Below are 144,179 nucleotides of genomic sequence, written 5' to 3'. Positions count from 1 at the left end.
TCTCATGCAGGACAGGCGGGACATTAAGCCACCCTCAGGGACTGAGAGCTACTGCACAGACAGAAGTGGAGTAGACATCTCAGCTCGCCCCACAGGTGGGACACTGGTGCTTCTGGTAGGCAGCCAGGCAGCTGCTGGGACTGCCTGCAACCTCTGCCCGGTGAGGTTCACCAAACCATCTGGTGAGATACTGTCTGGATTGTAGGGACATCCTTTTGCAACTCACAAGCCAAGGAAGCTGTCCTGCGGATCCCATGTTTGGGTGATTACTTCTGTGTCTTTCTATCTGCTTTGTCTGAGGAGCAGGACAAAGATCCCTCAGTGGACTGTGGCTTAGCTGCAAAATATTTTAAATGCTGGGCAAAGTGCCATGTGTTTGTAATCAGTATTGAACAATCACCAGGAAAACATATCATGAATTATCACTCACAGCTTTCCTCAGTGTGGGAGCTAAACGGCACAGGGGGAGGTTGGCAAGCAATTGAACATGTAAGCAAAGCTGGTAATTCATCATGCTATGTCAAGAGTCAAACACAGGCTAGAACCAATGGTCAAAAGACAAATTCCTACAACCACAGAGCTATGTTGTCCAGGTAAACTGTACTGGACACTGTACTGAATAATCTGGGCTAGTGTGGAGGAGGGAGAAAAACTAAAGGGAACAGTTGTTGTCCCTGTGCAACTGAGAAGATTTCTAAATTACTGCAATGAGGATAACCCAAATGGCAGTGTAAACTTCACCCTGATGTCAAGGTGGTGAAAGAAAACAGAAATTATGGAATTGTGAAAGGCTGAGACTGTGGAAAGCGAAGTGATTTCTTAATTAAAATGTCCCTATGTTATTATTACCATGGTATTAAAATCAGTAGGAGGTTTATTTGTCAGACTTGTTATTAGAGAAGCTGAGCAGCTCACAAACCAGTCTGACACTGTCAGCTCTGCACAGGGCCCGACCCAAATTGCTGGTACTGCTGAAGGTAAAGTTTCATTTCTTTTCCTCCAGATGAATAGTCGAACCCCAGTTCAATCAACTACAAACAGCTGCTAGATAGTGGTTACTGCTTGTTTTTCCTTTGAATTATTGGAATCTGACAGTTTAATGCATCCACCAGCTCATCAATTCTTCCCTGTTCTTGCCTGAGTCACACCCTGTGCATCCTCTTTTACCCTTCAGAAACCTAATGGCTTTAGACAACTTCTATATGGTCTGTTTATCCAAATCTGTTTTGGTGCCTTTTGCTGTTATAAGAAGACTCTGGTTCTGCTTTAGCTGAACTGCTTGGCTGGGGTACATTCCACTCTCAAAATACCATGCTGTGGATGTATGCAGGTATGTGGCTACAGATGAATTAGGCGGCTAAGCTCCCCTAAAAGGTGGAGATAGAGTCAAACACTCAGTGTAACTTAGATGTAAATCAGTTTACCAAAAACTTACCCATTGGGTGTTCCTACAGTAGACACACCATGGCTGTGCAGATAACCTGTTCTCTCAGGAGTAAAGATGAGCAGGAAGTTAATCCATTAGCTAGATGCTACCCCTAGGTTATGCTGAGTCTGAATAGGATCATGACAGGGTCATAACATTTCCTGTAGAGGGCATTTTTTTTCAATTAGGTTTATGTCAAACACGTAATCACCCTGAGGGGTTTCTGTCAGGCTCATTTTGGACAGTGGATTCAGTCACAGCAGCATCCCCAGCTCCTGCTGGTGTCACATTGCTTCTCAGATCTTCAGTGTTTGCTACATAATGTGCTATTTCTGCCAGATGGGCTCAACAGATTCAATACTTAAATGATTCTGGACAAGGATTTTTTTCTTATGTTAATACAAAACTCTACAAGTGAAATGTTTCAATGCTTTTTTCAGCCAAAAACAAATGCTTTGCCTGTTTTAAAAGTAAGTGCTTTAAACAAATCTCATCCTTTAGAATAACAAAGGATTTAAAAAACTTTCTCATCTGCCCTATTATTTCTAGTTCATTCCTTTACACATTATAAAATATTTGAGGGGAGAGCAAGGACTCTTAACTGATGATTGGACAGAATAGCATAGTTGTTTGGAGAAATAATAAAGTGTTAGGAGTAGATGATGCCTAAACATGCTTTGCTAGAGCTAGGGCACAACAACAAATACTGTACTTTGAGGATAAGAAGTGATCATTGATTATTTATATTATTTATATATATATATATAAATATATTTATTTCAAGATGCATCTGGTGTATGAGAATTGCTGGTTTCATAAATCTTCCCATTCTTTTTCAAGGCAGCTCATTCAATGAAAACAGCAACATGTGATGGGGTCAGTACACACTCATTTATTTTTCTATTTTCTCTTAATGTACATCAAATTAAAAAAATGTTTCTTCTGGCTTTCATTAACTACAAATGTCATGCTGCCCCTTAAAAATTTGCCGTAAGCCATTTCTTAGCCTTTTTACTCAAATCCGCATGCTACTTGTTCAGGACAACACACAGAGATGTTTCACTACACACAGTTTGCATCCATGGGGGAGTACTGCCTCTTCTACTCTGACCTGTACCATTGCAGTTCATTATGTTTTGTACAAATATTCTTTTGCAAAGGCTTCCACAGGGTAAAACTGCAGTCACTAGGATGAAGAACTCTGTGCTACTGGCTGACAAGGCAAATGCATAGGGTGTTACTGATGTGGGGACACCAGATAAACTCTGCCTTGCTCATGACAGATGAAGAACAGAGGAAAACTAAAGTACCTCGATATCCCAGGTCTGAGGAAGGAATTTTCCCAACTCCCAAACCTAAGGGCTAATTTAAGTGTCATATTGATGACCAAATATTAAGAACATGTTTTTAACAGAGTTTGAAAAGCATCATTAAACCTCAGGTAGCCTGCGCACACACTTGTGTGGATACATACTAGATACAGAATTTCCTCCAGAAGAGTCTTCCAGGAAAATCTAATCATAGTTGAAAGGTTAAGGGGTGGTTAATTCATCAGCCTGGGCTTATTTTGTGTACCAAGTCTTAATTTTCTATATTTGAGATGTAAAACTGGCATTTCATTATGTTCTGCTTATTATGTTGAAAAATCCTACATAACCTATGGGAAAATACTAATAGACTAGATATAATCCAAACCATTTCTCAACTTTCTTTTCAAGAAATCAGATAGTATTACACTCTTCAGTCCTTGCCCTGGTTTCATGGCCCTACTCTGAAGTCCCTGAAGCATATGGGCATTGTTTTAATGATCTTCCTCAGTTTGAAAAGCTTTCCTATGCCTGCTTGACAGTAAAAAAGAGGAAAAAAATTATTTTCAAACCTAACTTACTGAAAACAAATAATGGGTTACAGATAATATATACATCTTATCTGTACAACTAGAGAATGGATTTTCTACACGTCCTCAGTTTGGTCTGACATATGAAGGGGTATTTTCAAACATACTCCTGTTACCATTTGTGCCATTTATTTCTTGCATTCCGCAGTAAAGCAATACTGAAAAAGTAATTTGAGTTTCTTAAGTAATTAGCTGTAAATAGCTTTCCTTTTTTTTTTCTCTAATGTGAATGTATTACTTTGACTGGGGAGATAGAACAAGGTAGCTTATCTCATTTCTCTTGCTAATTCAACAAGTTTAAAAAATAAAAAGTGTGCTTTAGAAACCTTCCTCCTCTTGCTGACTACTGACTGAATTAGAAAACTATAGCAAGACATACATAAATTACATTATGTGTGGCAGCTATCAGCTGTGTGTTTTGAGAAAAGTCAGACTTCAGCATGAAGCCCTGCTGTGTGACCTTCTAGCCTGACTGAAATATCATCTAGTGACGGTTCCACTAACACTACATACAGCTTCCCCCAAATTTCTGCCTTCCAAAACCAATTATTTTAAAGCTTGGAGATATAACATGTGTGAGTATTTTGGCAGACATTTTATCTGACCTCTCACACTGAAATGCAATTTCTTTGCATTGTGACTGTTTAGACAGTGGCATAATAGTGTTATCTGCTCTCTTGTCTAGTCAGTCCCAGGCTATCAACCATTCTGACAGCTACTGATCAGACATCTAGTACAATAATATGATTATCTTTTTCCTGTGTGGTTTCTCCTATCAACTTTTAGATGTATCAACATGTGTTGCTATTGCTGTGTATGACTTGGTACATATATACAAAGAATTTTTGGGGGTGTAAATCTTATCCTTTCTCATATAAAGGACTCCTTCCTGAATCTCTAAAGCAGATCTATCTGGGGATGTGCCCTGAGTCCTGGATTCTGATGAGTTTGGAAGCCAGCAAGTGCTAAGGGATGAACATGTGGAAAGAGAAAAGCCCAAGTGGTTATAAAACACAAAAACCTGGATGTTGAGCATGGTGGAAGTGAAGAAAAAAGTTCATTCACTTCTCAGGTACAACACTCTACAAATGTAAATTACATCAAAGCAGTCTCACCTTAAATTAAGTGTAGCTGTGATACCACTCCTTAATTTCCCAATTTTTGCAGTCAGAAATAAGACACCCATATTGTCTCATGTACATGAAGTTGCTTTATTTGTGGAGAAGTGACTCACTGATTTTCCAATTGCTGAAACATCAAAATAAATACATGCAGCAACCAAGGACAAAGTGATTTTGAAGAGCTTCACTGTGTAGGATGTTTGTGTTTAAACTCAGTGGTGAGTGATCTCAAAGATTTTTCAAGTGTTGACAAGGGACAATGAAAAGTAACAAAAAGATAAATGATGAATGAATATTTTTTCCTTTGTTGGAGGTTGGTTTTTTTTTAATAAAAATGAAATTATGGTATTTATTTATTCTGAAACTAATCTAGAAATAGAAAAAATATAAAGAATCAGAAAACCAAGTTTCTCCTTCCAAATCTTTATAATTTTTTTCCATTTTAAAAAAAGTTTTAAAATGCTCAAAAGCTTTAAAAACTTAACATAAAATCAGAAGATAGGTATTCCTCCCAGAACTGAATTCTCCATGAATCCTGTCTTGCTGATACACTTAACTACCTGTGCAGTAGCATTTAATGAGAAGTCATTTAGAAATTAGATTTAGATCCCCTAAAGGTTATTAGCCTAGAAAGTCTGATAGCTACATGAAAGATAGTGAAAAGACACAAATACGTGTCAGTAGCCAGGAGCTGATGAGTCAAGGCTGACACTGAGGTTTTACTGGGAAAAAAAAAGCTGTAATAGCAGTATGTAAGTAATATCCATTTGAAGTATATCAACACTCAGATGAAAAGATAGTTTTCAAAATGGTGTGCTTTTCATAGATTATGTGGTTGGAAAGTCAATAGCAAAGGAGATCAGGAATTGGTCTTAACTCTCTGCAAACAGACAGACTTGTGTCAAAATGCAGGCATTGCACTCTGCTTGTACTTGACTACTTGTGTGCCTCGACTTTGCATTTACAACCAACTTTCCTTTCATAGTATAAGTGGTTATAGCTGTATAATTAAAAATAACACATTAAACCAATGAATTACTGTGGCAGCTCTGTTTTCAGAGACCATATAAATTAATCACTTTCTCATCCTTCTCTGACCTTGCTTGAGTAAGTAGGTAAGATAAATTCATTTGACATTTGCTCTTTGCCAGCTTTACTTCCTGAACATCCTCTGCAAAGCAGGAGATTAATCCTTCAGGGTTAAAGCATGGTGTACACAACACTGCTGTACTGGACACCAAGAGGACGAGAAACCCTCTCACCACATGCTCTACCATCTACCAAAAAATTAGTGACTATATCCAGATAAGTGACTGTATTCCTCCTGCCAGACTTGATCACATGGGAAAGGGGGTGGCAGCTGATTTCCATTCAGTCCCTGAAGTACCCTGGCTTAGCCAGTGGGTACATTGAACTGCACATTGCTACTTTCCTCTCCAGGGCAGGCTTGGGGGTGACAATGGAGTGGTAAGGAAGGGCAGTGCCCTTGAAGGATTGCACAGTTAGGCACAGGCAGTTGCGCAGTGCTTGCCCCAACCCCAGGACAAACACATACATGTGACTTGAACACAACTTCTAACAAGAAAAAAAATGAAAAAGAGGATTAATAAAAACTGTTGTAACAGAAGGAGCAATTGGGTGCCACTTCAAAATTTCTGAGACTCATCATTTTTTGTCTTTCTGTTATTGCTTGGGAAAGGAACTGCAAGAGGTAATAAAATACTGTCAATACAGAGAAAAAAAACAACACCCACTCTCTCTGATGTTTTGACATGAGGATCTACTGGCTACTAACACAAAGCTTTACAGGTCACTGTGTTCCATATTTTCCTTGTGAAATGTACTGCACTTAAGTCAGTTGGGATTATGGCAAGTTACCTGGATGTGCAATTTAAAACTTCAAATAGATCATTGGCTTTAAGGTATAGCCACAGCATGTGCCAGAAAATATACATGAACAAACGGCAAGTTTCAAGGCTTATTCAGTTGAAGGGGTTACATTTTTGCAGGGTCCCTCACATTTGACTCTCCATATTGATGTCCCATGGCTCACTAGGCAGAGACAATAATGAAGTCTTTCTGGCAAATCAGTCATGTAAGCAACACTGGATTTTTTTTTTTCTGAGCACAAGTCATTTTACAGCACCTGGACACAACATCTTGCTCCGCTTGATTCCTTGAACAGGAATTCTTAAGGCCTTTTCCATTTCATGTTCACCATTTCAAGTTTTCTGGGTTAGAAGAATGATTTTGTAGGTTGACTCTAAACCCTAATGATGTCAGGCTGAACAACTTGAGTCTTTTTAAAGTGATAAGCCCCAGGAGATGCTGGAGTTGACATTTTTTGTGTGAGACTGAGGAAACTTGTTTTGCATAGACTCCTATGGAGATGAAGCATAGTGCAGGTGAGTGAGAAGGCACAGGTGAATCCAGCACTGGTGACATCTTGCCTTAAATGTGTGAGAGTCGTGCTATTCTTCTGGTTCTCCAAAAAAGGCATTTATCAAAACCCAGTGTGAGGTTGTGGGTCTCACCTATGTCATACATGAAGTCCCTAATTAAGTTTGGTCTTTGCATGTTAAGTGCCTTAATTAGTTAATTTTGAATTAAACAGTTCTTTAGATTAAATGATAAAGTTAACCCATCAGCCCAGGTACAAAAATCAAGCTTTATTAGTAGTGTTTTTACTTGTTCAAAGCAGTTTGTCTGTACCAGTCCCAGTTAAAATTCCCAGTTAAAAGTTTACTAGTTAAAAATCCCTTTTTCAAACTCCAAACTACTTGTACACAGTAAGAGTTGTTTTTCCTATGTTCATTGTTTATTTTTATAAGTGTTTTAAGAAGTATTGAATGTATTTTAATGGTTTTTTTAAAGTTTTGCTTTGCACTTTAGTCTTGGGACTAACTCCAAAACCCCAGTTCCTAACAGCCAATTGCTATTTTTAGCCCCATAGCCTTTATTCTGCAAGTAAGCTCCATAGCAACCTGAATCTTAATGAGGGCATGTTACCACCCTTACTTCAACTGCTGCTACCCCCCTAACGACGACAAGCCATTGGTAGACAGAGATGATCTGTCAAAAGGAAAGCACCAATCACTTGAGACCAAAGGGGTGTGCTATGGGCGGGCTGTGGGCGGGCTGTGGGCGGATCGGGGCGGAGCAAAGGCACTATAAAACAACAAGGCAGCCATCAGAGCAGTGCAGATCACTGCAGATCAGCTGTGGTGAGTGCTAGTGCTGGGTACTTAAGCCTGACTCCTATCTAGGAGCCTTTAATAATTTTTCCTTTTGACTTTTAGACTAGCTAAAAGTCAGCCCAGCACTGCAAGTTTTCTTTCCACTAGAGGTTCAGTGCTGTTAAAGCCTGAAGATCTCTTAATCCCTGCGCTCCTGGGGCATACCTCCTGAGCCACTAGGATCCCAAATTTTTATATTTTTCTAATTTCTGTAATTTTTCAATTTTTCTATTTTTAATAAATTATTTTAATTTTTACTAAGAGTTGTCTCATTCCTCACACCTATGCACCATATTTGGGGCCAAAACTGTTTTTGTAGCTTGGGTTGCTCTCATTTGAAGGGAGGAAGGTGGACAGATTGTTCTAAATGGCAAAAAATAAAAGCAGGGACCTTCTAAATACCGTTAGAGCCTTTGGGAGATGGGCAGGTGGGACAAACAGCCAACTGTTTTAGCCAGTGATAATTTAAGTACGAATTCTTGTCCAGTTTTTTTGCATAGTCACACAAAAATGCATTTCTGCTCCCTTTAGCTGCTTTCTCATTCCTAAGGCTCCCATAGACAGTTTTAAGAAAGACCAGACTTGTAGAGAGAGGTAATACTTATACCTAAGCAATTCTCACAGCCAGTAAATACAGACAGTCACCCAAAGGCTCCATCCGGCCTGAAACAGAAGGGGTGACTTTGACACCAGCACCTTTTGGAAAAAGTTATTCCGACTTGAGATGAGCTATGGTAATTTCCTGAGTGCCCAGGCAGGCATCATGATTTGCTGTGAAGTGGAAGGCAAAGGAAAGACAATTTGTTGTCTTTATTTATCTTCATGGCTCAGAAAGAGAGAAAAATCATGGGGAAAGCAACCAATACTCACAAATAATTTTACAACATGCCACATGCAAAGTGATGTTAATAACAGGAGCTTGAGTCTCTGGATGCTTGTTCCTCCTCCTGACTCCACTTTTACAGTTTTGCTGGTCTATTTTAGTAGGAAGTAAACTGATTCACCAAAACATGTTTGGGGATCCTTCTTTCAGTCAAATGCAAAGGAAAAGGAGAACCCAGTCCATAAAATATAATAACACAATAAAAATGTCATGATTGTTCTCAACTAGAAATTATGAAGGGCAACAAGACATTAGGTAGAAAAATGTGCTGGCAGGGCTGAGTGCAGCTTAAGACCATTTTTCAAATATGTCAGGCACAGAAGAAATGATAAACCTAAAGTTTGCCAGAAAAAGGCAGTAATGAATACTGCCAAAAACTAAGAGGAAACACTCAGTAATTAATTGTGCCATGGTCCTGGGAAGAAGCAGATGTATGCCATTCTAGATGAAAAGGCACTTTCACTTAGTGAAGGTGATAGCAGACAATATCTATTAAAATAGCATTCAAATGACTAGGTGTGTATATCTTGTCTCCACTACTCCAAATGGCAGGTCATTCCAGCTTCCCACTGGTTTTATGATTGGAAACCTTCTTTTAATTTGAAACTCCCTTTTTTTTTTTTGGTGAATTAATTGACACAAGAACCCATTGCGTTCTTGTGTCAATATTGTCTTTTAGCTTTGCTTGTTTCCAAACTATATTTGTAAAACACAATAATGTGTTCCCTCAGTCCTTATACAATTGTATTAATAAATTAATCCCTTCTAGTTCCTGATCTGTGAAAGACTTTCTATTGTCTTCTATTGTCTAAATCAGCTTCATGTTTCTTTCCAGTCAATAAAGATTCAATTTTCCTCAGCTATGACTTTTAGACTGGCACACAAATTTCAACAGATACTGAAAATTTCAATTTTTCATATGTTCTAGAGTACCCTTTGATTTCTATGTCATCAAAGCACACAAATGATTCAGTAAAATGAATCCATGTAATATTTTAAAGTCCCTTCTATTCTACTCAAAATACTCCCAATTTTCAGCAAATTTTTCTGTGCTTGACCTTTTCATGCCCAAGTCTGTATTTTTCTTCCAGTAAATTTTCTTCCTCTTCTCAGAGTATTTCTTCCTGTCCTTCACATATTTATCTTCCTGTATATTGAAAAATCATTCAGGCTATTGATAAAAAAGATCCTAAAACAGCTCCTTCAAGGATTTTACCTTTAGCCCCTCCTAATCTTGCAACCAAACTGTGTGATGCCCAGTCCACAATGTCTCCACTCCAGTTAGTTCTTGGTCATTTTCTAACCACTGATCTGATCTATATATTTTCCAGAATAGAGGCTTTGTGGCACTATATCATCTTGATTTTACATAACATCACCAGGCTAGCAGATTTTGATGAAGAGGAGATTGCAACATTCTTCTCCCTTCCAATATTTCCTTCTAACTATTGACAGAAATAATAAAAAACTCCAAGTGAGATCTAGTTTCAAATTTATTGTAATTAAGTCACTGTGAAACACTACCTTGTGATCTTTTAGCCCATGAGGGTAAATCAGTCAGGATTCCTCCAGAACAGAACTGGATCGGGAAATTTTGGAGAAATACAAACTAACAAAACATGATTTGATAAGAAATGTATTGCATATGCATGATCATGGGCATAAATCTACCCTCTCCCTGATGCTCATGTATCCATATTTGTTTAATTAAACACAGGATGGCACAGTGTGATGTTATCTTTAAAAAATTTATAAATGAAACCATTTTTTGGGAAGGAAACAACATTAACCTCCTTAGTGTAGTCACAGATTTGCAGTATACTTTAATTATATATTCAGTGACAGAAGTTTACTTGAGGAATACTTTATCAATTGACTAAGCTTCGTAGACAACCAGCCTCAACTGGCTTGCAGAACTTTTAAATGTGAAAGCTTACAAGAGAACCAGGATAGGGTGACTTTGATGCATTTTTAAAAATAATATATCACATGAACTCTGCAGTCCCCATATTTTCAGCACATGATAAAATACATCCTTTTTAAGCATTTGTCTTGGGTGGGCCAAGGTCAGAACAAAGCCCCTCCCTGGCAGCAGGATGTGTGGGGGAATTCCACCCTTCTCTCTCCACTGGAGAACAGGGAGTGAAGGTGCATTTGTGAAGGGTGGGAAAGGGCCCAGCTTTAATCTGCTGCTCAGCTCAGTTTGCCAGAGCTGAGGCTGAAAAGAGCCATTTGGGGCCGTTGTTGTCTGTGAGGTGCCTGTGCTGCCCCAACAGAGCTGAGTTCAGGCTGAGGAGAGGGGTTAGTGAGTCAGGGTGACCCTGATGACTAAGGGCTGGAGGGAAGCTGGCCTCACACAGAGCAAAACCTACAAAAGGCTCCCTTCATGTGCTTTAGTTCCTACTTCTTCAGCACTGATCCAGGGCTAGCTGGGGTCTGTCTCCAGCCATTTCTTTGTATCAGTTTGTTCCACATCTGCTGTGCAGAAATTATGATGTGGCTAGGCTCTGCTCTCATAACAAACACCATGTCCCTTGTGCTCCTATAAAATTGTTCTCTCTTTAAGCCTAGAATCTTCAATTACAGATCCACATGGTCTTTAAAGTCTCTTTTATTAGGCAATAAAATAAAAAATTTATTAGGATTACGCCACTGAGGAAAGATTCCCAGAAGATATGTTGTGAGAAGCAGTTAACAACCAAAGCAATTCCAGCAGTTTTTGCAGAGCAGCAGGCTATACTTTATCAAGTATTGCTCAGACTTGAACTGGCCTGCACACACTTGCAGCTGTGTTCACCAGGGTGGCTCTTGCAATTTCAGCAGGTAAGGACATGGCCAGCTGCACATAGGGACAAAGCCAGGATGCTGTGATAACAAACTTTCCAGTGAATTCCAGGTTGTCAGAGACATTCTCCTTTTTCCCCTCCAGAGGAAGCATTATTTGAAGGTTAAGAAAAATGCTTGAAATCTTTATGAGACTTAAGAAGGAGAATGTGCAAATCAAACTAGAGTTGTGGCTCATTAAATGCCACTGACTTTAAAATGCACATTCCTCTTATTCTGAATTTTCTGCCTGACTTTTCCTCTGCGCATCACTGTCAGCCAGAGGATGAGCTTTCTGAAGTATCCACAGAGCACTATCTTTGATCACTTGGCAATAAATTCAGAGATTATTGCCCAAAAATAATTTATATTATTAAAATGATATAAGCTAAGAAGCAGTGAATGACTTTCTTATAAGCTATTTTTTCATTTTCCCTTTGTTTTCTGTGGTCAGTTATGCAATTGGACAGCAAATATTTACCCTTAAAAATGTTTTTCTTGAGCCACAGTGGGTTTATGAACTCCTAAAAATACTGCAATGAAAGCTGTGAGGTACCTAAATTATCCTTATTTACACCCAACTTCATCCTTCTGCAGTGATGGAGACAGATATTGTTCAATGAAAGCCAACAAGATGTGGTTTATCACAGTTTATCACATTGAGGTAAATTATTTACTCATCTGTGCTTTCTTTTCCTTTTTCCTGGTTGTTTTCTGCATGAAAATGATAAAACTACTTAAGCTTTTTCACATTCCTAAATTTGATTGTTTCATAAGACTCTAGATCTTTAAGTACTTTAGTAATTAGGTTTAACTTCAGGTTTAGATGAAATTCTGTCTTAGGTGAATAAACACATATTTTGTTGTTTGTCTGCTCAGTGACCAAGACACTGACCCACGAGTCCCAACTGTTTTGTGTGGTCTTCCTTGATAGTGGGAATTAAATAAAAAATTCTCAGGTTGAAGAAGGGCTGAGTTAACTTGCTGGAGTCTGAGTTCCCACTGTAGACTTGCAACTTACAATTTGGACCCTTCACCTCCATGCATGGAGATGTGAAAACAGAAGACATCTTTTCTAGTAGGCAAGTTTCCTGATCACACTTGTCTGGGAGGAAATATTTGTGGTTGGGAGAGATAATAGTGTCCTGCCTGGGCCCAAACCAGTCAGTCCATGGAGCAGATTACTTTTCTGCAGTTCATCAAGACCCTGTAAAGACATGAGGAATGAAAACAGAGCCACTCTAATTTCCAGGGATTTTTTTAGAATATTTTCAATCTCAACCACTGATATCAAAACAAGTAATATATGGTTGGTTAATTGTTTTTGTTTGGCTGTCTATTACTCTAATGTCAAGAATGAAGTCACTCTCTTGGATCATTGTTTTGTAGATTCAGCTCTGGAAGGCACAAGTTATGTCACATTTACCTTTATCTAAAGATATTCATAGCCTGCAGCTTAAATTTTTGAATCCTGTAACTCTATTCAGAGACTAAGAAAGAGTTATATTTTTTCTGAGGCTGCTCCGTGCCAAAAGTCTGCTTTTGACACTTTTGTATTAATTAAAATCAGAAAAAGCTCCAATTTTTTTTCTTAGCATTATTTCAAGCATTGAAAATTCCTGACTGAAGTTTGCAGTCATGACAGGTGTAATGCCTCACAGTCCACTTCTGAGATTTCAAGCACCCTGCTGCTCTTTTTGTGAGTCTAACTTTCCTCTAAGAGCTTCTTAAGTAACTTTTATTGTAGCTGATCTGTATATATTTTTCTCTGGTTTCCAGAAAGCATGTCAAGCTAACCTAATCAGACATGAAACTGGATGCCTTGGAATAGCTTTCTGTGTTAGGGAGGTGTGCTAGAATTTTCAATAGGTATGGTTTCAGCCTCTCTTGCCCTTGGATAAACGAAGTGCTTTTTAACATGTGTGCAGTGCCCTGTGCCATTGGGGCAAGTGGTTACACAATATCTGCTGGTGTGTGTGCTTTTATCTCTGTTATTACAGTTACTGAGCTCTTCACAAGCAGAGAAGAATCCACTGTTCCTCAGAACACCCTGGGGCTTTGAAGTATGAACGTCATCATATCTGTAGAGAATGAATGGAGAGGACAAATTAAGGGCTAAACCTTAGAGGTCCTTTAGGCTTGCAACACTGAGATGAACAACATTTAGGGGAAGACCGAGCCTGGGGTATTCTCATCTCCCGGTCAGTCAGCCCTGAGGAGAGTTAGACACTTGTGCAACTGGTGTTTCACCTGGATGAAGATAACTAATGAAACAGCATGAATCTACCACAGAACATCTGTGCAACCAGGTAAGGGAAACTGTGAGCTGTGAAACTGTTTTTGCTTCTTTTTTTTCCCCACAGAACATGAGGGAATATGAGAAAAACACTTCCTCAAATCCTCAGAAAGATTATAAAAAATTCACCAAGGTATCAGTGCATGATGCTCAGAGAAAGACAAAAAGACAATAGACCACAGACTGCTGCCAAATTAAGAATCCTCAGTGCTGGGTTGTAGGGGGAAAAAACCACCAAATTTGCTGCAAAGATTTTTTTTCTCAACAGATACAAGACTGTACTATATTTAGCTCTTCTTGCGTGACCTCATGCCTTAAATCACAGGTTATTTTCTGTGGCCATATTTCTATAGTCTGTTCTGCCAGGAAATTATCTAGGTTTGTAAAAAGCTAACCAGGATAGAGATATAATAACTTAATGGGGCTACTGGCCTCAATTCAGCTTGGACAGAAGGGCAAAGCTATTGAGAAGTACTGGTAGAGGCAAGTGTCTTATGCTGGTTCCCTTCAAGTCAAGTGGAATGGAGGGCACAGAGGAAAAGTGTAGAACACAATAGAATAATGACTCTAAATATAGCTTCAAGGAGAGGCCAGGCCATACTGTAGGAGATTACAAAATGTATTTGAAGGAAATCATCTGTACCAGTACCTGCAGGAATATCGAGAAAGACAACAAATGAAGTTAACTGGTGACATCAGTGCTAGGGAAGTCTCCAACAGTCCTTCTCATGGTCACCAAGAGTGCCTGGAGGGAGGCTCTGTGGCAGCTGGTTTGGCTCCCACACTGTTTCTGCATCCTCACCTTCCTTATCATCCAAAGCAGAAGGAAAACACAGAAGATTGTCTGCACTACACCACTAAATTTGTGAAGACACTCTTTCTTCTCTTTATCCGGGCAGAAAATAATATAAACAGGAAACTGCATTGGAAACTCCATGAAATTCTTCCTTGCTGTTACTGTCAAGCATGAATTTCACAGGTATGCTCAGCTGCTGACGGAAGAGCAAATAGTCAGTCTGGTGATTTTAGGCACCAGGAGATCTCAGGCATTAGCCAAACTAAGGTTTATGATAAAAGTTTGAGTTGTCTAAGAAAGAGACTTGTAGATCAGCAAATTCTTTCAGGAAGGTGGATGGAGCTAGAACAGTTTTAGAAATGAGGAAAGATAATTTGGAGAGTTTTTGTAATACAGTATTGTATGGACTTTTTTATTTACATACAAAAAATTGTACATAATCATAAATATTGTAAGTTTACCCCTACATTTCTACTGTGCTGCTGGAAACATGAACTCAAGCTACTTTTTAAAGAGAAGCCTTGAAAGATTTCAAAATTGATGATGCATTCCTGCTACAATGCATCTAAAAAAACTCCACTTTGATTTTAGTGAAGTTACTCTGTGTGTAAATAACTACACCTCAGTGAGATAAGAGGTTCACAACCCTGCCCAAGGCTTCCCTTGGTTCCCCAGGAACTATTGTGCATTTCAACACAGAAAGAAAGCAGGAGTACATTCTCTTTAAAGCCAGAAGTTGTGAGAACCTCAAGCAGCAGGTACCTGTGCTCAACACCATTCAAAACCACTGTGTAAATGTGTTCAAGCAGCTGCTGTCCCTTTAACTTTGCACAAAACTTTGCACATCTCAGATGCTGCAATAGGAGCATGGTCATCAGCAGACCCTTCTTCAGGCAGCCAGAGCAGTGTTAGCTCACTCCAGCCTTGTAAGGGAATAGAGGAGTTCCTTGGGCGAGCTGGACAGCAGTGTCACCAGACCTCTCACGAAACTTGATTTATGTGCTGCAAGTTCTGAGCTTGACAACGTGAAGAAGAGCAGGCCCCAGCTGAAGTTAATGGTGTTAAATCAGGGAATAGCTTTCCCTGGATTCAAGAAGGTCCTCAGGCATCAATTCTGAAAAAGAGCAGAGTATTCATTTCAGGATGGTTGTTTCCCAGAGTTGGCAGGGATTGCAGAGCTGCTGGAAGGCAGGCTAAATACAGAATCGTATGTACAAATTAGAGGAATGGTCTGGGGAAAACTCCAAAGAGTATATAATTCAATTACAGTGTGAGCAGAAATATACATTTGTTTGCAGAATCCTTTTGGAAGCAACTGAAGAGATAGGAATTCTGCCAAAAAATCCATATCCAAGGGTTGTGGTAGATCAGGAATTAAATGAATGTCACCTGTGACATGCTCACAAGAAAAACACCAGCGTAATCTGAAGGTGAGCTTGTAAGACAAAATCATATTACAGCTCTGTTTTGTGTTGGCAGGGCCTCAGCTGGACAGCCACTACTATGGGGCATAAAAAAATTCAGAAGAAATTATCTTAAAGGAGAGGTGTCTAAGAAGCATGTCTTTTGAGGAAAAGAATTGCTGTTTAGCTTGAAAGAATCGACTGAAATGACAGTTTTCCTCAAACGCATAGGAGACTGTGGCAAAGAGGAAGAGAACAATCTGCTCTGACTCAGTGCTGGGACAGTATGGCCTGACAATGAAGCAAGAAAATTTCAGATAGCTTTACAGACAGCTGAGCCTGTGGATGGGTTATGGTTGCCGTGGAGTCACCAGCAGCTGAGGTTTTAAAAGCAGACTGAGACAAGATATTTCCAAAACTCATCCCATGCCAGGATGAGGGGTGGACTTCCAGTCTATGGGTTTTTAAAGATGAGGCTGAGCCCTGGATGCTTTTGTTGACCCATAAATGCAGACAATATTTTAAAGTACTTGTAAGCCTTTTTCTTTTGTATTACACTGTTTTAAGGCTAAGCTGATGAGCAGCACAGCACATAACAAATGTATGGGAGCCTGATCCCACTGGAGCAGAATTTAGTAGATATTAAAGATTTTTACCAGTCGTATTCCCACTGAACTCCTCAGAAAATTGTGGGTGTCCTTATATATCACACAGGAAAAGATAATGCCTATATTAACCCAGAGAGAAGCAAGAACTGATAAGGATTCTGGAGGAGACCTGGAAATTGGAAATCAACATTTTACTCTAAATTCTTGCATTCACATCTCTGCCTGTAAAGCCCAAAGGAAACATATGAACAGAAAACAAATTACAGACAGAGAAAATAACTCTCCCTCCTTCTGGCTTATGACTTCTCTGACCAGGTCTTGAGAGGGATTGCTGGTGCAGCTCCCAGTGATTCCCTCATCCTAGCCCCAGCAAATAGCTTGGAGCATCAAAACAACAGGAACAGAAAAAGCATTGAAGAGTCTTTTTGGTTAACTTTTAACAGTGTTTCACTTCATTATGGATTAATTCCTGTTTCATGGTTGCTTCTTGTGGTATTTTCCTATCCCTTTAAACTTCCACTTGTGAGAGACATAAGAAAGCATGAAATAAAACCGTCACTAGATATTTTATAGGAGACAAGATGGGAAAACAAGGTTTTTTTCTGTCTCATACCAACAAGAAACTGGCACAGAAACATTAGGTCTCTGCAATTTTCTATGTGAAACCCTGATAGTGATTTCCAGCAAGACAACAAACTCCTGTGCACACAGGGGGCAGGCCCACAGTGGCAACTTCATGTTGAGCCGATCATGGCATCAAAGTATTTTTAGCTGGTGTGAGATACATCAGTACTGACACCTGCAGGGGCATGAGCAATAGTTTTCCCCCTCTCTTTTGGGGGTGTTGGTCAATGTGACCTATCAGTGTGTGCTTGCACCCCATAAAGCCAACCACATCCTGGGCTGCATCAAAAGAAGCATGGCCAGCAGGGCAAGGGAGAAGATTCTGCCACTTTGCTCTGGTGACATCTCACCTGCAGTGCTGCATCCAGCTCTGGAGTCCTGAACATGAGAAAGACATGGACCTGTTGGAGTAAGTCCAAAGGAAGACCATGAAGATGACCAGAGAGCTGGAGCACCTCTCCAATGAAGCCAGGCTGAGAGAGTTGGGGTTGCTCAACCTGGAAAGAAAAGGCTCCACTGAGGCCTTACAGAACTTTCCAGTACTTAAAGGGGGCTACAAGACCTTTACTGTGATGGTGATGAGAAACTGGAGCAGGTTGCCCAGAGGAATTGTGGATGCCCCATCCCTGGAAACGTTCTTGGCCAGATTGGATGGAGCTTTAAGCAGCCTGGTCTAGTGGAGGAAGCTCCTGATCATGGCCCATAGCATGGGGGGGAATTTGAAAACAAAGTTTTGAAACCATTTCCATAAAAGCCATCACAGGTAGTTTAATTTATAAATACAGCTTTTACTGTGTGCTGGGAAAGTTAACTCCCTGCATATTTATTCCCTAAATATATTTGATAACTTTGAGGGTCACTTACAGAATTTCTTTGAGCATGGCAAAGTGATGCTATGGATGACAATGGGGAAAACTTTTAAAAGACATTTTAAGAAATTATAGGATTTGAGCTCCAGACAAGAAGAAAGATGTTCCCAATTGAATTTTCAGTTGCAATATATCTAGTGGTTCTTTTAGAGTGAGCTCAAAGTGTAACCTATTCAGTACCCAAAATATAGACTCTGTGTCTGTTTTTGAAGAGTTAATGACATTTTTTCTGAAAACATCAATCATTTTATATCCTGTGGGTCTCAGTCAGTTTTAATAATATCTCCAACCACAAAAAAAGCCAAAAAGAAACAAAAAAACACAAAAACCCCACAACAAAAATACAAACAAACAAAAAAACTCAAAAGAGGATTTATTTTAACTGTAGATTTATTTTGCTCCTGGAATCTGGCCCTTAATTTCTGATTTATGGTGATGGATTGGAAGAAAAAAAAAGCTAGCATTCTGTTTGGGAGATTTAACCTATATTAAAAGCATATCACCATTTCAGGTCTAGAAGATAGATATATTTTCCCAAAACTTTTCCTCACAGAAGACTGAATTCATAGTTCATTTAGTTCACACTATGAAGAGCAAATGCCTAATTTTCCTGGTCTGGATTAACTACAAAGTCAAAATTCTGCTATTTTGGCATTGACAACCATTGAGGTAAGTCCAGTGATTTTTAATCAGAGTATAATGCCCTAGTATTCTGAGAGCAGTAGATATTTGATTACAGTCAAAGGGTGTATTTCCACATGCATGTGTGCAAGTATGTATATTTATATACAATTGAATGTAAAATTGTCCTTATACAAATATAGATGCCGATACACTTAAACAAATGACATTATATAGATACATGCATAGAGAGAATGTATAAGATATGCTACATATTTACAATATATTGTATATTTATTGCAAGTTCAAATTCCTAAATATACAAACAATGTTAAAAGAGGAGGAGGTTAAAAAGGAGGTTTGTAAAAAAGTAAACTTTTCACAACAAGGAATTTGATCTAATATTAAGTTTCTGACCCCTTCTATACAGAAGCAATAGGAAATAATGCTAGTCAAGAGGAGAAAAAAGAAGTTTTCTATTGATACAAAGAGAGATAAAAAACCTTCACTCTCCCATTTCTGCCTATACTATCCATTTTCAGGGAAAAACATGCTCAATGCTTCTAGAGCTTTGGCAGGTTGTCACTCCAGACCATCCTTTGCAATTTTGGTGCTTTCTGAGGTGAAACTCTAGGAACTTTATGTAAAAGTGCAGTAAGTAATAACATGAATGATAGTAGCACTACTTTTTTCATGAAAATATGCTTTTTTTTTTTGGTCTTCACATCCAGGAAATAGATCCAGAGCATGGAAGTTTGGTGTAGCCATTTAGACAGCTTGGGAGCAGCCCATGGAGGGGCAATGGCGGCTTTGGGGTGGAAAGTCCTGTGTGGACTCCCACAGGTATAGACTGCTCTGCTGGTGGTCCTGTTGGGCAGTAAGGACACACATATCCCTTCCCAACGCACTCCTAATCCCATATGCCCCCTTTAATGACAGAAATCTGACAGCCATGAAAGCTGTAATGACAGCAGAAGTGGGTGGCAGCCCCATACCTTGGGCTACTCCAAGTAGATAGAGCTTACTGTTTCCTTTAAAAGTAAAAAGATACCTTGTCTTCCCCAGTAATGAAAGCCCTCTAATGCCCTTTATTTTGCTCATCACAAAACATTAGCACCAGACACACACAAGTCAGGTCTATCTCTTGGAGAAGAGTCTTGCTGTTTATAGCTGTGGAGAGTGATTTAGTGTTTCCTTACTGAGCACTGGTGTCAAGAAGAAAATACAGCAATGAGACATTCATGCCTTGATTTCCCTGAAAGGAATTTTTTTTCCAAAATTCCATCAGGCAAAATGATTTGGACACTGTTTTCCAGTGGGAGGACATGTCCAAATCATATACTTGTTCCATACAACTTCCATCACTCAGGACTTGGAAAGCAGCTGTGCAGACCTTATTGTCTATGTGTCCTCCCCAAAAACCTATTAAAAACAAGAACATTTCCCAGCCATAAATAGTGAAATGCATTTACTCTGTTCTTCTGAGTCCTCCTTATATCCCATATAATTTCACAAACCTTCTTATCTGCAGTTAGGTACAAAACTCCTGGGGAAAGATAAGTCACAAAGTTTGCTCAAAGGTCACCTGCCTGCTTGTTGCTTTCTGAGCCACAGCATGCAGATTGCAGCACTGGCTTTAGTAAAAATTACTAATAAAAACAAAAGTGTTAAAACACTATACAGCAATAAATGGTTGTTTTTTTTTCCAGGTAACAGCAAAATCTGTTACCTGGAAAAAAATCTGCTTATCTTCCAGCAGGCATAGAAAACCTACGGTCAATTTACTCACATCACTCCTCTGCCTGCCAAGGCTTAAGAGCAAGGGAAGAAAATGAATAGACACAAGGCCATCTCACGTAATCATCACTTTTCTGAAGAACAAAATCCAGTCACTGAAGTAATTCAACCCTCATGACCTTGCCAGGACTGGAGGTGTGCCAGCTCCAAAAGAAGAAACTAGATATAAGACAAATAAACATAAGCCACAAGGACAGTGACCATTAAAATGAGATTTCATATGTATAAATGAGGCAACAGCCAGTCAATTAGCAGGTGTAGGATGGTGAGGATGAGAAATACGAAAACACAGCCTGACAGAACTGCAGTTTTCAGTGTCCACTCTTGCAGCAAGATCCCAGGAAATACATGCAGTCCAAAACCATGCAACACGTTCAAGTTATGCCACCGCTGCAGATTTCTGTGATGACTCGAGATAGTGGGATGGGTGGCTGAAATGTTTTATTTCCTATAAGTAAAATGAAGACAGCCTCTAGGCTATTCTGAAATAAAAGGTATCTGTGAGCCAGTAAACAAGTCTAGCATGGGAGAGCCAAAACCACAGATCTGAGGATTATATTCTCGATAAATATTCTCTGTAAAGCCAGAGCAGATGAGAACTGGGGTGAGGAGCACGAGCCAGGGGCATGTGCAGAGCTGGAAGGTACACTGGTCCTGGTCCTCATGCCTTCTCCCACTGGACCAGCACAGATTTACAGCCTGCAGGGGTAAGAGGCCATGGCCCTGTCTGGTCCCTGAGCTGTGTTTGAACTCCAGGGCTGCTGGGTCAAATTCCCTGTTCTATTTTCAAATATTACACATGCCCAAAGAGGCCATTTACTCAGAGGCTTCTCTCAGAAACTTCTGGCTCCATCCTGTGTGAGTGAGGAAAGTACAGCACAAGCCCTGTAAAAAGCTACACCACTGGCTGGCTGTTGGATTTGGGAAATGTTTTCGTTAATGAAGAAATAATTAATTAAAACAGGCAATATAGTAAAGCATCTTCTTTTTTAAAAAAAAAAATAAATCTAATACAACTTCAGGAACAAAAAAAAGAAGGAATCAAAATATATTTCATATTTACCTACAACCTAATAAAGTTGATCCATGACATTTAAGATAAAAAACATCCAACTCATTTGACCTTCTTCTGTAAATCCAGAGCAGGATCTCTGCTTCTCTCTCTCAGCTCTCCAGTGCCAAACAAGTTCTGTCAAACTCTCATCTCACAGCTGTTCCAAAATTAACATCAAGCATCAATGACCAAGGGTTTAATGGGAAAAAATGGTGCAAGGTAGGAAGCAAGAGAAAATAATTTGGAGTTGTTTTTCTAGAAAGAGGATAATGTGAAAGTAGGTGAAGTAGTTTTCATGCTTGAAATCTTATCCTGAGAAGTGACAGCAGATTTATTTTAAGACTTTAAAGCTCCCATCCTCAGGGATTTAAAACATTCATATTAAGTATAGCTGAGGTGTGACTTCTTTCAGAGCTTCATTTTGATGATATAATATCTTTCTAAAGAATTGTTAAGGCAATTTTCAAGGCAGCTTTCTAACTTTCCTGATCAGATTAGAATAGTAATGTTTTTCTGCTACATATAAGTGTTATATTCTGCAAGTCTCTAGACTTCCTAAATAGGGATAGGCCCTGTTTGTTTGCCTATACTGGTTTGTCTTTTTGGGGCTTTTCCTTGGCTGATTGTTACTTGGTTGTTTTCCCTGGGTGGGAAAACAAAATAAACAAATACTGTAAGTCTGCTGTGTTTAGATGAGAGAGAAGTGATTAATCATAGAAATAGAAGACATGCGTAAAAATTAATAAATTTCACAAATTCACCAAGGGAAAAGTGAAATGGTGAAATCTTAGAAGATTTCTTTCATCCATTCTGGAACACAAACCGGAGGCTTTGCAAACATGATCAGCCCAGGATCCCAAATAGTTTCTTTGATTAAATGTAGGTAACACTTTCAATTATGGAGGCTTGTAAATGCATTTAAAGTTATCCACAATAATCAAAGAATTATGGAATTACAGTTTTGAAGGAAGCAGTAGATCACCTGGACCAGCCTCCTGGTCAAAGTAGATCTGAACCCTTTTAAGGTAGCTCAAAACATTGTCCACTCAGTTTTTTAAAATCTGGAAAGATCAAGACTACATAGTGTCTGTGAGCAGCCTGTGTTTGAACATATCCAGTAGCAAAATACTTTTCCTAGTATCTGACCCAACTTTACTGTCTTGCACCTTGTGTCAATGGCCCCTTATTCTCGTTGTGTGGTTGAGATGTGTAACTGTAAATCTGAAATGATTTCCACAGCCTTGGAGTGGTTTTGCTGCCCTCATAGTTTCATTTGACCATCTGTTTTACAGGAAAGATTGTACAGGAATGCCCAATGCACTGTAAAAATCAGATAAATCTGGTGTCTGCATGTCTTATAATGCTATACACATATAATATGTGTGTATGTATTGTACAAACAGATGTGTAGTACATACAAGCATACACATGCATGTAATGTGTGTACATTTATATGTACACATCTTTAAGTATAGAACAAAGCCTGTGTTTCTGTGCCACTGTGAGCCTTTTGCCAGCACTGCTCAGCGAGATGAGAGGGAAGGTTGGGCAGGACTGTGCACAGCCAGTCCAGCGCCTGCTTTTTAAGCAAACCCAGGGCATTACTGCCCCAGCGTGGTTGATCACGCTCTTGCAAGTGCCTTGAAAATTGCAGGTGTAGAATTCAGTGAATTTTTTCTCACTTTGGTCCTTGAAGCCTAATCTCATCAATACAAATTCACAGAGTTTTCATTTAATTTTCACTTCAGTTTGCCTGAACCTCAAATTATAGGTGTGCTTTTAGACTAGGCAGCTCTGAAAGAGACATGCTGTGCTCTTTGTTTAAGGAACCATACACGAAAAAATATACTGCAAATTAATATAATCACTTCAACACAGATTGTTTAGAACATTTGTTGGAAGTGGTGCCTGTCCTTATGATTTTCTGTGGTTTGGTCAACCAGCCTTCTCATGCCTGGACAGACCTCATGGAGGCATTAGCTCCAGTCACACTGCATTTTCCCACAGGCCCATATAACCCAAAGCATGTGCACTGAGAGGCTCTGGGCATCATTGCTGCCCTTAGATGGCTGCAATTCTCTCACCTGTATAGCAGATAAGGCCTTACTGTATCTGATTTATAGGCTTTCAGACCACTCTATTTATCGTGAGTGAGCCATATGAAGTCAAATGACAGTAATGTGGCCATTACCACAGTGATCTCAGGCCAGGGGAACATCACATTCCTGTGTCAGGTCCATACACACTTTATCTAGGAATAATCTTGAATCTGCCTTGAAGGTGTATGTGGGCTCAGTCTCCATGCCCGGATTTTTCTTAATATCTTCACCCAAACTATCTCAATGCGAGGCAGGTTTCAGCTGGCATTAAGGGATGGTTCATGCTTGCCAGGCAGGTTACAGGCACAATGCCAGGAAAACGAGCTCATGACTGCAGTGGTAGAGAGAGCCACCAGACCATCAGGGGCTCATGGGTTTTATTTACAGTGATGCCCAGCCAGGACATCCATTGAATTCACCTGCTACTACAGCCTGAGGGTGCGGGTAAAATATGAACAGGCATACAGGGCTTGAATTCCATAGGGCCGCAACCCGCTGAAAGAGATTTAGATATATTGCAGTTGCTTACAGCCATTCGTAGTGCTAAAGAAAACTTCTCCCAGCAGAAACTGGGCTTTTAAGGTCCTGTTTGTAATACTCAAATCCTTTTATAATGTAAACAAGAAATAAGAATGAGGACAGGGGCTCTGACTTCCAGAATTTGGTTTGCTCAGACAGGTTCATTTTTTTTGTGTTTCCTCCTGGTTTTGTAGAAAGATTTCTGAAAACCTGATGCAGTACATTCAATAAGTAATACTTTGATAAACGTGCTGCACAAAAATAGGTAGTTTATATCATAATCATTACTGAATCAATTAATCTATTTCCTAACTATTAATTCAAATGTCTGGCCGCAGTATAGAGTTTATGTTGGCGAAGGCACTGCTGTGGGATAGTATTGTTTTCAAGCTCACTTGGAAGAGTTATTAAGAAAAAGGGTAGAAGGAATGTCGAAATACAATTGGAAAATAAAATGTTGTTAAAATATTTGCTTTATTGGAAAGAGGGTGATACTTCTTGCATTTACATACTCAGTGAAGACATTTACAGGGATGGACTTAGCAGAAGGCAGAGTTTAATGGGACTACTGCAGACAGTGAGTGTGCAGCAAGAGAGAATGTAATTCTCATAAACTGAAGAAAATGTGATTGAAATACTTCTGGACTACAGCAAATCTTCTCATTGATCCAGACAGCAGTTGTATTTATTTTGTATAGGACTAAAAACCCTAAATGTTGTTGCAACTTAGCTAAGTTGATGATGAGTTGCCAAAGTTTTCCTGTTGTTCACAGAGAGACACTGCCAACCACACATTTTTGTCAAAGGAGGAATTATGTGTTTAACTCTCCTGAGATGTCTGGTGGACCATAAACCTCAGAAGTTGCTAGAAGCTGTCTTTCAGACAGTCATTACTACTTCAGTTATTACTGGAACTATTTTTCGGTTCTGTTTTACAATTTTTGGGACTAGAAACTTACAACAGTCACTGAACTTTGCCATTAGAGATTCAGCTGGTTCTTGCTGGGCTCAGGGAGCCTACCCACAGTCCTGCAGGGACTTCACTGTAACTCAACCCCCATTGTAACAGTTCACTCTGGTTCCCCCTTACCTATCAGGTCACCTAACTAAGAAACACTTCAGCTTTCATTTGAAGACTAACTTCTCCAGGGTGTTTTCACATTTGCTATTAGAGAGAATTTACTTTAGACAAAGAGCTACAGGTCTGTACCACACAGGATGGCGTACATACAGGTATTTTTCAGTCCCATTATAAAGTTAATTAAAATTGTCTAGGTGTACAGGAAGGAAAATTCACCCTAAGTCACTGGAATGGATTAATGTGACAGTCTGCAAAGTCTAGGGTAACAGCTCTTCTAAAATGTATTCTGTGAATCGAAACACAATTTACCTGCCAGAAATTCCAGGCTCTCTTTGCTACAGTCTATTAAAAAAGACGGATATCTAACAGCATCTGTAATCATCTGACCTACATCCTATGGTCTGCAGGTACACAGAGAGCTTTACCTATTGCTGCATCAACTGATGGTATTCATCATGCATGGAAGAATCCCAGGATGACAAACTCTTGGCTACGAGCTTTTGGCTATGCTAGAGCACCACCATAAAATTTATACACATTGGAAATGATGATTTGAAATAAATTTATTTTAGTTGGATTCCTGCCTAAACCAAGTATGTAAACCAATATACCTAAAAATAAATGGGTAACCTTAATAATTTACTTTTCAAAAGAAGTGTTAGATGAAAGGAAGGGATAAGTAAACAGAAACAGTTTACTGGAAGGCATGTATATGTCAACTTTGCAGTGCCTAAGACCGCTTCCAAATTTTTCAAGTTTTTTTTCCAGAAGAACTGGAATTATTTGCACCAGAGCTACTGCAGTACACTGGCTGCAGTTCTGCAGCATAGGGACTCCTCTCTGTATAAAATCAACCAAAAGAAACACATGCATTTGAAGTAATTTCAAGCAAGCCTGACAAGAGGAGCATCTGTTAAAAAGCGTTCTCATTCTTTTCAATTATGTGTAACTTTATTGTCTTATCAAGCTCCTAAGATAACCCATAAGGACCATGGCATTCCACTACCCTGGGAGATGACACTGGAGCAGGGAAATGAGGATACCTCACTGGAATCATCAACACACGTCCTGTCCTCAACACAATCTCCTTCATATTAAATTTTGGCTGGTGATTAGAAAATTCATCTGCATGAAATATAAATATCTTGGTGTTTTCCTAATGTAACAATTGAAGTTTAGTGAATAATAATTCTGTTAAGCTGTTAAATCTACTGGAACTGCTGGATTTTATAGTCTAAAGACAAGCGTTGTGGGGATTAATTTGTAATATTCACAAATTAGTTAAAATCTGAGTCTTAAAAAAGTACTCCATTTGAAGCTGTGAAAACATCTGCAGAGAAGAGCACTTGGCATATTTTTATGTGCAACTGCCAGCAATTCTTGTTAGCTCAATACTTCATGCAGACCTCATTGCTGACCCAGTGAGGGATTCACACATTCTCAAGATCTTGAACAACAATAGCTTGGGCCAAGGTTGTGCCTCCACTCAAAGCAAATACATACCTCCAAAACAACATTCAGAGTTTCCAGAGAGTAGAGTGGGAGCCTAGGTGGCTTACTGCAGTGTGTGCTGTGGGTATTTAATCAGAAGGGACATTCATGAGTGAATACAGGCTAACTTGCAAAATTAGAAGAACCACAGGTGCTTTGGGAATGATTTTGTCTTTATTTCTTTCCAGTCTGATACTGAGAAATATTTCTTGGTACAGCCAGGGCTTGTTTTGAACACTCTTGATGGTCAGTGGCCTTCTGTAGGGTCAAAGAGGAGCCTCTGCCAGAGGGCTGCAGCCACTGATACTGCTCTATCACGCAGTTTCATTTCCTCAAATAAAGTGTGATGTCCACTTCACAGGGAAGAAACTCACAGAATTCTTAAATGATGCTGACAGATTCAAGCACAAAGCCATTTCTAGAAGAAACATTTTCTTTTGAGAAACAGAATCACCAGAAACAGTCAGGAGAGATCGTATGTGCTCTAGCACAGCCACACAAAGCAGTCTTGAATCTTCTACTACCAACATGACTTGATAGAAACCTGATATTGTACCTTATCTCACCAGAAAAACTTGCTCATGTTGTATGTTTTTTGAAAAAAAATTACTGTGTCAGTGATATTTCTCCATTCAAAATCAGGATGTTGTGATCCAGCTGCAGAGCCTCAGTTTACCATTAGGAGATAGGGGGACTGAATAAATTGGGCTGAAGACAGGACAGACTCAGTGTTTCATTTGGAACTTTTAGAACTGCAGTTTTAAAAGAACAAACCCATAGTAGGTCCTTTTGCTGCCAAGACATTTACTCATGAAATCCCATGGGTTTTCCCTATTGAAGTTGATTACACTACTGGAGTTCGGGTAAAGTTACACAAAATCTCCTGTGGAAACAAGAAAATATTCCCTTTAAGAAAGAACTGAAGTTTTCATAAATTCCTCAAAGTACTTATTTAAGCATGCTGACATTGATTAGTATAATTTTCTCCTGCCATAAATGAAGAAGCTGAAGAACAGAGACTTGAACTAGCTTCACAAGGGTCATAGGAAAGTAGATTTATTTGTATTCAAGAATGAGTAGGCTTTGCATACAAACAAAAAGTTTTTGGACTGGTTGTCAGTTTATTTATGCCCTTTGCCCTGTGCAAACCTACTAGAATATACTTGCTCTTTATAAAGCACAGTTAAGTATTAAAATGGTATAAAAGTGTTCATATATAAAAGGGCATAAAAATATTGCTATTAACATTGATAATGATTTTTCTGCTGCATTTCACTTGGCACACAATATGAACTGAATTTCTTCAATTACTTTGATCAGAAGTCCATTGAATAAAGGAGCAAAGCGTAAATGTCAAGGAGCTGAATCACAGAATATTCAAAAGCTTAAAACCAAATGCTACTAAAATACAGCTTCTTGTACAGAGAAAGCACTGTCCTTTTTGATCCCCACTGCACTGTCATATTAAGGATGGTGGCAAGAACAGAAAGAGGAACAGGAGACTTGGCTTTTTGCAACAACGAAAACAAGAGAACAAATGAAACATTTTGAGGTACTCATGGTAATATACACCAGGGAAGAACAGTCTATGGGATTCCCTGGACTTGTAAGAGCATGGAGTTGAAGGTACACACCTCAGCCTTGATTAACTTCTCTTTTGATATGAGCTTCTGAAGCACAAGTAGTTTTCCAAGCATAAACTTTGTGAATTCTATTTTCCACAAGCCAAATTAAAATTTAAGCAGGAACATAAGTGCTTAGAAAGATTATTCACACCAGGCAGTTTCTAACAAATTCTAAAAAGCATTAAATATTTACGTGACAAATTAGCAATTTACACTATAAGGACAATTTCTTCTGTTTTGCAAATGAGTATAGTTTCAGATTACGTGGTTTGTAATGTATTAATTATAATGTTCAGATACAAATTTCAAGCCTGAGGGAAATCTCTATGAAGAAAATGCAAGATTTTTTTGTACTAAACTGCATTTTGGGACACAGCAGTCATAAGAACATGTTCTTAGTAAATTACATGATACAGCTGCTATAGCTGAAGTACTGCCAAGATCAAGCTGTATATTTTAAGCTTTGAAGACACATTATTGAAAATATACGCTCACTCCAATGTACTAAAACATGGGATATAAACTTTTCTTTATCAAAAAGGTCCTGGTTTGTCAAGAATTTAGTTGCCTTGTGCCCAGTAACAAAGTTTTTCTCACGTTTGTGATAGATTTGGTTAATGGGAGGTTTTGTTTATGCCTACCCACAGTAACACTAATGAAGAAGGAAAAAAAGAAATATTGGTGCAGAGTAAAGAAGAACCCTAATCATCAATCATCCCTGGGGGTGGGCTGGATTCATCTGAAGGCAAGTTAGATCCTGCCCCTTGCAGTGACTGTCCTCATCAGTTCAAGCACTTCCAAAGAGATGATCACTGGTGATGGTTCGTGGCCCTGCAGTGTTCATGAGCTGCAGTGCTCACTTCTGTCAAGCTGGGACTTCTCACACTTCAATAAAAATGTTGCTAACAGCTACAGTGGCTTCTTCAGAGTAACAGGAGAAAAATGGTCACTTCTACTATATAAGACATCTGGGATACTTGTCTACCTTAAGATGACACAAAATCATGCCTTTGACCATTTCTATCCACTAAATACAAAGAAAGACTAGACAAGCTCAGTTGCATAAGTCTTCATGGGCTGTCATCTAAAATCAGATGAATCTGGAGATCCCACTTCTAAACCCACTAGCATTCATTGGCTTGGCCTGTCCGTGCTCTAAATTATGGTGTGATGCAGCAGATTTTTACCTGGAATGTCAGAATTTTCACTTGAAACCCTGTAGCTCTTGACTCAAGATCTGTCCCTGTAAATCTTGAGTACCTTAAGCTTGTATTGCACAATCGGCCTCTAATAAAATTTGTATTCCTCCATGATGTATAAAGCTTTCCCCAATACTTAGACATAATTCTGCTTAATCCAGAACAGTGTGAGAAAACTTTGGACAAACTATCGATATGGGGATTTTCTTACTTAATTTTCTTCTCTTCATAAGCCCTTCTATATCTCTTTGTGAAATACTTTTGGGTGAACAGAAAGGAGATTCTCTAAGGGATGATAAAATCTACTCACCGTATTTCATACTTCAAGTTTAAGAAATACTCAGGGGAAAAATAATATATGGAGGCAATGCTTCATAGTAGGTCTGGTTTAGATGTGGAAGCTGCTGATACAGACACTGTGAATTGCTGAGCTCAAGTAATTAACAAGATTTAAAGAAACAATTAAGTAGGTAGCAAGACTATCTTGTTATCCTAATAAAGAACAAAAACATCTGGAAATACTTCCTCATCACATTATGTTATTGTTTTATTAGAAACCAAAAGCAGAACTATGTAAGATGAAAATTATCTGTTACTTCCTGCAGATGTTCTGAAATATCTAGCATCAAACAGTCACAGGAGACAAAATACTTGGCCTTGAGTCCAGTTAAGTATGAAAGGACCCTTGTTTCCTCTTTGAAATGTTTTTTTGTATTAGTGTTAGCAAATGAAAATTTTTTACCATATCAGTCTTCCAAGCAAGAGCAGCCGAATGTTCGCAGTGAAATACCAAAATGTTCATACAAAGGATCACAAAGGCATTTTTAGTCTGGTACATTTAATTTTTTTAAATCAGAATAATATATTTGGTATTGTGCTCATTTTAAATACTACATTGCTTGTCACACTACATTTGGCAATAGACCCTCTTCAAATATATTTAACAAATTGTTCCATGAGTAATAACTACATATAAAATATCTTCAATGGTTAAAAAATCCATATGTATTTTCTTCATGAAATACAATATATACATTACGATCTTATAGTTTTAAGGTACATCAAATTTTGGGCTTAAACAAATTCACAGTGTACATTTTACCTCTGTAATAAAAATCTTCCCTTTAAAAGTGCCTGGATCTCAAACTGTGTATATGTATTTCCTTTCACTGGGTTTATGGAGAGTGAAGGTTTACCATCAATGAGCACTACAGCAGATCCACACTGTGTATCACAATGACTAAAAATTAAGACTTCTGATTACTGAAAGTGAACATTGACTGTCCCTGTTACCTCAGATTCTGACCAACAGATTTTCTGAAGAGCTTCTCACAGATGGAAGATGTGCTTCATGCAGCATGGTCTCTAACACAGACATTCAGTGGAGCTGAACTAACTGCCCACTGTTTCAGAAAACCAAAATTCTCAGGTGGAACTCCAATTCAGAGGCCAGTCCTGGCCAAGGGAGATGGCCAGGAACTATCCAGGAGCCAAAAGGCAGTGAAGTTACTGTCACACTGCCTTCCAGCCTGAGGTCACACCAGTTGCCTGTGCTCTACCACCTTTGAATCCTCACATTCCTTCTTCTCCCTCAGAGGGAGAAGCCTTAAAAGTTTCTAAACCCTGAGTTCATTACACCTGAGGCCCACAGGACACACATTGTCCCCCACACTCTATTTGTTGCTGCACTTCCGTGCCAAGAACTTCCCCCACAGCATGACAAACACTCATGGGGCAGGCTGACCTCAGTCCCTCACCTCCACCTGTCTCAAAGTGATTTCAAAACCCATTCTAATATATGGGTTTTTTTCCCTGAAAATACACAGTGATTCCACCAACAATTTTTTAAAAAGAACTACCAATAAATCCAGCTGGAAACTAATCTAAACCCATTAAAAATAATCTCCAGCCTAAAAAGGAGAGGCAAAAACATTCTAATACATTCCACAGTAAATAAGTTTCACAAAGCTAATTTAAAGCAGTTACTGACAAGCCTTTTTTAAGTCTTAATACAATTCTTTTACAGGTGTGTTCTACACCTTGATACCATGTTATCATTTTTCACAGCCCTTTCACTAATCTCAAAAAAAGCTTAAAGAGGACATGGGATGCAAGATGAGATTTCATGATTTTTTGGAACAAGATGCTTTTGTTTGCTACCAATAGGTCTGAAGAAAATTTAATTATTTAAACAGGTTTAACTGTTTAAATGGGAAACATGGTCCTCCATGCATGACATTCCCAGAATTCTAGAAGAGGTTTGCAACTAACATTTTAGTATCTTGCACCTCAAATAAAAATGTTACATTCAAACCCCTATACCCTGCAGTTTGGGAGGTTCAGTTCAAGCTGAACGTAAAAGCTGGAGAACTTGGGAATTCTGAAACAGATTGGAACATCAATGGTTAACTATTTTGGATTAAAGAAGGTTTTCTTCCAGCCTCAGCAATAGCTTTTTGATGAACTTGGTGAAAAGTATTTATTTCTTAATGCATAAACTCCCATTGGAACCTAGGTATCTCTCAGGATAGTCCAGTGGTGACAGGGATCAGTAGGGAAAAGTACAACACAGTGCTCTGAGTGTCCTGATATCTACCTCTACGTGGAAATGTTCATAAATTATTTTAATATCTTAGACATTTTTAAGAAAGGCAGTTAGCTTTTTTGGGTTTTTTTGCTAGTTGAGGATGCTTGAAAAATTAAATAGCTTTTGAGATATATATATATAAGCCTGGAATTTTTCTCTTTTGCTTCAATAAAATATATGTAAAAATGCTTAAAAAACAAAATTTGCAAAAAATAAACAGTTAACATAGGAAAAGTTTAGATCTATGCTTTTAATCTTTAATGACTGGGCTTATCAAGATTCCACTGGAGTTCTAAAAGGGTAAACTGAATATTTAAATTATCTCAGATCAACTATTCTTCAGCAGGTAAAGAATAAATATTTTTACTGAAGTGGTATCTCCTCCCTGCTGTAGACCTAGAGGATTTGCCACTGTGTTTTTTTCTATAAAGAATTGGAATGATTTAATTTCTGAATCTTTTGTAGAAATGTGAGCTAGACTTGAAAACAGAAATATGGCTTTAAGTGAATTTTTAACATTCTGTTGCATCTCTTAAACATTTTGGTTATCTCTTGCTTTCTTCTTCCTTAGAGTCAATTGACAGTTTTTCCCCAAGTTTCCTTATAAGTTCTGCCAGATCTTCAGAATTCTGAGATTTTTCCTCAAGGAGTTCATACCGGAGACTCGAGATGTCCTGTTTAATTTCCTTCAGTTCACCTGCAACAGATTTTAAAAGATCACAATATTAAGAAACAAAAGAAAAAAACACCATATCCAAATATCTTACAATTATCATGGTTTTTTTCTGTATTTCTTTGTTGAAAAGTAAATATTCTGCTGCCTGTTGGTGAATCATAGGGTGAATCTGTGTTGGAAGGGACCCACAATGATCACCGAGTCCAACTCTTAAGTGAATGGCCCACACAGGGGTTAAATCCACAATCTTGATGTTATTTGCACCATGCTCTGACCAGCTGAGCTAACCTCCATGGAATGGTGTCTTGGGGATAGGAATATGAAGATGCAGTTCATGAAAAATCAAACAAATCCGAAGACAAAAGTGTGAGAGACCACATGAATTCACAAAACTCACATGATCTATTTAATGGAAGCTGCTGTTCTGCTGCAAGAGAGATCACAGAATCATAGAGTCCCAGAATCATTTAGGATGGAAAAGACCTCTAAGATCCCTGAATCCAATAATCAATCCAGCACTGCTCAGGCCACCAGATCCTTAAGGAACTAGGTGATCTTTAAGGGCCCTTCCAAAGCAAACTATCCTGTGATTCTATTATTACTAGATGTAGCAGCACATTTTAAAGCTTGTCAGATCAGTGATAGTAGGGACAGAAGAGACAGAAATCCCATTCCCTCTTCAATCTCATGTTAATTTTACATCTTACACTTGTAAACACGTCAAGGGGATTAAGTATTTTGCAAACATTTTTTTCAAGTGGCATAGGTAACCACTTTAGTTTGTTTTGATTCTGTGATGAAATTCATCAACATACTCACCTTCATTGACTTCATCACTTTCCTTATCTATCTGAGCTTTCAACACGTATCTTTTAATAAGACGCTTCATTATTTTCTGCAGAGAAGAAAGAAAGAAAGTTTTCTTAGTTGGAGTAGTATTGTTATGGTATTTCAAAGTAAGAGCTCTTGTCCTGGTTTCAGCTGGGACAGAGTTCATTTTCCTCTTAGTAGCTGGTACATTGTGAGTTTTGTGTTTTGTATGAGAATAGTGTTGATAACACACTGGTGTTTTAATTGTTGCCATGCAGCGATTACGCAAAGTCAAGGACTTTTCAGTACCTCATGCTCTGCCACTGAGCAGGTGCACAGGAATCTGGGCTAGAGGAATATTTCATACCATAGACCATCCTGTTCAAGATTCAAACTGGGGGAGGCTTGGCCTTGAAGGCTGATCACTGCTCCTCTATCTCTCCTTTTCATTACTACTACTACTACTACTACTACTACTACTACTACTACTACTACTGCTACTACTACTACTATTATTATAATTATTATTACTGTTATTATTGTATTTTGCTTTATTTAAATTAGTGAAGTATTCTTAGCTCACAAGTTTTACCTTTTATGATTCTCCTCCTCATCCCATACAGCTGGAAGGGGCAGTGTGGGGAGAGTGAGTAAGCAAATGTGTGGTACTTAGTTGACAGCTGGGATTAAATTATGACACCTCTGTTACGTTCTGTTGCATTCACATATTTCAGTGTAGGACTTGACAGGAATAGACAGGTTCAAGTAATTGAATATATAAACCTCTGCTTTCATTTAGCGTAGGTATTTAACCTTCATGATTCTTCACACACACACACACACACAAACACACACATATATACATGAAAGTTACAAAATTAAAGACAATCTTATGAATGTTCTAATTAACAAGGCTTAACCTACTACTGGAGTATGCAAGAATGCTTAATACAGTTGCAGCTTTGATCTCCAAGAAGATGAAGCCATCTGGCCTCTATTACGACCTGAAGATGATAATGACTCTGCTGATTGCTAAACCCTTTTGTTGCCATTTTATTTGAACCTATTTTGAAATATTGGCTAAGTTACGTTTTCCCAGCATTGGGCTTAGAGAAAACAGGACCCAAAATTCTAAGTCATTTAAGTATCTCAGCTGGGATTCATCTAACCAAAGACAGATACTTTTTAATGTAAATATACATATCTGTCACGTTTACTTCATTCTGTGGATAAAAAGAGCAAACCTGAGAGCACAGTTCATCTGAAACAACTAAAATTGATCAAATAGATCATACCATTAGAATGACCAACCTCTTTGCTAATAATAAGGGGAACCTATGCCAGCAAATTTATTGTATATTTTACTTTTCCAGGAAAAAATAAATTCTGCCCCTGATTCTTCCATTAGTTCAAACTACTTCAAAAAGAACAAGGTACCCAAGTACATTTTAGGATGCGTATTTCTGCCTTTGGGTTTAATGTCTTCATAGGATGTAGTTCATGACAACATGATACTTTTTTTTTTCCATTTTAAGATATAAAACATACATAGATTTATGTGCCTGCTTTGTCTCCACAATAATAGATCTGACCAGAGCTAGCTGTGAGGTGAGTCATCCCAGATTAGTGGTCCCAGGCCATCACTACAGTCACGCATGCAAGGTCAGCAGCTGTACTGTTTATTATACTAATTCAAAAATGTTTCAAATACAAAGTCACACATGTTTGTGGGGTAGATTTTTAATGCTAATATCTATCCCTGCATCATAATGAAAGTGGTTGTGAAAAAGTCACGGAATTTTTGGAACTGACTTGTGTAGACACTGCATAACTTAAGAAAGGAGCAAAGCTAGCCTGATCAAGGGAAAATCTTTTTTCTGTCTTGTGGTCAATAAAGTACACTTGTTTTCTCTACCCTTTTTCATTCAGATTGTCTTTTTATATTGTCCAGACAGCTCTTGCTTCTTCCTTTCCACCTACTCTGTAATATTACAAGAAGGAAAGCAGCAGTCTCTGGACCAGAATAACTGAGATTTATGTGGACTGTGCTGGGTCTCTCTGTACTTAACTGCACAAAGGCTCATTGCAGTTGTTTAGGAGGCAAAGGAAAAAGAGACTGCATTGATAGGATAAAGGCTGACAGATACTTGCAGCGCTTGAGGCATTTGTATCTAGAGGTGTGCCACAATAAGCTGATCTGCTTCAGCAGATGGAATGGGAAGATTTGGGGTTTATTTTTGGTTTTCTCAATTCACATTGTGCAGTTGAAGACTCAGCCTGTCTCTAAAATTAAAAACACTTTTCTAAAGCACATTAAAATATTGCACTATAAAGGTACCATTTAAGAAACTAAGAGGAGAGAAAAACATCCTCAGATTGTACTGCAAATACCCAAACCACTTCATTTATTTCTGATATATACAAGGTCTGTGGATTTATTCTTGACTCGTGTTGTTCAGTATCAGTTCAAAACTGTCCTCATGCCATCGGTCTGCTGATTCAAATGCTTCTTGATTTTATTTAAAAATACACTGGTTTTTACCTGGTATTGTCTTGGAGGATTGTTTAAACTGTTTAAGTGGATTTCATCTGAGCTTCTTATACTTGACTGCTTCCTTTGACCAAGCTGAAATGGAAAAAATATTTATAGTACAAAATAAATAAAAGATCAATAAGTATATCTCATGTATCTGTCCTATGACAGAACATTAACTGTTAAGAGAATTTTGGGAAATGTTAAATTATTGTGGTAAAGTCCTCATACCTCTACATAATTTCATCATATGAGTTGAAAAAACCATTTCAGACTGTGATGCCAGAAGGTGAGAACTAGGAGGGTTCCTCCCTTTACTCTGCCTCTCACCAGCTCCTAACATTCCCAAGGGACCAGAGCAGAACAGCCACATCCCAGTGGGCTCCTCTGGTGCACAGGAGGGGGAATCCATGTCAGGAGAAATGCAGCAGTAGTGCAGCTTTGTAGGAAAGTCAGGGCAGGGTGTGAGAGAAGCCAGTGAAAGAAGGGTGGTAGCATTATCCCTTTCTTTCCTTTCATGGCACTTGCCTGTAACTAATGTGACCTCTACTACCACAAAATACACAAGAAGTTTGCTTCTCCCCTCACTTGCACTAAGAGTTGAATGCAATAAGTTAAGCAGCTTGTTCCAGGGACCACGAGATTATGAGGTGCCATTTCTGCTTTGCATCTTCTTCACTACACATGCTGAAAGGACATCCCTGATGAAACATCGAGGATGCAATTTGCAGGCTTCATTACTGATTTACATCTTTGAGAAAACCTAAGCCATCACAAAATGGTGAACTGGGACTCAAGTTGAATGACTGGCCTGCAATAAGAGTGAACAGCAACTGTAAAAACAAATAGTATTACTTCAGATACAGAGCGGGGCCAGTTTAACTAGCAGTGCAAGAAATATAAATCATGATGGATCTGGATGAGGAATAAGTGGGACTGCCACTAAAAAGCTCCCTGAAATTATACATGGTCTAACAAAATTTTTACATTTTCAAAGGATGGGACTATCAGTGCAGTGTCTCAAATCCTGTGGGATCGTGTTGTACTTCCAGTGAACTTCTCTATGTTGTGTCCTAATATATCAAGCATCTACTGATAAGAAGACTGGGGCCCTTTGAAGCCTGTTAAGTACTCTGTGGGATATGCTGGGATATAATTTGTTGGGGATGCAAATAGGCAGATGCTTATATTCGATGCTTATGCACCTGTACACTGGGAATAATTTAAATACTTTTAGATTTTGTTTAGCATTCCATAGAATCACAGAATGATTTGTGTTGGAAGGGACATTTAAAAACATGCATTCCAATGCCTCTGCCATTGGCAGGGACACCTTCTATTAGATCAGGCTTGTATTTTGATACAAAAATTGATTACATCTATTGGTAAAATATATTCACTAGCAATTAATATAAAGTGTTCACTGAATTTGGGAATTTTTTTAGTTCTTTAGAAAGATTCAAAAATCTATTTGCACATACTTTAAAAAAGCCTTATCTATTCTGACTATGTTTACTTGACTAAGCAAAATAGTGATAAAAGATAAATAGCGTATAAATATAAAATAATTAATATTTCTGTCTTACATATTAATCTACACACGGATGGAAATTAACGATGTATCAAAAGGGCAAATTCCTATTTTTTCGTGCTTGAATAAAGCAACTTTAAATATTCTGAATATATATTAGAAAACAATCTTATCAAAATGTTTTAATTTAAACTAGGTATCTGATTTATAATAAAAAATAATGGCTAGCAAATTCACACAATCACTATGTAATCACTATGTTTTTGAGGACTTTATAACTAATAATACTTTCTTGGGCCTCACATTTAACACTGGGTTAAAAGAGGAAAACAATCTTCCTGCTATTTCAGCTCCTGGATTTCCCATGTACCATTTTTGGAAAAAATACAGTAGAATAAGAGGAAGGTCATGCTTCCTCTGCAGCAACAGAGGGAAGTTGCCTTGGGTAAAGCTGCTCTAGGCTGTGAACTTGGGCTCCAGCTGTGTGGCTGGTATCCCAGCACTTCTGGATCTGCAGCTGTGATGCCATCCATGATCCTGTTACTTACCAGCTTATACACAATCTACAAATTAATTTATTTTCCTTAGGTATTTTTTAGTATTTACTATGTATTTTATTATATATTTTAAAAGCAATTTTTCATGCTGGTTACCAGTTTCAAATTTATTCTACATTGGTTCACCTCAAAAGTTAATCCATTGCTTAATTACAATTTGATTTTCACTTGAAAAAACAAAATTGGTAATATGTAGCGAGATGAGTTAAGACACAGCAAACTTGTAAAACCAGGCTCAGTGTAACACCTTTATCTTAACCTTCACCCTTCAGCACATTTTTAAAGAGAATAATGTACTTTTAATTAGCTACAGAGTGGATCTTGAAAGTTGGCTGGTAAACCAGGAGTCTGTAACTTCATTAAATCGTCTTGTACCAGCAGCAGGACACAAGCTCCATTGTAAATTGCTGAATGACCACGAGGTGGCAGAGATTGCCAAGATTTCATTGTAACATCTAATAACATTTTAAAACTCTCTTTAAGCTCTCTTTAAACTCAACTTCCTGCCTACGTCTTTTTTCTTTTTCCAAAATTAGTACTAGAGTACACTCAGCCTGTCACACTGATGACTAACCTAGAACTCGTATTTTTAAATTAACATTTATTGAACATGAGCTACCAGAGGGGAAATGATATAAATTAAATAAAACAATGATATAAATCCCAACAAAAAAAAACTTCTCCTAGAGTACTGTGTGAAATATAAAATGCAGGATATGTGTATCACTGCTCTTTGAAAACACCTTCATCTTTAAACTTCCCTCTCATATCGTCATTCTCTAGTATTACTTAAAACTCAATGCAATCAGAATAGTAATGTAATTATTGTAGCTGTTTTGTTTAGCTCTTTATTAATGTCTTAAATCAGAACCTGCTGTCAACTTGCAATTCCAAAAAACTGTACGTTTTTGGATCAGAAGGGAGGGTTCCCAGAAAATGACTCAGTTTGTGCTCCTATAACCAGACATCATTTGTGCAAATTTCAGAAACACTGTTTTAAACTATGAGAGTTAAAACTAACTTTTTTTTGTTGTTGTTTGAGTGGGGACTTAAAGCTACTTCAATAGATAGTTGTCCCTTACTTCTTTTCTGAAAGGCCATGTTTTAAGGACAAAATTTAAATATATCATCTGTCACTGCGGATTTTTAGCTCAGGAAGATGAGCAAGTTCTGTGACACCTGAACAATAAACTTTCTCAATCCCAAGGCAATTTTTAAATATAGAATAAAAGTCAAAGTAGGGGTTTTTTTAAACTCTCCTTCTTCATTTATTTCTCTCTTTTATTGGTTTGAGTTTCTCACTCAATGTTTAAAATGCCAATTCTAGCTTGCAACAGGAAATCTATGGATTTTATTCAACAGCCTGAAAGAAAACATCTTCACAGTCTTTAGTATTGTATTTAGATATGTCTCAGGAATTTAATTTCTGGTGTACTACACTTTGAACACAGTTATGTAAATTACTTGCTGTTTAGCACTGACAGCATCTGGCTTTGTTTTCTGCCAACAATAATCAGGGCAGAGCTGGATCTAGGAGCAGAATTTCCCTCATTCCCAGCCTAGCTCTTGTCTTTACACTCACTCTGAAGCTGCTGCTGCTTTTGCACTGAGAAGATGCAGGCTGTGCAGCAGAACACCCCACAGGCTGGGTGTGAATCAGTAACCTCAAGCGTGCCTTACATTACTGGGCACTGCAATGCAATGTCTTCCATCAGTAAACTTTTACTGTCCTCCCAGGTAGGACTTGCATCAGAACCACCTTCTATCTTCCTAGGCACAGTGTGGCAACTGGAATGGTCTGGGGACAAGAGCTTGCAGCAACCCTAACTGCAACGAAAGCTACTTCAGTAGGGGCAAGCCCTTCCTGAATTGGCCTCAATACCCAGATAAGCTACCCACATTTTACTAGCACAAACACAGCCATCAAGCCTTGGGTCTGGTCTTGCCAAATCTTTCCTTATCTTTGCACAGCTCATTTTATTAATAGTAGCTCCCTGCACAGGTAGCTTCTTGTTCAGCAGTCGCACCAGCACCAACTTGCTCAGCATTAAATGAATTAAAAGTCAAAATCCCAAAAGCCTGAGAGTGCCTTTGAGAAGATGCCATAACAGCCTCAACAATAATGAATCATCAACAGTGGATCAAAAAGTAACACAAAACCAATTTAGCTACTTCTTGGAAGTGCACAGGGAGGCAACATCTCATAGATTCAGATAAAGTCAGCTCCACAGCATGTCTCAGTCCAAAAGGTAAGTAAAAATGTAATCATCTGCCAATATCTGCTGCAAAATGCGACTCAGACGCTTTATGTTTTTCAACATAAAAGCTTTTTCTTTTTAAATTTGATTAGTAGTTTTATAGCTGCTTTGGCTGGGGAGTAAGCATATTTCATTTAGGATTAGTTACACTACAATCTGCAGTGAGTGTAAAGCATTAATATTTGAAGACTTAAAATTAATTCAGGGCTAGGAAAAAATCTGATAAACAGTGTTTGCATCCTTCCAGCTCTCTTTCAGAGGGACTGCTGTAAAAGCTAACAAACCTGTTACTGTTTTATAAAGAACTGGTAATTATTACACTTTGCACCTTTCTAGAAACATGAATTTCTAGGTTTGAATGGAATGATAAAAATACATCTTCTTTCCTTAGGCTGTATAAATGGGACTTTTAAGAGTACCTGTTTTATGGGAACATAAATTTAATGCTAAAAAGTCTTTAAAACAGGCTTGTAACCTACTTACGTGCTTTGCAAATCCACAAATTAGGTGAATTATAGAAAGAACCATTGGTTGTTTTCCACCATCACTCAATTTTAAGTTTATATGCATCTCCTTGAATGTGCAATATTTCAGTGATGACTTTATCACTCACAAAGGTTTTAAAATCAAGTTGCATCAAGAAGCTTGATGAAAAGTTTTGCAAATGTCAGTAATTAAAAGCCTGAGAAAATGCATTATCATTTCTGTCAGGTCTTAAATACATTAGGATTAGATTTCCCAAATAAAATGAAGTGAGATCTGTGAAACACCAGAAAAATTACTGATAATAGAGATGAGACATTTGAACTTAATAACGATTTTGACTTTGGTGACAGTGTTTGTAATACCTATGTTTGTTTTCATAAACTGCTATAAACTTAACCAGAGGCACAGGGTTTTCCCCCAAAACTCCATTTCTTCCTTCTAGAATTGCGAGCATTTTTTCCTTTTGTACTCTTCAGCTGATAAGTGTGAAAAATGTGCTGGTAACATTCGAGACAGAAAACTGACAGACGCTTGTAAATTCTTTACTGGTCCCCAGTCTAATGACTAATGGCTCTTGACTACAGACTCAAGAACTCCTAAACTTGAGCAGGCCTCTGCTCTGACCACAGCCCATTTTAGCAAAGATCCTTCCACATTTAAATTTCCACAGAAAATTTTTTTCTGCCACCATGACAAATCCTAACTTTCTTTTTTTGGTGTGTGTATGTTAGCATATGCTCACCTTTCTACTCATTGCATCTGATCAGCTGCCTTGCATGACTCTTCTTCCCTAACATGTCACAATAGGGCTAGAATAGTGCCAGTCTTTACATTTACAATACCACCAAACATTCCATGTTCTTCTAAAGCAGTTGATTTGATTTATACCAAGACAGTGCAGGAAAAAATACACTGACTACAAACCCTTTAAGCATGTCCAGTGAATCAACTCAACTCTAGTGCTTTTTACTGTAGCTGTGCAAGTAAAACAGGTAACAAAATATTTCACAATAAAAGCAAGGTGCATTTTCAGTGGAAGCAGAGACAGGCTACCAAGGCGGAACTTAGAAACTGCCCAGGCATAGGAGAGTGGCAAAACTCTCCTTAAGCTGACATTTGCAAGGGCAGTAAGAACTCGACTGCTACAACAGCAATGTAAGGCAGACAAGGAAAATGAGGGCCTACTGCTCAGTGGGGAAAGGTATTTAAATGACAGTGGATGAAGGTAAGAATGAGGGACTTGATGTCTTTTTTGCCTCAGGCTTCATCACAGTCTCTCAGGCCTCTGTGCTTAGCGAATGAATTCGAGGAGACAGGGAGAACTTGGCCCAGGCAAATCCAGAGTGCTACATCCACAGGTAGCTACATCTGAGAGAGCAGATCAACCCCTTGCAAATATGCTATAATCTCTGAAAGACCATGGATATTGGGAGAGGTCCCCAAAGGCTGGAGAAAGGCAAATGTCAGACCCATCTTCAAAAAAGGTCAAAACTATGATATGAACAACGCTGGGCCACTCAACCTCCCTTCAGTAACTGGCAAAATAATGGAATGAAAAATGAAACCTCTTGGAGCACATGCAAGAACAGATGGTGTCTGGAAAAAGCATGTATGCGTTTCCAAAAAGTAAAATCTGTCCGGCCATCTAGACGGCATTCTGAAATGAAATGACTTGCAGATTAGAGAAGAGCAGGAGATGTCTTTGGACCTGAACATAAGCAGGGATATTTACACTCTGCTCTGTTCTGTTCTGTTCTGTTCTATTCTATTCTATTCTATTCTATTCTATTCTATTCTATTCTATTCTCCCACATTAGTGACTGACTTCAGTATGAATGAAATATGTTGGAAATTAATGGGTAAAGCAGGGCAACGATAAAATTGAAGTTAAAATTGGCTTTATCTTCTAAAATTAGCAGTCAGTATACACAAGATAAAATTACCTTGTTCATCTCTGCATCTTCCTGAAAGCTTTTCTTTTGGCACAAAAATGGTTTAGAAATACATTTTTTGATTTTGATTAGGAGATACAGCAAAGATTTTGGGCTTGGCACTAGGTTGAAGGGCACTGGAAGAGTTCTCCCTTCTTCAAAGTAGGAAAACCAAAGTTTAGCCCTTGCAAATTTCCATTCTACATCAGCATCATCCTGTAAAACAGAAACACAGCTGTTAATACAGTTAATACCACTTTGACTGTTGAAGATGCTCTAGCTAAACATTATGTGTGTTTCGAGTGTAACTGGCTGAAGTTACTCTCAAACAGATCAAGATCTACAAAATAAAAATTTCAATTAATGGAACAGTTCTTCTTAATCCATTTAAAATAATGCAATTGCAGAAGGACAGAATGGATTTAATTTAAACATTGTTTATTCCAGAGAGAGTGCTAATAGTCTGCAATACAGGATCATAATGACAGACTCCATTAACAGTCTATAGACTTTGTTAATACGAAGTTAAAAAAGTTAGGTGATTCTTACCTAATTCCTTCCACTTGCTGGAATATATGATTAAACCCGATATACTATTATCCCCATGGTTTATGTTTACCATTTATGATCACCAAACCACTCCATTCCTCCCTGTAAAGTTTAAGAGGGTTTTCCGCAGAAAAGACTGACATCAGTTCAAGGTCACGACTCAATACTGCTGTACCTGTTTTTAGAAGCTCTTTTGTCCAATCACTGTATTCTTAATGCTCCAAACCTGATAGGTTTGCTCTGTGGCCTCCTGAGTCAGAAGAGTGTGAACCTCCCTAGACAATGCGTTGCTCCTGCTCAAGCGGGACAACACTAGAGCCCCCAACCAGAGCCCAGAACTGGGTACCAGAGTGGATTCAAACCTGAGTCTGCTGCTTTGGCAAGGGCATCCCCTGGGGAAGTCTGAGATGGCCTAGCTCCTGGAGATTTGCTTACTTTCTCTAAACAGTGGTAATGATTTAGCCCTCTGTTTTACATGGAATGCAAAAGTTCATTATGATTTTCAGTAGCCCTGCTGATTACTTTGCTAAGTGAAGTTTTGTTCACTGCAGAGGTCTAGAGCATAATTTGTTTCAATGAAAGAATACAGCATGTTGGAGACTTGCTTGCAAGGTCGAGGCATAAGGAAGAGAACATCCTCGCAGCAAGAAGGACACTTCTCAAGTAATTACAAATGAGGAAAATGAAGGATTCACAAAGTCGCACCGTGACTCTTCAGGACACACAACACAGTTCAGCAGTAGTTTCTTATTCCAGTCTGGTTCTTACTACTGCAAGCACATGCAGCTAAGTAATTGCCAGGTATTTTATAATAAAAATGAACAGTGGAACTAACATTTTCTTCTAATATATTCCAAAAGCCTATGTGGTACTTGTCTTAAATCAAATGTCACCAAGATAATTTTCCAGGAGCTTTAGACAATTAGTTGTAACAGTAAATAGGGTGATATTTCATTATAAATGGACTTTTTACCTCAATTTCCTGGAATGAACTGTTGATCATTGCGATAAGCATGTTCAGTAAGACGATGACCATGGTAACATTATAGACTCCATAAAGAACATAACCAATATTTTCAATAAATTTGTGTTTATAATTGATCACAACTGATTTAACTTCTGAGAGTCCAAATATAGCCCAGAACAATGTTTTGAAACTTTCTTCAACACTAAAAGGAGAAATTGGAGAAATGCATGTTATTGAAGGAAAGCTGTATATTCTTATTGTAGCAATTGCCAGTTATCATTTTTATACAGTGCACAAATTTTTCCATTATCATAATGTTGACCTCCACCTCAGTGTATAAAAGCAGACTGTCTAATTTCATGGGTACAGGCTGTTTCATAACACAAGATTCCTAATGCTTAGGACTGACAATAAAACCATCTGATTCATATTAGATGGTTTTAGGAATGATATATCCATCGTCAAAAGAATATTACAACGAATTGCTTGTTAACTACTTTCATCTACATGCTACAAGCTTGCTGTTAATGTGGAAGTAAAAGAAAAAAAATAACCTGTAAATACCGTATTTAAATTGCACCACTAGTTCACTTAATATGAATTATTTCACCACTAATATAATAAATATTATGAAACTATGAAGAAGACAAGATATCTGATGGCAAATCATCAATTTTCAAAAAAATGAGTCTTACGGACCATAGTCTTCCAGTTGAGTATTTACTATTCCACAATTCCAGGGTAAAGCCAGAGTGTGGGAATAATGATATATTTTTTTTCAGGTTAGTTCATTTAAATACATGTATTTCTCTTAACCAGTTTATAAATATACATAAACATAAGTCCAAACCTCTGAGGTACTTTTTCCTATCTATCGCTATCTGTTGGAAGACATATTTTCTCTCGGTTAGATAAAGAGATCTCAGTTCCCCACATCCAAAAATACAGTAGCATTGCAAAGAACATTTAGGATTTTATTGAGTTATTGTTAAGAAACAAAAGTTACAGTTTAATCAGTTGTACTTACGTTGTGAACGCTTCATTCTGTTTTGCCCCCAGATAGTAGGAATAGAGATTGAACATGCCTATCATGAAAGCCACAAACACCATGATAAATATCACCATAAACTTGAAGATGTCTTTCACGGTTCTCCCAAGTGATATCTGCAGTGGTCCAAAGCTTTCATTAGCTGGTAAGATGTAGGCTATCCGTGAGAAACTTAACACCACTGCAATTGCATATAGCCCTTCAGAAATTATCTGAGGATCAGACGGATCCCAGTTTATTCTGGCTGAAAACAAAAGATGAGAATTCCTGTCAGTATTTCAGTAGAACAGGTAATCATCTATGGGAGGTCTTTTTGGACCACCTGCTGCCTGTGCTCCAATGTAGCCCAGGATACATTAGTTCTTCGCTGCACATGCCCATTGCTGGCTCATGTTCAACCTGGTATCCATCAAGTTATGTTTGCTACCCTATGAAAAAAACTGGCATTAAATATTCCCTATTAATATTATCCATACACAGATGCTCTCTAAGCAGACTTCAGTGTACATGCATACATAAAAAAATGCCTTAACTAATTGCTTTTAGGACTTACGTGAAATTTGTAACTTTCCAGTAAAATTTATAAGACTACAATTTAATGTGTTTCAGAATATAGACACTTTAATTGTTCTGCTTTTCTGTAGTCTGGATAATGCAAAAATGCAAACATATCAGAAATAGTATCTGAAGCACAGAATAGAGATAGAAACTGATGTAATTCAGTATCTAGAGAAAATAATTAATAATGGTAAGAAAGATGTGGTGGTGTTCAGTGAACACAAGCCAACAGTGCTTCATTTTTTCTCATGTGGGCAAAATAGCTTCTAGAGTTTCCCAAATATGCCAAGCAAGTTTAACATTTTAATCTCTTACTAGTAAAGAGTAAGACAAATGTTAAGAGAAAAGAGATTGAGAAATATTAAAGAAATAGAGTCTCTGAGCAAATAATATATAAAAGATATATTGGCTTTGCTGGCAAAGCAGGTTTAAGAACTTCTTGCATCTTATTTTTTAGTTCTGTCCCTATGTTACAGTACATTCCATTCACAGTTGCACCACCACAGACAGATTTGCAGGACAGTATTGTGTAATTGAACAGATTAAAATGATCTAGAAAAGGGGTGGGTGACAGTGAGTTATTGTGATATTAGATAATTTCAGTGCCTGCTGTCTAGAACAGTCTACAAAAAGATGTATAAGCACAGCCAGGGGATCTATGATCAAATACTAGAGTCACAGAATGACACAGTATGCCGAGTTGAAAGGGACTCATGAGGATCATCAAGTCCAACTTCTGGCCCTGCACAGCACCATCCCCAAGAGTCACAACCATGTGCCTGAGAGCATTGTCCAAACACTTCTTGATCTCAGACAGGCTGGTGCTGTGACCACTTCCCTGGGGAGTCTGTGCCCAGCTGGTGATGCTGTGCCTGATGCACCCCAGGACGCGCTTGGTCCTCCTGGTTGCCAGGGCACTGCTGACTCATGTTCAACTTGTCATAGGGATAAGAAAGAGAAGGAGTGGGAATTTCTTCAGTACTACATTGTGAAACTACGGTATTGGGACCTATTAAAAGAAAATCAGTTTGTGTTGGCCCAAGACGTAAATCTTAGTCATGTGCAATCAACTCACCCAAGGTGTAGTATTTTATGTTGGGCTCCAGTGTTGGACTTGTCAGATCTTTCATATTTGCATCAACGATGTTCTGGGCTCTGGATGCATGCCAAAATGCCATAAACCTTGCTATGAATGATGCTGCAAAAATTGCTAACATACCAAAATCAAGCATATTCCATAACTCAAACAGGTATTCCTTTGGACCTTGAGACCAAATTTCTTTACATTCAGACCATATCATGCCTGTATACGACAGAACAGAGAAAACAGTGTGTTTTTTATTCTTCGTGCTTGTTTTATATTTTTATTTTATACAGGACATGCTCTTGGTTGCAGTCAAAATCAAAAGAATTTTGACCAGTGGGAGTTCGAACACAAAACTAAATTCTTGGACCTGTAAATTCATATAAATTCCAAGACTACTTTCTCATCTGAGTAATAATAACAATCTTTCAGACTGCTTTTTCCTGTAAAACTACAAAAGCTTTTCAAGAGAGGAATGGGATTTGATTATTACTATCTGTTACAGACACAGAAAGAGATAGAAGAGCAGAAATGATCTGGCATGATCATATAATGGTGGGAAAGCTAAAGCAGAGCTCACAATTTCTTGTTTGCATTACCCTGGGTACAGTTTCTCTTACTGAAATTGAAAATATATGTGACAAATGAGCATGAAAGTAAGAGTCAGACCTAATGCTTCTTCAATAGGACAAAGGTATCTGTTTGAGTCCTAACTATTGTCCCTTTGTAATAAAAGTACAGTATCAGCTTATGACAACTTTTTGTATTGTCAAAATCCTTTTTTTTTGAGATAAAAATTATATGACTATGAAGTACATTTCTAGGATTCTAAAGACAGTTAATAACTGAACAGAATAATGTCACTAATTTTTACACTTGTCAAGTTGAAGGCACTTTTCATCATTTTCAGATAAGGACAATAATAATGTCAATTACAGTAGCTAAATTCAGTGTCACATCTGTATGCATTAATCAATTTTTCATAAACTGTCTTATGCATGACACTGATATAAAAATAGATTAAATTAGCAAACTAGAACTTCAAACTGAGAAATCATTATTTACTTCTTTATTACCAGATGAAAATATTGATATTTATAGACTTTGGAAATCTAAGTGCCATATTATTCCTAAAAAACACAATTATAGCAATTTATAAACAGCTTTACAATTAAATACATACATTTATGATCTCACACTGGGATCACAAAAGCAAAGTATTTTAAATATAGAAGCTATTGAATGGATAACTTGAATTAAACTCTCACATATTACTGACTTAACTAGCAACCAGATCCCAGATCCTTAAAATATATGGGCATCTAAATCCTACTGAAATAAAAGGGAGTAGACTTGTAAATAAGAATCTGACAGCTAAAATATTTTGGAAGGTCTGTGCTCAGGTTCTAATGCTGAGTAGTCCTACATCACTAAGTTGGATGGGTCAGCTCAAAGTACTACTCATAGCACTCATTTCATTCCCGTGTTGAGATGGAAAAATCTACCGCTGAATCTTCAGGGATCTATATTCTTCTCTTTTGTCACTAATATATTCAGCAAAACACTATTAGTTCTGCAAGCATGCTTGCAAAATAAGAGAATTCTAGCAGAAAGAGAAAACTGGACACAAAAAATCTTGCCTTCTCATGTAAAAATCTTTCCCCTTGGAAGCTCACACTGTGACTGGACACCCCCTCCCCCCCTCAAAAAAAAAAAGACAACAGGTGGACACTTTGCTTTGATATTCATAAAACTGAACTCATCATATTCAGATAATATACATTTTACCTAAATACTTAGTCTGAATGTTTGTGATCAACTAGACACATATGAATCCTGCTGACATCCAATAAAAAACACAAGGCCCGTGTGGGAATGCAGACAGCTGAATAAACTCCCTTTGCTGAAATTTTTACACAAAACATTAATAGGAAATGTTACAATTGGGTTCAGCTTCACTTGAAATCATAGCTAGACAAATTTAAGCGACGATTTTTACCTATTACCCAAGAAATAATGAGCATCTCCATCCATGAGAAACAGGATGTTTTCATCCTAAAAAGCTGTTTTACATTGTCTGTTGTTTCATTAGGTCGGAGTTTGGTGCCGTCAAACCTGTCAGCTGCATTCATGACAAGCAGACCGAGAAAAATGGTGAAAGAGGCTGCATGGGCTACAAACTTCATAAATGGTCCACGCATTATCCTCCCCAGCTGCAACAGAGAGTAAGAAACACAAGGATATTGCACTGACTGACTCCAAATAAAACTTATCTAAAAAGAGCAGTAACACAGATACTCATATATTTCAGTAATACAAAGGAACAAATATTTGAAAACGTTTCTACACCAGGATGCCCTGCTCACAGTCATCCTTAGAAGTTTCTACTGATTTGCTATTTTCAGAGAAATAATCTACCAGTTTCACTGTTAGGATATCAGTGATAGAATAACAGTGAAACTGAAACAAAAAAGCATAAAATATATAATTTAACTCAGCGATTTGAAATAATAGTGTAATTATTTTGTGGCATCTATGTCTATTATAGATAATCAAGAGAAAAATTTATTACTGTCGTTGAATTTCTTAATGCTAGCCAGCTTCATTGTGAGACAAGACAGAAAATAAAATTTTGACACACGTACTAAAAGGATTATCACCATGAGTGAATTATGAAGAAAAGAATTCCATTTCCTGACTGATGTGATACTCAATTTAGCAGTTAATGTGCAGTTTTCCCAACTTATTTTCTTTTTTTAAAGAAGTCGTGACACCTCAAAAGGTTATATTTGTGGTTCTGTAGAGTCTTAATTTCCTCCTGACTAATACAATGGAAAAGTTCTCAGCTTTGTAATGACTATGAACAACTTAAAAAATGGTTTAATGCAACATTTTAAAAACCTAAAAGTTCTTTGCATATTCACAGAAGGTTGAACTTTTAGCAATTCTTTACTTTATTTTTGAAAGTGCTTGTACTGATATTAAGAGTCTTAGCTTGTCCACTTATCTGGCAGCTGCAGAAAAGTACTTTTTAATTTCAGATGGACTGTATTTGTATATTACCAATAAATCATTGAAAAAGGAAAATCACAAGTAGGTAAGTCACTGCTATAGCAGAAAATCAATTACTGAAATGTGTGAAATGTGTCTCAAGGCGTGTTTTAAGAGAAAAGTATTCATAAACACCTAGTCACAATACCAAAAAATGAAAATAATGTAACTGATTTTATTGTCTAGACTGGAAGAAATTTAAAACTATGGCAAAACTTAAAAGGCTTGCCTTTCTCATCTCAGAGAACAATAAAAAAAAAACCAGAAGAAGATCCCAGTCCTCTCTTTCAACCTTCCTCTTCCCCTGAAATCATTGTACATGCACAGGATTCAACTGCTAGAATTGTGGATCTCATACTGCAACATCTTGAACAATCCTTATAGGAGGCCATTTGTTCCCTCCAACATACTGTCAAGGGAAATTTTCCATTAGTGTCCACTGAAAATGGATATTGGACAACTGAAATAGAGGTTCAACACAAAGCTCAATGAAGTCAGAAATTGCAACTGATCTTTATTGGAAAGGTTTTCCATACTATATATAAACCAAACCAGATATATTGGTAGCACTTAATCCCAGACAGTGCATCGCAAGTGAATGCAGGGCAGGTTGTGTAACTGCTTTGAAGACCTCATGAAATATGATGATTACTAGCACTGTCTTGACTTTTTTCTATATATTTTTAATAATGAAAAAGAAAATTGCCTTTGAGGTAGCTGGAATCAACCCACAGCTTGAACTTAGTTTAGCTCCGAGTCAAGGGCAAGTTAGTATCCTCTGCATCTGCCTGCTAAGGCAAGAACTAAATGAAAAACTGTTTGACTCTTTGTTTATAAAGCAGGATTTCTACAAGGTAACTCTTGGTCAACCATCATAACTTAGTTTACTACATGTTGCAATTAACACAACACATTTACCTGTCTAAATTACAATTGTCTGAACATGCAGCCTCGCAGCCATTCCGCTCTAACTTGGTTTTAAAACAACATGTTTCTGAAGTGTTATTTAAGTGTGTCTTTGTCATACAGGAATCTAGGTGCAGAGGAGTTAATAGAAGGCCCTGACAAGGCTTCCCAGGCTGACCTTGCTGCAAGGAGCAATCCAATAGGCCATGGAAAGGAAGGGAAGTCCGACTGCAACCGCGAGGACAACCAGAAACTTCACTGCCATCGTCTGCTGCCGCAAACCCGACAAATTCTCGTACCAGATCGAGAGCAGTTGCTGCTGGCAGTTTGGATGTGCTACGAACTGTGATAAAGGAAATAAGCACAAAAATAATATGGCTATCAGAATAACTTCTGTTGAATTACAGCTATAGGAAGTGCATTGAGAACGATGGAATAGCAAAAATACAGCTTATATTCAAAGAAGCATTGACAGGGGTATAAGAAAAACTATTTTGATAAGCCAAATCTCCCCAACAGGCATGTTGCCATCAGCAACAATAAAAATCTTATTTATTAACACTATGTTCCATCACCAACTATTAATTTCATCTAAGGCTAATTTATCTGGACAAACTCGATACGTTTCTGACATTTATAATTTTAATTTTATAAAAAAAATGGTAATTTTTACTGCTTCAGAAATTCCAACACTTCTAAGTCTTTTGCTCTGCAAAAAAGGCTACATAATCTTCACTTAGAAAAGAAAGAATATGTCGTATTTCCACATGTTAACGCAGAAAATACCATTTTTCTCAGCTGACATGAAAAAACAGCTGTCACATTTACAGGAAATCAGATAATGATTATCTGTAACTTGGTTCTGGAACCATCTGGACAAACTGCAAAACTGAGAAGTTTGTCCTATAAGGCTTCTTGTGTCCTCTGGATAATAAAAGAAGCATCTTACAAAGATAGATATAAAAAATAGTAGATTCTTGCACACGGCACATTTTAAAATTGAGATAGGTAAATAAAATTAAAAATTTAATTGAACGTACTGTTTCTTTCTAGAATCTTTCTCAGTACTTAAAAGGTAACTGCCTGAAGGTGTAAGAAATGTATATATTGAGACAAGAGGAAATGTTGAAAGAAAGCTCACACTTGCAGAAGCATTAAGACTCAAACATTATGAAGGACCCAAGCTCAGTGGGATCTGTTCTCTTCAACAGTTGTTTCAGCTCTCTTTAGTGACTGTAGCTTGGCAAGTGTTTTGCAGGTTCATATTTGTATACTGGTTCAACCAAAATGGTTTTCTTCTTTTCTTCCCTTCATGAACACATAAATAGAACTCACATATAAAGCTTTTGTGTGTCCCCCAGGGATGTGAACTCAAGTTTTGTAAAAATGTAGGGTAAGATGCTTTTGAAGTATACTAGTTATCTGTGTGTTCTGGATCTTTGCTTGTACAAACTTCACCACACATATAATTTCTCCCTGGTCGACACAAGTCACCTAGAATTTTACAACCTATATTATCCAAGTCAAGTTTCCTGGGAAATTCCAATGTTTATGCAGCTACAACCTCAGCTGGTTTCACTGAGCACTACACAGATGGAGAGCAGAGTACTAAACTGACCATAGAAATGAAAGCAAGCCAAAGAAGGGACAATAATTCCTGTAGCTGGCACCGCCTACAGCCTGCTTTCTCCAGAACTAAGAAGCACAGTACAGATATTCCCAGGTTATGTCTCTGGTCCCTCTGTACAGACACAAACACAGTTTCTGTGAGACAGGCAATTTCACTAGGTTTTCTCAACTTTCTGAGCAAGACACAACAGCTTGACAAAAACATGTATCAATTTCTGTTATGTAGTGCACTGGACTGATGCGCTATTCTCTAGCTTTCATAAAATCTTACATTTTTCCAGGCTTCAGAAGTAGTGTAAATTTTTTCCATCTTTTCTTTTCTTTAAAAAACAGATTTCAAATAAAAATATATATCTAAAAGTTTTTCATATAGCTATGCATTGTTTTAGAGCCGTTTGCTCTCATACTCATTGGGACCAGTGTTCACCCCAAACATCTGCTTCTTGTTCTTATCGCAAGCGAGAATTCTTTTGATTGTAAAATACACTGTGCAAGAGGGCCCAAATATTCATTTCAGTGTTGTAGGCTATCAAAAAAAAAATTAATAATAGCACAATTTGATATCAGCATCATGACATGCCTGTTTGATCAATGTAATTGCTTACTTTTTTAACTTCATACTTGATGGCGAGTTTTAAGCGGCTGAGGCTGGGGCGACCATGCTCTCCATTATTATGGCTCATCTCTACGTCACCATTCAAAATAGCTTCCACTTCTTCTGTATTTCTGCACAAATCAAGCAGTCCAACTACAAAATCTTTGCATTGCATAGACAGTTTCTTGTAATCATTCTAGAAAACAGAACAGAAAGAAAGAAACTTGCTGTTTAGATCCAACATGAGAGAAATAGCTCTACATCCCATCTACACCTCTGTGAACATGAACAGCTTCTTAGCATCTTGTTATGCTTTTTCCCCCTAAATGTTCAAGGAATGGGATTCGTCTCACCTTGGTTGTCTTGCACATCTACATCATCAATTTTCACACCTGAGTCACTCCTCTAGACTTGCTTTAGAGGCAATTAAAGAGAAAAAAAAAGCAAAACACTTTCAGAAATATCGTAATGACACATTTTAATGACCAGTTCAAGTTGAGATGAATGGCACAGGGGAAATTTTTCTATTCCCTGTCACAGAAGCCTAGACAGCTAGCTCAGATGTAGAAAATTGCACTGTAGAGATTTCAACTAGACAAGATGAGCATCCTACACAGAACACACCTAAAGAAACTCCCAACCTTCTTCAGAATTGCATAAATATACTGAATTTCCTTAGCCCTAGAATTATGCTTTAAACTTTGGCTTTCTCATTTTCCAGCATCTCCTCCAGCTTGCAAACACAAGGTTTGATTGCTGTTCTCCAGCAACACTGCCAGCAGTGGTACAGCTACTGTGGTGATACCACATCTCTGACTGCAGATCTGCTCCAGCCCAAGGATCTCACAAGAGACTTCACCACATCAGCCAAAATGTTGCTCTGCAACTGCAGGTTCAGTTGCTTACTGCTTTAACTACCAAGTGTTCTCCTTGGGTACTGTTTTCCAAAGGACATAAGTCAAAACAGAAAAAGGTATTTTGATCATTTCAATCCACAGCTCATTAACCACTCCTTACATGCAGCTGTGTTTGGGTCATAAAAGATGGATATAGCTAGGCAGACAGGGAGTTAGGTATAGATGTATATCTAAAGATAAAAAAATCTCACAAGAGATTTACTCATGCATGGGTCAACAACTTCTGCTGGTTTTGTGATTTCTGCTCATTTTAATGTCTTAAAAAGATTAAATTACTGTATAATTTTTCCTAAACAAAAGAATGGAATAAACCTCCAACCACTCCACGCCATACAGGACTGCTCACATAGGCTCTATGGTATGTTCAAAGTAATTTTCTACAAATGCTTTTATTGCACTGACACATTTCCCCTTCTTCCAGTCTGCTCTTCAGGGTATTTCCCCTTCTTCCACTCAGTCTCTAGTTAGCCCCTTCTCTTTATCCTTCATACTAACTGCCATCTAATGCATCCAGTACTTCATCCTGGAAGAGAAACCATTATGTTGAGCAGACAGGATACCCTAATTTATTTGCTGAGGGTGTAATTCATGCATCTTTGTGCTTTATTGCCCACAATACTACAATAACAGTTTATTACTTGGATATATTACAGGATTGCATCCAAGTTTTATACTTCACTTTGCTTAGATGAATGCAAACATTCACAGAGAAATATTTACAGACACTATTTTACATCTACATATAACTGCTAGTGATTTATTTTTTTAATAATATAACATAAACAAGGTAACAGATCTGTCATAAAGGAGAAAGGCACTTCAATGCCATTTATCTACAAAGAAAACAGAAGCTAAATACTAAAACTAATAATTTCCCGTCATTCTGGATAATCTATTATTGCATTATTTGTTTTTCTTCTATTCAGATGAATAACAAGAGAGGTTAACTAAAATCCTGACTTCTGGCACTACAGAAAGACATTTTTTGAGAATAATATATTGCCTTCTGTTTGGCTTTCATTTTTGTGGCAGAAGCTAAGATTCAGTATTCAATATTTTTAATACATAAATTTTCTCTTCCAAATGAAAGGAAAATTAGCTATTTTAAATTCACAGACAAAGGAGAAACAAAGAGGCAACTACACACCTTATACACCAACTCTTCCAAACTGATATTTGACCCTTGAATATCAAATCTAAAAATGAATAATTTTCGAAAAATATAGGAACAATATAATTTGGACTTCATAATAACTATTAAAATTATTGCAATATATTAATATGTGCATATTTTCTGGTAGAAGATAGGTACATACATTCACACACACACTCTTCATCAGTATTTTCCAGCTCAGGTAACTGACACCTGACATGGAGTTTCAAAACAGTATGTGAGGAGATCATTACTCTATATGGGAATTATTTCTTCTGAATTTAAGTTTGTACACAGTACCACAGTATATATTAGCAGCCAGTAAATTCACCCATAAATTCCTTCAGTTTATTTTCTCATTTGCAAATGCAATAAAACAGTTCCCCCTCCCATGAAATACTGCCACTGTGACCAGTGGTGGTAGCCAAGCTGATAAGTTGTTGGCAGTCAGGTTATGGCAAACAAGCTTTGGGAATTGAGCGTCGTTCATCACTGTCTCCACCTCAGCCATGGCACAGGCAGTGTCAGCTGAAGGCAGAACAAAAATGAAATGACAGCAAAAGTGATTGATACAGCCTTCAATGTCTCTCTGTCACACACACACATAAAGCTCCCCCTCCCTGAGTCTCACGTGTCTCCTGCCATTTATGTGAGCCAGGGGAATGTAGCAATTTGTTAGGCTTATTTTCAAAAATGGACAAAGGCATGGATAATTCCATGAGTTGTCCTTTACTGCACATGGTAAACTTCGTGATTAAAAAAAAATCCATTCCTGGGAAACTTCAGATGGTAGTTAGAAATTAAGTTACAGTTGGAGGCTCTAAAAAGAATCAACCCTTAATTCTGCAGTAAAGCATGTGTGCTTTACTCTCTGCATGTGACAACACTGGTTCAGGGTTCCTCAGCAGTTTAGGAAAAACAAATTGTGCCAAATTTCACCACACCAAGGATGAGGGGGAAGTACTAGCTGCTTCCACCCTGCAGAAGGAAGGTGATGATTTGGGGTGAGCAGCGTGGGGGATGAGGAACTAGGGGAACAATGCTGGTAGCAGTGGGCTGAGAATGAAAGTAGCACTGCTGAGAGGAGTCACCTGCTCTTAGTGTTCATGGCAACTGCAGACTCTCTTGGGGTGCCAAGTAAGGGAGCAAGCAGGCTACAGTCACTCTGAAAACCTCAGCTGACCGTGCCTTACTTTACCTCTGACAGCGTAGCAGGACACCACAGCCAGAAGAGCAGTAGAGCATCACTACAGCTGTATCTCCCAGAAGAAAGGGTCTCTTTTCACGCAGTACCCCGTGACCAAACACAGGCTCCTGCTGTCCTCCAGACTGTGTCTGTGATGAGAATGCTCTCATCTCAGGATGCAGGCTGACACTGAACCCCATGGATGAGACAGAGCAGTGCTCCAGACCACGTCCTGGCTCTGCTTAGTGAACTGTAGAGGCCAAGATCAGAAATATGGATACTGCTATACTAGAATTGAGAGAACTGAGGACTTCAAAGTGTGATATAATGTTGGATTTAGGTGTCACAGTAGGTAGCTAAACACATTATTTCCCTTTCAAAGACGGCCCTTATTCCTTCAGTGCTTCACTCCTTCTCTAACAGGTGATGTTAGTTTTTCTTTCAGAAAGTTGACAATAATGAAGACTGGGATCCCATTTCTGTAATGGGGGTTGTATAAATGAAAAAAAAAACCAAAAAATCAGACTTTGAGATGATAAATTGAATTTTGCTTCTCATCAGAAGTGCAAACTTGGACGACCTTATTAGGGGGATTAATTTACAGCAAAAATGTAACATATCTACATTTAACTTAAAAATACATTTTCCATTCCATCCCTTTAAACAATAAACCAGTCAGTTGCCACTATAGTTGCAGTGGACTTTATAATAAATGCTGATCTCATCCATTTTGAACAGCACTGGGCCACAGCTGTCCCTCTCAAAACTTCAGGCCACATCTCTGCACAAAAACATTTGTCACATACTAGCTTTCAGGTGGGTAAATCATTGAGATGACAGAAAACGTGAGCACCATCTCCAAAAATAAAAATATTCTATATAATATCAAACTCTGTAAAGCTTCACACTAAGCCATGTCCTGCATGTGCACTGAGGCAATTCCAAGCACTAATGCAGGCTGGACAGAGAATGGATCAATAATAACACTGAGGAGTAGGACTGGAAGTTTTTGTGGATGAAAAACTCAACATGAGCCAGCAATGTGGGACTGCAGTCCAGAGAGTCAACTGGGCTGCATCCAAAGCAGCGTGGGCAGCAGGGCCAGGGAGGGGATTCTGCCCCTCTGCTCTGCTCTGGTGAGACCCCACCTGCAGTGCTGCATCCAGCTCTGGAGCCCCCCAACATAAGAAAGAGGTTCACTTGTTGGAGCAAGTCCAGAGGAGGCCACAAAGACAACCAGAGAGCTGGAGCACCTCTCTCATGCAGACAGGCTGAGGGCTGGGGCTGTTCAGTCTGGATAAGAGAAGGCTCTGGGGAGACCTTACTGAACCTTCCAGTACCTAAAGGGGCTCCAAGAGAGCTGGAGAGGGACTTTGGATAAGGGCCTGGAGGGACAAGACCAGAGCCAATGTCCTTTAGCTGAAGGAGTATAGTTTTAGACTAGATTTTATGAAAAAATTTCTTACTATAAGAGTGGTAAGGCACTGGAACAGGTTTTCCAGAGAGGAGTTTCCATGTCTGGAGATGTTCAAGGCTCTGAATAACCTGGTCTACTGGGAGGTTCCCTGCCCTGGCAGGGGTTAGGAACTAGATGATCTTTAAGGTCACTTACAACCTAAACCATTTTATCATTCTATGACACAAAACTAAATTAAATGGCCTTCAGAAAATCCTGAAGATCTGAGAATCACTCAGGAATCCTGAATTAGCTATTTGTTTGGTACAGAAATATTTCTACACTTTGCTTTACATGTCTGTCCAGTTACTCTTCCTTCAGAAGTAATCTTCTACTATTTCTGGTTTTACTCCTAAGAATGTTCTTCCAAAACCTTCTTAAATACTGCAACACTTTTAACACCTGCAACAAAATGCAAAAGGCATGTCATGCTAGATGACACTACTGCATAGGTTTGTAGAAAAAAAGGGGTTTATTCCAGAGAATAATGGTTTCCCCTGCTGTGGCATTTCCTACTTTGTATGAATAACAGTTCCACAGTCATTGTTCTCTCTAATATTAGGAGACAAAAGCAATTTATAGGACAGTCATAAAACAACCAGCATCACAATTTAGCACTGATCCTTCCTATTGCCTCTGAGGAAGACCAGGAAATTATCTGTGTCACTGATAAGCAACCACTTGAAAGTTCGCCTGCAACAATACCCCATCAGCACTCAAAAATAGCTGACTTAAAATGGTGTATTACCAGAAAGTTCAGTTTTCATTTAGGCAAGGCCTGAAATACCTTAAATGGCTCAGGCTGACCCTAGGTGGAGCTAAAGATTTGCCATGTCCAGTTAACCTATGCACTAAAAATATACTTGTTTTGATTACACTGACACAGATAACACATTTTTACCAAATCCACACTTTTTTTGCAGTGACTACACTATCCAAATAGTTGTAGCAAACTCCTGAAATAAAGCAAGGGTAATAATTCTTTAGACTAATTGCTGCAAGCAGGTACATGGACTTGCAAGAAGGGAAACAAGCCCAGACTCAGTAAAGCTGCCAGTGTCCATTTCTCATAACTTTTAAACACTAGTATTGCCTCCACTGAACCTAAGGCAGGTATTTTGCAGACAAGCCCCTGGCCTGTCTAGATATTGTAAATTCTACAGCTTATCAATAGTGTAAATGTCAACTGTCATCAATTCAGTTATAAATGTACTCCATAGTCTTTACTATTTATCCAGAATCACCACATGGTTTTAGTATCTATAAAAACGTTCCCAAAAGACCTTATATTGCCAGCTGCCTGCTCCTGGTGAAACTTTAAATTAATGGAGAGTTAAATTTCCATGCTGCCTTGTGCTTGTGCTCCTCACTGTTCCTATTCCCCTCCACTCTAAACAAAGAGTATGTACGTTCCCAACAGAGCCTGGATGATTAATGCCCAGCAGTACAGAGCTGCTTTTCCCCTCATCTAGTCTTCAGTTTCTCCTGAGGGACAGTATCCAAGATCTGTCAAAATTCTTTGTACAACACTACACTAGAAATGAAGCTCTCATTTTAGAGAAAGCAACCAAGACAAAAAAGGAACTGGAAAAAGAGAAGTCACCAAAGAAGGAACTTCCTCATGGCACTTCAGAGCTGGCTGCAGAAGCTTGTTCTGTGACCCAGCCTACTTGGGTTCTCACCTGTGTGCTCCATGCCCTGCCTGGTGATGCCACAGACAGGTACAGTGCTCCCATTCATCTCACTGATTGTGTACTGCAGCATACATTTGAAGGACACCTCTTGCTGACTGTTCCAGATGATGATTTTATTTATCTTTATAATAATCTTAGCTTGTGTCACTCCAACTGTGGTAAAGGGATCTATACAGTCCCTACAAATCAGACATGCTATTTATCTCAACATAGCTGTGAAATTAACAGGCTGCACTTATGGTTTATGAAAAATGGTTTTCAGTTCTGTTCTAAATTTACTCCACTTTAAGTTAATCAAGTCCTTTTGTTCCCATCAGCAGCTGCTAAAGAGAAAGAAACAAGTATGTGGTTTCAATACTCTTCTCTGAACTGTACATGAAAGCAGTGGATGAAATCTCAGTCCAGTGAGGTCCTAAAGGTTTCTGCCAGGGACTTCTAGTCATCTCTTACTAGTGAAGTCTACGTATATTGCTCTGTCACAGTAGCATCTGCTTTCAACAGGGTCCCATGAGGCAAACCCAGGCTAAGTGATTTTAGCTAACCCAGGTCATAATTAACACTGGCAATGTTTGCACAAGGCCTGACTTCCCAATTACTGACAGGTAAAACCTTACATTCTTACTATCTTAACTCATGCTTCAAGAATCTATGGAGCTTGGGTCTCAACTATTAATATTTTTTAAAAACATGCATTTATGAAATATTAAAATTTCTATGTAACACTGAAAAAGTCTTTTAACTCTAGAGGGTTCACATATAACTAAGTACAAGTAAGAAAGAGAAAGAAGTGAACAGAAATACCAGAATAGCATATTAAAAAAGGAGGATATTTAGAATCCTCCTTGTGAATAAGTGCAAAACATTATAAGAAGTATGAAAGCTTCAAGTCCAAATACAAGAAACTAATGAGAATGCATGAGGCTTTAATAGAATCATGCAACTTGTCTGTCGTGACTAAAATGTACCACTTTAGTCTCCTCTTTCCCCTGCCCTAAGCCAGCTTCAGCCATGGGTTTGAAGGGCCTCCTTTACTCTCCTGCCTGACAGGAAGTAGAAAATTAGTTCACTAGCACATTCTACACAACCAGCATGGATTACAATCAGAACACAGCAATAAGACATTCACAAAGATTTCCATTCAGTAAACAACTGTATATTTTCCCACGCTATCTTGCAGATTTATGAAGGATAAAGTCTGCAATTCTGTGTTTGTCAGAATCAGTGTCCCTCTACTCACCTTGAACTCTTTTTCAATGTTGGCAAGCACGGCCAGCTCATTGCTGAGCTCTAAGGCAGTCATGACAGGGTCTTCACTGGACAAAGACAGATAAGCAGGGCTGGCCAGACCTTTGTAGGCATTGATCCTGGATCTAGAGTGGCTGAAAGAGTCATGCTTTTGTTTCTGATTGCACTCACTGCACTTGCAGAAATAGTCATGGGGCCTATCAATCCGAGCTCCTTTCCGCAGCAGGGTGTGCACGATCTCGTACTCGTGGCAGTGAGCAGCCAGAATGATTGGTGTGACATCATGGGAGAAGCGCGTGCCGTCCTCATCGTACGCGTAGAAGTCATCGTGCTGGAGCTCCGACTGGCTGGGACTCAGGGCGAGCCTCTTGCCTTCGGCAAACGCGGGGTGGCTCAGGATGGCTTCCACTATCCGAACGTAGCCTTTGCTAATGGCCAAAAGCAAGGCATCCCCCACCCGGGCCAGGTTCTCCTTCTTCAGCAGGAGCTCGGTAATCTCCAGGTGCTCATTGGCCACTGCCAGCTGCAAGGCGTTCTGTCCCATGTAGTCCACACAGTTCACATTGAGTGAGGGACATTCTTCCAGCATTTTGCGGACCACTGGAATATTTCCATACTCTGCTGCATCCAGAAAGCGCTCCTCCTCCAGAGAAAGGCTTGTGGAGTGGTCATTGAACATGTAGGCTGGCCCCCGGCTGGCCTGCCTCCTGCCCTTCTCCCGGAGAATGGTCTGCCGCCGCAGTGCCAGCCTGTTCTCGTTGCCTCGGCTGTGTGCACACAGAGAAATTATTAGTTCTTCTTTATGCAAGGGCATAGCCATTTTGAATAAAAACTAATAAAAATACTCCAATCCTTTATCTGCTGCATATTTTGAATGCAGCAGGGAGATCAGAAACCCTGACTTCAATGCATTTTGCAACCACTGTTTCTACACAGTTTGGGAGGCAGTAGCCAGCTACATTTTATTTCAACAAGAAGTAAAAGCTGTCATCAATCATCATTTAAAACTATACTTTTTTCCTTATTTTGTCCTCACAGCTCAGAGTGAGAACAAGCCACAGTGTAAAAGGAATCGGCAGTCATGGGATGAGAAATGAGGGATTGCTCAGGATAGCATGGCACAAAAAGATGGAAACTCTCTAAACTCCCTTCTGCTTCAGAAAAGCAGAGAAGCTGACCTCACTTGCTCTTACTCTACTTCAGCAACCATCTAACTTACATTTTGGCTCTGGTTTCTCCTCTTCACCCTGCTGATGTTTTTCTGACATCTATAATTGAATGCTGAGGCATTAACTGAATCTGGACAAGATAAAAGCACATCAAATACACTGTATGAAATCTCTTACTTCCCATTCTTTTCATTACTACAGTCCATAACCTTGATATGCTATTTATTTCTTCACCCAGGGCCTTGCCAACAAATCCTGATAATTGTTCATTCATGATAGCTCTAAAATGTTGTCCAGTCTGCTACAACTGAAACCCTCAGCCATTTGCAACCCTAATTATTAAATACCTCATTAATAATTATTTAATGATTAAAACAAAAAATGAACATATCAAACTGAAGTTTGCTGAGAAATTTTACAAAATATGCTACATTCTCTTTAAAAAGAAGAAAATCTAATTCACTATCTCAATCTTATTTCAGCCAATTAATATCCCAATCTTAAAATCCAATCTTCAATAGAAATTCAATTGCAAATAATTTTCTCTTCTAGAATTACTCTGCTAAACTACTTAATATTCCCCACAACTTCATCTTTTTTCTTTATTGAATAGTAGCTTAATTATTCTTTACATACATATGCTCAAATATACTCCAATACATTCAATACAAAAAAATAGCCACAAGCAACATTTTATTCATTAAATACGAATGAATATGAATTTAAATGTAAGTAAAAAAAATTAGTCCTTTGTGATTCAAAATTTCTTCACAAATATTAACACTGGAAGAAATTACTTATTCTAGATTGTTTAGATTTAACTTTAGTATAAATCTCCTTTCTGCTTCTTGACTTCTCAAGTCACCTACTTCAAATTGCCAAAATCTTAAATATAAAATGATCATTTTCCTGCAAGATAATGAAAGGTATGGAATGTGGAATATATCCCAACTGACAATAGTGACATATATAATTATCAGTTTCATTATTTGACATTTTGTAATAAATAATTTTTCAGAATTGTTAGGGGAGCATTTCCTCTCATTTCACAAAACATTTAAATCAAGCAAAGAAATATTTAGTTTTATGTTTAAATTCATTTCAAAAGCAAATTTTTTTACTAGTGATAAATACAAATCATAGGAACTGTGATTTGTAGCTCTGCAAAAAAAGCTGTATGAGCTTTATTTTATATTTATCCTAGTTTTTTTGTATGTGTTGAATTTTGTAAGCTTGCTATATTTTCACAGCTCAGTGTATTCCTGTGACATCACATTTGTTGAAAGTCTGAAAAGCAGTGCAAATTTTTCATAGGATTTTTTTATTAATTTGTTCTTTTGTATCAGAGAAGGTCCTTAGCAGAGTGAGGCGTTACCCACATTTAAGGTAGACTGACCTGGGCTTCAATTTAACCAACCAGACACACAGTCCTGAGACCTGTCATGCAAGGGTGCAGAGGGAGAAGTCATGGCAAGGTTGTTCTCTACCACCTTTTAAGTGCACCAGGTTTTCCATCTTTGTTAGCTCCACATCGGCTTCTCAGTTTTGAATAAACTAATTATTAATTGCAGTAGCAAAATCATCTTAAATGCAGAATCCATCCTAATGAGCAGCATGCTGCAAATTCCCTATCCCAAACTGCTTCTTTCTTCTGTGCAGCGACCAATTACTGCTAAACATAATTTAAGTAATTTATACTGAAGTTATTTCACAGAATGACAGACTATTTAAGTTGGAATAGACCTCCTAGATCATCAAGTCCAACCTTTGACTGATCACTGCCTTGTCAACTAGACCATAGCACTAAGTTCCAAGTACCAAGTGACTGCACCACCTCCCTGGTAGTCCTTTCTGATGCTTAAAACCCCCTTCCATGAAGAAATTCTTCCTGATGTGCAACTTGAATCTCCTCTGAACAGATGATAAACAGATAATAAATTCAACTCATAAAAAATCGTAGCATATTTTTTAAACTTCTTCCAAACAATAAAGGCTTGTTCCATGTAGATTCAAATCTCAGTTAAACTCATTGACAATAACAACATCATTGCTATAAAATACGAATCTTTATGTGCCCTGCAAAACAAACCCAGTATAAAATTATTTTGCTAGTGTTTGATCCTTGAACAAGGAAACAAACCCTCCAACAGAATCTTTGTCATTATTTCCTGAGATGCATCAACTTCAGCAGTCTGGGGTGATTAACTGACCCAATGTAATGCTTATGGGGACAGACCTTACTGCTTAAAACTGAGGCAAAGGAAGCACTGAGTACCTCAGCCTTCCCTGGGTCCTTGGTCACTGGGTCCACCAGCATAATCAGTCTGTGGTGATGAACTGACCCAGCACACAGCCAAAAACTGCAGCTCCTTTTTCACATAATGGGAAGAGATTATGTTTATTTTCTAGCAATACATTCATTATGGTTTATCAAAGCAAAGGGTAATCATTGCTAGTGAAGAATACTTAGAATTAGCTTCTTTGTCCAGCCCCACTTCCTCTTTCCTTGCCTGCATTTAGAAGAAAATCATTGCTTAAACGGGATATTAAATACATACATTCTTTACACAGCACCTCATCATCTGAATTAGAACCTATTACAGAATGAAATAGAAGACCTTTTTCATTGGTTGCTGGACTGTAGCACATGTCTGATGCAGACCTCTAGAATCTCAGCGTAATCAATTTTTCCGGCACCAATGTATTTCATATGTATGAAATGAACCTCCTGGTTTGTCCATTTGCATCTACAGTTAATTAAATTTAAGGATCTGTAATTAAAACTGGTTCTTGCAGCAGAAGGCTATAAATATGTTTAACTGCAACAAAGAAAGCTGAATTTTCTGTTTTATTATTTCTGTTTAATTAGATAGAGACGGTAAACATTACTTCAGGAGTTTGTTTAGAAAAGTGTAAGACGCTTGCCTCCAAGCATGGGGAGAGGATTTTGATGATCCAGAAAAGTATGTTCAATCCTGTTATGTTCTTATATTTATTTCACATTCACCAAGATCCTTCCACTCCACATAAAACTTAAAGCCACTTGAAACCTCATCCTTCTCAGACTGTAACTGTTGGTTGCAAGACACTGTCAATGCACTTTGGGCAAGTGCATTCTAAAGGACTATACTCATTACTACTTAGTACTGAAGAGCCAGTATGACCAAGCCTGGAATATTGTCATCAATCTGGATATCATATTACAGGAGGGAGTTCTACAAAATTAGACTTAAATGCAAGAGGGGAGTGGAGGTCACACAGTCTCTACTGTAATTTCCACTTTAAACATAATAAGATTGATTTTGTCAATGATATAGGATGGTACTCTGCTCATCTCACTTCCACCCTAGGATCAGTAGAATTCTAGTATAAATTAGTCATTTTTGTTTTCTATGTAGATAAAGGAGAGACATTTCTCCTACCTACTTCATAAAAGAAGAACCTATATTTTTACATTGTTTCAAAGAGAATAGCCGCAGATTAGGTGAGAGGCCTCCTTTAATGCATAGAATTTAACAGGAACATATACCACAGAAGGATGATAGAATAAAGTCCCTTACAAGTAGAGATATCATCTCAAACAACTCCCATTAAAATATCAGACTCAGTCTTGAAGGAAATTGCTGTCTTGCTGAAACTTCATCTCCTGTCACTAATCACACTGAAAGACTAATCTTGAATTTGACTGTTCTAGTAGTCAGAAACATTAATATAATTTTCAGCCTAAATTTAAAAATCACCAATTTAGATCTATTTTACTCAAACTAAGTAGCACTTTCCCCAACAGTGGCTACCTGCAACACACAAACACACAGCAACCTTATCCCCTCTCAACCTTCATCTTGCTGAGTGAAATTAAGCCCCTCTCATTTCCTGCTACATCCATGCAGTTAAATCTGCCACAGAACAAAACCCTGCTTGAGTACAGTGTCCTAAACTTAAATTACAGTAATCCCTTTTGTCAGTGTTTGCAGCAAAATGATTAGACACCTTTCCTAGTGCAATACATCTCTAGCTATCTCTCTGGTGCATTTACATCCAAGAAATTGTTTAGGCACTACAGATTCTCCTGTGAGCCAGAATTCTGTCTTTGCTGACTTTCCTTAATCAGGCATCAGACAATGAGTCTCAGATTTATGAACTGAAAAAACTGTGCTGAAAGATCTGATTTTGACCTTCAACTCCCTTTAAGGATAAGAACTGTCATTACAAAGAGTTGTGGAGCTGGGAAAGTTTGGGCATGGGAAACAACTGTGAGTACCCACAGCATTATAATCCAAAGTAAAAAGTTTTGTAGGAGAGTCTACAGTATCTGCTAGAAGTTGAACAAGTTTATATAGTGACAGGACTCCTCATCTTCCTTTACTCACTTAAAAGAGCTTATTATACTTTAAACTTACCTTGTAAGAGTAACCTGTTAATGCATTTAAACTTGAGGTTTGGCTTTCCTTCAAAAGTTTTTAACCTTTAGAAGAAGACTATAACACATCTCAAGAAATTGGAACATATAAACTCAAAAATTCCAACTTTGCTTCTATCTTCAGGACCATGCTTTAGTAAGAGACTATACTGAAGTTCCTGATTTGCTTACATTTATTCAGAACCAGATATAAAGCCTGTTTTTCTCATGAAAAGAAAATAAAGGTGTACTCATGTATGCTGCCAGCAATGCAAATTTACAGGCTGGAAACACGGCAAAAAGAAGGCAGCATCCTAAATAAAAAAGTCATAGAGATAAATGCTCTCAGAGCAAACTAAAGGGAGGAAGTTATGTTGTCTCACTGGTTTAATCACAAACTCCTCAATCTTTTGAAGCTCAAGAAGTTTGAAAATTGTCCGATCACTAAGTGCGACAATAGCATCCACTGCTTGCTCAAAGTCAGGGACACAGCTGAAACAATGTTGAAACCATGAGTAATCACTTCTGAACCAACTCTGGGGGGAAGCTTCCAGAAAACTTGAAAGGCCATGACCCTATTTTTACAAACAGAATAAAAAAGCTAAACTAAATTAATCATTTTCAAATTTTCTTATACGCTATTGGTAAACTGTCAATAACTAGCAATTAGCTAGGAGATCAGATAGGAAGTAATACCACACAAGATTATCAGCACCAAACACTCAAAAATAAATTAGCTTGAAACTAATTATTTGGATTTGGATGTTCTGTTCTTCCACTGTTCTTTACTACACTTCTATATAAAAATATATACATGTAGCATATAACATGATATATAATCTGCAAAACATCTGTTTTATAAAATTATATATCGAGATATATATATACAAAATAATAGCAGCATATATAAAATTAAATTATACATACTCAATGTAACTAGAGATAGGATGGGAGCTTAGACAGACATGTGACTTGAATCTCTATATGATTCCACGCTAAGGGACAGAAAGTGACAGGCTGTAGAAAGGAAGACTAGATTGTAATTCTACATGTAAAGACAGTGGACATCTTGAAACAAGTATCTGAAGAAACTTGGGTTTTCCATCCTCTGGCATGAGGATCCATGGTTCCTCCATAACCTTTAGAAGCTGGTGGTGAACTGTAAGTGGGCTGGGGCTGAAGCACACTGTAAATAAGCCAAGACCATCTGTGGACATGTATAATAAAACTTACAAATAATCAGTGACAGTGCCTGTCTTAGAAGTAAGAAAACCCCATAATGGGCATCTCTTAAGTGTTTAACTTTGTAGCAGATGAAAGGCAAGAGTATTTTTACTCATGGGGTTTTTATCAGAAGATGTACATCTAACACAAAGTATGAAATATATCATCTTTAAGACTGTTATTTGAAATTTTGGTGAAAACTGATTTGCCTTCTCTAACTGACCTGAAGGTCCTTCTGAGACCTGGACTGTCAAAGCCTTTTTGTTTACAGACTGCTGAGAAATGTTTTCTCCAAGCTGATTGATTATGTTGTGCAAATGCTTTTGTACAGAAGCAGTTAAAACTAATTATGTTTTAGAGAGTATTTCATCAATCACAGTTTGTGAACCTGGAAGGGTAATGGTCTGACAAACATTTTCTTCAGGAAATAACAAAAGATTTTTCTCTCTCTCCTGAAAAGTAGTTTAGTGACTATCTAATGGATGATGAAGAGAAAGCACCCAACATAAGGCAAACAACCAGTTCCCAGGCTCCTTATTTCATTTGTCATTCATTCACCCTAAATTTTACACTTAGTTGGGTAATAAAACCAGTGTCTTATTACTGATGAAGTGGCTTCCAACCACTGAAATGGGAATGACAAGTAAATAGAAGTATTTAGGGAAATGATTAGGAAAACAGTGTCTGAATAAAAAAGGCCTAGGAGAAAAAATAACCTGAAAAACTGTAACCAAGTCTGCTTGCAGATTTATCAGGAACAACACATAAAAGGTTATAGCACTCAGATTACTTGAAGCTTTTAAAGAGGGGCATGAGATTTAAATTCTTTCCTAAGAATGAAAAAGAGAGAAAATAGTGCTTTACCAGCCCAGAGGCTTTTATACATCACAACTGCAAAACAAAGCAAACAGACTCACAGAATATTCTGAGTTGGAAGGGACCCAAAAGGGTCGCTTAGTCCAGCTCTGAAGTGAATGGCCCACATGGGGAACAAACCCACAACTTTGGTATCACTGGCGCCATGCTCTGACCAACTGAGCCAATCTCAGGGTCAGCATAGGATGGTAAAGCAAGGCAGATGACATGAAGAAATGGATTGGGACTGCTGAGTATGCAGTGTCAAAAGAGATCATCCTTTTCTTTGAGTATTACTATGATTTTAAGCTTTAAAAGACTACTATGGATGTGGATTTTGTAGATCTGAAGATTGGGTTGTACCTGAGCACATGCATAATTTCATGTTGGCTGTTGAAAACATTTGACAATAAACTTTAAATGTCATCTTTGAAGCCTAATTTTAGTGTCATTACTGAAAAACTGAATTCCTATTTTCCAGTAGTTGATCTTGCTCAGAATGGTGTCTAGCTATGTCTGCAAAACTAGTTCCTTTCTTTGTAATACCAGCTCAAACATTTTTCCTCAACTGTAAAAAAAATGCTGAGTGAATTCACCCTTTAAAACACACTTTAATTCAAGTTTAACTGCCTATTTTCACAGCTTATTTGATCAATGTGCTACTCCAAGGTTGTTTAAAGATGGGAGACTTTTTTTTCTGGACTGTTTCTTGCAGAAGGCGGAGAAGAACAGTGGTGTGTGCCCACCAGAGGGAACACCTTACTAAGCCTGGCACTTGATAACACCACTTTTCTCCTCTATACTCAGCATCTAATAAAAAAATTATATGGCTCCACATTCCTTACATGATTTCCAGCCTACTGTATAACCTAGTTGCATCCTCTGCCCCTCTGGAGACAGACCATCCAAAGTTCACTTGTTCAAGAACAGTAAAATAAAGATCAAAGAATCTTAACAATTCAAATTAAAGCTAGTATTTTATCTCCTAGACTGCAGAGAAAAAGGAAAACTAGAAGACATGAAATACAACATATGACTTTAGCATAGTTTTATCAGCTGGCTACTTTGCTAATTTGTGGATTTTATATGAATACCTAAAATACATCACAGTCTCCTCTGTCATGTGTTTATAGAGGCATTCCACTTGCATATGCAAAGGGATAGGTTAAATTCCGTATTCCTACAGTCTTATGCATAGTCATTTTGAGATGAAGTAAATACTTCTTCAGTTCTGAAGGTTTCTATATGTCTTTGTTGTTGGGGCTGAAACAATTTATATAGGTCTATCTAAGCTTGCATGTTCTGTAAAATTTAATGTCTTGTGCCTTGTTCACTCCCCAGTTACCTGGCAATGCCTTTGTCACTGCAGCTGATGGTCCTTGAGGAGCTTCCTTCTGTTAGCCCTGGAACTACTTCCCCTTTCAGAAACTCAGTTTTCTGGTCAAGTCCTTTCTGTCCATTTCAAGCCCTGCCTTTTGCAGAGCTACTCATACTGTACAGTGCAGCTGCCTGCCAGCAGTCTGCTGTGCCCACCACCTTGGGTGAGTTATGGCTTTCATTGCTCACCTGGCTGTGAGATGACTATCAGGAAGACTACTGTAGACAACAACTGCTAGGTGCCTGCTTGCCTGAAGCAAGCTTCTCTTCTCTAGTAAGTATCACTGGCATTTCTGTCTTAATAAGCCACTGCAGTTAGCAATTTAAAACTTCCAGACCTGACTTTATCTGAGATGGCAGTTAGGGAACCATTTGTTCACCTAGATAGGCGCCCCCTGAAAAAGTACATCCAGTTCATATTAGATTCACTGCTGAAATTTCCATAACTCTCTTATCATTATTACCACCATAAAACTACTCTTGATGATTTGTAGACTAAATCACCAAAGCTAGCAGGTCATGTTTTGTAAAATGAAGCTGAAACTTTGTTCAGCTAGAAGGATCACAATCGATACAGTGGCTGTAACACAAACACAGCTGCCTGTCTATGACAAACATGCCTCTGTAAACAGAACATTATTACATTAGTAGTGAAGTAGAAGACTTCACACCACAGCCCTTGTTACTTTCTCAGAGTTCAAAGTGTCAAGTCAAACAAAAGCGAAACCCACTTCTCTTATAGCTCATGGAATGTTATGCTACCGTGTAGCACGTGCTTTAGTGCTGCGTCCCGCTGGTAATAAATAAAAGCACTTTAAATAGCACGTGGATACTTGTACCAATGCTAAAACTGGATACAAACAAAGCAAATCTCTATTAGATACAAGCAACTTGATGTGGGTCCTCCCCTGTCGGAAACTGAGATTCTTAAAAAGAAACTGGCTTTTAAACAATAAACAATAAACTAAAGACAAGGTTCAATGTTTTATTTCTGCAAATCTTGTTACACAAAATGTTGATTCCATAGAGATAGAGGTACAAATTAAATTTCTCTTTTTTATTTTCCAAAGGATAAAGCTTAATTTCTATTCAACTAAACAGATTAATTACTGCACTTTCATAATTTATACAGTGCAAGAGTTTTGCTAACTGCTTCATAAATTAGGTCAGGATGCTGTTTCATGTGCATTCTTGCAGAAACAATCCCAGCCCTCTGCTCTGCTTTGGCTGCTCATTGCCCCTTTTGTACCATGTCATTCAGTATCCTGACATACATGTTGGGATATCTCCAGGTTTACCCCAAGCAAGGAGCTATCTAAATGAAAATTAACATTTCTGAAATAAGCAAATTCCTCTTCCCCGACACTCCCAGAAAAATGCTTATTCTAAGTCCAGCTCTTTAACCCAGGTTATCATAGAGATGCAAACCCTTGCGCTGGCCCCTGGTAGGAGGCAGTGTGAGGACAGAAATCAGTGGAAGGGAGTGAGGAGAGAAGGAGACTTGACTCTAATACCAGTCTGTTTCACAAAGACTACTGTCTACAGGAGTTGCTTAGACACAAATTTGTATTTTCCTTGTGCTCTCCCTTTGTTGAACCACCATACTGTGAGCTCTTACTCAAAACAATAGGCTATGATGCAAAATAAAGGGGATTTTTTTAAACTAGCATTTTGTATCACTCATCAAGTGATCTATCTTTGAGGATGATACATGATCTAGAAGACAGGGTAAAAACAGAATAGACAATGCAATTTCACATGGATTTTCTCTATCGAGCTCTGGGTTGTGCCTGCCCATTTCACAACCACATAATATGAATGAACATGGGCATATTATTCATATTTAAATCAGTAATAGTGGTCCTTCAGCTGACAAAACTGGAAAATGCAACCCTGAAAGCAACTACATCTCTAGTTTTAGTGAATCCTAAACAGAAAACAGGTTGAAACCTATGGGTCCAGAGGGGCCAGGTTATTTTCTCACCATTTAATGCTCTACTGTCTGCTCACTTTCTAAAGTTCACAAATGGGATGCTTGCAGTTGTTACCCTGCTCTGATCCCCTGCCCCAAGGACTGCTCATGCACAGTTCTCTTGCTCACACTTCTGAGTCATCCTAAGGCCACTACTGAACAGCTACAGAGGATCCCAGAGATTGGTTGAGAGCTGATAAAGATCAAAGACACATTTGCACACACACCCCCCCCCCCCCCACACACCCCCTCTGTCTAGAGAACATATGCCAAAACACTGACAGAACAATGTATTTAAAACTATCTGGCAATACAACATCACACTTCTATAGTGTGCATTTTCCTTCTGCCATGTCTTCTTCGATTTTGACCACACATAGGCATGTTTTAAGTAGCACTTGGAGGGAGAGCTGATGACTTACACTGCCTGTTCTCCTTTCTTATTTATTTTTTTTTCCAGGAACAAGCACAAGCAGAGCCTGTAACTTCTCCCTACAAAAGAAACTGAAGAAAAGAGAGCAAGAAGTAAATTTGTAGATTACTGATCCAAAACAAGGCAAAGGAGCTGCTCCCTCATACTGTGCAGTTAGTATGTGCAACATGCCTCACAATGCTACAGGTGATAAAAGCTAGAAATAGGCTCAAGGAGCAACTAGAAAAATTCAGACAACAAAAATCCACTGCTGGGACTAAATTACATCTTATATATATTTATGCACAGAATCATGTGTATACCAAATAATATACTTAATTGTATATAGGTCCCTGACTGAAAAGGCCTTCTTGAACCATTCCCATGTCTGTAGCTGTTTGCACAGCCTAAAGCACATTCCAACATCTTCATTCCAATATCTTCTGTTATAACCTATTCTGGTCCCAGGAATTTTAATATTGTATCACATAGATTTGTCCATGTTGTAAAAATCTATCCCAATAAAAATTATTTTTTATGGACATTTTGTTATGCAAACTTGAGTATGGATAAAGATTATTAAATTAGGCAACAGGAAGGTACATTCATGTACTAGAGACAAAATTACATTTGTGTTGCTCCTCTGAGTAAAGCCACAATTTATCAGAGAGACATGGAATCTGATTTAGTAGAGTGGTAATTTAGAGTTAATGGATTCATGTTTATAAAAATCACTTCACGCCTAAGAGAAAAAATAGACTCAAGAGGTTAGTGCAAATAAATGTAAGGATTAGAAACTGCCCTGAGCTGCAATGTCTCCTGAGAATTTGAAGAACTCAAATGTTCAGACAGCTGATCTTGATTTAAGTTCCTCTATAATAAATACCAATGTCTGAAATTAAACAACAGCTTTAAAAGACAGTAACATCTGAGTACAATGTATCAGAAAGACAGGAGTATCAACCATTAATTGATTAGCTCTGTAACAGCCCATTCTTCATCAGCCATTCCAGGGCTGAAATGTCAAAAGTTCAATGGCATGAGCTCTCAATGCTGCAGCAACAGCCTGTAAACTCTCCAGCAACACTGGTGTACTACTGCGTTCATCTATCATCCTCTGAATCTCACTCCTCTTGCCTTTGCAAAATCTTATACAACTGTGGCTCACAGCCAAAGAATAACACTGATGTAAGCCTCATGATTCTGATGATCAACTTCTTCCTACATGAGTAATTAGCTGTAAAAAACAGCTGAGGAAAATTTCCCATGTTCTCTAAACCTAGTTTGAACTTCGAGTTCTTTAAAGAACCTGACAGCACAGTCAGAACCTTTTTCTAACAGCTACCCTCTTCTGAATAGTTCACACCATACTGTATGAAACATACTTTGCATAGCATATCTTGACCTTTAGAGGGGAAAAAACACTAGATGCAAGTACATGGGGTTTCAGTTTAATGGGATTTAATCCCATTTAATAGTGCTTTACTATTTGCAAAGTTTAATGCTGCTGGGACCAGGCAATTTTGAAATAAAGGCAGGAAACCTCAGACACCTAATTTAGGCTAACTGCAGGCTGTCTGCAGTCAGGGAAGTGACACTATCCACAGTCACTAGCTCATATTCCCAAAAAAAAGAGTAATGGCAGGAGAGGTAGGACCCTTGAGTATAGCTACGCATTTATGAGCTCCAGCAAAATCCCAGATGAGGAACTGCAGGGGCTGTGACTCCAGATGGCCACAGCTGAACACTGTGGGCAGGTGCAGCACGTGAAAGACTGCCTAAATCTGTGAAACAATGGCTAAACCTAACCTAGAAGCCTTTAGGAACAGCATTGAATGCAGGATTCTGTTCCACTTGCTAGAATGGGCAGATCTGTAGAGACTACACAGAGGTACAGGAAAGATTCTGGTTGAATTTTGTTGACCAAAAAAATGCAAAACAGAAAGAAAATGTAAACAATGCTGGGGAAGGATATATTTAAGTCATGTCCCAGATATGAAGCAATGTCCTATTACAGTCCTGAGGCATTAGCCTTCTGATAGCAGTGGAATTGCTACCAGAAGCTGTTTAAAAATTAATTTCACTTCAGCTTGTAATGCTGCCACATTCAGGAAGACATTTTAAAAGCAGAGAAACTCCACACACTTGCTAGCATTGCTACTCTTCAGTTTATTTTAACTGTGCCCTTTTACCACAGCCCTTTTCATTCTGCTGGGTTTTTTTCATAAACTGAATGCTGCTTACTGACATATGTGTTAATTAACCTCATTTGTGAAATGTTTCTCCCCAAGCACTTTCTTAACTCCTTCACTTATTTTTAAACCAATGCTTATTAGGGACAATATTGTCACCTACTTTATCCATATTCAAAATCTTCCAAAAGAAATTAATACATTGCTTCTAAATAATAATATACAATAAAATAAAATATACTAGAAAAAAACTGAAAACCACCACAATATTCTTCCCAATACTTTGGGTTCTAGTTTTGCATGTAAAATTAAAGGTGTTTAAAGCAGTGATGGGTTGCACTTCACATGGTTTGAGCCTAGAAAATTGCTGTTAATATCATCAACTGAACCAGATCAGGCAGAAAAGGCACCCTACCTAGAAATTCTTCAGGGAATGCACACAGTAAAAAAGCTGCACAAACATTGCATGGAGATACACCAGATTCCAGCAGACATAAATATCTACTCAGGTAATCAGGGCCCAAAATCCCTTGCCTTGTAATTGTAAGAACAAATGTAGAGGTTTTACCCCTAAAATACAACAATCCAAAAGAGATTACATTTTCAGAAAAAAAAACCCAAACAACAACTCACCTACCATTTCTACTTCTGATTCTTTAAAATACAGAGGGTGTGTTTATTTTCCCAGAAAACATGGTACAATTTTTTCAGGATGTAGGACAGCATTTGTCTCTCCTGTCTGTGCTGTTACCACTCTTCAACTGTCTTTCACCCCTGAGACATGAAGAAGCCCAGCAGTATAATAAAATCTCCCTTCTGACAGAAACAGGCTGCTGGATTACTCCAACCTTAGCTCCCTTCCATTAAGAAAAGATCCATCTATGGCTGTTTCTTGGTTCCTGGAAATTGGCCAATATCCTTTTTCATCTTTCACTCAACACTATTTTACCACAGCTCATAATCTCCAGCAAGGAATCTTGTCAAGTGATTTTAGAAAACTTAGGGCATATCACTTACCTCATGATACATTTTTATGGTGCTTAGAAAGGACTTTGTAAAATTAACAAGGCATGCTCCCTTGTTTTCAAACTTTCCTGCTATTGATGGATAAATAATTCATTTTCAGGGATTCTCCAGCTCCTCAAGCCATAGAAATGTCAGAGGGTTCATATGACAAACAATCCATCAAATTAAAATATTATAGTTATGCATAGTGTAGATAGCTGCTTTTCTACAAACCATTTTAGAACAACCCAGCAATAGAAAGGAAGATGGTCACTGAAGTACAAGGATTGGAAATAAAACAGGAGAAACACAGCTATATGTCTTGCCATACACAGCTTGGATTCACTTTCCACTTGCAAGAATGCCAAATTTCCATTCACACATTTTATAGCAAACAGTGCTAAATCTGTACAAAGAGTAGGTAATCTTCTAGCCCTACTGACCATTGTTTTAAGGAATAGCTTGGGCATTATACAGAGCCCAGACAGTCATTACTTTTTCAGCAGAAAAGGGGAATCATTATTCTTCATTAGATTTACTAACCACCTCAACTAATTGAGGTTCAAAACAATAGTTTTGAATATTGCATAATTAAACCTTATACATCCATTTCTTATTCCTTTTAAAGCATACCATTTTCTTGGTCTTTTTTTTGACTGAGCCTTCAGAGATCACTGGTGATGCAGAGGAATCAGAACATGACAGGTCCCTAGCTGGATCTTCCTGATGCCAATTCCTGATTTTAGCTACCATCATCTTGAATATACTTCACGAACATGCAGCTGTTATTGATATAGAGACGAAGCAGATATACAGAAACTGAAAGGAATCAGATTGAAATTGCCTCTGGAAAGAAAAGGCATGTTGAAGTACTTCAGGCTGTACAAGCTTCAGCTGTACTTGAGAACAACTGCTATCTATCTCCTGCTCTGATCCACTTATGAGGAGATTTATCTTGCACTAAAAATCTGTCTCTCAATGCAAACAATAAATCTACCTAAAATCTATGTAAATCTTGATCTTCCAGGAATATAAAAACAGTGAACTTATGCTGTGGCCAGTTGCGATGAAAATAAATCCACAGCTTCAGAAAAAATGTACCAGACTGGGATGAAGTAAGGCAATTGTGTTCACACAACCCTGAAAACAGGGTTTCAAATATTTAATAACCTGGTAAGGAGAGGAGTTTTTGCAATGCTTTAATTCCACACTAAGCAAATGTACCAGGCTGTTTTAGAAGCTTTCCAACCAACCTATTCAACTGCTTATTCAACATAAGTCAAGCTAGTACATAGTCCAGGGTCACCCTGAATTGCTTTTTCTACCAGTAAGCAGACAAAGTGATACATCCCAAAGTCTAGTCTTCAGTTTATCACACCAGTAATCAAAATCTCCTCACAGACTACCTGCACATTGCCCAAAGAGAACTGTTCTGTAAGGACACTTGATATCTCTGTATACAAGACTAACAATAGGAAGTGGTCTCTACTCTGAAAAGCACAGTGAGAGCCTAGTTCTAGTTCTTTAGTACTAGGCATTCCAGTACCTAGTACTAAAGGGAAAATAATCATCAAATTATCTCATTTGCAGAAGCAGAAGAAGCAATTCTGATCACCTAAAGCTGTGCTGAATTTAGCTGAAAGAAGTTTGTGTCTGGTGCAACTGTTACCCTTTCCTTTCTCTGCCACAAGTCTCATTGCTGCTCGATTCTAGAGCCGTATCTTTGCTTTGAAACACAGACAAAACTAGATTCCCTTATTCACATTTCATTTATATTGTATAAAATTCACCACTCTTTCTACGTGACCTAAATAAAAAATTCCTGTAAGTAAAGAATGAACTTTTACTTTTTTTCTAAAAATACTTTGCATTTTACCTATAAATAATTAATAACGATATGAAGCATCTGGGCCAAGTTCACTGTAGAAAAATTAGGTCAGCTATCCAAAATAGTGAACAGATTCATTTAATGCTACCTCTAGTTTCAGAACGGACTAATTTCTTACTGAAGCACCTTTTGTGTCTCCTTAAATGCCTGGCACTAGCAGATGTTAAAAGTTCTATGAAAAATATGTTGGATTATCTCAGTCTTTCTTTTTGAGATCTGCATTTTGGATATTGTGTTTTCTATTTCTTATTCGTGAAAAATACTACTGGGGGAAAGGGACAGGCATTATGGGAATCTGAGAAGAATTATGTAGAGGAGAACAGATTTCTCTTACCCATTACAAGAAAATTTACACAAACAGTAAAAGAATCCAAAGTAAATTAAAAATAGCTTCGACACTGAATAAAAGATGAAATAAAGTAGAAACAGTGGAAACAAAAGATGTAAAGAGCTGACTATTCAATGTTCCTTATAAAAACCACTCAATCTTACCTTTATCCTGATTAATGTGTTTTGTATAGATGACAGAGCCCCAGAATTATACACAAATACAAAACCTAAGGACCTTGTTCTCAGGTCTTCATACATGAGTTGTTGTACTATTTCTTCCTGTTCCCTCTTCCCCAGTTTCTACATTGGTCTCTACCTATGAGCCTCAGAAACCTTCTAAAAATTGGGCTAGAGACTTTATTAGAACTTTTTTTTTCTTTTTAGTTTATTCCACTCCTAGACAGGTCAGTAATAGCAAAAGTATGCTTATTTGCTGAGTCAGTCTCATCCTTTCCAAAAAAATCAATGTGTTTTCATTGCTGTGGCAGGGAGAAAATAAATTTCATACATTATGTTCCCTTTGTCTGCGTCATCAAACATTACAGTCTATTTATTATGGTTGAGCTCTTCAGTGCTCCTTTGCATAACTTTTCATGGATAATGCAACTGCTCGAGCAATCATGACAGCTTTAAAATACTGAACTTAGCAATATAGAGCTATAATGAACTTGTTGAAAGGATGCTAAATTTATTGCAAATTGATTGAAGAAGAAAAACAATCCCCTGACAGAGACCACATATTTCCTTTAGCTTTTGCTGTCTCTGGGGCATAATTTCACAAGTTTTTGACTCATTTCCATTAATAAAAGAAGATAAGCAAACATTAAAATACTTCTAAATTAGTTAAAATCAAAAATAAGCAATCAAAATAAAATCAAATATCGAACAATAGCACTGAAACATCATCAACAATATGAATCTCAATTTTAGATTTTTTTCTCAGAGAAAAGAAAACCTGAATGAAGTCTGAGAATTATCTGAATAGGACTGGCTGAACTGGCTCATAAAAAATTGGTTGAATGACCTAAAAGAGTTGTGTTTTCATAACACAGCTCTATCAGGAAACCCTGCTGACAAGAAAGAATACAATGCAAGAAACTTGGCTCATAAACATACTTCTCATGTGGGCATCTGGTTTATTTAAGGCATTTTAAAAAATGACAAGATAGCAGTCAGTTGATCCAAAGAGGGAAAATGCTCTTTAAGTACAGAGCAGCATGAGAAAATTAAACAACCAGGAATTCAGGTCAGGAAATTACTCAAGAATACAAACTCTGTTTCCTGAAACAGTACAGCATATCGGAAATTTCTTTGCAATACTAAAATCCATGGGTGTCAGAGGCAGCCTGAATTTGGATCACACACACTCCAGAAAAATGCACTGTCTGACCCTTTCGGGCTGCATATTCACCTCTCCTTTTGCATCATGAAATCAGCAGATCCTGGTTGAAGCTTTGGTCTGGCATAACAGGATTACACCAGTTCTACTCACAGCTGTACTGCTACTAGTCAGAGCCTGTGTGTGCAGCAGGAAAAACAAAACCAAAACCAAAACCAAACAAAATAAAAACAACAAAAAAAACCCCACAAAAAACAAACCCAAACCCAAAACCAGTGAAATAGCAGGTGGTGAAGCATTTTGGTTACTATTTTCACATGAAATCACGGGCAGCAGCAATAATGTATTAAGGAAACAGTCTGAACATGTTGCTTTCTTAGACTGCCAAAATTCATGTCACCTAGAACGCAGGAAAGGCTTCTTACACTTATTCTAAATTCCACAGAAATACTGAAAACCAGCAAGTAGACCTCCCAGATGAGTTAGTCTTCCAGGGGCAGTAAAAAGAAAGTAAATTCCAAGAAACTTGCAGATGTCACTACATGGAACACTGAACATCCATAACCTAACTTGGCTTTGTATCTGCTGGCTGATTCTGTTTCCCTAAAAAAGGTTAACAATTCAAGCTGAGTCCACTTCCCTCAATGCAGCAAGAATTCAGATCCAAAAGCTGCAGACAACAAAGGAAAACATTACCCTAGATGTTAATTCATTTGGAATACGACCAAAGGATGAAGCAGCTTACTTTCTAGGGAAATTTCTTTTTTTGGTTGTTTTGAAATTTATTAATGAGGAAATAAAAGGTTTTAGTGACTTCAGGCATGGAGCAAACCCCAAATACTAACCTGGGATTCTCTGTAGGGCAATCAGTGCAAAGTTTAAATACGGTCTCAAGTGCTTTGCTCAGTGTCAAAAGGACACACTTTAATCTTGATCTTCAAGGTCACAAGCTAGTTGCTAAATTGCCCTTTTTGTGCCTTAAAAGGAAGAACAAGTCTTGTGTCTTATACTTGGTGTCAGTGGCCTTGAGATGTAACCATCAATTTTTGCCTGCTTTTGCTTATGGAAACAATATAATTGTGTCACCAGATCCCTGAGCAACAGCGTGCTTTTCCTCAGGCTTTTTGCAAAAGCAAAACTACTAAAAACTGAATAATAAATACCATAAAATAGATCTGGAATAAAATGCCACCTTTACAGTAGCCATTGTTATGTCTAGGGTGTCTTTTTGTTTAACACAGTCAGAAGATAAATAATGCTCCCAAATCACCTCTTTTGCTAGGATTAAAGTATGTCCTAAATGCTGCTCTTGGTAAAGTACTAATAAATGTCCTGTGCTCTGTGACATGTCACTTTTTGTGTTCTATTTTCTGAGCTTCTGAAATTGCTTTTGTGACAGGGAGCCACAGCTCTTTGCATGAGCTCCCCATATCTGGTTATGACTGTGTACATAAAAACTGCCTTTGAGACTATGCCAGAACAAAAACTCACCTCCATTTCATGTGTCCTGAATTCAATGGTGTGACAGGAGTTATTTGAAAATATTATGCAAAACTAAATAAATAGCACTCATCTTATGAGAAAGGTTTTGCCCTTATTATTGTTTACAGATGTAGCTCCTAATTCTTCTAATCCTTATTTTTCTGGCTGCTCCACAGACACCCAGGAAGTCTCAGAAGAACTTAGAGGAATCTTGATCTATACCTTTATGAGCACCATCTGTCATAACTACATTTTTTCAAAGATGACAAATTGACAATGAAACTCAGTAATTAACTATCACAGCTGTCTCTGGGTTCCCTATACATGCCCTGTCACCTCAATCAATTTTATGGCAAGGCTAAGTATGTATGAAAATACGGGTTCATATGGTCAATTAATGACATTGCCCCTCTGCAGGTTTCCTTTGGAGAGGTTTCAGAGAACATTCTCTCATAACAATGTTTTATCATCTCAATTTCCAAAGTAACAAGCTCAATTTGTGGCTTAGCTCATAAAGGGACACTTATGTAAAATGAGCAAGGAACGGATGTGTATGCATTTGTGTATGCATTTTGCATAACAGGGTTTGCAGGAATCAGGATGTGAAAACTGGTGTTTAAGGAACAAGTACTGTAATTGTTTCCAATGCTGGAGTCCAGAAACTGGGCAATAACTTGTAAGAAATACCAAAGTACGTAATCAAATTCAAGTCATAGATTTAGCGGAGCTTGGTATGCTTAAGTCTATAAGTTTAATTTCTAAATCAAAGTTTCATTGTTTTATTTTGTTTTAATTACAATTCAGAGAACAACAAGTCCCTTCTTTTGACCTTAATTCCTAAATGCTTGTTGATAGAGTTAGTAAACGAATCACTTTCCTTTGAACGGCTGCAGAATTTTTTGAAGGAAAGTTCAAATGCCAGCAACTCTGCCTAGAAGGACCAAATTACACTCTGATTCTCATACTGTTACACAGAGGATTTCAACACACCTGAGCAGAACACCCCAGGCATTTGCAAGTATTCCCTAAAAAGGATTCAGAATGCTGACTCATTCACATTTCTACTGCTAATGAGATCTGGAGGAACTCTTCTATCAAGCAGTCTCTCTCCTACTGTGCAAAGTCTACCTCTCTGCACTAGATCTTTCTGACTTTAGCCACACAAGAAACCCACTAGTAAGAAACACAATGTATGTCAGAATGGTCTCTTCTTCTTTAAAAAAAATTGAAACATCAGTCACTCAGCACAGTAGAAAATAATCTGATGCTTTTAATGGGGTATACTCATGTTGACACCAGAACTGACTTGGAAAATGAAATAATATCTAATCACGTCCATTATGTGTGACACAATCAGACACGATTGATTTGACTAAATATAGATGCATACAATGCAGACATCTGCAACTGAACTCGGCACCCCGAACCCTCCACACTGCTGATGGACAGAAATAAGCCCTTCCACAGCATGATTCACTGCCCCAAGTAAATGTCTAAATTGCATTGCACATTAGAAGTGCCTATTTATCTCCACTTCTCATAAAGAGCTAAGCATGCCTAACTGAGATGTAGGTATCTACATATATATCACTAAAGGTATCCAAGAAGATTAAGACTTTTTCACGCTCTGACTCAGCTCTACACTAACTGGTCCAAGAAAGGTATCACCTTTGTCCTCAAACCTTATCTTGCCAACATCCTTAAATCATTCTGACTATTACATTGTGTCTGTAAATTGAAGCCATTTTTTCAAACTGTGCCACCCTGTCAAGCAGAATGCAGGGAATTTAGCTAGAAGTTATATCAGATATTAGATTTAAAGCATGGATCTGCGAGATTTGTGTGAGAACCAATGCCCTCTTGAAAGCATACTTTTCTGATACTCAAGTCTAAGCTCTTGCAAAAGGTCAAATAATGCTGTGAAAATTCCCCAGGCAGTTGGATTTTCACCATGGCAGCATAAGCTAGATAAAGCCAGACATCTTTTTGAATCTGATCCAAATGTTATTAACTTGTGTGGGAACTGGTCTGGACTTTTAATAGTCAAAAAGGGTCTGAAAATGTAATCTGTAATCTCTGTAATGAGATGAAATAATGTTATCTGTTTGGAAGAGATGAATCATTATTAAAATATGCCACCATCTTACTTTAGTTAGCACAATGTATGAGAACATCAATGTTAGAAAAAGAAACAAAACAAGTGAACAAACACCCATGAAATCTACAGGGATAAAACTCTTACTCGATCAAAGACAATATAAGCTCTGTTGCTCACTTTAGCGAGGCTGGAATTTTACTGTATGACTTGGCTGCATGTCACTGTATATCAAAATGAAAATTCTTAGGAAATCTATGCTGCTTTGCTGCACTATGTAGAATATTAGTCAACCTATGTAAATACGGACAAATTTTGCATATCATATTTTCTGTGTGTACTTGAATTTAACTCTACAATTAAGACATAAATGTTCACATACGGAATCCCAGATAGAGAGGATGAAGCTCATTCATTTCCCTGGCTTTCAGCTCCCCGCTCTGTTTTGTTCATTCACTCTTCTTGACCTCAAATGCCAAGTGCAGTGTGTTGTTGGATCACAGTGAAGGCTAGCGAGCTGCCTCTGGCACACCGGGTCCTTGAAGCTTTCAAGTTCCTAAAATACAAGTAATTTCCCAAGAAGATATAGACTCCTCCCTTTCAAAGCAGGAAACAAGAGTTGAAATAATTGTTTTATGCTCAGAACAGGACACATCACGTAAGGTATAAAGAGAGGGAATGGCAGGTGCCTTCTGCTGCCCACTCCATTGTCCTGGTCCTGTCCCTGTCCATACTGAGGACCTGTCTGGAGCATGCTATGATTGCCTTCCAGCCAGTAGATTAATTTTCTTTCTTCAGAAGCCCCAGGACATGGGACAAAAAGCTGAAGAAAATTATGAGTGAGTATGTGTGAGACACATATATGGGAACTGGTGTATCTGCACTAAAAAGTGAACTGGTGCTGAACAGCCCTTGACCCTTTATTAAACTCTGTTATTTACAAAAACAGGGTGGCAGCATTCAGACTAGCTAATGGAAATTTTCCATGGCCTGGATTAACTCCTGAGTGGTGCGTGGGAATATCTGGGAATGCTAGTTGGCTTATCCCAAAAACATACCAGGGACCATGCTAATAATTTAGCCATACAGAGCGAGTTCTGATCCCGAGGAACATTCCCTGGCACTTATTCATTTATTAGTACAGAGACAGACTAAGGACTAGAAATTGAGTAGAAACCTGTTGTGTGAGATGCTGTCCAGACACATAAGAAAAGAGTACTTTTTTGACCAAGAGGTTTACAAGAGACGAAATTATAATTTTTAATTCAATTCCTAGTAGTTACTGATTCCATTTACAGGTGTTTTGTCAAATTGCTGGGTACTCTCAAAAAGTTGGAAAAGGCACACTGGGTCCTGAAAGAAAAATGTGTAGAGAGCAGATGCCTAAGAATAACCCTAATAAAGCTCCTGTGTTTCCAAAACAAATAATAAACCTTGCATATCCCAGGAAACATGGCTAGTTGAATGACAAGATTTCCCTTCCCCCATATATTTCCAAGGACAGGCGATGTAACAAAACAAAGAGAAGGAAAGAATATTGTGTAGTTATTGACGGATTTTAGAGGAAAGGGAGACAAAAAAGCTTGAGGTCTTGCAGCCATTGCAAATGTACGGCACTCCTAAAATCAAAAAAGTCCTTTGTACAAGAAGCAGCAGCTTTTCTTCCCAGTTTTCCTTAATTCCTTTTTTTTAATCAATTCAGATTTACATCTATTAGAAAAAAATGAGACGTCTGTTTTCTCTGGACATGCTGTTTGCAAAGTGAAAATGTAAATATTATTGTACAATTAGAAGATATTTGGGATGGATCTACACTAATGCTTATGTGAATCTGAAACAGGAGGGAGTTTGAAGAATGGAAAAGTAAAACAATTGAAAGAAATGGAAACTTCAATGTATGATATCTCTAGGACTACAATTGTTATATGCTACACTGAGGTATTTTCTAGAAAATGAAAGAAAGTGAGGAAAAGTCACTCAAAATGGACAGCACAGCAATTTCAGCATCATTCATGGCCATATCAGGATCCTCTGGGTCTTCTGAATCCTTCTGTGTAGGTAATTTGCAATCTTTCACCTGTTTGTGAAGGTAAGAGCTGAGATGAGTGGAAAAATAGAGCAGTAGGAAGAAACAAAGACCTTCCAAGTGTTCTGAAATATGAAACCAAAATAAAATGGCAAGGAACAAAATATTTTAGTGGAAGCAAAAGATTGTAATCAATATGTTATTGATAAGCAACAGTGCAGTATCTTAATTACAATTAAGGTAATGGTAGAAGTAGAATAGATCATACACTTGTAATCACTGTAACATTTTCCTTTTCCCTCATGTAGTAGAAAAGCCACATTGAAGTTCCTGGGCAAACAGTGGACATAAAAATTACACTCTGACATCTGTATAATCTCTGCCTACAGATAAGGGCTCCTTCTGCTGATTTTCTGTGCTGGCCTGATGTGAACCTCCACCAAGTGCAAAGCTGAGTAATCACAGCTAAACCACAAGTTCAGCCTGAGCCCTCTGCCTTCCAGCTGAGTGCATAACCCAAATGCCGCACCATGCCAATGGCACTTCCGAGCTAAGAGCAAGTTCAGGCCAAGCTGGCACCCAGCTGTGCAGGACTGTGCATACATATCCATGTCGAGGTTCCCTGTGGGAACAGCAATACACTATTTATACAATGCATATGAAATACCTGATTCTGTAGCCAGACAGAAACATTAGGTGCATGTATGCTGATAGTATACGTGGAATTAAAATGAGAATGCCACGTAACTGCTTATGAATGTGGAGCAAGAGGCTACTAATAATTAAGAAGTTAGATTCTTGAGGTTCAATTAAGTATGACATTATTAGTTAGGTAAGGATCTTTCCTCTAGTTATAACAGCACAAAGTGGATGTGAATTTGTTATACAGAAGTATAAATCCTTGTGTCCTGTCAACACAGAATCTGATTGCTGCTATGCAATCCTCAGGGAATGGTTTCGAGGAAAGCTCAAGAAACCTGTCTCCACTTTTCAGGTGTGAATTTACTGGAGGAAGAAAAGAGTCCTAATTTTCTCATTGCCTCATTCTCATACTTTATTAGAATGTTGCTTGTTCTTATGTTACCAAGAAATATTGGATATATTTATTCAAAACCAGACTCATGAAATAGAAGTTATTCGTATGAAAAAAGGAATCTCAACTTTCTGACGGGAATTCTCTGTACTTATCTGCTGAAACCAGAGTACTAAGATAGTCAATCTCAAATACCTATGAAAATTGTAAACTAAAAAAACTAGTCTTGAAATCTGTGTTTTGGAACTAAAGAAACCTTTAAAAAACAGAACCAAAGTATTTCATAAAATATTTGAAAATCTCTTCTACATAGTTGAAAAGCAGAATTTATGTGGCTTCTCATGTCAGAGACAATGTTGATAAAATGTGAGAAGGTTTTAAAGAAACCATTATTCATCTAGCAAAGTCTTCCATTCTTCAGGATCAATTACATTTTAGGCTGATGAGTCTTTTTGCTGTAACTACTTGCAGACTTTTGTCCTTTCTCCACCTGTTTTTAGTATGGGGAAAGCACATATCACACACACCAGTAAGAAAATAACCTGTGTTTAACAACAAAAATTCCCGGAAGAAACTTTTGCATAGCAGAAAGAAACATTTATCAACCTTATATGCATACCTCTTTCAGTCATGAACTGACTGCTACTGAAATAGTCAGGAGATCTCATTCCATGATTATTTGCACATACGCATTTTTATTTTCTGCAAACCAGTGTTCTACATAATTAATGCACCCAAACTCTCATTAGCAGTGTTACCAGCACTCTGGGATTACAAAGGTAATGAAGAACCTGTGACAATACACAGCGAGAGTGTGCTGCAGAGAGAGAACTACTAGAGAGTGTCCAAAGGAGGGCAGCAAATATGGTGAAGGGCCTGGAGTCGAAGACGCATGAGGAGTGGATGAGGTCACTCGGTGTGTTCAGCCTGGAGAAGAGGAGACTGAGGGGAGACCTCATTGCAGTTACAGCTTCCTGGTGAGGGGAAGAGGAGGGACAGGCACTGATCTCTTCTCTGTGGTGACAGAACCCGAGGGAAAGGCCTGAAGTTGAGTCAGGAGAAGTTTAGATTGGTCATTAGAAAAAGGCTCTTCACTTAGAGGGTGGCTGGACACTGGAACAGGCTCCCCAGGGGAGTGGTCACTGCACCAGCCTGACAGAGCTCAGGAAGTGTTTGAACAATAATCTCAGGCACATGGTGTGATTCTTGGGGATGTCATGTGCAGGGCCCAGAGTTGGACACAATAATTCTTGTGGGTTCCTTCCAACCCAGCATATTCTGTGATTCTGTGAATTCGCACTGCACAAAGCAGCCTAGAGCTAACATGCTGGGAAAAAAACTGAAGTGTTTGAGTCTGTAGGACTCCTGCAGTGTCCCAGCACTGAGATAATGAGAAACAACTGACTGCAGCACTGGAGTAAACATGGGCCAGCAAAGACATACAACCCACAGTACCCAGCTACTACATGTCCCCAGCAGTGTTGATTGATGATGAGATGGGGACTCTGCAGGAGCCAGCTTTGACCCATCCTGAAGAGCTCCAATTCAGTACAAACCACAACATCTCCATCCATAAGGAGACGCCCATCATTGCGGAACTACATCAATACACAGACTTAAATTCCACCACTACAAATGCAAAACCTTCATAATTAGTTTCAATAAATTTACAGGTAAGAAGTACCATATAGAGGAGTTAATGCAAGTAAAACATCCACTAGAAACATTACAAACAGTAAAAAAACCACAAAATCATAAAAAAAACCTCCTACACTGTAACTTTTCAATTAAATACTATTATACAATAAATTTGTAAGCATTGCTCTAGACAATTTCTCTCTTTTGTTACTATGACACATTTTTATTTTATTAGATTTGAGACCACATTTACACCTCTATTGTATAACTATAAATACACTGCCTTCCAGTGTATTGCCAGAGAAGATTATTTTCAATGGTTACATTGTGGCTATAATATGCAGCTAAATTAAACAGTCATAGTAGATTTATTTATTAAGACTAAGTCCAAACTCTGTTTTGAGAAAACTGCAGAGTTATATGGCTCCCTCCCAACCTGTATATAACAGGTTCTTTATATAAAGCCAAATGGAGACAGGGGTGGGGAAGACAGAAATGGAAAGGGACACTGTGATCCTGGAAGCTTCCAGTGTATGTGTCAGGCGCAGGGCTTTGGAAGTGTGCATGGACCAGTAGACAGAGTAAAAGAGCATCAGCTACTCCTTCAGGCTTTCCTTCTAGAATCAGCATGAATCAAACTTTTAGAGCAAGGAAAACCAATATAACAACAGAGGTGTGGCGGGAGTAAGACAGACCCCTTGTCTCTTACTATCAGTGAACCCTCTACTTTAAACTTTCCCAGGTCAGGACTGGCTCAGTGCTTGGGGGAACACATACAGACTTAAATTTCTCTATCATTTCTTCTGTATCTTTCCTCTTTTTAGAGCTAACGAAAGTCTTCTTTTACAGAACAAAGAAATGTGTTCTTTTAACTGGCACTAGCTGGTACAGCGTTCTTCACAATTCTAGTCAACTGTTTTCATGGCAGGCCTGTGAGGCTAATCCTCAGTGACCTCTACGCTGGTTAAAAGGAATGTTTCACTACAGCCACTGTGCTCAGTTCCAGTAAACGCTCTCCTGTTGAGAACAGGGTGGCTGCATGAAAATTAACAACTGGAAACAGGTCCAGAAACACGCTCAATTCTTAAACTGTGAAGGGAATTGTTTGTGACACTGTATATGGATTAGGGAACTTTCAGCAGGACAGGGAACTTTCCAACTCGGTACTCACAAACCAAGAATTGGTATAAGATACAAAGGTCTTCAACAGCCTTGTCATCAGGAACTCTGAGGTTGTGCAGTTCAAAACCCTGAAAGAAGGCAGCAAGACAAACAACAGAATTAAGAGTCTAGGACTTCAGAAGAGCAAACATGACCTTGTTCAGAAACCTGCTTGGCAGCATCCTGTAGGAAGGCAAAAAGTCAAGGAGGACTTGTTGGCTTTCAGGACACCCTCCTCAGAAGTATGAAAAGAGCCCGATGAACAACAGTGTCCTGACTGAGCATAGGTGTAAAAAGGAAGCACAGGGCTGGTGGAAGAAGAAGGAAGCTACTTGATTCAATACAAAGATACTGTCCAACCACATAGGGATGGAACTAGGTAAACCAAAGTCTGGGTAAAGTTAAAATTAGCAAAGGAAATGAAAAGCAACTCTAAATGTTTTGAAAGATACCAAATGGTGAAAAAGGAAGGCTGAAAAGAACATAGATCCATTACTCAATGTGGCACTGAACCTAATTGAATGACTAAGCCTGAGGTGCTTGGTGTTTTCTTTGCCTTGACAGGCAAAGTTTGTCAAGTCTGTGAGCCAACTATCAGAATTCTGGGGAGTAAAGCATTATCTACAATATTAGAAGATTAAATTGGGCCAATTGGATATACACAAGTACAATTGATCACATCAGACACATGCAAAGTTGCTGAGGGACCTTGCCAATACCATTGCAAGATTGTCATCTACTATCTTTCAAAGGTTTTGGCAATGGAGAATGGTTCCTGATTCTTGATAGCCAGAAAGAGGCAAATGTTGCATCCATTTTCAATAAAGGACTTCCCCAGAGGTAACCTGTGCACAGCTGTAGGTGCATCAGCCCAATCTCAGTATCTCAGGAAGTCTGTGGTAAATTCTCCTGGAAGACATTTCCCACACACAAAGGATAACAAGGTGGAAAAGGCAACATCGATTTACTAAACAGCAAATCACACCCGACAATTGGATTTCCTTCCGTGACAAGATGTTGGGCTCCCTGCACCGAGTTAGAGCAATGGCATCACTCACCTTGATTTTAGCAAGGCCTTCAATATGATCCCTCAGTGGGACAGACAAATTAGTATGGTTTGGAGAGGGACATGATAACATAAGCACAAAAGTGCCAGAATATTTGAGCTCAAAGGGTAGCGATAAGCACTGAGAAGTCCAGCTACAGCTGGTTACCACTGCATCCCTCCTGGAACAAAAGTAGTGCCAATAATGCTTAATGTGTGACATGGATGACAAGGTAGAGCACACCTTTAGGAAGATGGTGGGAGCATCGATGCACTGGAAGGTAGGGCTGCTGTTCAAAGGGCAGACCCCAGAAGTGGGCGAAAAGTGACATAAGCTTCAGCAAAGGCAATTGTAAAGTCTTACGTCCAAGATGGATTAAACCAATGCAACAAGCTAGAGGACAGCTAGAGAATGTGCAGTGTTCCACAAAGTATCAGAAGGTCCTCGAGGTAAAGAAAACTCAGCAATGTTCCCTTTTGGCAAAGACAATCAACATGTACAATGCTGTATCAGTAGCAGTGCTACCAGCAGATCAAGGGGAGTTTTCCTTACCCTTTACTGGGCACTGTTGAGACTCTTTTGGGCACATTTGGAGTACTGTGTCCAGTTCTGGACTCACAGGACAAAAGTAAGACATGGACATACCAAGTCCAGCAAGTGCTCAAGGATGCTGGAGCTTAAGAAATGAAAGGAGAGATTGAGGAAACTGTTCTTAGCCATCTTGAATGAAAGCAAGCTGGGGTAAAGATCTTACTGCTTTCTAAAAAGACCTGATGGAAGGAAATGAAGATAACTGGGCCAGACTCATCTCAGTGAAAGGACAAGATGCAATCAGCAGAAGTTGCAAAACAGAAAAATTCAGATTTGGTTTAAAGAAAATATGCTCCCCTGTGACACAGGCTGACAAAATAATTTGTGGAGTCTCCACTGCTGCAGACTGAAATTGTTCACTCAGCTGAACAATACCATGTACAACATGAACTAGCTGGACCTTCTCTGAGCAGGGGTTTGGTCAAAATGACCTGAACAGGTTCATTTCAGCCCACACTGTTCTATGATTTGGTGACTGATCAGTTTAATACCACGGAAAACTGCATTCCAGTATCCACCACTATAAATGTAGCCTCCCTTTCCACACAGAAAATAAATAAATAAGTATATTTTGGAAGCAGAGAAACATAAGAAACAGAAACTTTCTGAGAGGCAACTTCTTTTCCAAGTGATTGAATATGGACCAAATCCTCACCAGCAAGGGTGTGGTAATAAATTATTAAAAGTCAAGAAAACAGCTCCTGAGAAAAGATTGGGGAACTGGATTGTTTATTCTTAATCTGGGAAGATCTCCACTATACAAAAAATTTCCATAATGCTTCAAAGGCAAAAGTAAAAACTATTTCCTTGAACTAGGCCAGGAGTTACATCATGAAAAACTGTAGAAGTTAAATATTTGGAAACAAGAATTAAACACCTTATTACCTTTCACCAAACCAATTTCTTCAATGACAACAATATTTCCTAACCTAACAAATAAATTCCTATATGACATTATATCAAATGCCTTCTTGAGTTCTGGTACATTAACTCTATTGTCCTTCTTATTAATATACAATTAATCTTGCAGTACCTGGCAATGCACTACATTTAATTTTGTCTTATTATTCTTTTCTTCAAATTTCTGTCTAAAACTTTGTATTCTGTTCTTAAAATGGAGTTGGTACATGTACCACTCCATTAGTCAAATATCACCCCTATCTGATACTGCTATTAAAAACTGAAATGGCAAAGAAAAGATTGCTTGCTTTTAGAACTTGCTTTTAGAAACTTTTAGAAAGCTTCTGCTAGCCTTTGAAAAAATTATTTTAATATTTTCCATATGAATTTTATAACGCAGTTTGAACCAACTCTACAAATATGAAATTTCATTTTAAGAGACAGACTTCTAATTCTTCCTCTGAGCATCTATGTAAGTGAAATGTAGGTTATTTTATACTGATCATATTTCATAAATTTCTAGTTAGTGAACACATTTAGGATGCTCAAGCTTGTTCCAAGGTGAAAGAGCTTCTAATTTTAATGGACTCTAGCTGGTGATCTACATGACCCTTTGACATTTCAATACCCACATGGGAATATGTTACAGAGCCTTTCTATTGTGAATTATTGTGTCAAGTGCAATGACGCCTTCAGGTTCTAAACAGGAATTCTGGTCATTGAAATGGACATTTTAGAGTAAAGAAAGCATAGATAATAATCTGCTTCACTAAACTCATCCTAGGATAAAGCTGTCAAAGAGTATCTATTTGCCCTGAGTTGAAAACCTTCACCTATTGCAGAAAAACAAATCATGATCTCTATCTGGTTCAGAAACCCCCAAAATCAAAAATATATCAACTCAGAATATAGAAATCCCTAATGAAAGCTCCCAGCCTGAAAGAGGACTATATATCTTGAGATGTAACTTTAAAATTGAGAATGTTTCAGTGTTTTTCAGGCTTGAAGGTCACCACTAACTTTCCTTGAAGTTATTACACTCGTAACTGGAAAAATATAGCTAAATGAGTTGCTGGCAGACTAATACTTTTTCAGATTCAGTATAACTTTTGACAGAATGCACATAAAAACATTCTTCCACAATCATACACAGGCAACTTCATCAGACCTTGAAGAGCTCACATTAGGAAATTCACTTGAAAGTCACAAAATCACAGATCTTTTAAATCTAGTGTCAGATACACATAGTCAAAGACATTTATTCTCACAGTAGTTATAGCTGCCCATGAGGTAAGTTCCTTGTTCTATGAGTGGTGTTACAAAATTAACATCCATAATCAGAAAAATGAACCTGCATAATCTTAAAATAAATTTACTATTTGGAGGGCTTTGCATGTATGGAAAAATAGCTTTTTTTAAGTTCATAATAAGTTGGTCTTCAAATAAAATATTTCTCAGTGTCGTCCATCTATATAAACTTTGCACAAACACTGCTCCCTTCCCACAGTCAATGCCATAAATAAGGGTGATCTCCAGATGGTGCAAGCTGTTACAAAACCACTGATCTTCTCCCAGTTACGCTGCCATGCATAAATGCCCCATTATCCCCATAATATTTATCTATGTCTCACTTAATTGCATTTATGACATCATCTGTACCATGATCCCAAAGAACTGTTTTTGTAAATTGATAGGAACTCCAAAGATAAACATAAAGAGGCCTGAACTGTCATCAAAGAAAAGTGGATGACAGTAAAGTTATTTTTTGTAGCTTTGCATATTAGAAACCATCCAGTCATCCACTTAACTACTAAAAATGCAAATTATTAAGGTTCTCAAATCAAAACACAACACCCCTCATAAGACACACACAAAAGACAGTTTTATCAGTAAGAATGTAAGCCACCCAGGTAATCGAGAATCCACACAACCTTTCAGTCTGCACAAGAAAAAGTCAACCAGTAAATATCTGGAGAAATGCGGGAAACAGAGCACAGTTTTTATAACTAGAAATGAAAGTGTTACATAAGTCCAGCAACAGCCAGTCAAATACAGCTCACCTGCAATAAACAAACTGCAGAGATGTGAGATGGATAAACTAAGCTGAAAATTACCTCTCTCTCAAATACAACTGTCAAGGCTTCTTCAGGAGAACTCTAAAACTACAGCACTGGTTTTCCCATCTTGACTGTCATCTGTAAGAATATCTGAAGTTCTGGCAGTAGATACTTCAACAATTTGTCTAAAGCCAATATACACTCTATGTTTTTAAAGACTTTCTCAGATATATCTAGGTTTTAGTGTGTAAGTACTACAAATTGCTCTTTGAAATTAATTTAGTGGCAAATTTTTTCCCTGTAGTCAGCCCTTATTCTCGATTTCTTCTTCAACCAGGCATGAAACATTGTAATTCTCTGCACTGACTCTACTGTGAGTTAACACCACTACTGACATGTTTAAATCATCTCAGGTAGCAAAAAGAAAGCATCAGTGTTAAATTAATTCTCATTCTAATACTTTACAGTCAATAAAACCTCTTAGGAGATAAAAGTCCTACTGCTCATTATGCCAAATCATCTGTCAATCTTTATTTATGCAAATCAACTCATGTTTTTAACCCCTTTAAGTCTGCAAAACTGACAAATGCATTAAAGCCTTATAACACACTTTATAAAATCCACATACAGAAACAGATTAGCTCAATAAAAGGATAATACTTCCATGCCTACCCATCCTTCTATCAAATTGTATGAATGCTGTTAACTAATGTTAAATGCCAGAAATAAATGTTTGTCTTTCAAAATTTCTCACTCATATTATTATCAACTCTATTAAATGACTCATTAATATTCAATTAAATACTACAGAAAATTTATTTTATTGCTTCCAAATGTAATAAATCATAAAAATGATTAAAACTCTGCAGAAGCACAGAATGACAGAATCATGTTCAGGAGTGTGATACAATACGCACACCAGGAAAATTAAATAATTGGTTTAGTATATTTAAAACTATTTTTTTTAAGGTCAGCACAATGATTGCACTACACATGTGAAGCTAGAAAAAATATTTTTGTAAAAGCAAAAGAATAGTAAAATATCAGAATGGGTTCTTTCCACTTCCTTTTATGTAACTGAAGTCTAAGTTTATTAAAGAAGTTTGTTGATTTTCACTTTGCCTTAAACCCATTAAGATTAATCACAGGGTCAAGTGCTTTCTGAATTGGAGGGGTCTTAAGGTTGAATACACATTTAGGGATAGGCTTAGATAATTTACATTTTCATATTACTTCCACTGCTCCCTCCATACCTTTTGCGTACAGATGAATTAAAAAGCTTACAGAACTGCAATTTAAGTGCAGAGAATCCCATTTGTCAAAACAAACTAATAGCTATCAAATGCCTTGTAGTCCTCTCATTTTAAGCTGTTAACAATGATTCTTTCATGCATTCCTGGTCATAAATGAATAACTCTTCTGCTTGAATGGAGCCCCTATACTCAGAGACAACCTCACAAGAGGCAGCAGCTTCTGTAACACTGTTTGCCTGCTTCCCAAGCCTGGAATTTTGCCTCCCCAGACACAAAAATCACTCTGGTTGGCAGCTGTGATTAAGCAGAATGAAGAAACTGGGCAAACCAAAAGGACAACTGTGGCACTCTCCATCTTAACATTGTCATCATAAAGCTACTGTTGCTTTTGTCAAACCAGGTTCTATGACATTCTGCTGAACTGCTGCATCCTCAGTGCTGCAGTCATATGTTTAATTCACTTCTCTTGAAAAGGTTCATGTTTTATGCTTCAGTTCCAGCCTCTTCAACATATGCTTATTTTTCCAGTATTTAAATGATATTCAGTTACTTTCCTTAGTAATGTCATGATCTACCAGCAGCAGGTGAGCTTTACAGAGCACTTTCTTTTTCTTTCCACAGCATCCTGGGGAGTTGTACAGATAACAACTTGGTTTTGGGAACTGCAAAAAACTATGAAGTGATCAGCCAGCACACACTGAAAGACAGGAATTAAAACTGATTTCAGGCTTGCAAACAAGACCTACCTATGACACTGCCTGATAACCCTGCTTTTCGTTCCCAACTTTATATGCCTGGCCAATAGAAAACCCCAAGAATCTTGTCTTCTTTCCAGACAACAACAAATTTAAACTCCAGCAGTAGATATTTGTGTCTCTAGCTCTGCAGGGCCTCGTTTGAAAATGCCACACTCTTACTCAACTGGTTTGCTTATGTTCGCAGTCACTGCCAAATGTTAGAGCACAGTACTTCACATTATTGCAAATAACAAAGGGTGCTTGAGCACTGAGAAGGCTCCACTTCAGTTATTCTGTAGCCTTGTATTTAAAAGGTGTGATGCTACACGTGCTGATTCCTGCTAAACTCATGCTCAAGCTGTCCAAGCCTCTAAACAATGTCACCTGGCATTTAAAAGATACGAATGAGCATGTGGTGGCTAACATGACACTGCAAAAACCCAACCAGATAAAACAGTTCTGTATGTACAAGGTGCACCCCACAAGGCTGGCTACCTCAGCCACCTCTTTTATGTACCTGTGGGACAGAGACATGATCCTATCTTCTCCCTGTCCCTCTATGCATCTTTGGGTAACCCTGCTGAAGGATATTCAGCCAGAAGTGCCATACATTTCCTTGGCTCAGAAGCTGCAAGGACCCTTAGGGGTGCCATGTGATGTGGAGGGAGACGGAACTCCTGACTGCCTTTACACAATTTATATCACATAAGGTCCAGAGAGCACCTATTCACAGAACTTTCAGCAGATGAGGAACACGACAATATAGTGACAGGATAACAACACAAGCTTGTGCTGGCATTGTCAAGAGCTCTGCTGAGCTCTCTCTGCCTTGATCAGTTAATGACAGAGGGTAATTTCCTTTAATTCCATTTAACGCCATCTATTTTCAAAAAGGGAAAAAGGGGAACATGTATGAGCATATGCATATGTTCTATATATATGTCTATAAAAGGAAGGAAAACAAACATTTATCAAACAGTACAGATAATAGATCTCATCCTAGACACTGAATGTATCTAAATCCAACTGCAATACAGCAATCCAGAAATTGCATGGGGGAATTCAAGCACAAGGTGAAATGCTGAACAGAATTCAGACCAAACTCTCATGTTCACAAGGTCTCATGTTCTTCTTCTTCCCTGTTCTTCTAGAGGTATGAATTACTTCTGGCATGAGTCAGACACAATTTTCACCATTACCTTTAGCACAGTTTATTTTACAGTTTTAGTTCCAGGCAATAGGGTACGGTATCAGCAAAAAAGGTCAGAAAAATACAAAAATCATCTTGAATAGGAGAGCTTGAGATTATTAGGAAAAGAATGATAAAAGTCATGTCAAACACCTTAAAAAGACATCTCTTCAGGTAGCTGCTTCCTCTGCTACTTGGTCAGAGAAATGCTGTCAAAGGTAACAAGTGTAAATACATTACTTTCACTTTTTATTTTTATAAACCTTTATTAATTTTAGATAGTCACATTTTTTTATTGCTTCTAAACCAAGACTACTGTGCAGAAAAATGTGCACAAGAGCCTCAGTAGAATTGTTTTTATCCTCTATAGCACAGAGCTTACAACAAAACCCCATCAAGTTGAGAAGTCTGAATCCTAGACAGGAAACAATGTGGCAACTGAGATTACTCCAATATTTCCACGTGCAATGCAAGTAAAGATAGAAGAGAGTGGAACAAAATGAAAAAATTTTTAATTGAATAAGGGGAAATACACCTACAGGGTTTACCCATAAAGCCTACAGTGTATGACACAAAATAGTGAGTCTGCAACAGGGCTATGGCAGATCAACGTGCCCTCCAGTCAGCACTGAACTAGCAAACCAACACAGGAATAAACTGTGCTTTAATCAGATTTGTCAGCTTCTGGGCTGTCATCAAAAATTGACTATTTCTTTTACTCTCAGAAGACCTATTCAGTCTGTATTTATTTCTTGAAAATCTGACTACTAATATCAAATGTCGCTGAAATCTGAGGAGAGCTGCAGATATTAAATACAACCCTGAGATCTCATCAAATTCCTCGGAAGAGTCTCCACACTCAGAATTTTTCATGCTGAAATATTATTCAGAGCATATTCTTTTTTACTTCAGATGCTATTCCTTTTTATAATTGTACTATCTTTCAATATATTCTCCTTTGTGTATCTCTCACTGATCTTGATCTGTCATGGGTGAGGGCTCTGAACTGAGGAAAACTGCCAATAAAATAAGGATGGGAGAAAAATAGAGATTTTAACATCATGGATCCTCCATGCTGAATATATGTCTTATGATTGCAGGAGAACTAGAATAATATGGTAATTTATGAGTGCTTGAAATTGTGGATAAAGGGGACTGGATATGAAATGAAAGCCATGTAAACAACTGATTAGAAGAATTACAACCAACAACCTCAGGACTACTCAGAATACAGGAAAAAGTACTAAAGATCTTGTAAATGTCTGAAAAGAAAAGAGCAATAGGAAAATCTATTGGAATTGGATGAGTGATTAGGGTTTAGTAACAGAAGCAGCATGTACATTTTCTGCTCAGCACCTGAGGAAGGACAAACAGTAAGCTGTCTGTTCTTTGCAAAAAAAGCAGAAGACAGTATAACTATACTAAAGACAGTAATGAACCTAGAGATAAATGTGTATCAAATAACACAGATATGCAATAATATAGCAAATACAATTGAGAAAACGGTAATGGGTGAGATTATTCTAGCAGCCACATTTCACTGATTCAGGAACTTAACGTGCTTATCCATTTGTTCATTCATTATACTCTGTAGCACAATGAAATCTGTCCATCACCTAACATGAATCTTGGTCTGACCACGTATTTCTTCAAAATTAACATTTCACTGAAAAACGGCATTAGTAACTCAACCAACAATGAAAGGCTGACACTAACTTCAGAGAGAAAACTAGATCTAAACAAACTTTTCCTTCTTAGATAAAACAAAGATTTGCACAATATACAGTGTTCATGTCCAGGAGACCATTTTTTTAAACAACTCTGTTTGTGGGAAAATAATGGAGTGTGAATACTGATACTCCTCCTGCATCTATGTTAGAAATAAGCCATTTTCATCATGCAAATGTGAGGTACTTCTAATTAAAGAATCCATGCAATATCATTAAATTTACCTTAACATACCTACAATAAAAATTGCAGCAGTATAACTTCAGGATAAAGAAGAGTTCCTGCAGAAGAGCTTAGCATTTCAATGTGTGCTTACGTAAAAGGGAAAACAATATAAAAAAAAGGAATTGGTTTACTTCTAATATCTGTAATTACTGTTATTAAAAATTAATTACCTCATAAGAATAAAGAAACAATGATGATGTTTATTGTTCCCTACTACACACAAAAAAAGTACTTGGTATCATGACCTCAGTGACCCTTTTAGTGAAAACACAATTGGTGGCAAGTCACACATGCAATTCCAGCAGGAAAAGATCATTTGCCTTTCTCAGACCTGAGATGTAATGGTGAACATTATATGTAACAATATAAAAGAGAGCTGTGATCAGATTTGATAGATCAAAGGCATAGAATGAGACCTTTAACAGCTACTGTTACTTCATAATCGCAGAATATTTTGCAGAATATGTGACATTTGCAAAAGTTGTCACTCAGAAGAGATGAAAAGGCCCTGGTCTCCATTGACCACCATGTTGCCTTTGATCCCACAGAATAGAAGAAATCCATGAACTAGTTAGTTATACGACAATGTCATTAGCTGTCGCTGCTCTCCAGTTAGGTAATAATAATAGAATAGCATAGGGAGGCTTTTAGAATCACTTGAAAAAGACTGTTATTACAGCTAAAATGAAATCAAGAGGTTTTCTTTCACAGGGGAGAAATAAAGTTTCAACACATACTGAGAAAACCTTGAGACCTTAATCTTCAAGAAAAAGCATAAGGAACAGACAGAAGAACAGTTCTTCCTTGCTAATATTTTTCTGGCAGGTAGCTGTTGTGGACTGGGATTTCTGTTCTTCCCGAGTTGAACTGGGTCTTGCACCTGGGTCTTTGACATCCCAAGCACCTACCTTACTGCTAATTAATTCACTATGGTGAAATATAGAGATAGGAAATTTTCCTAAGGGGTATTTATTTAAACTGATACATTTATTCCAACCAAAAGATTTTGGAGCACTGACTTTTGGGTGCAATGGTAAATACCAATCAAAACCAGTTCTCACATGGTTCTACTTATTATGAAATTATACTGGATTTGTAACATTCTCTGGAGAAGAACTGTAATTTAATGAAAACTTTTTCTAGTTAAATAGTTTTAAGTGATAAAGAATGATGATTCTAACATCCAGAGAATCCAGTGAAACAAAGCAGAATAACAACGTACAGCATTTTTTAGCATGAAATTGCATGGACACTAATTGCAGAGTTAAGACCCATACAATAGCAGCTTGTTGGGATGGAAGGAAACTCTTCTGATGGAGAAATAAACTACACCAGGAGAAACAGGAATCAAAGTGGCCTTTCCATTAATTTGGTGGTGTATACAGGTTCTGAAAATCAAAAACTTTCAGCAGGAATTCTTCTTGCTTGTCTAACTGCCTAACTTCACTTACCAAATACATTTTAACCAAATACATTAAAATGAAGGGGAGAAGGGGAGGCTCTGTTACCTGAACCCAAACTTTCATACTGTAGAGGAGAAGAAAACATTTGTATGGCTGCTTTGTAACTCACCTGAAATGTACAACTTTGCATCAGTTCCACAGCACAATTAGCTACATTTTCCTACCGAAGGGAGACACAACTGCAGTTTTGGTCACAATTGCTTTGGCTGGGCTGGTCTCTTGAGAGAACACCATGAGTTGAACACCAGCAAGAAGATACACTCTGAGTGCTGCCAACTGCCAAGGGAGTCAAGTCACGTATGCAGTGCAGGAAAGAGTTCAGCAGAGAGCTGGAACTGCCCTCTCTACAGCCATCCGAGGGGGGAATTCAAAAGCAGTTATTATTGAATCAACCCATGTATGATTCATGGCAGCTTCAGCAAGCCAAATGCAAACATTCTTATTTCAGACACATTGAAACACTTTTGATCAAAAAGCCAATGGAGAATACTTCTGAGAACAGCGCTGTCAAGACTTATTTGGAAAATAAGAATGAAAGTAATTTCTTAAACCATGAAAACAGATACAAAACCAGTAACATTCCACATGAACAGAAGTTTCAGACTTACTCAGCTTTCATTTTTACATAGGACTTGGGAAAATGGGAACACAGCCTTCATCTATATTCTCTATTGGAAAAATGAAATTGTTCTGTTTTGCCAAGCATCCGAGGTGACATCCCAGAAGAAGGGAAGGGGAAAGAAAAAAACCCAAAAGACAAAACGTGCACTTTCAGAGTTTTACTTAAAATTTTTGTTTACTTAGAAATTGGATTTTTTTCCTCATGATCCTCCTGTAAGTGTTATGCTATGTACTCTCTGGAGCAGCAGTAAGTACAAAAGTGAGGAACAGAAAGCAATGCAGCAATAATGTCTGGGATATAAAGTTAGTCTAGTCCTCATATCATTTCTCTAGATGCTGCACATGAAAAGTGTCATGAAAATAGTTTCATCATCTCTCTTCACCACTCTGCAATGTCCCATTCCTGTGCATGAGAATATACAGCAGCTTCATCTGTCGTTGCTGCTTTCTGGAAATTACACTGAATTTTTAGGAAGCTGTTAATTGATGAGTGGAGACAGGTGGGAAAAAAAGGCATTCTTATTTTGTACATCCATAACTTTTTAAATTCCTTTTAAACATCCCTTCCAGTTACATCATTTTTAGCACCTTGCCTTTTTTGTAAGGTATTTAGCAGTCATAATTTCATATTTACTGCCTCTCATATTCTCAGAACTGATATTTTCAAGAATACAGAACAGTATTACTTCCATGGTTTTTTCTACCTTGTGTCTCAGCCTTGGGCTCAGCGGTTATGAAGCAGAGCAAGAGGTAAGGTAATCCTATTGATCACTGACTCTTCAGCCAAGACAGTGACACCTGCTAGTACACTGGAACACATTCCACTAATGACCCATTGCCTATGTTCAGGACAAATGTTATGAGTACAGGCCCAGTGAGCATAACAAAAAGCTGTGCTTACCTGAACAAGCAGGCAGTATAATGTGATGACACAGCTAGAATGATCTTAACTGCTTGCTCTCTCAGGTACAGCAGAGCAGTACAACCCCAGCAGGCACAGAGGCAGGATCCCAACCCTGTATCACACACCAAAAGAGCCAGATCATGCTCCTTACAATCAGCAGCCTGCTCCTGAGTCTGGATGTGAGCCAGCACATATGGACACATTTCCATTTTCAGGTGACATTCAGCACCACAAATCTTGTTCCATACTTCTTACAATAAAGAGCAGTCAGCTATACTGTGCCACTGCCCAGGGGCTGTCTGGCTGGAAATTTGTATACGGGGCAACATTCCCCCTCTGCCAGTATAATATTGATAGATTCAAAATAATTATTCCAGACATAGAAATTATTCAGAAATTATATCTCACTCAAAAAAGATACTTTGCAGCTGCATCTGTCATGTAATTCTGATTCCCCAAACTGTTCTTATGTCTCTAAATACATACAGGAACTGGACCATATGCCCCTGCAGTGAGTCTATTTCCCCCCTTCCTCAGTGTGTACTTCCATGCCTTTTCCGGCCCTCTGGAGATATCAAGACCTGTATGCATGGGGTAAGAAGTCTTGTCATAGACAGAGGTTGAAAAAGGCACACAGATACCCAGCAGTCCTGCTACCAGCACTGTCTTCATTGATCCATGGAGTCATGTCACAAATCCTACAAAAAGCTAGTGAAACCACAAAGGATATTCTTTCCCTCTAAGGCATTATCAATGCTCTCACCAATAACTAGGGAAATTTTTGCTAGTTTTTAGATTTGATGCAAAATCAGTAACATAGAAACCTCAGGTCATCAAAGATCCTCAGACAGCTTTGTAAGATGAGAGACATTAGCCTTGCTGTCTCTGTAAATCCCTACCTAGATTATTTTTTTAAGTTTCTCTTCCTGTTATGCATTAAACGCTGCTGTTGATTCTAGGACAGAAATGGCTGTGGGGTAAGAAATCCCAGTGTATATTTTATATATCAACTTGTTAGGTAAGATCATTATTATTTTAACATACAAAGAAGTTCTGAAATTTCTCTGTCACATCATTTGCTGTTTACCTAAAAATGTGCTTACATCAGATGTGATAAATGATTAAATACCTTTCTGAATTAAACCTCTAAATTCTTTTCTGAAGACAAGTAGGGAACATTAACTTCTTCAGCTTTGTACTACATTCAGCATTCATTCTGCAGACCTGCAGATACTGCTATTGCTGACTTTTTTTGTTAAAAATGCTCCACAAAGTGTTTCAAATAATATAGACTGTATCTTCAGAAACTTAATTCCCTGTTCCCTCCTAATTTTTGGTTGTTTTATTCGTTACTTAGCTCAGTTCAAGATACTGCTATTTTTGCTCCGCTGTATCTGCCATGTTGTTGCCACTCCTTAGTCTTCCCTGGCCAGCAAGAGGTTGTTACAGACTCCCAGCCTCACCAACATTCAAGGGACTTGAACAGTAATACAGATTACAGTCCAAGATTTCCAGAGCTTTTGATATTATGTGGTTTAGTTTTTAAGATCCTGAAGTGAGAACATCTCACAATGAGAGGCCATACAAAATACCCAGTATCCTTGAAAAGTTTCATTCCATGCCTACTACTTGAAAATGAAGTCATATTAGCTAAATTGTGTAAGTGCTACTGCATTTTGATTGCATTTTTGTCAAGGGTTGTTGCATATTTTAGCTCAGATTTCTACACTTAAAAGAGAGAAAACAAAATTGTGTAGTGTATGGGGAGAAGCATGATTCTAAGACTCACTTGAGACCCACAAGACTCACTCAAAAATGCTCAAGAGCAGCAGTCTTCCAAAAATGTCCTGAGTAATTAACAGGAGACTTGCTCTTAAAGGGAGAGGAACAGGAAATCTACAGAGAGGAAGAGCCATTGCTGCCTTCCCACAGCCTGCCTTTTGCATCTGATTTGTCAAGATAATTAGGTAATCCACTCACCAGTGAAACAAGGTGGTCCTTTGCAGAGCCTGAACCCTCTGAGCAACCATCCTATTCTATGTGCTCCTACAGGACAGAGGAAAGCAAAAGACAAGCAGTGGACATGGTGCAGGCAGATCCTCGAGTGTTCAGATTTATCCTTCAGGGCTAAGAGAAGCTTGAGAATTCTCAGAGCACAGGGTTTCTCTTTGAATAAGTACCACCAGTATAGCACACATGTAACTTTTAAGGACTCCTCTCCCACACATCCCCAAATAAAGTTTTATAACCTTTCAATTACCATTTCAAAATCTTTTTATAGGTAATTTACTTGGATCATTGTAGCTTCACTGGAATTAACTATAAATTAATAAATCCAGATGGAAAAAACCCCAAAGAAACATAACTTCAACTCATGTACAATACAACAACCTCAGCAAGTGAAGATAATACACTAGAAACTCCTAGTACATGTTTCTTTCATTAAGAAATTTTTTATAACACTTGAAAATCGAAAGTAATTTTAAGTTATCTTAAGGAAAAAAAGCACATAACTACAGATTATCAGAGTGGAATTAAACTAGTACAGAAAATCAATTAATGCACTGAAAAACAGAAAGGGAAATGGGTTTATAATCATCTATCATGAAAAACAGTTGCTTAGGAACAAGTCTCATAGAAGTTTACTGTGTTTTCTGAAAGAATTACCAAGAAAAAAATCAGCACTGCAATGGTTCAGATCCCAGATAAATCACTCAACATGGTTAGAAACTTGTAACCCTAAACATTGGCACATACTGCAAAAGCTTAGGAAAAACCTAAAATCCACTATTTTAACTAATATCTGGATTCTCCATGGCACTAAGCTGTCTGTGTGGTGGAACTTGCAAGTTAAGTCATATTTCTCTCTCGAACTGAGTTGTTTGTGTGGGATGGATGCAGGAGCCCACTGCTGAGTGATCACACATACCAGACACTGTCCCCACCACAAACCCCCACTAGAAGTGGGGGCTTCTGCTACACGTGACTTGGCGTGTGCATAGGCACATGGGGAAGGCACTTTCCCACACCACAATTAGCAAAGAAGTGGTAATTGTGACATTGACAGCACAGGTCTCGCTGGCACAGGCCTTCTGAGCTTCATGAGGCCAGTTTCCAAAGCATCCTCCCACAAGCTGTACCTCAGTTGAAACTATTTCCTAGATTCACACTGGTGATACCACTGTTACATTTCCCTGTGACCTGCCAGGTGCTGTAGAGGTGTTTGCCTGATGTAACCCATGATTTAAAGCATTGCTGCTGTAAGAACTGCTCTCTCTGCAGCCAAGCACCCCGCAGCTGTAAGGCTGACAGCTGGACTGTGTGCAATGGGCCTGTTTGCAGTGCACTGCAAGAGCCTTACAAAAAGCTCCAAGTATTGGGCTATTACTACTTGGCAGGCCTAGGACATGTACACAGAGTAGGACTGACAAAATTTATCAGTCTGGCCTGGCTACCTGTTCCAAATAAGGCGGGGAAAATCATGACCAGAAAAGCTGAAACATGTTGGTGGCAGGTGAACATCTTACAGAAGGAAAAGAAAACATAAATCACCTCTCAAAGGGAATCTTCCCCTTTGAAAAGCTGCTAAGCAGTCAGTCATCAGGCCTAAAGTCAGTCAGTCTGCACAATAGGAGAAACCCAGGCTTGGCCAGGAGGAAAATCAGCACAACCAAGTGTTCCTCTAACTACCACCAGTGCTGACAGAAGACAAAAGGAGGCAACAGACCAGCTCTGAATCCACCCCTTCAGCCTGCTGGGCACTTACCTATTTGCTAGCTAAGCTGATGTGACACATGCAAATAGTGATAGGACAAGAGGGAATAGCTTTAAACTAAAACAGGAGAGATTTAGATTAGCTGTTAGGAAGAAATTCTTTACTCAAAGGGTACAGAGACAACTGGAACAGGTTGTCCAGAGAAGTTGTGGATGCTCCATCCCTGGAAGCATCCAGGGCCAGGTTCAATGGGGCTCTGATTAACCTGATTTCATGGGTTGCATGCCCATAGCAGGGGCATTGGGATTAGATGATCTTTAAGATCTCCCCCAACCCAAACCCTTCTATGATTTTGTAACAAAGCACAAAGCTTTATGAAAATTCTCCCATTTGAATACTCTGCAAAACTCTTAGTGCTGCAGCAGCACCAGACCTTGTGGTCTATATTCTGTTTTCTACAGATCAGCCATGATCTTTTGGTTTATGATCCTTTTTTCTATCTGCATGAAAGACCTCCTAGATGCTAAATATTTTTTTTAAATATCCTCACTTCTTTGTTCTCTTCACTAAGGTAAATACTGACATCAAACACAGTGTTTAATCAAGTTCCAAGACCAAGAAAGAACTCCAGTCATGCTCTTCTGAGCTGGCAGTGGGCAAGGCTGGGTTTGTTTTTTATTTAATTATTCATAAAGACAAGCAGTGGTATGACTAAGGGAACTACTGAAGGAATGTTTGAGTGAAGAGGTGGGCATCACATTTACTTCTTCATGATTCAATTTTACTATTATTAATTGTCATCTTTTATTTCACCACTGCAATTCCAGATTTAAAAAATGACCCACTCACAACAAAGCTTTCACTCAGCAAATCCACATCCACAACACTGATATTTTATTCATACAAGTAATTTTTTTTAAACAAAAGGGAAGTACATTCAACTCTTCCAGAAAAGAAGCTATCCACACTTCCAACATAGCTTTGAGAACACACCTAAAACCAACAATACTTGGTATGCCATTATTTCACTTACTCAGGGTTCTCGTAGTAAATCTCACATTTTATTCCTAATGCCAAAGCTTGCCCTTTTTTTTTTTCCAAAAATGACAAAAATTTATTTAAATGTATTAGACTGGGGGTTACAATAGAGCTGTGCTAACAGTTGCACTATTGGTATGAAAAAGGGTAGCTGTACAGAAATGGATATAGAAAATAAGCCCAGACTTTAGTCAGTCATCTTCACATTATATTCCATGCATTTTATTTCACTAAAAATAGTATACTTGATTGTGCATGTCAGTGCTAAACAAATAATAACCATTCTACTGCACGACAAAAATGTTAATCCATCCCAGATAACACTGCCTGTCATTTAATTGCCATTAAGCTTTTTGTCCACATTTAATTAACAAAACTTACATTTAAATACTGCTTATCAACACAAATCCTTTAAGCCTCCTGTTGAGAAGACTCTGTGTGCAAGTGGCTACACTCACAAGCAAGTGGAAAAACTTGTATATAAGACTCACTGTATGCACTTCAAGTTTAAGGCCTTCTTCTAAGGCATTGCCTTGCATTGCATAACAGCCTGAGGTATGAAACCAAGTTACAAAGAATTTGATGAATATAGTTTTACTGCCAAAATTTTCTTTTGCTCACGTTTGCAAAGCTGGAAAGTCTAACACAGCCTGATGACGCAGACCCACCATGCCAAACCGCCTTTATTTGGGGATACCAGTATCAGCAGGAATTCTTCAAGTATCCAGTTATTATAACCTTTGGCTTCTGTGGTGGCAAATGCTGCTGGGAGAGTGTTTGACAAACAGCATGCTGGTTATTAACATTTACATTGAAAAGTATGCTATATACATCCCACACATTTCTGAATCATTACTCCACCTTCCTCATGCAAATTTAACAAATTACTTATATTTTCATGGAAATCTTCCAGTTTTATAAAATTAGGTCCCCCAGGGAGGCAATTTTCATTTATTTGGTAACTACATGAGAGTTAGGGTATAAATAAAGTTGCAGATATATTGCAATGGCTCAAGCAAAATGATTATGAAGTATTAGTATAGGAAACTGGGTATTGTAGCTGACCAAAGAAGTTCACTGTTAAATTAGTGAGTGTACACAGTGATCACAAAAGTGCCTAACAACTAAACCCAAGAAATCCCACAAGACGTCATGGAAAATGAACACATGTGGAGGGAAAAAGCCTATGTAATATAAAATAAAAAACATATGTGTAATGTTGAAAGTGAAGCATTCTCTTCTACATACTTGCAAGATATGCAGAGTGAACTAAAAGCCGGATTTTTCTAGGGCTTGATAACAATGGAGTTGTCCTTTTACTCCAAACATCAGGGACTATATTTAGTCACCCAGAATATGAGAGATTCAGACATGATTTTTTTTTCCCAGTGCCCAGTATGAAGTAGATCCATCAAACCTAAATCCCATGATGATTTGTGTATTTGTTCCATACTCTAGGCTATAAAAGGAGATGACCCCCCCTCCATACCTACTCTTCTACCTTTTTGATCTCAACAAAGCTATAGCAACATATTTTCAGAAGACAAAGCATCTCATCAAAGAGGCTAACAATCTGAAACACAGCTGCCACTTTGTACAGTACTCCCTAAAGAGATTATGTCTAATGAAGAGTCTGGAAAATAATTTTACAGGTCATTTCAAGCAAGACAGTTGAGACTAGATATAAAAATTACGTTATTTCAATGGCAGAAACTGTTATATTGCAGGCAGGAAAGAAATCATTAAACATATTATTCAACAAATTTTTTTTTTTAAGTATGTATTAGGTTTGGTAATTCCGAGAAACACTTAATTGGAAAACCACAAAAGTTGAGGAATAGTCTATGCCTCAAGGCAGTTATGCACATCAGAAACCTTTATCCCCCTGTTTTCATCTGATAATTTGTGTGCCTCATTTACTTTACAACTGACATTTTAATACACAATTATTCCTTCTCACGTGTATAAGAAAAAGTTTCTCTTTCACAATGAAAAATATTTGAAGGTATAAGTAAGCAGTATAACCAGATGTCTGACTGAATTAATGTCTTCTCATTAGCTTAGTACACTGACAATCTGTCCTTCACTAACATTTTTTCAGCAGCGAAGTTTACATACAAGTGCTATCACTTCCAAATCCTACTGCACATCAGCACTCAGATTTCCATCCTGTTTTAAACCTCAAAATTGGACTCTACCAATGAAATACTTGCACAGGAAAAAACCCCAACATATGCACATTTTTTCATTCCAGGAATCAATCTTCTGATATGTATGTTGCAATGTATTTCTTGATACACAAGGGGCAGGACTTGATGACTAGATGGAAGAGCACTACTAGAAAGAAAGTGTTTACTTGAATATAATTTCTGACACATACCTATTAAAGCCTTAAAAGGTAGCCTCATCTTTTGGAAGTCAACTTATTTACAAATTCTATGGATTGCCCAAATTGTGGTTTTCCTACCTAAGGTTCTGAATGGAAAAGAAAAGCAAGATTTTTCAGCACAAAATTCCATTCGAATTTTGTTTTGCATCATACCACATAAAAAGGTAAAAGCCTTCTATCCACTGCCAAAAGACTGTGTGACCCTACTTGGCACAGTTGATGAGCTCAAGCTACCTTCTTGAAATCTTTTTTTACAATAAAGGTAGCAGCTACCTTGGATACAATAAAGCTGTTGTCCAGAAAGAGGAGCTAAAAGACAGGAAATAGATCTCTGTAAACCGTTTGGACTTTTACTATCATCCAGAAACTGCAGCACTTAACAGCAGTCACAAAACAACACATGAAAAGCATGTTCTACAAACAACATATGCAGTAACATCAGCATTAGCACTAAATCACCACTTGAGAAAAACTATTCCTTAGTATCAAGCTACTTTTCAAGCAACAGATACGTGCCCTGTTATACCAGTAAGTGTGTTACCCTCTCAATAATGTTTAAAAGGAGGTACAATTCAGCTTTGCTTGGACATCAGCTGTACTCTGCATTATTGTTCTCCACTGATCACCACAATAATATCAGGAACTACCAGTAATTTGAAGATTAAAAAAAAAAAAAGTATAGAAAAGTATTCTTGTTTTGTGTAGATCATAAAGAGTATAAAGATTATATCCTAAACACGGCCCACCTCATTATTTATTAAATTTTTAGCCATAGCAAAACTAATGACTTCTGGCCGAGAAAGCACATCTGCAAAATGTACCTGAAATGTGATGTAGGTGGAATTTAGGCAGAAGAATTCAAAAAACTGTGTTTGGTAATCACCATACCCTGGAGGAGCCTATTCACTGACTGTATTCATTCCTGCCAGCCACGGAAGTCCTGGCAGTGGCTGCATGTAAGCATTGGCTACGGACCTCTGTGAAGTGATTCTTTTCCACATCCAGAGAAACCCCAAAGGACAGCTTCTCCATGCCTAACATGCATGTCTAAAACCAGCCCTTGATAACTTCCTGTGGTTAGTGCTATCCTTGTTCTACAGAGCAACTTGATTAGGATGCAGGCTTTCCTTATGGCCACTGTGAGGTGATGAGAGGCAATCTCCATGTTGGGACTGTGCTGGACCAAGAGCTGCTAGCACAGGCACTTTTTTCACTTCACTCTTGAAGGGAAAATATCAGCACCCCACAGACTTGCAGATTTTGTTTGAAGAGATGATTTGGAACGCTTATGCAAGATCTATCCTCTCACAGCTGCACAGCCATTCTGAATGTGTACATGGCAATAGAACTTCAGAATTGCCATATTAGTTCAAAGCTTTAGTCCACTAGTGAGAACCAATCTGAACTAAATATCATAAGGCTTTTTCTTCTGAAAGGATTCATTAGACAGATGCATTCATATATTTTGAGATGGGGTTTAAGTCCAATGTGCAATAATGTATGCTGTTACAGCTACATGAGCACAGTGAATTAGTGATCCACAGACACTTAAGAATAGAAATACAGCAGTAAATTCTGAAAACTCTGCTTGTTCTTAGCTGAGTTTATAAATATTCAAACACTGTGAGTGTTCCCAGTCTCGTTGTTATTCCTTTCCTATATCCAGGTAGTTGTCAAGTGGCTGGTAGGTGGCTCACAAATAAAACAGCAAATATTAGGAGGGACTGATAACTAGAATTTAACAGTTAAGCAATAAAATATAATTTGTACAAAAGAAAGTACACATCTTCTGGTAATCATCTGAGATTTTAGGACTCATCTTGCATTGCTTAATACCCATTTCCCCCCTCTGTTGGATAGCTTCTCCTCAGAAGCATTAACAAGTGGTAATTACAGTAGTCATGCTGACAGCACATAACCAGAGAGAGGGACAATGTCAACACTGAAAGCCAGTCAACGTGGATGCTAAGTTGTGGTTCCTGGAACCTTTGTAATTTATGTTTATGTAATTTAGCTTTTATTGCTTATGTTCTTGCCCTCTGCTTTAAATGATAACTACCTGCCAAAACTCACATCATGAAATTACACGACGCTACATGGCTTTGACAAAAAGCAATAATGAAAGGAGGATGGTTTTATGCACACACCTGCAATGTGTGCTCTGTCAGTGGAAGCAACCGACTGCAGGAGTTAAAATTTCTGTAATTACATTAAACCCATTAGATACCATAAGGTCTATGTACAACCGACGTCTCTTGTCCTGCTCTCCAGAGCAGAGCCCAAGCCAGCCTTCGCATCCCTTTCAGCGGGAAGGCACCACGGTCCGCTCAGAGCAGACCTGCCCGCCGGGCACGGCGGTGCCAACGGCGCTGCTCCACCCTTACAAACACAGCTACCCCGCTCCTGCCCCGGAGACGGCGAGGGAAGATGACAGGTCCGCCCCACGCGGCTGCCCGCGAGCGGTCCCCAGCCCCGCGCCGTGACCCCCGCCCGCCCGCCTGCGCCTGTCCCGCCGCCGCCTCCCCCCGCGCCCGCGCAGGGACGGAGAGACCCCCGCTCCGGCCGAGGGGACTCACACGGGGTAGAAGGCGTAGGGCGGCAGGGCGCTCTCCTCGCACACCTCCGCGTCCAGCAGCAGGTAGTCCTGGCTGTCGTTCCGCCGGGCCCCGGGCGCCGGGGAGCTGCCCTTGCGCGGGGCGTAGGGCTGCGCCTGGCTCATGCTGTCCCGCGGCTCAGGTGCGGCGCGGCGCGGCGGCTCCCTCGGGGCGCGGCGGGAGCGGCGCGGAGGTGCCGGCGCTCGGGACCGCTCTGGGCTCTCCCCCGGCAGCGCCGCGGCCCCGCTCGCTCCGCGCCCCGGCAGCAGGGGATTCCCGGCAGCCGGAGCCGCCGCCCGCCGCGCCGCAGGCGAGGCGCAGATCGGAGCGGGGGCAGGAAAGTTTGCGGCGCGTCAGCTGGCGCGGCTGTCCCCGGCCGGAGGGAAGGGGCGGGAGGTGGGAGGGCGGCGGGCTCCGCTCGCCTCCCCTGGGGGTTCGGTGCCCCCTGCGCGCCTCCCCCTCCGGCCGCCGCTGCCCGCAGCGCCCCGGCCCCGCGGAGCTGTGGCCCGCGGCTCCGTCCCACCCGCGCTGGCGGGGCTCCGCGCCCCGAGCGGCCCTGGGCGCGCCCGGGCTCCGCAGCGCTGCCCCGGGCAGGGGCCGTGTCCCGCTGACCGCCTGGCCGGGACGGTGCCGACCTCCCGCCGCTTCTCCCAGGGCATGGCCCGTGGTGGTCTGAAATGAATCCCGCCGAACGCTCCCGTGGGAATTCGGCAGGACCGGCGGTGCTGCTGGCGGTGGCTCCCCGCGGCTGGGGAACAGGAGCTCTTGCTTGGCTTTACTGTGGCTTGGTAGTACAGCCTGCGCTGTGCTTGTGCCCTCGTGTAAGTGGCCGAGGAAGAGCATCAGTGAAATTGAATGCTAATCCAGTAAACCCAGAAAATCTGCAATTTTAAGTCTTCCCCAGAAAGTGGAAAATTTCCTTGGAAATTCCACTTCCTTTTCAGACTCTTTACGTCTTTCTTTTATCTCTGAAGCATCCTCTTACAAGCGCTGTTCACCTGTTTTGGAGAAGAGCCAGTTTTTTAATCACCTCTAATAATTTCACATAAGAGCAGGGACAAAACATCAAATATAGAAAAAAAAACCCAAAACAAAACAGCACAACAGTTTTGCAGTAATAACACTTAAGCAATACTCAGTCCACTTGCATTTCTCTGGTAGCACTTTGTTTGATGGTATTTTGCAAATAAATAATTACAAACTTTTCTAGGAAAAAAATCATGGCACTGAAGAATTCACATCTGACCTTTGGGCATCTTTCACATTAAACATAGTACTTACTATTTCATAAGGGAATATTTAGAATTAAATGTTTTAAGTGTATTGCTAAGAAGTTAATGCATCCAAATAAAATCACTCCCTCACCCCTGGCCATGTTCACATATTGAATTCTTGCCAGTGTTTGTGTTGGAATAGCACACAGCCCTGTACTCTTTAGGCACGCACACCTTCCCCTGATTTGTTGATGCACTGAGAAAATAACTGGGCAAGCCCCAGTACACTCATTTGTAAAGCAGACTGACACTGCCTGTGCTCTCCAGCAGCCCTTGCCAGGCTATGGTTTCAATGACTGCCTGGACCACTGGGACTCATTTCACCTACTGAAACTGCCAGAGGAAGAGATGTGTAAAGAGATCTGCAGCTCATTTACGTGGTCTTTAGAGGAGGTGCAGAAATACCTGCAGTCAAATATCTGAAATTTCTTTTGTCCTAACTACAGCTCTCAAAATTACATTCTAATGAGTTTTAGAAATCTTCCCTTCTTTGCAAATCAATTTTTTTGCCGTTAAAGAATATTTTATTTTGAATAGGAAGTTTAGTACCAATGATACCATGTGTATTTTATAGTTCTCATGCTGATTCTTCTTTCATATTACTATAAAAACAGACAATACGAAGTTATTTCTAGGCTTTGCATTTGAGAAATATGTTGTCGATATTGTCTCACATTTTTATTGAAAGAAAATTGTTTTCTAGAATACTTTGTGATAGGAGGAATTTTGATGTGTTCCACTGCTCTTGTGCGTAACCATTTAATTCCATTTGTTCTACTCTGTTGTGAAGAGACAGTGCTTCTCCACTTAGTGCTTTTTGTATATTCCCAAGATGTTTGCAGTTATTTTTTATTTCAAGCAGTCTATTTGATTATTAGACTGATGTTTCAAATCTTTTCTTCCAGGTACCTTTTTGTTCCCTTCCCTTCCCTTCCCTTCCCTTCCCTTCCCTTCCCTTCCCTTCCCTTCCCTTCCCTTCCCTTCCCTTCCCTTCCCTTCCCTTCCCTTCCCTTCCCTCTGTTCTTTTTTTTCTCCCCCTCTGGTATATTTTCTTCTTTCTTAAAGTGAATACCATCCTACTTCATTGATGGGTTATCAGATCCTTTGATTTCAGAGACTGCACAGCCACTTTCTCTATTTTATTCTGCTGCTTCCTTCAATCTTGTGCTTACTGTTTGAGTGCCCCTAGATTATTTTCCATCTTCCACATGAAGCTCTATCAGCTTCCAGGTGATATTATCTCAGTTGCTACCCTTCCTAGATGCTAAACTTCCCTTGGTCTTCATTCTTATTTCTGCCTCATAAATTCTGATATTCCCCCATGCACTTTTACTTTCTCACCAATACCAAAACTTTTCATCCTGAAAGCCACGCTCACAGGTCACAGTGATGACACAGCCGTGTGATTTTTCAGAAACATTGGGTAGATAAGTTATAGGAACAAATAATTTTCAGTGCCCTTGAAAGGAAAAAAAAAGATGCTGAGCTGAAATTCTGAATCTTTTCAACTTGATTTATATTTTAAAAACACATCTTTCAACATGCTATAGCAACTGTCCATTGCCTGGTTGCAGGGTGAAAACATGCAGCACTGTGGGAGTGGGCCATACTTCTCCTAGAGGTCAGAGAAGCACAGATTTTCTGAAATCTGGGGGTTTTCCAAGTGTCACAAGATGATGGGAACCCTGGTTAAAGGTGGTGTGTCCTCATGTACTTACAGTCCTTTTTGATGCATTTATGTTGGAATGGTTCAGGATATGGGAGTGAACTTGCATTTTTTTCCTTTTTTAGGCTAGGGATGATGATGATCCATTCTGTAACTATCCAAAAGCCGGTGAGGTTAAAGAGAATTACTTTGGATGCCAAGATGCCGAAATGAAGAAGCAAGGTGTGGTCCTTTCCTTCTGTGAGAGACAAGAAAAGAGATTCCTAGCAGAGAGTATAACTTTAACTATTCATTACCCTTCATGCAAGGCTTTCCAACACCAAAATGAAATTTATATATTATTCTGACTTGGTATTTCTGTTGCAAACATGAATATATGCTATTTTTTAATGAATTATCCATTATTGATATTTATGCAGACATTTATTAGACATTTAAATTGCAAATTGAATTACAATGGAATTGCTATTCTGGAAAACGTTATCAGATCTTCACACTAGTATTTCCCATAAATATGTGTATGTATCTATATCTAGATCTATCTATATGTAAAATCAGAGTGAATACTGAACTAGAAAAACAGGCTGTTTTTCCTGAGTCTTTATTGAGTTTGTGTGGCAGGTTTTTGGTAGTGGGGGGCTTACAGGGGTGAGTTCTGTGGGAAGCTGCCCGAAGTTTCCCCCATGTCAGAAGTCAGTGCCAGCTGGCACCAAGACAGACCTGCTTCTGGCCAATGCTGAGCCCATCAGCAATGGTGGGAGCACCTCTGTGGTAACAGATTCAAGAATGAGGGAAAATTTCTGCACAAGAAGAGCTGCAGCCAGAGAAAGGAGTGAGAGTATGTGAGAGGAACAGCCCTGCAGACCCCAAGGTCAGTGCAGAGGGAGAGGGAGGAGCTGCTCCAGCCACCAGAGCTGAGATTGCCCTGTAGCCCCTGGTGCAGCCCATGGTGAGGCAGCTGTGCCCCTGCAGCCCATGGAGGTCCTCATGAAGCAGAGATCCACCTGCAGCCCATGGAGGACCCTGTGCTGGAGCAGGTGAATGCCCAAAGGAGCATTGATCCCATGGGAAGCCTGTGCTGGAGCAGGCTGACAGGATCTGTGGACCCCTGGAGAGAGGAGCCCATGCTGGAGCACCTTTGCTGGCAGGACTTACAGCCATCTGGGAACTTATGCTGGAGCAGCTTGTTCCTGACGGACTGCACCCTGTGGAAGTGACCCACATTGCAGCAAGGGGTGTGTGAGGAGTCTTCCCCTTGAGGAGGAAGGAACAGAACAATGTGATGGATTGACTGCTACTTCCATTACCTGTCCCTCCGTGCCACTGGGGGAAAGATGTTTTAAGATTCAGATTTTATTCCTCATTATACTATTTGGATTGGATTGGTAAAAATTTAAATTGATTTTTCCCCACGTTGAGACTGGTTTGCCTGTGATGGTAATTTGTGAGTGATCTCTCCCTGTCCTTGTCTTGACTTATGAGCCCTTTCCATGTATTGTCCCTTCTGTGTCCACTTGAGGAGGGGAGTGATAGAACAGCTTTGATGGGCACCTGGCATCCAGACAGGGTTAAACCACCACTGAGTCTTTATCTGACTTTTACATATATTAACCTTTCATTCTTTAGAAGTAAAAAATACATAACCTTGACAAAAATTGCAACATTTACATGCTTAATATCTCTGTCGTGCACCTTTTTTAGTACATATCAGAAAATACATGTCTTCTCAGATAAAAAGAACTGATGCATTAATGTGAAATGTAAGTGAAGTTTAGAGTTGGTTTAATTGGTTTTATTACAGACAGCAAGTTACAAATTTCCATCATCATTCACTCAATCAAGTCTAGTGACTGAAATATTCCACTCAGAAAGATGAAAAACAAAAGCTGAAAACTCCTATACTCTGTACAAGGGACAGGATGAGAGATGGAGTGAGCTTGCCTGATGAGTGACAGGCACATTGCTTAATGCACTACTAGAAGTCACTTTGGTGCCATGGCAATGAAAGCTGCAAAAGATGCCATGCAGAACAGCAAAGTACCATGATTCAGCCTCACTGCATAACTCACATAAAGGCTATCTCTATCTAGTAGAACACATATATAGGTGCAATTGTATTGCTCACTTGTAGACTAATCTAAACTTGTTCAAGAACAAGAGAAAGTAGCAACATCAATCTGTGCTTCCAAGGAAGTTTTCAAGGATTCATGCAATGATGTTTAATTACTCACGTTTAACCAAAGTCTTGTTGTGTAAGCTAGTTAGAATGCACTAACAAAGGTATTCCAGCACATGCCATAGTAGTGTTTCCTGGCTTTCTGTTCTGCATTGGGAATACTTTCAAAACCACAGTTGAATAAACCAGGAAAGGTGCAAGTCAGTTTAACTGTGCAATGGCTAAGCAGCATCACTTGGGTGTGAGTATCACTTGGAAAGAAAAGAAGAATGCTTGGAGGTGTGAAGGATGTGTAACCTGCCTGATGGAATTCTTTCCTGCTCCATAGTACAGAACTCGGGACTTGCTTTTAGAAAGCCTGAAAATGGAACCATTACTACTTAGTTTAGTTAGTAGCTTAGTAGTTTTGTTAGTCCTCTGCATAAGAAAAATGGAATAACCATTGTCAACTACTAATTCTAATCACAGCTACTTTCTGCCTTTGTTTAAATGTGAATGAGGGCAGAATCATGTTGTGCCAACCAGAAACCTTTCCCTATTTCTAAAATTCTTCCTTTGTACAATCTCTTCCGGCCACAATCCCACCTGCTGTTCCACATTCAGATTAGATATTAGAAAGAAATTCTTCACTACAAAGATGGTGAGGCACTGGGTTGTCTAGAGCAGTTGTGAGTACCCTATGCCTGGAAGTGTTCAAGGCCAGATAGGATCGGACCTTGAGCAACCTGGTCTAGTGGAAGGTATCCCTGCCCATGGCAGGGGGGTTGGAACAAGATGATCTTTAAGGTCCCTTCCAACCCAAACCATTCTATGATTCTATGACTTGGCTCTCCTAGCTGCATCCCTTTTGTTTGCACAGAATGCTGCCTGGATGTATTTATGAAACTGAAGTGCAAGTTTTAATCACTTAGCCAGAAATTACAGATGAACTTTTTTTTCTGTGAAGGAGAGCTTGATGAGGAGTTTGGCTTAGATGGCTAGTGAGCCAGATGAGCGGAGTAGGACTGGATCACAGGAAAAGGAGAACCATGTTCAAAAGCTGTTCAAAGTGTCTTGGCTAAGAACAGTCTTGGGTGTTCATGGGCAAGAGATACTGAAGGATTTTTGCACTGTAAGAGAGTAGGGAGAGAAGTTGGGTCTACAATGAGACAGAATTAATTTAAGGATGTGTTTCTACCTGGACATTTATACTCAGGACTCTAATTTGTGGGGACACAGAGATTTCTGGGGGCATCATTATTGCTGGACTGCTAGGGATGATCCTACCCCCATTAAACATGTGCACACGCACTGCCCCTCCCTTACAAGATCCCACTTAGCCTTTATCCTTTACAGAAACATACAGTTCTTCTCTATGCACCTCCACACAAGATCTGTCAGGCTACATTTGCCTTGGTTTACGTGGTATAATTAATTATTGTCAAATAATTTAAAAATTTTGAAACGTTTTTAAACACCCACTTGTACTATATCTACACCCACTTGTACTATATCTACACTGTGAAAGTCAGTCCAATTGAAATATTGTCATTAAATCCATTGCAGTTTCATTGCACATAGTTTTGTGGGTTTTGAATAAATACTGTGTTTCCAACCCAGTAGTCTGAGGCATATTGCTCAAAGATGAAGAACACTACTAGTCATCAAGCCCCTATTCCCATTACAGATAATAAGATACTCCTTCTCTATTTTAAGTGAGTAGGAGGACATTTGAAGTCAAAACTAGATAGAATTAACTAGAAGATGTCTTGCTAGTTTCCAAGGAAGTGGAAAAGTTTTTAACCTTCCAGTCAGGGTGTATATGGAAAGAGATATTGGACCAGAGATCATGTGTGTCATGAAAAGCAAGACTTATTTGACAGAAGTCAATAGATTTACAGCATAAGTGAGATCAAGATTAAGTTTTTTCCCCTTTCTACCTTCTTTCATTACAGCAAGAAATAAAATATTTTCAATCTGTCATTTTAATGACTAACCTAAGAGGTTTTCAATGTCGGTTCCATGTTCATGCAAGGCACTGTATTAACTTCTGTGCCCTGCCTGAATGGTTCAAAGCATCTCCACTTGTCACCTAAATTTGTCACTGCAGCAAATAATGTGATACACTGAAGCCTTCCATGAACATACTTTGCAGAATCATGTGGTGCTTATCTTGGAGATTTGATATTTAGACCTGCAAATGTATAAAGTGTAAACAAGTATCATAAAGAGTGACAAACATATTACAGTTCTAGCAAAAATTCATGCCATGACCACTTAACCCTCAAAAGATAAGAAAAAAACAATTCTAGGACTTAACAGAGACCTTTTAACATAACGTTAGTCCACTAAAGAAGTGGGATGAGGTTGGGGCATGGGGACAGACGGACATGAAGTTAGGGCGGGCAAACAGACAGAACAGCTCTGAGGAACATGATTTTACTCTTCTGATTAAAAAATATTCATCAAAAATTGGAGAAAATCTACATCTTTATAAAGATTTGGTTGGGGTTTTTTTTTCCATAATCTTATGATAACTGATATGTAGTAGGAAATCTTTCCAAAATACTCTTATGATCTCTTAAATTTAGTAACAATAAATTAAAGTCTGGCTCTTACTTTCGTTCAGGCTTTGTAAAGTATCTGCATGGCTGGTGTATTTCTAAATAATGCTACCGAAGAAATATAATGTGAAGATGAAAGCATTGAATCTTTATGCTCATATCCTTTCCAGTAAATATGCAGGTTCTTCTTTTATCCCCTGAGACCAGATGTACCACATGTAATGAGATTCAGCACAGTATCAGTATGCACAAATACCACAATAGGAATCTGGGTATTCAGTTCATTCCTGAGAAGTAGGATTAATGAGGAATGAATAAAGATGTATGTAAAAAGCAAGACTGGATTGAAAGTTAAGTCTTATGGACATGGTCAATGTTTAAAGATTACTGATGATCAATACATTGAAGAAACTCTCCCAGAGAAAATTTGTCGGGTGAAAAAATATTTTGAATATATTTTTGAAGTATATGAAATAATTTCGAATAAAGCAGGCCTGCTGAGAGTTATTCACTAGCTAGAGTGAATTTCACTAGCTAGAGTGAATATTCACCAGCTATGAGCTATTCACTCAACACTTCCAGGTAAAGTTTAACAGATTTTTGATTGCTTAGTCAGCAGGTCTCTGTTTTCTTCACCAAGCTGAAGTTGCTAAACAACTTGCAGTTGCAAAGCATCATTGTCCCAGACTTCACAGTTCCCAGATTCTCACCAGTCTGCTAATTCCTCAGAGCTGAAGAAAACAGACTGCAAAAAGTACCCTAACTCTATGCAAACTACAGCAGTGATCTACTGCACGCATCAGTTTTGTGGAGCACAGTTTGTTCTGTGCAGTTCACCTTGATTCTGAGATGGTTTTTCACTTAATTAGGTGTTACTGAGATTTTACTCCAAAGGGAGTATGTCTGCAGTAAAAACTATGCAAGTGTCCTGCACTCATTCTGTTGTAGTCCATGCCACCTATATGAATCCAGACTTGTATGATGTATTTTTAGTCATGTCTGAGTCCTCCAAACTACATCATGGATGAATCTCCTCATAGAAAAACCCTCCTCATTTATATAAAAAGATGAGCCACTGTACTTTTAACTCTACATAGCATCTTTGAAAATATGATTAACAAAATATTCTGCTGGTCTCTACAGGATCATTGTGGTAGATCACATTTATGTGACAAAAAAGTGTTTAACAAGGACAAAGCAAAAACTTACCTGAAATACATAGTACCCACAAAACTATCCATAATGTGTCACATAGGCCACATCCTTAGTTTTACTTCATAATATTGATTAATAACAATAATAAGTTAATACAAAAAGGGGTTCATTTATTCTGTCAAAGCAATTTGTGTCTTTAGCAATCAATTCAAGGGAAAATTAAAGAAGAAAGGGTATTGAGGAATTTAAAAATACATAAATGCTGACTCTTATCCAAGATGCACGAGCTAATCTGCATAATGTTAATTATATTCTGATTAGATGAAATTTTTCTCACAAAACTTTTCTCTGCAATATTCAGAAGATCCAGTGTCCACAAAATTGTCAGTTATTACTTGACAGGGTTTTTTTGTCCTGGAAAGAAATTAAATCCCCAAATGACAAACAGTCATTCTTTGTCACTTCAAAATGTATCTCCTTTTTTTCATGATTACTTTATTTTGATTTTAGTAATTACATTTGAAAACCTAAAATGAGAATGAAATGCTTTTAAACACCCTCAGAGTTAAATGATTCAGGAAGCCAAGTAAACTTGATTTTTTTCCCCATTAGTTAAGCATTGGAACATTTTCATCTTTCCAAACAGTGACAGTTAGTAAAAACTGTTTGAATTACTGACAAAGATAAAATTATTGCTGTCAGCCTCCTCAGTAGATAGTCCACCAGAAAACTAACTATTGAGATAAAATTCTGATCCCACTGGAATCCATGGAAATCATGTCATCAATGGACTACAACAAAAACAAGAGTTTTTCTGCATATTAGCAGGATTGGTACAAGCTTTAAGCAAATCCGACCTGTATGGATGAGCTAGATGAGCATCTTTGTAACATTAATACTTAGTAATAGTACCAAAAATTCTCCCAGAACCATGAGCCAGCCCAGTGGAATTCCATTTTATTGTTTTGGTCTTGCTTACTGGGAATTGTTGAAAATTACTTTAAAAATTATCATTACATGAATTACATTATCTGTGCTTGCAATATTATATTTTATGGAGTCATGAATGTTTGATGAATGCTTGAAGAATCATCAGTTATAGATCCAGTCACCAAATTCAGAAGACCTAATGGGTTGCTATATCATGGCATTTTATACCTAGTAAATCCTGAAATTCTGCAGGTGTTTTTAGGTCTATTGGGGTTTAGGAATGGTATTCTCCAACTTAGTGCTCCCACTGAAACCACTCCAAGCCATGCACTGCTCGTTCACTCCCCCCCACCCCACTCCTTACCTATGGTGGGCTAGAGAGGAGAACTGAAGGAACAAAAGGCAAAGATCACAGGCTGAGACAAGAACCATTTACTGGAAACAGCAATGAGATAAGAAAACCAACAGTAACAGCAACAGTACTAATGACAGAGGGTACAAGAGGGAGGCAAAAAATTCATATGAAAACCCCCAGACAATACCTGACCGCTCCCTCTGCCACCCTACACTGACCCATAAGGGAGCCCTTATCTCATCCCTGGAAAATGACCTCTGGGTCCTGGACATGACCTTCCTGGCTGCTGCCAAAATTAACCCTGTCCTGGCCATAACCAGGACAATGAGCATCCTTGTTCACTCACCATGTACATTTTTGAAGCTTCATACATAATCTTTGCAGGACTAAAGTTTTTTGGAATTGCTCTTCAAATCCCATAATCATGGTTAGTATACATTTTCTGTGCTAAGGTACCTACAGTGGATAAATATTGGTAAGTTACTTTGGCTACAATACTTTTTCTAAGAGTGTATGTTGTTCCACTGGAAAGGAACATGTGAGCTATGAGGCTAGAGATAAGAAATCTCTGCAAAAATGAATCCTCAGTTTCTGTCCTCTTTGTTGTGTTTTTTTCTGAAACACTAATATTTCTAAGTGCTAAGACTTCCAAGGCCACAGTAGCATCCTAAAGAGGATTTTTCAGGCAACAGCTTACTTCAGAAGTTCCTTTTCATTGGAGAAAATAAATTGTTGTGACTTAACAAATTTATTTAATAAATTCTTGGACTCCCATGGAACTATTTCTGAACCACAAGACTGCTGTTATTCATCTCTAAGTGTTGCATATTGTAAATAGCTCTTTGGAATCTTGAGTCAAAGAATCTGCTCGACTTCTTCACTTATCAGCTCTTGGGACCATGTTACTTGCATGAGGATTCTCAGTGAAAAAAGCTTCTAGTACTCTGAGTTGCAAAGACAGAAGTGAAAATAGGAATCCACTTCACATGCCTCTTGGGAATAATGTTTAAAATAATTCTCAGGCTTTAATGTTAAAATTAATTTTGACTTCAAGAAGAATAGGAATTGGTTCCAGTTATAAGGGGGGAAAAAACGCAGTAGACCCCCAGTTTAGACACAGTAGTTCTGGGAAGTTCCCTGTGCCAGTATCCTCTTCTTACCCACTGAAGCAGCAATGAAAAGGCCTTTCCAAGCCCTTTCAACAGGACTCTAGAAGAAGCTCTTTTTTTCAGGTAGGTTAAAATTAGCTCTAAATTCCACTCAGTTATGAAGTGTTGTGTTCAAAGTGAGAATACTAATTCAAAATCATATCTTGCAACTGAGAAGAGCTGAGATGCTCTTTTGTCAGATTTAAATTGGTGCCATGATGATTTTTACCTTTTCTTTTATACCCCTTTTATATACCTTTTTATAGCTTTTTGTATTCTTAGACTTATTTTGTTAAGATAGGAGACTAAACATCTTAGAAGCCTCGCAGTTAGAGATCAGTGTGCCCCAGACCCCAAGGTCCTCTCCAGAACACATTCTGTAAACTAAGATAGAACCATCTAGTAGAAGGTTCCTTGCAGAGGGGGGTCATTTGAGCCTCTCACTGGAGAATCTTTGATATGCTAATTAGTAAGACCTATAATGTTATACCAGATCTATTGCGTGTGTGTGACACTGAACCGTGCCATAAATCAAATCCCTCCTGATGGGAGAGAATTTTCTAGAAGTCCTTGCAAGGAGTTTCAAAGATAAACCGAGACTTTTCCTGGAATATCAATGCTTCCACATAGTTGTTTATTAAGTCTTATCAGAGGAACAGAGCCACTAGCATGACCCAGGTACAGCATAGAGCACAGAAAGCAGGACTGAAGTCTAATTATCAAGATTTACACAGCCTTTTAAAGATAATTTAACCAATAGTTACTAAAAATGTACATTATTTTCACTTTCCTACCAATTATGCAGTAACACGGGCAGGAACTGCAGAATTCTCTATCCAATCATTCCAAACTACTTTTACTGCAGAATGTGGAGTAGTAGAAGAAGGAGAAGAAGGTTTAGAGAACAACAACAATCCTCCATTTTGATATTTTTTACTCTTATCTATTTACTACAAAGAGAAGCCCAAAACCTCTAAATTTTTCGCCCTGTGACAATCTTACATAGTAGTCTATCACCTAATTCATACCACTGTATTTTCTAGTTCTTGTCTGATCGTTGGTAATTTTTTCCAAGGTTGGAGGTTAAAACAGTGCTGTTCATGGGGGTAAGAACCCTTAAAAACAGGCAGAGAAATATTCTTGGCACTCTGGGTTCCTACAGTGTGCATTGCGGTGTGCGTTTCGGCACATTCCACCTGGACTTGTGCACCTAAGGATCCTTAAAATAAACACCAAGGTAAAATCCCTTTTTCCCTTCTAACCATGTTTGATTCTTGATTTTAAGACCAGGAAAAGGCATCAAAATCACAAGAACTGAATCACCAGTTGTGGAATTGAGAAGTCTGAAACGTGGCCTTTTGATAATCAGTCATAATAGATTTAGAATATCTATATAGTTTATCTAAATAAACACAATTATACAGTTTTGTTTAAAATTGTATTTTAAGCAACATCTAATACTGTCCTGGTGATGGTACCAGCTGCTCAAGGAGAGAAGTATAAATTTCCAAACACAGAGATATTGCTACATTGCATAGGATGCAAGAAGGAAATATAATACTACACAATGTAATACATATCTCTGACAACTGGGTAGTGCTCAATTCATAGGTTCCAAAATCTACTTTTAACAAAAAGTAGCATATATTTTTTTTCCTACATTATTGACTTTCATTCTGATTGAAACAGAACTGTAATAACTTAGTCCAGAACTACTTTCTGGGAGAACAGAGGGTGCAGCAGTCTCTTAGATTAACACTTGCTGGTGTCATCAATGGTCTCGTGCCACAGCTGGGAGGCTGCAGAGCCTACACCAGCCTACCAGCCTAGGCCACGAGAGGAGCTGGTTTAATGGTGAACATAGTGGTGGTGCTGAGTTGCGGTTTGACTTGATCTCAAAGGTCTTTTCCAAACTTAACCATTCTGTGATTCTAAACCTAGTGGAGTTGCTGTGATCCCATTACTCCACTACAGTACATATATACTTCAGCAAGGTGTTTCATGAAGTCACCTTTCCCTGATTTGTTTTTTCTGTATTTTAAACTTGATCCTATTGCCATTGCAGTCACTGTTCTTTTCCTCCTCTCCTGCTGCTCTTTGCTTACATTTCATGCTGCAGGTTTAGATGTAATATGTTTTTAGTAGACTATTAGATGTTACCGCTGGTGTACAGTAGAGACAGAACCCATTCAACAGTCCATGATATATTGAATTTAAATAAGGCAATCTAAGTACTTGAGTAATTATCCATTAGAAGTAAGTCACTACTATGCAATCAGTTTCTGAAGGTATCACACAGTATTATGCAGTTATTATGCATTCCTTCTTTATGAGTCTGTTCCAGTGTTTTTTTCACACTGAGTGCTGCATCACAGTTTACATGTGCACATTAAAGCTGTCATGTTAAACCCTTAATTCTTAATTACCATTAGGCTGTTAGAACAGCCTGGGGAAACTTTCATTTCCCAGCCAAATCTTTAGATCTGAGGAGTTTTAAAAACTTTTTTCTCCTCTCTTAATCATCAAGTCCTACACAGAAGATGTTGATTTTCACCTGTACCATCTTCAGCTACTGCAAAATCCTCACAGACTGCTCCAGTGTGACCCTCACTCAACAAATTTCCACTAGAAGTTTCCTATGAGACTCTGGGCTGAATGAAGGCTGATCAAAGATCTTAGAGCTTGTTCCAGAGGATTTAGTACCTCCTGTGTAACTTACAATAAGTTTTATTGTGCATGACTTTGTATTTTTAAACCTGAATAATTCAACTATCTGTGTTAAATAATTAATTTGGAGGAATTAGCATTTCAGAGATTTCTTGTAAAAAAAAATTCAAATCTAGTGTGCTGCTATGTTTAACTTTTATCATACACAATTGCTTGCTGGATTTTATATCCATGTTTTTATACTTTACAGTCTCATTCTCAGACAGTATAAATAATAAAACTAGCCACAGTCCTGCACTTGTTAGTTTGATATCTGATAAAATGCACTACCACTGAACTCCCTCCACAGTTTCTATAGGGTTCAATATGGGTTTTTTTTCTATCATGTCAGCACTTACACATTACTTCAGCGAAGGACTTTGGATTTTACATGAAACTCAATTAATTAGTAAATCTTTGAAGCAACTTTGGGAGACAAGAATGAATTATGGGTAAATGAAGACACAGAAGATTTTTGAATTGCTGTATTTCAATACAGATGAGAAGTAGAATGAAGAACAGAACTGCAGCCTGTGGAGGAGCCCATGCTGGGGCAGGTAGATGACCAAAGGAGGTTGTGACGCTCCTTGAAAATGGTACTGAATTACCCCTTCAAAGCCATTTGGGCTGTTACACACAAGCACGTTGATGGTGCAGTGCAGTCCAGTCCATATGTGTATATTTAAGTCCTTCTTTAGGCAAGCAATTAAAGGATCTGAATAAAACTACTTGCTTAAAATTAGCACAGCTAAATTCAGGAGACCTACTATGGTTAGCAATTCATTTCTGTGTGTTTTCCAACTAAAGAAAATGCTCTTAAAACAAAACTAAATAATCAGGCCAAAACCATTCAAAATTAACTCATTTACCAATTAACTCATCAGCATCTCTTTCATCTTCTTAGTGTTGAAGAATAGCACAAATTTAGCTTTGGGAAATGACTCTCCAAGCATATTAGACCCGTATTTGTCAGAATTGATCCAAGTAAAATTGTGAAATATTGAATCTGATTCTGTGGTTCCTATTCTGCTTCATTCCACGTTCAGATTATTGTGAAGCAGGCATCCCCTGTATGTAGAAGATCTAAAAGAAAGAAGGAATAACAAGCCAACATTTTGCTCTTTGCTTCATTTTGACCTCTACATACACTTGTGGGGACATCTAGGTGCACCACGAATCCAGGGCTCTGGGTATTTTGAAGTTGTTAATCTACAGAGAGCCTGGAAACAATTCCTCATTCTTGCTCCTCTCGCAGAATCACTGTAAAAAAGCTCAGAAAAGCAGAGCTACTACTTTCCCTCCATCTCAACCCAGAGATGGAGGAAAAACCTTTGGAAAATTTATCACAACACAATTGTATGTTTCATTTGTTCCTCTTCTGGTTTCCCACCTAGGAATAAATAGCAGAAACACATGAGACAGACTAATACTCTCAAAATTTTCTCTCAAATAGGCATCAGTGTATTCAGTAGATAGCTTTTGTAAAACAGAAACATGGCTCATCTGATACTCTGTGTGTGATTTGCACCAACCAAACATCTGATTTAGAGAAAAGATAATTTTTCCTGTTGGGCTGTTTGAAATTGTAAGGTTTATAAAATCCCATAGCAATTCACAATAATACTGTGTAATTAGAATTCTAAAATCTTATCTTTCTAAAGGCTGTTGTACATGGACTCTCAGATTTTCTTTTTGATTATGAAGTGTTGTTACTGCTAACTCTTCACCCTGAGAGGAACAAAAAATCATAGAACAGTTTAAGACCTCCACAGAACTTTCTCTTCAAGATGAACAGCCCCAACTCTCTCAGCCTGTCGTCATAACAGAGAGACTCCACCCCTCTGATCATTTTTGTGGCCCTCATCTGGACTCTCTCCATGTCCTTTCTGTGCTGGGGCCCCAGAGCTGGATGCAGCACTGCAGTGGGGTCTCACCAGAGCAGAGCAAAGGGGCAGAATCCCCTCCCTCACCCTGCTGCCCATGCTGCTTTGGCTGCAGCCTGGGATTCAGCTGGCTTTTCTGAAGCTGAATTATGTTCAAATGAAGCACAATGAGCAGCAGTCAGCACCATTGGATGGGATTTTGAGGGAGCTGAAATGTTTTAAAATTCCTAGATCAGTCTCTTACAAGTAATAGAAGGTAATAGATTTTAGAGGTCTACGTGTGCAGTGTGCTGCTGAGCATGTCTAAGAGATTTGTTGTTCAGAACACAGATGTCACTGAAATGTATGTGTGTCCTATTTCAGATGCCTGTACAGAGGTTGACTGGAAATCCATTCAAATCTCCAGTCTAGAAATTAGATTTTCTCTTCAGTCCATCCCAAGCAGGAGAGTAAGCAATTTCAATGTGGACTAGATTCTCACATCAACTGAACAATCCTGATTCACAACATCCATCTTTAAAATAAATAAATTAGCTGATGTCTAGCTGCTGAAAGAATAAACCAGCAGTTAACTTCAATCTTTTGGATACAAAGTAATTTTTTTTGAGGTGTAACAGTGCAGGCACTACTATTTTTTGTTTCACTCACATATGCTGGTGATGGTGGAAAAATACCTCACAGTGTATGTTCTAGATGTTTTATTTCAAAAATAAAACAATTATGTATGCTGGTCATTGCTCTGCTACTGGCCATCTTGATGCCTACATCACTCAGGTGTTGTTTGTTTGCGTTTTTCGCATCTCCATCACTTATTAAACTGTCTTTATCTTGACCCATGAGTTTTCTTGCTTTTGCTCTTCCTATTCTCTCTCTTCTCTAGTTGAAGGTGAAGAGTCAGTGAGTGGCTGAGTGGGGTTTAGCTGTGGCCAGAGTGAGCCCACCACACACCAGCACATTATCAGAATCTCACAGATTCTGCAGACAAAATAAACTGATTTCTGAAGATAAAGGATAGAAAAGAAATAATAGAAATATAGTGATCTATCAAAATGTCAACCCAGCTTATCTATGCAGTCAAAAGGTGTGAGTGTATATGAACAGGATTTGAAAAATATGAAACCAAGTATAAAGATTAAATAATATCAGACCAATATGAAAATTGATAACATATAGGTCAGAATAACAGTCATAATAGGAGCAAAGCATTTTCTCAAGAAGTGTTATATCATCTCCTGAAAGAAAAGCAAATATGTGTGACAATTGACTTTTAGTCAGTAAACTAGGAAGCTGCAGATTGTGAATATCCTGTATTTTTGAAGTAATGATGCAAGGTCTGCACAAATCCTTCTCCCTCATCCTGATTTTTTCAGAGGAGTGTAGGAGTCTCTTCTAGAACAGATAAAGCGATGAGCACTTTGCAGAAAACCATGTGCAGTAGGACTTGTAAAGTAAGTATCTGTCCAAAATCTTAGTGTAAGGGGTTTTTCAATAAAATCTACAGCAATACCCCATTCAGGAGAGGTGACCACCTTAGTCTGAATGACACATTTTTTATCCTTTTGTGGTCTTGAAAATGGCAGTGTCATTAAAATAACTTCAAACTCAAGAGCAGAGACCTGATGTCATTACAGTTTCTCAAGTCCATAATGCCTTTGCTCACTAGATGCAATGGTTTTCTTGAGAAGGACTCTCCTATTCCAAGTACACATACAACACTGCCATCTCTAAAGTACTTCTAGATCATTGCCTTTTTTTAAGCAACAAGCATGTTGAGAAAGTTCTCCTGTACAGCAATGTCCTTGCATCAGGCAGAAGGCAATTTGAATGCAGCACAGTGGGTGCTCTCTAGGCTTAGCAACACTGAAAACAGGTCCTCAAACACAAGATACTTCAGAGATTTCTCCATTCTGAGTGTGAAGAGACTGAAGGGAACCTCTGAGCTTTGTCCATGTGTTTATATGAGTGTCCATGCGCACAAGCACATGGACATTCGCAGACTTAGCTACCCACTACCAGTTCCTTGGTGCTTAATAGGACACTGTATATTTGTTTATGTTTTATTAAGGAATTTTATATGTTCATCTTGCTAAGAAAGAACCTTTCAATAGGGCATATTAAAACTTCATTAAAGTATCTTTGCTTTCTCCTTTGGAAGTCCTAGGAGCAGCAGTCAGGCACGCAGTGGTTATGACTGCTCTCTTCCAGTGCTTTTTCCTAGCTCTTTTCCTCTCCTGTCTTGATTCTGTTCTTGACACTAGGCAACTTGCACAAATCAGATAGTTGAAGCTGGATGAAGTGAACCCTGACAAAAGACAGATAATAGCAATTTTTCCCTGGCTGGATATCCACTATTGGGTGTAAAATTACTTTTTAAAAGGGGAATTAGAGAAGGACACATTTGTCTTCAATGGTATATACCTTAATGCTTCCTTACCATCTCCCCCGCACCAGCCTCTGGCAAGAAGGGCTGTGCAGGGTCTTTACAGGAGCAGAAGCAGAGAACTCCCTTACTTGGCTGATGCAGCAGCTCAGCCCTGGTTTTTCAGCACACAGACTTGTGCATGATGCAGCAACACAACTCCATCAATTCAAGCACTGAGTGATAAGAACACATTTGTTGCCACTGATTTTATGCAACAATTCAGCTTTCTGATGAGAAGATTATACAAAAGTCTGATTTAACTAACTATTCGTTATCATTCCTCATTTTCCCAAATGATGAAGCATTCAGTGCCTTAGAACATTTTTCAGCAGATTTCTTGAAACTCTTTCATGCTCTGTGCATTTTTGCAGACCTGCTACATTTCGAATGTTTATAGTTCTGCGACGTGGGTGAGCATTTTTGATGCTCTGAAAATCTTTTATTGAGGGAAAAAAAATCATAAATTTACTCTTCATGATTTGTTACTAACTTTAATGTTGTTTTACACAAGTAAACCATCCTTCAAGATTAGGTGAATCTTGCAGATCATGATATAAATTCTGAGATGCAAAATATGCAATCCATACAAATCTGATTTTGGCTTGTCTTTGGAATTTGGGGGCAGAAAAGATTTCTATAAAGTCATCGTAAAACATATATACAACATTGCAGTTATTCCTATGAAAAAATAATAAAATTCGAAAAAGCATTATTTTTTTTAAGAAAGGAAAATTAATTTGAAAAAATTTTCTGACTTGATCTGTGCTCTATTCAATATCCACTTTGAAGAGAGGATTACAAGGAAATATTACCAAGTACGTCAAGTATTTGTGAAGTCCAGATTATCTACAGTCTATAACCAAGAACGGAGAAAGAGCAAAGTGCTGTGACTTACCCATGATTAAGTGGGAATTTCTCTGGCAGACCTATCCCTCATCCTTCTGGTTGCATGGTACCTTGGAAGAGTAAGAGGCTCTGCTTACATTTCAATTAATCCTGTGGCAATTTTGAAAATCTGAATGTGATATTCTCTTTTTAAACAAACCTTACCCAAATGAGAAGTTTCACAAGCTGACAGAGGCTTCGTTATGTTTGAATTTGTTTTTCCAATACTTTATGAAATGTTTTTTCATCTGACAATTTAAAACACATCCCACAGATGTCCACTGTGCAGGCCATAATACACATGAAGTGAACAGAGCCTTTAAACATAGTTTTTGCCTGTAAAGGAAAAGAACAGCAAGAGACAGATATAAATCAAACTGTTGATCATGGAAATTCTACAGTGAAAGATAAAACTAACAAGAATAGAGAAATGTATGAGGCTGCTTCTATGGATCACCAGCCTCTGTTTGCTTGAAAACCTAGATAATAAACAATCTTTTTGTAGAGTAAGATGAAAGGCTGTTGCTTTGTGCACTTTATGAGCCAAACTAACTAGGCATGTGCTCCTATCCAAACCATGACGTTGCAGAGTACCATGAAAAAAGGAAGATTTATAATATAAAAAATAAGGAGGGCATTAGTAAAAATTTGGTGCAAATTAATTGCTATTTGCTGTTTGTTTTGGCTGATTTCCTAGAGCCATACCTCAGCAAAACAAATTTGATGAAGTGCGCTTGAAGTTTTATCTGCATAAATTTCTGTAATTATGCTTCCTACAGCAAAGGAAACACAAATGACTCTGTGCTATGCCTAACCCCAGAAAAATAATCCCATTTGGGCTATTTGTGTGGCCCAGAGTGAGCGTCTTAATTTCCGAGGATTTCAGGAATTCCTCCTGCAAACCCAGAGGTATTTGTAATAATTTATCCTGGCAATGTAATACCCCAATTCTGGATTATTTTCCTTGACTTGGATTTTATAAGCAGAGTATTATATAATGTTTAGAAAGGATAAGAGACAGAAGTCTTTATCCTCAGTGTTAGTATGTGCACTGTAAATGTACAAGTCACTTAAAATGTACAGCTGTATGAAAAAATGCCTCTTTAGCTCATGTCCAAATGAAGAGAAGAAAAACAAAACAAAAAAAAAACAAGAGCTAAAAGAAAGTTGGAATGAAGTGGGAATATTTAAGCACGATTTAAAAACTCAGGGAAACTTAATTTCAGATTAAACACAAATGTTTCATTCTTCCAAGAACATGTGATTTATATTCCATTTATGTTCTACAGAGAGTATGGCAAGTCCCACTCGACCAGAGAGGGCAAGATGAGCTGAGGGAGCTGGGAATGCCCACCTTGTGCCTCCGGCAGGAATATTTCATTAAAACATTCTGGCAAAAACCTAAGGAAATAGTTGCACAGAAAAAAAAAACCTCAGGCCTGAAACAGGACAATATGATGACAGGAATAGGTGACTATTCAGAATTTAATAATTAATGCTTTCTTGAATTTTAGCAAAATCAAGTTAAACAATTGTAATTTCTGCCATTCTTCAGAGCTGAGCCAGAAGTCTGCTTTGCAGGATCTGCCAGGTCACTGGACACCACTGAACCTTTACAGCAGTTTTGAAATGTGTCTGGATTTTCTTGTTCCAATGCAAAAAACCAAAGGTATAAATCCAATTGTGAGCATGAGACAACTGTAATATTTTAAAGTCATATGAAACTGCAAGTCATGCAAATGTTTTGCCAAAGCAATTGTGAATATATTACTATGGTAATTGCTCTTCCTTATGCATTCATTAATTTAATGTCTTAATTCCATGTGAGGAAAAGTATTACATACTTTTTGCCCATTTTAACAATAGATGCGAAGTGTTTCTTTTTGATTCTTACCTATGCATGTTTTTCCTATACTGGTTGCATATTTGCTGTAGCCTTGCTCTCCTCAAAACAAGAATATTTACTAAAATTGCTGCTATAAGCTAAAGAAGTGTTACAGCTTCTCAGATAAGATATTCTGAACAAACCCCTGCATTTCCACAGCTCTATTTCAAAAACCTGGCTGAAGAACAACCAGAAAATCCATCTTGATGATAGAACATAATCTATAGTACCTTTAACAGAAACTGGATAGCAAAAATATCCCATAAATGACAAGATCGTTTAGGAGACCAATATGAATGAGGATCTCAAATCCCACTTGGACTTTCCATAGGAAAATCACCTACTCATCAGTTGAGCTAAGCTGAATTAGTTCTGGGTCCAAAGAGACCCTGACAGGATGGACACACAGCTTCCAGTTTCCCACTAACACATTTGATGTTAGCTTAAGTTCCCTTGGGGCACCACTGTACACAAAGTTTCAAAAGCCCCATTCTAAAGTCTCAGTAAATATCCATGTATTTTTCCATTCAGTTGTATTAACACAAAACTATAGAATTAAAAAGTGTTTCATGTGCTCCTTTGTCCACAGCCATTGCAAGTGAAGGTGGTTGAAACACTCCAGCTCTTGAGTGAGTTACTGAGAGAAGTTAATAGCCCTGGGACTATGAGTGGCATCAGCAGCCACTCAACACTCTGTAAAGACACCTTGTGTCTCAAAAAGCAGCTAAGTTGCTGCTGGGGTGATGAGCCCTGTGGCTGAGACACACATTGAGGAGCTGAAGTGAATCCTGGGTTGCGCTTTTCATGAAGGGGTTAATTTCTACCATCAAAATGGAGATTCAAGATATTTAACTTCAGGATTTCCATGTAGCTTTTCACTATTTGAGGAGTAATCCATTGCAAAATCCTAAAGATTTTGTTATCTCAGGATATTTGTTCTTATCTATTCCTAACCTTTCTCTTGTCAAACAGTGGGAGGAATCTTATGGGATTACATTCTCTGCTGCTACAGCAAGGGCACTACCTTAAAAGATTGCTAGGGCATCAGCACATGATGATTTGGCCTTTTTGTCATTTCTAATAATCTTAATGAAAACGGCAATATTCACCCTCCTTTCTTGAGGCATTTAACTTTGTGCCTAAGGTGGGAGCCCATGTGGGAGTGGAGGAGGCTCCCAGCACAGCTGTTCTCAGTCACTCTCTAAAGGCTGCCGTTACTGCAAAGGGGTTCTTAGGGCCCAGCACATGCATCCAAGTCAAAGGTCTAAAATTATCTCCTGGCTCTGTTATAGCCAATTTTCCTGCATTTCTCAAGGCCAGGCTGCGTGGGACGCTGTGATCAAAACCACCCCACACAAAGGTGTTCAAAACAGTCACTCACAGAAAATTCTGCTGCCTTGGTAAAATATAATGACCTATAATGACATATAATTCAGTTTGTGGAGGATTGTAATTAGCGATAAACCAAAGCTGAAGAATTGTGTAGGTGAATTGCAGTTTGTAGAATTATAGGCCCTGCTCTTTCTGCCATTTAATCCTGTAGGCTCTGAGCCATGGAGTAGTTGCAGCTCCACTCCTCACACCCCATTGAGCAGGGCAGAAACTGAAACTTACTCCGTCTCCCATTGGGAATTGCTGCTCAGCAAGTACAGAACCCAGAGAGGTGGAGAATATCATAACCCAAGAATAACTTAAAGCTAGGATGTTTCCAGGGAAAAAAGAGGCCTAAATTCACTTGGGTGCAAGAGGGAATTGAATGTGAGGATGCCACATTCTGAGCAAGTGCTAAGATACTGCACAAAACCAGCAGCAAACAACTAAAGATTCAGTTTTAACAGCAACTGTTCCTGCTTCTGCTTTAGAAAGAAAGAAGAGGTGCCATCCCTGCTGTAGAATTCAGAGATGATAGTCTCAAGTGGAGAGAAGCACTTATCTGCCACCCTGCATGAGGCATCTCATCCCTGGACAGAAATGGCATTTATTATATAGCCTGTTTTCAGTGTTTCTCCACAGGCTGACCTTAGATGGCTTCCCAGCCAGTGCTCTGCTTTAGCTGCTCTCATCTTTGGGCACTCCCTGCTTTGGGGCATCACTCTTCCTTCCCAGGCACTTCATGGAGACATGAAGCATATAGGCAGGGATGGGGCATTTCAGTGCAGCAGTGAAGCCCCCAAACATCTGATTGTACCAGCACCAGAAAAAATTGAATGTCCTACTATTTCCCCATCTCATGAAGGGGAACACCATGGTGAGAGACAGAGCATTAAACACTGTGAGATGCTCAGAAACCATAATGAAATGGGGGCTGTAGAAGAGCACCAAGGTATGCTCAGTTGCAGCCCCCTTGATTTAGGAGCATCTGAACTGGTCTCTGCCTGAAGTAACTGTAGCAGTGATTTTCTGTGTCGATGTTTAGCACACAGGAATTCACATTAAAGTTAGAGAATATCATAGCAGTTTTCTTTTTTAATATTTTTTAATACATGTACATGTTACCCAAAAACTTATGACTGATTTTTTAAAATTCATCAATTGTTTTTTTCTAGGTCTTAGTTTCATTTACAGCCTTCCAAATATGATTCTGTGTCATAGCAGTGTTACAGACTGAAAGCAAATGCTTCCCTGTTTGGGAAAAAATGGTGTTGTGTAACTGACAATTACTTCTCAGGCATAAGGCACAGAGACCTATTAACTTTTTCATTGGAGTTAAAGTGTCCAACATTTTGATGCATAATCAGAGATATACTGGGGATCTATGGAGAACATGAATTCCTATTACTGAAACCCTGGCCTTTTTTTGAGCTGTGAAATGCTTTTATGAAAGAACACTGTTATTATGAATATATGCACTTGAATTGTAAATTCTCAGGGTGTAATCTCAGACTTGGGTACGCATATATGAGATAGTGATACAAGAATACATATGACTTCATTGCTTGAATAAACTGATGTTAAAAGTAGTGATTTACTTTTCATGGTATTTTTGTCTCTTAGCAACCTCAATTGTTTTCATCATAGCGCATTTATGTTTGAGTTATTCATTAACTTACAGTACTTGAAAGTGGTTATTACTATAATCTTTTGGGTTATGAACTGTTCTTTTGGGCTACAAGCTAACAACAAGAGAGGCAGCCATTTTATCTTTTAAAAGTTAGATATCATCTAAAAGTTTTTAAATGTTATCAGATGAAATAATTCTCTTATTGGACTATTAACAGGGCTGGATAACATGTGAGACATCTTTTCTGGATAATTTAGTCTCAGACCTCAAGCATGCATAAATGAAAACATTCTAAACCTTCACATGAACTTTATGCATCATCTATGGATCTGAATTACATGTTTTGAGCAAATGCATTTCTTGGTTCTATTTATTAGACAAGGCTACTGCCTACTTCTCTCTTCACTTTTCTATAGAAGTTCTTTTCACTGGGGATTTTTTTATTAACTTACTTCAAGACTATTAACCTAACACAGCCTAATAGTTGTTATAGTTGTGTAGAAAGCTCAGTTATTAAACTTCCTATGGGATGTTATGGTAATCATCTCCATCACAAAAATTGCAAGAGAAGGAAAAAAAAAATACAGTGGTTGCAAGGATCCATGTTTATATTGGGTTGCAAGGATCCATGTTTATATTGATGCCCTTTTCAAAGGATGTAGGCTCAGATGATATCCATGAAAATATACCAAAAACATAGGAACTGTTGAATACACTTCTTGATATTTTTTCCTTCCTTACTATAAAAGCACTTAGTACTTTTTATGTGTGGAAATTATTAAAATCATACAGCAATAATATTTCACTATAAGGAAATGGTTATCTTGGAACAAGTATTGCTCTATAGCATCCAAATCATGAATAGAACTATTAATAAATGTGGTCTTTACTGCAGCAGCGGAACTGAGATGAAACCTGACAACCAGGGGAGAGATCTAATTGTCTAAATCAAATAAGGGTGGAAAGTGAGTCACTGGTCTTTATAATCATGACAGAAAAAATACAGTTCTAGACTGTAGCAGTCAAAGTGTTTCCTCAGAGAAACAGAAATACTGATAATTGAGTCACTGTGAGCAATAAATTGATGTATCTGACATCTGTATGAGGAAGATGTACTTGATAATCAACCATGCCTGACCTACAAGTGGCAATGGGAAGCTAAATAAAACATCTTTTCATATTGCACTTGTCACAGATGTTTGGGCCCCTGAAGTGCTCCTTGGGATTTGTACCTGTTTAGGTTCTTCGATCAATAATGGAAAGGGAGAGAATGGAGCCCAAGAGAAGAACATGTTTCTTCAACTTGACATTTAAGAAGCTGTTAAACTGCTCCTTTAGGTCCACAACTTTCCAAGAAGTCCATTTCATTCCCATGCAACAAGGAATTTTACTTTCCTCAAAAGAAAACTTTCCTCTAAAAGTGAAGAAGTAAAACATTTTTGGCTGTACTTAAATGAAACTACAACTTCTCAGTGGCACTCCCCATGCCATTAGGAAGTGAAAGCACTTAAAGCTCATGAATTCTGCTTTGATGTGTCTTTTAACAGATGGAGATATACCAGGATTAACTGATGTATACATGGTGCTTCATGAGCTGGTTATAGATACACTGAAATCTTCACAGAGAGTTTTGCAAGAGCATGTGAAAGAGAATACAAATCTCCTAGGCTTTCCCAAAATTTAATTTTTACAAATGTCAGTAATGTGCACTGCACACACTCATCCGACACGAACCGACTGTTCCTTTGCACTCCTATATGAAGACTGGTCTCATCAGGATATCTGTGTTTCCCTTTGTCAAGTCTTTTCACATACAAAATACAAAGCATGATGAACTTAATGTGGATATGTTTCTAATATCATTTCTTGGAAGGAGATTTAAAAAAAAAAATCCACAGTATAGACTATTTTACACTTAGATATATTCTGATGTTTGGCATTCCAAATCAGCCCTATTTGGGTGTCTTCTAGAGGAAGGCCAGCCTGGTTTGGCTATTTTAGGCCTTTGATGACACATCTTCCAAGGTCAGAAATATTTTTCATTGCCAGAGAACCTCATGCTTGCTGTACATAAGGCCAGTGGTGTGCAAGGAAAAGACAGACAGTGCCCATATTCAGTGAACATATTGTTTCATATATTTGAATGTTTGCTTTGGATCAACTGCTACACTCCCTCCTTGTTTTCAAACCTACTAGAGCACCATCCTGCTAAAGGTCACCTGGCTACAGTTAGCCTGTGAAAATTACATTCTTTCTTCCAATGTATAAGTAATTCCTCTCCAGATTTCTTCCTATTCTTTTTTCCAGAGATAGCCCAAATCTATATATGACTCTAGTTGTTTCTGGAGAACACATTCCTCACCCTAAGGATCACTTTATAATTTTGAGAACATTGAAAATGGAAAATATTGATTACAATAAAAAAAGTCTGTGAAACTATTGTTTGCAATATTAACCTAATGCCCCAAATTAACAATGAAATTTGGTCACCACAAATATTACAGAGCTACCACAAACCTCTAGTGCTTTAACTGAAGGACTTCCAGAAGAAGAGATGCACAGTCTGGTGAGAGAAAAAGCACTACAATTCTTTCCACAAAGTTCACAGATCTTTATGCCCTGGCTGTTGGCTCTTACTGACTCAATCTGAGTTGCCACAGTTTTTCACTTATTATCAGTGATCCTGGCTTTGTGCTCATACCTTACAGCAACCAGAATTAAAGTTTACTGTGGTGGAAACTTTACAAAAAGAAAGCCTAGAAGGCTGTGAAAAGATACTGAAATCGAGAAGGTGAACAGAAGGGAGGCTGAAGACAGAGGTGCTAAGAGGGAAAGGGGCATCTACCTCTTACTGCAGAAAATCCTCTGAATGTTTAAAGACTTCTTTGGTAATGCTCACCTACTTCTACCAGCTGATATTACTCACTGATATGTTTTCACTACAGACGCCCAATCAGACAAAACCCTAATTAAAAGCAAAAAAAAAGAAAACCACATCCCCCAAAAAACAACCCACTCCCCCACCAAAAAAAACCAAACAAACCCCACAAAAAAAACCCAACAAAACAAAACAAAACAAAACAAAACAAAACAAAACAAAACAAAACAAAACAAAACAGAACAAACCATCAAAAAAAAACCCCACAAAAATCAACAAAATTTTACCACACTCTGATAGAAGAGTGCGAATGGGGACAAGAAAGGATTCCCCAAGCCTGAAAATGTCTCCCTTGTGCAGTCACTTGTTTGAGGAAGTCTAGAAGTAATTGCATTTTAATTGGACATAATCTTATTGGAACAGGGAATAGTGAATTTATCACATTAAATAAATAAAATCAAACTACTTCTAATTACCTTCTTACAATCTCAGTAAGGAATTCGCAGTTAGATTAGGGTGTTTCAGGCAATTACAGTAAAGACTTCCCAATTCAGAAAATAATCCAGCTGGCACTTGAAAAGCAATACTGTTCTTGCAGTGCAAAGTGCAACATTCTCCTGGTTTCCTTTAGCCTTCTTTTTTCTTTTCCTTTTTTTTTTTTATTTAAGAGTACTAACCTTTGGAAGGAAGTGTTAGATCCTAGAGCAGTACATCGTAGTGCATGTTTCAGCCCACAGAACATGGCGAAAAAGTAACTTAAAGCAGAACCCATTTGTTTCTATACCACTGGCTATCACTCTAGCTGCACATGCTCCATGTCCTGACAAAACCTACAGACAGACTAGGTGTAGTGAAATGCAAGTAATGTTTTCACACATTCGTTTCTCATTCTAAAACTACAGCTTAAAATGGATTGAGTAGAGGGGGTGCATGCCTGATAAATGTCAGCTTAAGATACTTAGAACTGGCTAAAGCAGCATCAGAGGAGTGCCTGCCCTATTTGAGAAGTTGTGGAGAATAGAGAAAGGAGGCAAACACAGCACCTTTCCTTAAAAAAAGGAGTCAAGCATTTACAAACTGATCCAATTATTTTACCATAGAAATTCTGCTAAAAATAATTAGCTAAGATCTTAAATGAAGACATACTAACACAAACTTTTTATGAACAAATGCTGTCAAACCAGAATAGCTTTTTCCATCACTGCATGACAAGCAGAAGCCCTTGTTTTGGCAGAAGCCATTGGTGTGCTTGTCAAGTATGGCATAGAATTTCACAGGCAAAACAATGGATTAGGCTTCACTTTTCTAAAACATGATACAACTACTGTGGGCTGGATAGAGCATTACTTAGAAAATCTCATTCAGATAGTAGTTATTTTTTGTTGAATATCAAAATGGAAGGTTGTACTATTCAGTAGGGATGTAGTGGTAGGACAAGGGTTAATGGCTGTAAACAAGGAGAGAGTAGGTTTAGATAATAAGAAATTCTTTACTGTGACAGTGGTGAGGCACTGGCACAGGTTGCCCAGAGAAGCTGTGGATGCCCCATCCCTGAAAGTGTTCAAGGCCAAGTTAATATGGAGCTTTGAGCAACCTGATCTCATGAGGGTGTCCTTGCCCATGGCAGGAGGGTTGGAGCTGGATGACCTTTAAGGTCCATTCCAGCCCATACCATTCTGGGATTCTATGACATGCACTGGATTCAGTACTATTCAATAACCTCCTGTAGCACCTGAAAAACTGAACAGAAAGTATGTGCTATTAAATTTGCAGGTAACAAGAGGCTGAGAAAAAAGACTGCCTTGGAAACAGAACTGCAATACAAAATGAGCTCCTGTGGAGGGTTCTGGAAAAAAGGACAAAATTCAACAGGAATAAGTAGAAGGTATTTATTTCAGGATATTGAAGTTTACAAGTGTCTAGGGAAACAATTCATTAGAAATATTTTCCTAGAAACTCTAAGGACATCACAAGCTCGAAATCAGTTACGAACATCTTAATTGTTAAAAATGTGTGTGTTTATTAGAATATGGACTGCAAGACACAAGAAGCAGTCCTTACTCTCTGCACCACACTAGTAAATATTTTGCCCTAATACTGCGCTCAACTTTGGAAACTGCACTCTAAGGAAAACCACTGAATGCTAGGGATAGTTCCAAGAAGAAATTGATAAATGGTTAATATAAAAGGAATGAAAAAAAATTGTTTTTCATGTTCATGCCTAATGATTCCAGTAGTAACAGGCTAGAAAAGTTCCTGTTAGGCTGGAAAGATTTGTGTTAGATAGTAGGAAAACTGCTAATAATATGGCTCTAGATCTCTACACTGCCTGGGAAATTGGGTTGGAATAACTGATTTACGATATGGAGCAGTGCCTCTTTACACACTTCCATGAAATATATTGTCAATTTTGAAGAAAATAAAAATATTTAAACTGTTTAAGATCAGATGGCACTAATACCTGGAGAAATCTGCTTTTTAATGCATCCACAATTGTAAATAAGTATGTGATAATCTTACCAGTTGCTGCTCTATCATAAAAACTTTTATGACAGCTCTTTTTAGACTTGTACATATTTGGATAACTGTATTTCATAACTACCTAAATTCACTATAACTGACAAATTCAGTTCGTTCCCATCTTGGTCATTACTTAATTACATAAATTGTAACTAAGACTAGTTTACAGACTGAATTACAGGAATTAGCCAAAAGCTGTTCCTTTCAGCTGTCCGAAGAGAAGAGCATTGGAAACACACAGATTTCCTATCAAAAACTCAAAGTATAGTGAAGTGACATGACAGATTCATGAGTGGCCCCATTAAATGCAAAAAATCGTGTCATGGTACGGAAGGGTGCTTTAGCTGTAAGAGTAGCAGTAGTGTAGCTTACAATAAATTCTGATGTACCAGAGAGCAATATACAGATTTCACAACAGGAGAATTACTACCACTATGCCAGACACTATTGGCAAAAGTCTAATTGGCATTTTGAGAACAAAAGAAAAAGATTTAGATCTGAACAGCAGTTTTCATAAAGAGGCAGAACCATAAAGAAAAATATGTTTAAAAAAATTGTAAAAATTATTCTTCCTCCATTAAATTGCTTGAATTTAATTTTTCCATAAGTGTAATCTTCTTACATGAAAATCTGAGTAATTTTCATGACTTAAAATGAAAGCACAGGTGTTTTGCTTAGTTTTTGTGTAGTTGTGGACTCACGTCACTGGATCTTGCTTTTGAGATTAAGAGAATCTTTTTTAAATAAACACAGCCAATACTGCCAAGAGGCCCAGGTAGCTCAGCTGAAAATGGGACTTCCTGGATTGGAAATATTTATAATATTTAATACTCAGGGAATCAAGGTCCATGAGATTCTGTTGCATCATCTCTATTCCCAGTGCCTTGACTCCTGTGTAGTCACCTGCATCAGCAAGGTGTATGTCTGGGTTCAAAAATATTTTCTGGGTCATGACAGTACTTTTTTTTATTTAGTATTTTTCCCAGACTTTCTCTTTTCCAAGACTTTTATTGATATTGTTTCATATTGTTTCATACTTGCTACATTAAAACAATGCCTAGTAGTTTATAATTTATAATTGAAATGAAATCCATTGTCTGACAAACGAATATTAGCTCTTTAGTAGAAAGATTAGTTTAATTAAGAATGAATGTCATTCTTTCACTGTGCCAAATTCTCTAAGCTGATAATTTGTAACACTTGGATTTTTCATTGAAATATCTACAGGTATTGCTACCCAAGCAATGCAAAACATTTTTATCACACATGAAATTATGTTTTTAATATGTTAAGCTTCACTTGCCTCATTACTTAATCATCCTGATGAAACTGCATTCATCAGCATTGTGGCATTTAAGTACTGCTGTGACTTCAGTAAGAGACGGTTCATGATGCAGGAGAAATCCTTCAGTTGGCATTAATGGGATTTTGTACAATGGGCAGCAGTGTCAGCCCATGCCCTCTGCTGAGGAGGACAGAGCTGTAACATCGGTGATGGACACTCATTCCCTCCATGCCAGCCAGCGTCCAGCTGGGCCTCAGGGGAAACCAGGACAAACCTCTCACTGGAGACACCTCTGTAGGCACCGCTTTCCTCCTCTGCACTGACTCCCTTCTGCCTCACTCCAACAGAGACCAGGTGCTTTGTTAGGACTTGGGGCAAAGAGAAATGCAGAGGCAGCATGAGGTGAACAGAGGTATGTAACATGTCTTGCATGTTCCTTCACAGACAGGGCTCTGTCCAGCTGGCGTGTTTTATGGTATGGCTGCACCAGGAAGCATGAATCTAGATTAAATTTTTTAATTTATTTTTGGGAGAGGGCTATCATTCCTACAAATTTCTTCCCAGCCTGTTTTGCTCCAGTCATCCAGTTTCTGAGATATTAAAGACTCTTGACCAGTTCCATAACACAGTTGTTTATCTAAGGCAAGACTAAAACATGGACTTTCTTCCCAGAATTTTTAAAACGTGCACATGACCTTTACATATTCTTTTCAAGATATTAGAGAAAAGTATTAAAAGTCTCTGTCCTGTAGCTCTTAAACAGAATACCAGTATTGGCTGACATACCAAGATCAAATATTTTATTAGATCATACTGGTGACATGATGATTTTTTGCCTTTTCTTTTATACCCTTTTGTTCCTTTTTACAAGTTCTGTATTCTTAGTGCTTTTTGCCTACATTCTTGGACTTGTTTGTTCAGCCAGGAGACTAAACATGTTAGAGGCTTCGTAGGTAGGCATCAAAATGCCCCCAAGATGACACCAAGGTCCTCTCCAGAACATATTCTGTAAACTAAGATAGAACCATCCAGGGGAAGGCTCCTTGGGGAGGGGGGCTCATTCAAGCCTCTCACTGGGGAATTTTTGATAAATATGCTAATTAGTAAGACCTATAATGTGATACCAGGTCTTTGGTGTGGTGTGCATTGCGGTGTGCATTGAGGTGCATTTGACCTGGGCATGGTGCACCTAAGGATCGTTAAAATAAACACCAAGGTAAAATCCCTTTTGCCCTTCTTACCATGTCTGACTCTTGATTTTAAGACCAGGAAAAGGCATCAATACTAGGACCAGAATTTTTCTATGAGGTAGCTAGGGAAAACAGAGCTCACATTTTGCACCAAGTCCTTTCTCCAACACCATGATCTAATGCTACCAGCAGAATTAATTTTCCTCATCATGGATACCTAATACCATCTGAGGTGCTCTAGTGATATCAAATAAGTTCCACAAAGGACTGGCAAATTGATGCAGCACCCACTAGAAATCCACACTTCACTGGCACAGCCAAAGGACGTTCAGCAAAACCAGCCATTGACCTAAAATGGCATTAAACATGCACAATTTGGCAAACAGATGCTGCCCAATCTATGTCTCCTCTGGGTAGTGGAGGCATTCCTGTGAAACATGAAACTGGAGAGGGCTAAATACTTACATATCAGCAACCAACTTCAATTTTGAATCTCTGTGGGCTCAGAAGCTTGGACAAACTTCTGCATAAGCAAACATTTACACATTTATAAATTGAGATATTTTATTTGCATCCTGAATCCCATCTTCCATGGCTTGGATTGTTCTAGGGCTGTGGTAGCATTTCTTGAGTTTTGACCTTGGGTTATTGAACTTCTCTGTACAGGTCTGTGTTCTGACTACTGGGCTGTCCTCAGACATTTTATTGCCTTTCCAGTGGTTCTACTGTAAATAAAACTGAGCGCTCTACCTTCATCTTACCCACCTTTTTCCTCAGCATTGTTACAGAACAGATTCTTTCCCAGCTGGTATGTACCTGGATAATCACATCCTCTATTGTATAAGCACACCCTCTATTGTAAGACCAGTGTTACACAGCCCAACTTTTAGCTGTTTCACTTCTTTGTTGTACTAATATCATTGTTTCTGGCACGGCTTTTGCCTCTTTACCTTTCTTTATCCAAGCCAAAATTTGCAAATATTGTGTGTGCTTTTGGGCTGCTATTTTATTTTTTGCTGCAGTGTCACCTTTTGTGTCCAGCCCTAATTCTTTTGAATTAAGATCACTGCCTCAATCCTCCAGTCCATGCTGTGCACGCTGCTGTCATTTGTAATGCCCAGACAAATAATATAACTCATTGCTAATATTACCTTCTCTCCTGTCCAATCTCATCGCCCTACCCAAAAAACACTGAGCTAGTTCTTGAGCTAAATATGGCAAATACATGCTGGCTCTGAGCCATTTTTCACCTTGGATCACTTTTCTTCTATTTCACGTTGCCTCTCTGTCATGGCTGCTGTGTCAGAGCCCTCTCCATTCCTAATCAGCTTCAGCCTGAATGGAGACGTGGGGTT

General features: G+C 38.4%; 1 protein-coding gene across 1 annotated transcript; it reads right to left on the bottom strand.

The window, feature by feature from the left end:
- Positions 1 to 29,947: 29,947 nt before the first annotated feature.
- TRPC6 (transient receptor potential cation channel subfamily C member 6) lies at positions 29,948 to 111,169 on the bottom strand. The gene is made up of 12 exons (XM_069014959.1): positions 110,905 to 111,169; positions 60,868 to 61,642; positions 53,235 to 53,420; positions 51,179 to 51,343; positions 49,043 to 49,256; positions 47,035 to 47,262; positions 45,381 to 45,645; positions 44,360 to 44,555; positions 42,850 to 43,053; positions 36,084 to 36,167; positions 33,551 to 33,626; positions 29,948 to 32,752 (listed from the first exon to the last, which is right to left on the bottom strand). Exons 1-12 carry the CDS (start codon positions 111,045 to 111,047, stop codon positions 32,601 to 32,603), a joined length of 2,688 nt encoding a protein of 895 aa, XP_068871060.1. The 5' UTR covers positions 111,048 to 111,169; the 3' UTR covers positions 29,948 to 32,600.
- Positions 111,170 to 144,179: the final 33,010 nt, after the last annotated feature.

This window comes from Aphelocoma coerulescens, chromosome 1 (genome assembly GCF_041296385.1).
Source record: "Aphelocoma coerulescens isolate FSJ_1873_10779 chromosome 1, UR_Acoe_1.0, whole genome shotgun sequence".
NCBI lineage: Eukaryota > Metazoa > Chordata > Aves > Passeriformes > Corvidae > Aphelocoma > Aphelocoma coerulescens.
This window is presented reverse-complemented; position numbering and strand designations above follow the sequence as displayed.

Bases quoted from the DNA above. Each gene is read 5' to 3' on its own strand.
- TRPC6 (XM_069014959.1), bottom strand. From the start codon at position 111,047: ATGAGCCAGGCGCAGCCCTACGCCCCGCGCAAGGGCAGCTCCCCGGCG. The intron at 61,643-110,904 runs GTGAGTCCCCTC...GTGTGCACACAG, and splicing joins CCCTACGCCTTCTACCCCGT to CCGAGGCAACGAGAACAGGC. The intron at 32,753-33,550 runs GTGAGTATGTTG...AATCTGTTGCAG, and splicing joins AAGTGATGAAGTCAATGAAG to GTGAACTGAAGGAAATTAAA.